This window comes from Arachis stenosperma, chromosome 3 (assembly GCF_014773155.1).
Source record: "Arachis stenosperma cultivar V10309 chromosome 3, arast.V10309.gnm1.PFL2, whole genome shotgun sequence".
In the NCBI taxonomy this organism is placed as follows: domain Eukaryota; kingdom Viridiplantae; phylum Streptophyta; class Magnoliopsida; order Fabales; family Fabaceae; genus Arachis; species Arachis stenosperma.
In genome coordinates this window covers 25435733-25579911 of record NC_080379.1, presented here as the reverse complement: position 1 = coordinate 25579911, position 144179 = coordinate 25435733, and the positions used below count along the sequence as shown (strand labels likewise).

At 32.0% G+C, this 144179-nt stretch overlaps 13 protein-coding genes across 33 annotated transcripts; 6 read left to right on the top strand and 7 right to left on the bottom strand.

Moving 5' to 3' along the window:
- The first annotated feature begins 1144 nt into the window (after positions 1-1144).
- On the top strand, positions 1145-7455 carry LOC130970630 (transcription activator GLK1-like). 4 transcript variants are annotated; one of them, XM_057896767.1, is made up of 7 exons: positions 1151-1424; positions 1553-1910; positions 2553-2693; positions 4252-4545; positions 5200-5256; positions 5795-5935; positions 6944-7455. In XM_057896767.1, exons 2-7 carry the CDS (start codon positions 1566-1568, stop codon positions 7091-7093), a joined length of 1128 nt encoding a protein of 375 aa, XP_057752750.1. In that variant the 5' UTR covers positions 1151-1424; positions 1553-1565; the 3' UTR covers positions 7094-7455. The 4 variants fall into 4 exon arrangements, with proteins under 4 accessions (XP_057752748.1, XP_057752747.1, XP_057752750.1 ...); XM_057896766.1 differs by having other exon boundaries at positions 1155-1424; positions 1556-1910; XM_057896765.1 differs by having other exon boundaries at positions 1145-1910; positions 5801-5935.
- Positions 7456-13596: 6141 nt separating this feature from the next.
- LOC130965730 (uncharacterized) lies at positions 13597-15247 on the bottom strand. The gene is made up of 4 exons (XM_057890491.1): positions 15029-15247; positions 14116-14983; positions 13868-14073; positions 13597-13800 (listed from the first exon to the last, which is right to left on the bottom strand). Exons 1-4 carry the CDS (start codon positions 15245-15247, stop codon positions 13597-13599), a joined length of 1497 nt encoding a protein of 498 aa, XP_057746474.1.
- A 12140-nt stretch (positions 15248-27387) lies between these two features.
- On the bottom strand, positions 27388-35787 carry LOC130970523 ((-)-germacrene D synthase-like). Its single transcript, XM_057896636.1, has 7 exons — positions 35620-35787; positions 33905-34184; positions 33110-33488; positions 30726-30944; positions 30498-30636; positions 29658-29906; positions 27388-27785 (listed from the first exon to the last, which is right to left on the bottom strand). Exons 1-7 carry the CDS (start codon positions 35761-35763, stop codon positions 27492-27494), a joined length of 1704 nt encoding a protein of 567 aa, XP_057752619.1. The 5' UTR covers positions 35764-35787; the 3' UTR covers positions 27388-27491.
- A 17997-nt stretch (positions 35788-53784) lies between these two features.
- Positions 53785-60935, top strand: LOC130968452 (26S proteasome non-ATPase regulatory subunit 2 homolog A). Its single transcript, XM_057893733.1, has 25 exons — positions 53785-54080; positions 54201-54301; positions 54418-54538; positions 54630-54689; positions 54792-54859; positions 55024-55066; positions 55596-55661; positions 55766-55804; positions 55886-55968; positions 56646-56760; positions 56957-57031; positions 57257-57415; positions 57785-57892; positions 58005-58109; positions 58189-58329; positions 58409-58513; positions 58630-58851; positions 59019-59132; positions 59234-59449; positions 59613-59672; positions 59754-59867; positions 59949-60034; positions 60152-60260; positions 60347-60525; positions 60598-60935. The coding sequence occupies exons 1-25, from the start codon at positions 53973-53975 to the stop codon at positions 60668-60670; spliced, it is 2670 nt and encodes an 889-aa protein (XP_057749716.1). The 5' UTR covers positions 53785-53972; the 3' UTR covers positions 60671-60935.
- A 13938-nt stretch (positions 60936-74873) lies between these two features.
- LOC130968936 (protein NUCLEAR FUSION DEFECTIVE 6, mitochondrial-like) lies at positions 74874-78079 on the top strand. Of its 8 annotated transcripts, none has more exons than XM_057894456.1 (4): positions 74876-75120; positions 75229-75350; positions 75872-75924; positions 77842-78079. In XM_057894456.1, the coding sequence occupies exons 1-3, from the start codon at positions 74978-74980 to the stop codon at positions 75877-75879; spliced, it is 273 nt and encodes a 90-aa protein (XP_057750439.1). In that variant the 5' UTR covers positions 74876-74977; the 3' UTR covers positions 75880-75924; positions 77842-78079. The 8 variants fall into 8 exon arrangements, with proteins under 8 accessions (XP_057750434.1, XP_057750439.1, XP_057750436.1 ...); XM_057894453.1 differs by lacking the exon at positions 77842-78079 and adding an exon at positions 77232-77680; XM_057894454.1 differs by lacking the exon at positions 77842-78079 and adding an exon at positions 76409-76638.
- Positions 78080-78169: 90 nt separating this feature from the next.
- On the bottom strand, positions 78170-79451 carry LOC130968935 (uncharacterized protein At4g28440-like). The gene is made up of 2 exons (XM_057894448.1): positions 79057-79451; positions 78170-78783 (listed from the first exon to the last, which is right to left on the bottom strand). Exons 1-2 carry the CDS (start codon positions 79316-79318, stop codon positions 78593-78595), a joined length of 453 nt encoding a protein of 150 aa, XP_057750431.1. The 5' UTR covers positions 79319-79451; the 3' UTR covers positions 78170-78592.
- A 9311-nt stretch (positions 79452-88762) lies between these two features.
- On the top strand, positions 88763-89563 carry LOC130965729 (uncharacterized). The gene has a single exon (XM_057890490.1). The coding sequence runs from the start codon at positions 88763-88765 to the stop codon at positions 89561-89563; it is 801 nt and encodes a 266-aa protein (XP_057746473.1).
- A 237-nt stretch (positions 89564-89800) lies between these two features.
- On the bottom strand, positions 89801-102981 carry LOC130969522 (uncharacterized). The gene is made up of 6 exons (XM_057895277.1): positions 102697-102981; positions 101462-101614; positions 100926-101058; positions 100513-100552; positions 90638-90772; positions 89801-90554 (listed from the first exon to the last, which is right to left on the bottom strand). Exons 1-5 carry the CDS (start codon positions 102940-102942, stop codon positions 90685-90687), a joined length of 660 nt encoding a protein of 219 aa, XP_057751260.1. The 5' UTR covers positions 102943-102981; the 3' UTR covers positions 89801-90554; positions 90638-90684.
- Positions 102982-103058: 77 nt separating this feature from the next.
- LOC130969521 (putative pentatricopeptide repeat-containing protein At1g10330) lies at positions 103059-104898 on the top strand. The gene has a single exon (XM_057895276.1). It carries the CDS (start codon positions 103372-103374, stop codon positions 104788-104790), a length of 1419 nt encoding a protein of 472 aa, XP_057751259.1. The 5' UTR covers positions 103059-103371; the 3' UTR covers positions 104791-104898.
- Positions 104899-105521: 623 nt separating this feature from the next.
- LOC130969772 (reticulon-like protein B17) lies at positions 105522-108363 on the bottom strand. The gene is made up of 8 exons (XM_057895657.1): positions 107686-108363; positions 107305-107461; positions 107035-107109; positions 106801-106942; positions 106637-106706; positions 106457-106522; positions 106252-106374; positions 105522-106013 (listed from the first exon to the last, which is right to left on the bottom strand). Exons 1-8 carry the CDS (start codon positions 108263-108265, stop codon positions 105835-105837), a joined length of 1392 nt encoding a protein of 463 aa, XP_057751640.1. The 5' UTR covers positions 108266-108363; the 3' UTR covers positions 105522-105834.
- Positions 108364-114688: 6325 nt separating this feature from the next.
- On the bottom strand, positions 114689-122882 carry LOC130969744 (probable aminotransferase TAT2). Its single transcript, XM_057895612.1, has 7 exons — positions 122449-122882; positions 118564-118903; positions 117596-117814; positions 117424-117483; positions 116345-116500; positions 115285-115378; positions 114689-115197 (listed from the first exon to the last, which is right to left on the bottom strand). Exons 1-7 carry the CDS (start codon positions 122751-122753, stop codon positions 115076-115078), a joined length of 1296 nt encoding a protein of 431 aa, XP_057751595.1. The 5' UTR covers positions 122754-122882; the 3' UTR covers positions 114689-115075.
- Positions 122883-126935: 4053 nt separating this feature from the next.
- Positions 126936-135325, bottom strand: LOC130970207 (U11/U12 small nuclear ribonucleoprotein 25 kDa protein). 11 transcript variants are annotated; one of them, XM_057896207.1, is made up of 9 exons: positions 134953-135325; positions 134730-134824; positions 133862-134063; positions 133668-133773; positions 133373-133472; positions 131576-132907; positions 130944-131145; positions 129681-129737; positions 126936-127330 (listed from the first exon to the last, which is right to left on the bottom strand). In XM_057896207.1, exons 2-6 carry the CDS (start codon positions 134817-134819, stop codon positions 132791-132793), a joined length of 615 nt encoding a protein of 204 aa, XP_057752190.1. In that variant the 5' UTR covers positions 134820-134824; positions 134953-135325; the 3' UTR covers positions 126936-127330; positions 129681-129737; positions 130944-131145; positions 131576-132790. The 11 variants fall into 11 exon arrangements, with proteins under 11 accessions (XP_057752190.1, XP_057752193.1, XP_057752187.1 ...); XM_057896206.1 differs by lacking the exons at positions 126936-127330; positions 129681-129737 and adding exons at positions 129929-130294; positions 130429-130531; XM_057896210.1 differs by lacking the exon at positions 129681-129737.
- Positions 135326-141136: 5811 nt separating this feature from the next.
- LOC130965728 (uncharacterized) lies at positions 141137-142564 on the top strand. The gene has a single exon (XM_057890489.1). It carries the CDS (start codon positions 141137-141139, stop codon positions 142562-142564), a length of 1428 nt encoding a protein of 475 aa, XP_057746472.1.
- Positions 142565-144179: the final 1615 nt, after the last annotated feature.

The following is a 144179-nucleotide window of genomic DNA, read 5'->3' as shown; positions in this document are numbered from 1 at the left end:
GATATTTTAGTTTATTAATCTAACAACATACTTTATTTTATATTTTTAAATATTAATGATTAACTAATAACAAAATAATAAATTCTGATGACTATCTAACATTTCTCTAAGATTAAACCAAAGATTTTTTTTTCTACAAGCTGCAAATAAATTTTTATATTTGACAAATAACTTTTGTATGTTATCTTAATTTTAATGAGAATATTTAGATAATTATATAGAACGTGTACATTCGTTTTTTAGTTTTTCTTTATTTTTCTTATATTTTTTTAAATTTGGACCATTCACCAAAAACAAATTGCAAAAAAAAAAATTATTTTTCGTCAAATTACAAAAATTTAAAAGTAAAATTGTTTTATTTTGTAATCCCATTTAAAAAATTATCAAAAAATCCAATTTTTGTAATTCTTTTTTAAACATATATCCAATATTTTTTTTGTCATATTTTTTAATTTTTTATAGCCATTTTTGTTATCTTGATCTTTCAAGAATAATTTTTTTTGCGTAATTTTTTGAAAACATAAGAAAATTTGTCAAATAAAAAAAATTGAGAATTTAGGCATTGTTGATTTTATAATTAAATTATGTATAAAACTATCATCTTAATTTAATAATGATGACGATTAGAGACCACATTCTTACTTTGTCATTTTTCATGGTTTACTTATTTTGGAATGGAGATAGTATATATCCATATCTCCCAATTTTGCTTCACTCTTATGTGATTATTATTATGATTATGATGAAAAATAGAAATTAGTAAGTTGCTATCAATGGGGGAAAATCCATACAGGTCAATTTTGCACTCTGACCAACATCAGCATGAATACCTACATAATGGCATGATGCAATGTATCCCTTTCATTCATGACTGGATCCTGCTAATTCTCTTCCTCTCTCTTGCGCATATCCATTACAAATTTATACTATAATAATTACAAAAAGGTCACGAGCATTTCTGATCACAATCATGACTTTTCCAGAAAAAAAAAGATTGATACATTTAAAAAAACAAAACCATGACTATTCAAATTAGAAAAAAAGGTGATCCACTAATACTAAAATGAAATTAAATAGACTCAAGACTAACATTGTAACTTGCAAGTAGCACATACTCCCAAAAGGAAATACATGAAAACAAAATGTCTATTTTCCAAGAAAAATGAAAACAAAAATACACTACCAATTTAAAGTTGTGGCTGAGAAACAATTTGGTTCTCTCTCTCAGACACACTCTTCTATCACCACTACTTCAATAGAAGGCAACATAAAATGCCCTATATTATTTGAAGAGAACATCAACTCTTCATATTCACATGCCATAAGCAAAATAACCCTTTTGGTGTAAAAACCAAACTCACATCTAAGTACTCTCTAGATCCCTTGACTATGTTATCAAATTTTCATGCACCATAAGACACGTGGTATGAAGCAATTAATTTTTGATGAGATTTTCATATATTTATTTTTGTGAATATGGTATTATGTATATAGAAAAAATAAATCTTTGATTAATGCTTGGTGTGTCATCACCTCCTGTGGGGAATACAAGAAGAGATGAAAGAATGGAGAGCTTCAAGTCGATTGGGGTGTCATCAAAAGACGATGGATTTGGCGAACTGTCCGAAGGAAGCTTGTTGGAAAGCATCAATTTTGATGACCTCTTCGTCGGCATCAACATGGAAAGCGATGTGTTGCCAGATTTGGAGATGGAAGCTGATGTCTTTGCCCAATTTTTTGACAACCCTAAGGCAGGGGCAGATCAATCTTCAATTCACAATAAACTTGCTTCCAATAAGAATGAGGAGTCCGTAGTTGTGAATCCTCCTGCGAAGAATGCTGGAAAAGGAAGAAAACCATCGTCTCAATCCAAGAGTAATAATCCTCAAGCCAAGATTAGAAAAGTCAAGGTACAACCTACCTACTTCCTTGCTTTATTTTCAAATTAATTATCACTTGTTTTTCTAAACAAAGTAAAATGCCCACTAAATTTATTATCTTAAAAATACCACAACTTAAATTTAATCTTCTTAAAAAAACTAGAAAATGATTCTTACAGAGAACATGTATGCCATTATTTATATTTATAAATTACTTTACCAGTATAATTAGAGTTGCTAATAAAAATTACTCTTAGTTTATTTTCTAAATTCTATTTTTTCACCATAATGATTTTTTATTTAATATTTATTAAATTTACTGGTAGTGTTTCTTTTACTTCATTAATTAGGAAGTTTAGATTTTCACTGAAGTTTATATCCATGTTAATATGTCAAAGCAAGTTTATATATCCATAATGTTCTTCTGAGTCTATCTCTTTGTCTTAATTATGCTGTCCACAAAGTTGAAAAAAAACTCACGGGTTCTAAAAATTGTATAGAGAGAAGAAAGGGAGAGAGTTTTATAAAAATAAATAAATAATTATAAAATAAATTGAGATATGATAAAACCTTTCATTGACCTAAGAAATTTGATTTGAAAAAGTATTTGGTGGAGAAGGAATATTATTATTGATGTTGTTGTGTTATCTCTTGGGGTGTGTGAATGTATAGGTGGATTGGACCCCAGAGTTACATAGGAGATTTGTACAAGCCGTGGAACAACTTGGAGTGGATAAGGCAGTACCTTCTAGGATTTTGGAGATTATGGGAATTGATTGCCTCACTCGCCATAACATTGCAAGTCACCTTCAGGTAACTAATAATAATATTCTTTTTATTTCTTTCAATTTAATATCTATATAATCTTCGATAAAAAAATATTTTCGTAATTGAATGGTAGGATATTTTTCCTCTTTCTAGTTTTAGTATTCAAACTTTTAGATTTTTCAAAGAAAAAGTTTTATCAATTTTTATGAAAAAAAATTGTATACATCACATTAATTTTTAACCATAACATTAGTTTTATTTTTTTTATTCTTATGTTTTTTTAATTTATATTTGTCTGAAAAAAATTAAACACATGTATTATTTCAGTAGTTAAAACTTCTTTTTTGAAAAAAGCATAATCGGTGTTAATAGAAGTAAAAAGTTAGATTACTATTAATCATATATGGTTGATAATACTACGATGATATTATGATAATTTAGATAAAATAGATTAAGAGAACTATTTGTAATAATAATAAATTGTTAGGGCTAAAAACAATTACCGTCATTTTTATATAAAATTTAATGGGTTAAATTTATTCACTTTGTTTTTATATGAATTCACTCTTCTCCAGATCTCTCTCCTATGTTTGATTTTAGTAGTTAATAATAGAGTTTGTTAAATTACTTTTAAAAAATGACAACTTAATTGAATTTTGATAATAGAGTTTATACGTGAGTAAAGAAGATTTTTTTGGTACCAAGTATATATAAATCTTAATCTACAAAACAAGTTGTCTAATGTATTTTTTTATGTAAATGTATTTATTATATGAAAATTAAATTATTTTTCGTAAATGTACAAAATAATTTATATAAACTAAAAAAAATAAAAAAATATAAGACATATATATATAATTAACAAGAAAAAAAAATTATATTTCACTCTTTGTTTTAATCTTTATTCATATTAGTATATATATTATCAAAGTTGGAACTCTGAGAAAATTGATATTTGAGAATCATTGCGTTTATTTAATAAATTTAATTAAATTATTAAAATTATAAATTTTTTCTGTTATGGACTATTAAGTATCATTTTAAGAGCTTTTACCTTTTTCAAAACTTTTTAAATTTATTTTGCACCAGTATGTTTTTTTTTTCCTCAATGTACTCGTATTAAGTACGCACTAGGTACATGTTTCTTTTACAAATGAGTTTAAAAGTATATTATTTCAAGTAAATTTTATTATTTTTTAATCTTTCATTTTAAATTATTTAAATGTACAATTTAAAATATTAAATTCATTATTTATACTGTTTAAATATTTATTTTTTAATTTAATATTAACCACTTAAATTATTTTAATTTTAAATTTGATATAAAATATTTTATTAACTGAAAACCACTATTTACATTTATAACTTAGTTTGAATGTTTTTTTCATTGTGAGGCATGACACCCCATTGTTTATGCTAACTGCCAACTTCCACCAAAATATATACATGGATAGAAATCTCTTGAAAGTTGTCTTTATTTAAAATTAGTAGTTAAAAATAGTTAAATTACAATTTAATTGCTTCATGGATTATGTAACTTAATAGTTTAAAGAAAAGGTGTAGGATTTTGTGATAGAGAACAATATGATTTGTTTTAATGCAGAAATATAGATCCCATAGGAAACATTTACTAGCGCGTGAAGCTGAAGCAGCAAATTGGAATCAAAGGAGACAAATTTATGGAGGAGGAATAGCAGGGAAGAGAGATATGGGTAGTCCATGGGTAGCACCTACCATGGGTTTCCCTCCAATCACTTCATTGCACCATTTTAGACCATTACATGTATGGGGTCATCCCTCCATGGACCAATCTTTTATACGCACTCCGACTCATTCACTGTCGCCGCCGTGGGTGCAACCTGTTCCTCTCCCGTTCTGGCATCCTCAGCACCAACTAGTTAACGCTCTAAACTAACTCCTTTAAGCTTCCAACTCATAATTTGTTGATTTTCATGGTTTAAACTGTGGTTGCATGTTGCGTAACAAGAATTATATATAGTTGTTCTTTGATGTGAAAAATTATGAAATAAATTTAGTAGAAAGCATATGCATGTGATTATTGAAATTATTGCAATGCACGTGTGGAATGCATCTTCTATTGTAGATGCAAACCAGAATTCAAAACCATGCATAATATTAGGTAGCTATTTTTGAAGATATTTTTATCTGAAAATGATATTATTAGAATGTTAACACGTTTTGTTAAATAAATTAGTTAAATATATTAATTTTATTTAAAATGTTTAATTATTATTTTTGTACAAAAATATTTTTATGTGAGTAATGATCAAATATTAATTTGATACGTTGTTTGATTAATTTAATAACCTTGTAGCTAGCTAGTACTTATAAAGCTTAAACTTTCTTTAATAATTTTGTTCCAGTTATATAATAATTTGGAAATGTGTAGTTCTCGATCATTGATAGTGTTTTGTTTGTTTTATACTAAAGTTAGAATGAAAATTTGAATCTCAAGAATAACTCATCATGTTGCTTTCTTAGTTTCTTTTTCTGAAAAAAGTATATTCTTTTTTTTTTTTTTTTCATGCAGGCTCAAAACATGCTAACCCCAGGATCACCGTGTTTTCCACAGCCTCTGACAACAAGGGTAACTGTTCGTTTACCTTACTATTTTGGAACCACCCATGTTGTCTTCTCTCTTTGTCCTTTAGATTATTATTATTCCCCCTTACCAAAACAATAAGATATATTTATATATATCGTATACAATTCTTGCCATATTTACCTACTCACAAACACAAACAAAACTTATTACACTTCGGTATTGTCTCGTGACACAAGAGACATGTTTAATTTGAAATTAGCAAACAAAAAAATTGTAAATCTAGAACATTTTAAAACTGTACATTATTTGAAATCTTGATCCATTGTTATCTACTTATCTATATTTTGAGAGCTTTTCAAATTTATTCTTATCATAAGAAATGCTAAAGACCAACATATTTTATTAATATTAATTAATATTTCGGTTAATATTTTATTTTTATATTATTGAAATTTAACATTTAGAATTTAATTTTAGTATTTAAAATTAGTCCAATATTAATAAAAAAAAATAAATTTTGATAATCTTTAAATATTTCTATTATTTTGTAACTAATTAAAGAGGAAACACAAAAAAAAAGATGCAGAAATATGGATCAGGAGGTGTGGCAGGCAGTATTCCAGCAACATCACCACATCCACATGTTATGTACAAAGCAGCAGATCCTCCCATTAACGGCCTCTCCAGCCCCAACCCAAACCCCATCATTGACTTCCATCCGGTAAACTTCATTTCATTACTCTCCCTTTTCTTCCTTCCAACACACGCAACATTTTTCACACATGTCTAATAATGCAATAAAATTACACCAAATTCTACATATCTAAGTTTCCAATTAAATTAAATAATAAAACTTGAATAATTGAATAAATGAGAATAATAAAAATAATATATGTTGATGTTAGATTAATTTAGTTAAACTTAATTAATGAAAAGACTTGTACAAGTAGTATTGAGTAAAAGACTCTAGAACTTTTAGCTAGTATTACAGTATTTTTAATTTATTAGTCTAACAACATATTTTTAAATATTACTATCTAATTAATAGACAAAAACAATAAATTTTACTAGTCTTCTAATATGATCCTATATTAAAATGTGTTTTGCAAATGGCATTGTGAAATAGTATTTCTATACTTCATTGTGAAATAGTATTAACGATAAAATTGACATGAAAATTTATGTGTTCAAATTAGTCAAACTTAACTATTACTATTCAGATATATATTAACCAAAATGTCACTCTCAATTGTCAAAATATAATAATTTATGAAGTAATATTTTTCTACTTCATGTGAGGATCCATAAATTGCTTTGTTTTGCATAATTGCTTTAACAAATAACCAAACACGACAAACTATTAACAACATGAAAATATGGATTTAATTGCTTTGCATTGTTATTATTAAAAGAACACATCGATCATATATTTTGTTATTAAAAGTAAATTAAAACATTTTATTAGGAAACCAATCTTATTTTAACCAACAATCACCAAAAACAGTAGGGAATATACAAATGTTAAAAGGAAAAAGATAAATCTAAAAAACAAGATAGGCATTGACTGATTTTGTTCAAAAAAAAAAAGTTGGTTTCCAATTTTTATCAAAATAAAATTACTTTTCTTCCTATTGAAATATTAAAAGGGAGACCAATTAAATTCATATATGGAAGAACAATGTACCTGATTTTATAATTCATTTTTTTATTATTATATATGGGCATGCAGTCAAAGGAGAGCATAGATGCAGCTATTGGAGATGTTCTATCAAAGCCATGGCAGCCACTACCTCTTGGACTTAAAGCTCCAGCACTTGACAGTGTTCTAATTGAATTACAAAGACAAGGAATTTCAAATATTCCACCCTCTTGTGCTTGAGAATATAAAGGTTCTTTATCCCTTTATTGCACTTTCATGGTGGTGGCCACAACAAACCCTAATTTGACGACTTCTCTTATCGTTCATTATATATATGTTGCATGCATCGATCGCATCATATATATATAGTAATATTTTGCTTTTAAAAGCAAAAGGAAAAGAAGAATTAGAAAAGGGGGAAAAAAAAAAGAAGAATATATCTTTCATTGCTTTTTAACTTTTTCCTCAGGTGCTTAATCTTAAACGAGGTATTAGTTTGAAGACTCGATCATTAGCCATTTTGTGTATGTACCATTGTAATGGCAGTGATTTTTGTGTTACTATGAGACTAATAATATAAATAAGTTGAGGAATCCCAAGAAAGCATGTACTTTAAGGATTTTTTTTTCTCTCTCTTTTTTATTTTAATTCTGTTTTTTTTTTTTTTTTTTTTTTTTCAAGTTACACCGATAACACATACACACCTGTTTCCATTTCATATGGATTCTATATAACCAGTTTTTAGTTACAGCTAAAATTTAAATTCGATGCACCTTCGAAACAAGACATATAGGCTGTGTTTCGTTATAGACTTATAGGCACACAACACTGAAATAGAAAAATAAAGACATAAAATTATATTTAATAGATAAAATATAAATAAAAATATTATATTTATAAATATTAAATTAATATATTTTGTGTTTATTCTAATAAAAAAAAATACAAAAATACTAATAAAAATATAATTTATTTTTTATTATTTTTATTAATTTTTTATAATTATATTTTTTATTATCATATTTTTTAATAAAATAATAAATTAAACTTTCATAATTTATTTTTATTTATAATATAAAATATAAGAACACTTATTTTTATATTTTTATATTTTTATCCCTTATTTTTAATATTTTTTCTTATCATATTTTTACAACTAAATACAAAGTAATATAGATGCCATTAGACTAATCGTTGGAGGGCCTTTTTACTTCTTTTTGCAGAAGACACTTTAACGAATAAGGCCCAACTTTATTTTGAGAATTTTAGCTTGCATGCGGGAGTCTAATAAGAATATAACCATAGGTCGTAGCACTTCATTCCTATCTATTTGCACCCAAAAGTGAGATTATATTTCCCTATATGTATCTTTATAGTCTTTAGTCTTATTTACCTCCAATCCAATCCCAAATATAAATATTCTTTTTATTTGGAAAGAATAATATGCTGAATTATATTTGAGACGCACTATATTAGAGAATTTTTTTTTTTTGAAATAAAGAAAACGCAATACACTAAAGTGGAGTAAATCAGACAACACAAAAACAAATTCAAACACAAAAGTTATTAATTTCTGTCATTTTTAATATTATTATCAACCACCAATAAAATTAGTATCAGTTCACTTTTTATGATATGGTATCAAATTTTTATATCTGAAAGATCAAGAATTCGATACTTAATAAATTTAAAAAAAAAACTCTTACTTAAAAAAATATTAGTAATAAAATCATTAATATTCTCTTTTTCTATCCATTTAAACTTTTAAAATTTGTGATATATATCATAAAATTGTATCCCAAAAATTTGCATTATTAGATAAAATATAAATATAAATAATAATTAGAGGCCATGCCTCTAGTGGTTGTACGTTACTTATTGCTGTGGTTAAATAGAGATAAAAATGGTTAAGCATTGTGTCTTGATAATCATATTATTTTAATAATTTTGTTAGGAAATTAACAGGGATCTAGCCAATAAAGTATTTTTGAATTGCACTCTATACTAATTAATTGTCATTAATTAATAATTATTTAAATTTTATTTTTTAAAAAATATAAAATTAATGATTATTAATTACTTTTTTTTATTCTAATTCACATTTTACTATTTAGTAAGTAAATTCTAATTCTTCTTTTCAAAAAAAACTTTGAAACTCCAAAAAAATAAACCAAAACATAAGATAAAAAATTATCCAAATCTTAAGGGAAATACATGCAAAATATAATAAAAAGAATCATCCAAAACTAAAAAAGAATCGTTTAAATCCTAAAAAAACATACAAAACATAGCAAAAAAAAACATCCAAAACTAATAAAAAGAATCATCTAAAATTTAGGAAGAAGAAACATAAAAAATTAGTTAAAAAAATCATTCAAAGCCAAATAGGAGGAGGAGAAGAAGAGCCGAAGGGTGGTGACGACGTCTTGGATGCTAGAGACTCGCAGTGACGTGTTGCGAGGAGAAAGCCACAGAAGCCACACATCGCGAGTGGAGGAGTTGCCATGGATCGGAGAAGTTGATCACGCGTCGCGAATGGGGCCTAGCGGTGGCTGGGTTGCGATGGATAGAGAGGTGTGGGGTGCAGATTCTGCACTGTCTGGCGCGACAGATGGAAGCCGCAATGGTGTTTGACGGTGTAGATGCGTCGGGATTATGACCCCGCAGCGGTGGAAGCGACTATGTCTAATGAAAAAAAACAGCGCCGGACACAAGGAAGAGGTCGTGCAACCCGACAAAAGATGCGGCGGTAGTCAATGGGCGACAGCGCTAAAAAGCTACGTGGAGACGACAGGTTTGTGGAAAGAGAGATTTGACTGTTTCTCAATAAATGAAAAGAGATTAAGTCTTTTATGAATTGTTTTTATTGTGTGCTATAAATGTGATTAAGATAAATGTAGATAGAATCTTTTCTAAATTTTGATTTTAAAATTTTTATTTATTTATAAAATTTAAATTATAATAGAGTTGGTTTATGTTGACTTGTAAGAGAGTTGTTTTTCTATAATTTTTTTTTTATTTTGATCGTGTACATGGTTTGGAAATTTGATGATAAAATAAAGACCAGGTGAGATAGTAATTTCATTTTTGTATGTGTCCTCAATTACAAACAGTTATTATTATGAGAAGTGTTAGGGGTCAGTAGGTTTTGTAATTTGTAGTCATCAATTAATCATTATGAGTATTTTTAATGGTGTGATATTACATCCAATAGTGTGAGATTATTACATTTTTTTTAATGGTTAAGTGCTGGTCAGATTTTAATAAAAGTGTTGCATCCTAAACTTTCTCGGACAATTTACTCAAATAAATAAAATGGGTGAAAGCTTTACCCAAATACACAAAACATAATTCTGTTACGTGCATGTGCATTTTGTCATTTATATGTAATCCGTGGGAAGCAACCACGGTTTCACATTTGAACATAAACCGTGGTAGCTAGCAACGGATTATGAAAGGTGGTTTTGTGAACGTAAACCGTGGCAGGTTGCAACGAATTACGAAGGAAAAAATCAATGCATAAACCGTGGGAGGCTACCACAGTTTATGAAGAGGGCGGTTTAAACCTAAATCCCTGTAGGTTACCACGATTTACGTGTTAGGGGCTATAAATACATAATCCGTTGAAGCTCCTCACGGATCATTTGTGTCACAAACAAAATTTTGAGGGTTGTTGGTTTGAGAGAATTTGTGGAAAGCTTTGAAGGTTTGAGAGGTTTGGGTGGTGGAGCATGGAGGATGAGAATCGCTTATACCGACTAAATGGTGTCGCTCACGTGGCTGGATATATCGACGCAGAGGTTAGTTATTATTATTATTATTATTCATATTCTTATTATTATTATTATTTGTATAAATATTGATTTTATTTTGGTTATTGTTAGTAAAATATTTTTTTATATTTAATTTTTATTGTTATTATGAGTGCATCATATTAGTAGTTTCATTGTTAATGTTATTATTAGTGTTATTGCTATAATTAGGGAATCAACAAAACCAATGTGAGGCTTCAAATAATTTTTTAGAAATTATGCTTGATGTTATTAGTAATGGTCGTATGTTGAGGGATTTTGTTACCCACATTTTGCAGCCTACTAGGGTGATTAGCGGCATTAGGAGACAACAGAATATGCCCTTACACGACCGGATTATACCCTATCTGGAGACCGCGGGCCTGTATCATTTGGCTAGGCTTAACAGTCAGTGGTTCTGGGTTGATGAGCCTCTCCTTAGCGCATTTATTGAGCGGTGGCGTCCTGAGACCCACACCTTCCATATGCTTTTTGGTGAGTGCAGTATTACTTTGCAAGATGTGGCATATCAGCTGGGTTTGCCCATCGATGGTGAGCCCGTCAGTGGGTGCCTGACTGAGTTTGAGAATCTGATGGAGCATGGTAGACCAGCATGGGTGTGGTTCCGCGAGTTGTTTAGGGAGTTACCTTCGCAGAGTAAAGTAAAGCAGATGACAGTGTGCTATACATGGTTCCATGAGAGGTTCCGCGTTCTCCCAGCAGATGCTAGTGATGAGATCGTGCGTATATACGCTCGTGCTTATATTCTGATGCTATTGTCCTCTCAGCTGTTTGCGGACAAGAATGCCAACTGGATCCACCTTCGCTGGTTGCCTTATTTGGCATCGTTGGACGACTTGGGCAGATATAGCTGGGGTTCTGCTGCACTGGCATGGTTGTATAGATGTCTTTATCGTGGGACAAACAGAAACGTTGTTAACTTGGCCGGGCCACTACAGCTTCTACAGTCTTGGATTTTCTGGAGGTTTTCCACTTTGAGGCCTAGTGGGTTTGATGGATTCGGGTTCCCTCTTGCTTCCAGGTACGTTTTATTATTTTCGGTTCATAAATTGTTCAATATCATGTGTTATTCCATGTTATGACATCATTCCAATGAAAATTGCAGGTGGGCTACGTATATGCCGAAGAACGATGCCGGAGATCAAAGATTATTGTCTGCACGCCTTTCCTTGGATCGATTGCATGTCCACGATGTGAGTCGTTTAGTTATTTCTCTTAGTTTCAATGGTTTATGTTAAGTGTCATGGTCTGACGAAACCCTTACTGTATCGATACAGTTTGTGTGGGAGCCTTATTCTTCTGCCGAGGTTACTGCTGTTATTCATTCAGAGATACTAGCTGACGAGCACCGTAGGCTATAGACGGCCATCACTAGCCTGATCTACTTTGCTGCGATTGAGTGGCATCAGATTGACAGAGTTCTACCGCAGTTTGGTGGTGTTCAGCATCTCCCTCAGCTAGCTTTGAACATAGATTGGCTACATGCGAAGGATGGCAGAAGTGGGGACCGGTGGTTCCCCACGTATTATCGGGAGTGGCATCAGCATTGGAAGAACCGGCTTCATTCAGTCATCTGGGTCGATCAAGTTCCTGATCCCGGTCCATCATCAGACTACCTGGATTGGTGGTGCCGTGTGGTGCACAGATTCCTATCCCCAGATGTTGCATTTCAGGATCCGAGGCCGATTGTGTTGACTGAGGAGGCTTGTCACAGAGGGTCGTCACAGGCACCTCCTAGGGTGCACGTTTACGACAGACCAGATAACAGGCGAGTATATCGGCGTCGGCGTATAGGCACCTGTACCACGGATCGAGAGTGGCGAGATCTGGCTGACCATTTAGAGGAGGACATCCCTAGAGCTGATCATGGAGATGCAGTGGATTATCGTGTTCCTCGACGTAGAGCCAGACAACAGCCAGCCCGGGACGGACGTGGAGGGGCTCGAGGTAGAGGACCATTCGTTCAGGATGAGGGCATTCAACACGGTGTAAGTGAGGATGTATTCGGTTCAGCCTCAACTATGGATCAGCCGACCTACGATGTGGGCAGTAGCTCTCAGCTCTTTGGGAATGTCGCCCCCCATAAGTTTGCTCAGTTTACCACTGCTGCTGTTGGGATGGACATCGATGATCCTGTTACTGAGTCTGAGTTCTATAGGGATATAGCAGACATGCTGAGGGATGACGATGGGACACATTATAGGCCACAGATGCCTGATGATCAGTCCCAGTTTGATGTTCACTAGCCACGAACTGACGATGTTCTTCCTCAGTTGGCCATTGACCTCAACGAGCCTGCAGCATCTCCGGCTGACCCATGGTTCGCCTTAGGAGGGACCACAGCCTCAGCATTCAGCGCCGTTCCCGCACAGCCATCAGCACCAGCGGCAGATGAGAGACCCAGGAGGGTGAGGCGTCCTCCATTGTGTGGCACTGGAGGTCACCTACTCGGTCTGTTCGACGATGATGACAGTGACACCATTGATGATGCTGATTAGTTATGTCATATCTTCACATCCTGTAGGAACTATGTTAGTATATTTACTTGGCATGCTATTTAGGCTTATATCTTTGAAACTTCTGTAATATGTTATCTGCGATGTATTTGATAGTTAAAATGCTTTGAAACTTATGTAAAATGCTATCTGCTATGTATTTGATATTTAGAACGGTTTGAGCTTCTATGGTAACCTTTCATTCTGTCACTATTATCATGCGCAATTTGAATGATACCATATTGATGCAATCAAACATCTAAAATAAACGCAATTCATTTATAAGAAATTAATGCAGAAAGTAAACATGGTCACATTCATAGACTTATCCAACCATACATTACTCAACTAAACATTTCATAAAACAACTAAAACAACAAGGAGGACATGATAAACGGAATGACATCTAGGCATCCCTTGCAGCAGTATGTCTTCGCTAGTCACAGTTCTTCCGCGTATGCCCAGGCTGACGGCATAGTCCACAGCGCTTCGGCTGGTTCTCCAGCGACTGATCCATACTACCACGGATCCTGATTGCTCTTGGATGACCTTCCTTTGCATGCCTCATATTAGGGTCAGGAATGATAGTTGGCCCATCATATGGCGGCCAAAGGCCTTCTGGGATAGGCGGAAGAAAACCCTGCTTGTAAACGTTGAACACCTCAGTCATACAATGTGACCGGGAGGTTACAAGTTCCCTTTAAAACCGAGTTCACACATTCATTGATGTTGGTTGTCATGTGCCCTAAACGTCTACCACTATCCTCATGCTGGGTCCATTTGTCGTACTCCATCCGATTGGCCCATTCACACATTGCTGGATTCTCAGTCCGCATGATGTAAAACCAGTAATAAAACTCTGCTTCAGTCTTTGCGTAGGCAGCATTCACCAACATCCTCCTTGAGTCCTTACCTTAGACAGTTAGGGCAAAATTCGCAGAAACATACCGAATACAATATGCTCGGAAAGCACGTGGAGGCAGCCACCCATTCTCAGGTGCCTCAAGTGCTGCCTTGATCCCATTATGCCTGTCAGAGATAACAAGGATACCCTCCTGAGTAGTCACATTCTCTCGTAGGTTGGACAAGAAAAATGACCACGACTCTGCATTTTCTCCTTCCACAAGGGCGAATGCTATCGGGAGGATGTTCGAGTTTTCATCCTGCGCTATCGCCAACAACAGCGTCCCTCCATACTTGCCATACAAGCGGGTACCGTTAATACTGACGAGGGGCTTGCAATGACGGAATGCCTCGATACAGGGTGGGAATGTCCAGAATAGTCGGTGAAAGTACACCGTCAACTCATCAACCTCACCACGAAGTCGAACAGGAGAGGTCTTCAACACGGTTATTGTTCCGGCCATTGTTGGCTGTACTCCTAGCATCCAACGTGGTAACTCTGCGTACGACTCTTTCCAATCTTCATATATTTGTGCCACTGCCTTCTGTTTGGCCATCCAAACATTCCTGTAACTAGGCCTGAAACCATAATCGGCTTCTGTAGCTTGTTGCAATACCTTTACCTTAACCGCAGCATCTGCCCTAACCAACGGAAGATTCCTCGCACAGATAACGTGGTAATCCAACTGACGGTGATCACTGGAAATAGAGGTTGCCAAGCATGTGTGTGGCCCGTTGTACCTCCTAACCTCCCAAGTGCCCTTTCGTGCATGCAGCGCAATGCGAATCAACCAAGTACAACCCTTGCCGAATTGCTTGCATTTTCCATGATACTTCAGATGATCTGATTCGATGACTATGTACTCAACACCTCGCCGGATGCTATAGTCCTTCACACTCAGCACAGCCTCATCTTTATTCTGGAAAGATTGCCCAATCTAAAATTCTGTAGAGGAGCCCCCGACTGTGTTACCACCGTCCTCCTGTTGACCCAGAACGTCCAAGTTTAGTGTGGAGAAGTGTGGAGGGTACTGCTGAGAAGCAGAACTTGAAGGCCCATGCTGCTGCGGTGGATTGGCACATGTGTCATCGTCGCTGTCCCCAATGATATCAACGGGCTCCTGGTCAGAGTCGTCGTCACACATTGCATTTTCTACTCGATCAGGTTCACCAAAGCCTTGCATATAAGGTAACTAGCCACCACCCGTGCCCACGACGTAAGCCTGCTCAATGACTGGTGCATTCTCCAACTGTAGAGAACCAACAACCTCCGTTCGGTTTAAATCAGCCGCAAACGTAGGGGATCCGACCGGCAGAAGATACGGTCTCACCGCAGGCATCGAACTAGATGCACCTCCCGCAGCAGTCGAGCTATGAACTGGAGCTGATGCCCCAGAACTATCGACGCCGACTTCCAACTTCGCAAACAACTCGTGATTTCAGATCTTTGGAAAACTCCTAACACAATGGAACAGAACCCTAACATCTTCATCAGCCGCTAGCACAAAAGTATCATACTGAACACCGGTCGAGACAATTGCGATGGAAATCTTGTAGAATAGCTTCTTCACCCACTTGCTACCAAACACGCCAAGCTTCTGCAAGATGCTGTTCTTTAAATCGAACAAAGTGCTTGACGAACTAATAAAGACACTAAGTGGTTCTCTGTCAATGAACTTCACACCATGGCTTTTGCTTTTTTTAATTTTTCCAGAGAACACTCTCTTCCTCACTTGCCATTGTGAGAATGATCTCTTATGCAACTTGAATATCACCCACATATATATAGAGTTTAGATCTTCCTAAACTGTGGTAACCTACAAGGTTTTATGCCCATATTTTCTCCTTCATAAACCGTTGTAGCCTACAACGTTTTATGATCAACTCGCAGCATTAGTAAACCGTGGTGGCCTGCCACGGTTTACATACAAAACCAACAACTCATAAATCGTTGCTGGTTGTCACGATTTATGTACACCTTGAAAACCGTGGTAGCTTCCCACGGATTACATAGAAAGGTAAAATGCACATGTAGGTAACCTGTTTCTGTTTTGTGTATTTGAGTAAAACTTTCATCCATTTTATTTATTTGAGTAAATTGCCCAACTTTCTCTATTATTATTGTGGTGATACTAATCATTTACACATATTTAAGAGTTCTATTTATTATTTAATCATTGTCAATATTTAAATTCGAATATAACTTTTAAAAAATATCATATTTAGTCACTCAAGTAAAGTCTCAATTATTTTAATATGGAGATAAATATAGTATTTTAGTTAAATATTAATATTTAAAGTGTATTACAATATTGTGAATATGCAGAACTTAACCAGAATATTAACACATATTCAACACGCATCCTACGTATTGACTTTCTACCTACAAAATTCAAACACCTGTAATTACATCAAATAATCTCATTTTCAATAAAAATATCAATATTTTTTCATATATAAAAAGGGGATTTATGGGATTCTTGGAAGGAATAAAAAATATAGTATATTAATACATTTACCCGGTTGAGTTAACACATTTACTACACCTTAATAGAATTATAAACACGGTCAACAAAGTAACAAATTCGGTGGCCCCCAAAAACGACACTATAATGATATATGTATCGGTATGTAAGTAAAACATCATCTAAAACTGAACATTGTGCAATTATAAAAAGTGTAACGAAAATATTTGGTAACCAAAAAGAGAAAAAAGAGAGCTATGAGCGACTAAGGGGTGAGCGGCCTTAAGAGTGAGAAACATGGTGAGGCAACCGGCTCTGTCAGTAGAAGTAACAAAGGGGAGAGTGTGAGAGAGGGTGTATCTGATGGTATGGAGGGTTCCAAAGGAATGAGAGTCTCCTTTAGGGATAAAGTAGCACTACAAGGGATGCGGAGGATGCCTGCGGCAAACTACCTGCGGAATTCCCAAATGCAGCAATTTATGGAGGATAGCTGCGGTCCAAGCCTAAATCAACCTACCGACGGCAAATCTCTCTAATTTTGTGTCGAATTAAGAATGGCCGCCGCTAACCCCTTTCCAGCTGCCGATGATTTTACCCCAAATAGAGTACCCACAATCGATAATTCGAGGAACCCGCCAAAAGGAGAGTGCAGAGCGTGCGTTTCAGGTTTACATACTCCATCCTGCCCCACTCTGTCACCGTTGACACGCGTGGCATTCGATCTATCCTTCTCCCCCTGCTTTCCACCATTCCCAGAATCAGATCCGTCAGCCCTTTTGCGCGCGAATCCTTGCCGCCATTCCTCTCCGGTCCCAGTAACAGCTGCATCGCGCTTCCCGTTGCCGAAGGGTCCCTCGCCTATCAGTTTCGTCGATTTGCCTTCAGGTATCGTCAAAACCCCTCTTCGATTGCAAGCTTCCTGCTTGTTCTTCGTTTGTTAGCTCTTTCCAAATTTATGGTTGTTCGTCTGTAGTCACTAATTAAAGCTTATAATTTATATCATAATTTCTTTGCTCAATATTAAATGGTGCATAAAGATTTCCCTTTCAATGATGTAATTTTTCACCGCCTAACTGTTATTAGGCACCGAGAGTATGATACTGGGTCTTTTCCATATGTTCTATATTCTATCATATAATCATATAATCAATCTGTTATAAATCATTTGAATATAGGAAGGCTTGTTGCACAAAAATCCATTTGATTTGTTTGAAATCATTCATTTGTTAGTTCAGGACTTTTATTAGATAGGGCACTCGTTCGTGACACCATGTTACTCCATATTCATTTGAACAGGTTTCTTCCATGTTCAGGACTTTTTAATTGGTTACCTTCTAAAGTAATTCTTCTATCTCTTCTTATGAATTGATGCATAAAAGCTGTATAGATTATTGTTTTCTTCGAATTTTTTGGTTAAACCATACAATGCTAATAAATTTGAAAAGATATCACAGCTTTTAGTGTTTTTAGGCTATGTCCCAAGTTATTCAAGTAACCATATTATTTTAAGACATGTCTATCATATAAAATGTAATTACATAACATACCACAGTGATATTAGCCTAAAGATAGAGAGTGAGAAGACTGACTATGATGATTATGATGATTTTGTTTTGACGAAACCGTCCAACGTCATGATTTGCTGTAGTGAACATTTGAAAACTGACTTAGCCACACCACTTGAAGCAAAAAGTTCTCTGTTTTTTTTTTACCCATTATGTTACTCCTATCTAAACGGAATTATGAACACATCAAGTTCGAATAATATATATAATGATAATAAAAGGAGCGGGTAAAACATTTGAGTGGAAATTACAAGGCGATATTCCTCAGCATCCCAATTGCATGTCCTGAATTGTTCTTATATGCTTCATGTATACTGTTTTTCTAGCTCTTGGTTTGTCCAACTATTCTGATCCTCATTCTTTTCTGTTTTAGGCCCGATGCGATAATAATCTCATAGTTGAACTCGATATTGCATCCCGGGAGGAATTCATTTTGATAGAAAGAGGACTTACTAAGCTATGGGAACGTAAGTCCAACAAGCACTCTAGAATGTAGAAGCTTGACCATGTACTTTATAAAATGTGTAACAGACTTCATTGTGTTTTGCTATGCCGTACCTTTCAGGACTATCTCGAGAGAAGATTCAAGAGGACACAGATGAGACAGGGGATGTAGTTCAAGACTCGATGGAAGAAGAAGTCGGGCACAGCAACAGTTCCGACGAGGTTGTGTCGACCGGACCCACGGCTGCCATGATAAATTACGACCTCAATAAGACGCCAGAGGAGAATGAGAGCATTGGAGTTTATGTGTAGTCTGATTTATTGAGATGATCTTTAGAGACTAATAGTTTTGGATTAGTGTGAATCTTTAGAGACTATTTGTTGAGTCTTATTGATATATATCAACAAGGCCAACACATTCGATGTTCATGTGAATCACTAACTTAGTATAATTTTTCGATCATACAATTCAAAGCAGGCACCAACAGTTAAACCCATATATAATTGGTATTTATACAACAATTTTGTTATATTAATATTGTTTGTCTTAATTAGTTTAGTGATTGATTTTTGTTAACAAATATATAACATAACCAAATAATTCTTCTTACTCCCTTTGTAAAATATGAAGTCACATATAAAAAATGTTTTCAAACATACAATCACGTTGGATGGGATTAACAAACATTTCATTACGTTAAAAATATATACATAAATATATAAATTTTTTGTGTTTATAAGATATTTTTGTTTTTTTACTATGCAAATAAAATTAACTCTTAAATTATTCTGAATATTATTGTATAATTTTCAAAAATTTCTCGCATTTTGCACAGTTTTTATACACACTCAATTTGGTTACTATACATATTAATAAGTTTTTCTGGAATTATTTCTTTTAAAGTAATCAATTAATTGATGAAATAGAACAAAGTAAAAATTTAACTGTTAAGGAAAATGTATAATTTTTCTTGTACGTGAAGTTTTCAAATGATCCTTAAAAATAATTAATGTTTTACGTTTTTAATTTAAAATAGGCTAATCCAAGCCACGTTGAACATATTGACGACACAGTGAACTTTATTTTAATTTATTTTAATCAACACAATCTGAATTATTATTAGTATTATTTGAAAAAAACTGAATTATTAATATTCTTTTAAAAAAGTCATGGCCCACATCTCTAACTAACTAATTAAATATTTATACCTCTTAGTGTTGGTCTTTTCGCGCGTACACTCCCACTCTTCCATTCGCGAATCCTTATTTTCGCTGCACACGTCGTCTTGCTGTGGAAAGTCGTCGGCAGTCGAGTTCTCTTCTACACCATTGACATTCAATTTCTCTTCCACACATTCATCGTGCTCGTTTAGGTAACCAGTTTCACCCATCTTCATGTTGCTCATTGTCTTCCGTCTCTTGATCCACTTTGTTGCATGTTCACTTATTCCTTACAAATAAGAAAAAAAATATAAAATATGAGCTATGATTTTTTGTATTATTTTCTGATTTCAAAAGGTTCCAATTACATAATTATAATATACGTACATATAACTTTTTTGAAAAAAAGATGAAAAAAAGAATTTTAACTGTCATTGATTATGGATCAATTGACAAGAAAGAAACAAATATTTATACACTTATTATATGTGTTGATAGAAATTTTTTAAATGATAAAGAGTGCAGAGTACTTGTTCAATTATATTGTGTTTAATATTAATTAAATGTTTTAAATTCTTTTGATGGTCCAATTATGTTAATTATAGCGTGTTTAATAAAAATAAAATGTTTCAGATTCTTTTGATGGTTAAATTATTTCTATTGTAAGTAGTATATAACTGCTTTTTTGCATAACTCTTTTTTATGTAATTTCTGAACCTTAAAGAGTACTTACTGGAGCTTTTTTAACTAGTAGTCTTGATCATGTCATTAAAGTTATTTGTTCAACTCTCAGTTTTATTTAGGAACATGAAATAATGTTTCAGAAAAAAAAATTATGGAATCTTATTTTCAGCTTAAATATATATTTCTCACCAATGAAATATTTGCCTCTAATTTGGTTAATTTTCAAACTTATATTGTAATATCTGTTCAATTATATATGTGTACTCTTTGTGCGTGTATGTTAATTCTATTATCCAATTGCGTTAATTACATCACTTGTTAATTCTATTATCCTACATTTGTTTATGCAAGTTTTTTAGGATGCCAAGAAAAGCTAAGTACATGAAAGTTTCAAGCATGGAGCCACCACGTCAGCAGCCACCAGTTGCACCTCCTGTGTCCTCACCATCCGATAACGATGACTGGCTCATCCCCCGCCCCTATTAACGGTGGTGTCGCAGCGGCTCCTCTCCGACCCTTTCGTCCGCCTCGGACCGAACCAAGACATGAGCCATGGACCACTAACGATGTGTAGGTGACGAAACCGTGCAATGAGGACATTGACCCGGAGGCGAACGAGGTAGATTCTTTTGAAGAACACATTGACGGGATGCTTGCTACTTCTGATGCTGAAAAGCACAAAGGACGAAAGACTACTGAGTTTTGGAATGTTGAACTCATTGGTAACAAGTGTTGAACCATACTACTTTTTAATTGATTAGCTAATGATATTGTTATGTTTCTCACATGTTGTGCACATTTTAGACATGAATTTGATTTTTTTTCCCATTTATAGATTCTAATGGAATAGTCAAGCAAGCTAAAATGAGTGTGAGGGAGGCTATGGAGCGGTCTCTCAATGGAAGCAAGGTCATACTGAGGTTCAACGACGAGCTGCAAGCAGTTGGTGATGGAGCTGGGATGTTGAGTGGCATTTTAGGAGCGCTGGGTTCTGATTACAGCAAGTTTCCTATCTGTGAGAAGAGTTGGGCAAAGGTGCAGGGCAAAGACACCGTTTATAATGATTGCATAAAGGTAAAATAGACGTTCGGCATTGTTGAATCATATCAAACTTTTAACTTACAATTACTTACAGTTGGACATTATTCATCGCAGGAGATGTTCTACTTTCAGGAAGATAGCGGTGGTATAATCAAGAAAACATTTTTGCAACAAATGGGGAGGTCCTGGAAGGATACAAGGGGGAGGCTATATGATAAGCATTACAAAACAACTATGACACTTGAGCAGAATCTTGACAACCGCCCGGCGGGAATTCCTAGAGAGCATTGGAAGTGGTTCATTGATTATCGTAATGATCCTGCAACAAAGGTACTCCATTTATTTATTTATTGTTTTTAAATTATTTAATTTTTATCTTATTTATATTTCTTAATTATTGTTAAAAAAATTAATAAATATTACATATAATAAACATGTAATTAAATATATTATATGTATAAAGTTATAAAGATTACTTTATTGATTTCAAGCTTACTGTTGATTTTTAATAGGCGAAGTGCTGAATCGAAAGAAGCAACTTTGCATACACACTGGTGGTTCTAAAAGCCTGGCTAGAACAAGGGAAGAAGAGGTAATATAGATTTGAAATCAAACATATTTGGCATTTAGTTTTGATTTATCTATAGAGTAAAACAACAAAGACTTATTGAAAATATTTAAAGAAGTGGAATTTATGGTATAAATTGTAATGTCACAGTCACAAAAACAAGGGAGGACAGTTGGTAGGGGAGAAGTATGGATCCTAAAGCACAAACGACTTGATGGCAGCTATTTACACAAAGAAGCTCAGAGGATTGGTGTAAGTACACTTAATCATTTATGTTGTAACATGTTGGGTTTAGTTATTAAAATGTCTAGAGTATGCTATATTGCTTGTGTGACTGTGTAATTTTATTTATGCCTGCAGAAAAAAATAATAGAGATTGAGCAGCTGGATGAATCTACAAGAATATTGTCAGAAAATGATTCCCTTGCTCAAGCTCTCGGTAAGGAGCACTCGGGTAGAGTGCGTGGCATAGGACACGGGCCGACACCAAGTCAACTCTTCCGTCCGAGTTCGCAGCCGTCGGTGGATAGAGCTCAAGTAAAAGAGGCCCAAAGGATGCTGTGTGAACTACAGACAGATGTGACGACTGAAAAATTGAAAAGGAAAGCAATGGAGGATGAATTGGCAGCAGAAAAAACGAAGAGGCAAGCAATGGAGGATGGATTGGTAGCAGAGAAAACGAAGAGGCAGGCAATCAAAAGTGTGCTGAGTTATCTGGTCCAACAGCAAGGTGGGGAGCTGCCACCAGACATCGCTGCACGGATGAATTCTCTAGATGAATATGGCGGGAATTAGAAATTAGGATATATGTGATATTTTGTTTTTCAGTATATGTTTTTTTTTAATAACTATGCATTTTAAATTATTAGCTAAGTACTTTACCTTTTTGGGTGAATATTGAATTAATTTATTTATATTAAAATAAACACGTTGGTTTATTTCATAGTTTAATATTCATGCGTTTTTAAGAATAGCGCAGAATTTTAATATAAAAAAATATAAGACGCTTTAAATTAAAAATAAAAGATAAAAAATTATGATGTAATAAGAAAAATTAATAAAATTAAATAAGGATAATATTCTTTGTATTAAAAAAAACTCCCGGATTGTAAAATAAATGTTTTATATGATTTTATATTATAAAACAAATGCTATGAATAGCGGCGGTTTAAAACCGCCGCAAATAAAGTGCATTAAAAATCTCTGCAGCAAATAGCGGCGGGTTGAAACCACCGCAAATAGTTTTTTAACAAACGTATGTGAAGATTGCGGCGGTTCAGGTTTGCCGCAAAAGTATGTGTGAAATCACTCTAGACAACATCGCGTCGGTTTTAAACGACCGCAAAACGGAACGACGCAAATACCTGATTTGCGGCGGTTATGCCAGCGGTTGCTGAAAACCGCCGCAAAATGTGATGCCCGCGCCTTTATGCGCTGCGGATGACATGTCGCTGGCAACCTGTTTAGCGGCGGTTTAAAACCGCCGCAAAACGGCAATTAAACCGCCACTATTCACCGCAAGTGCCGTAGTGTAGTTGGTGTATTTAATCGTAAACCTTTTGTAGTTGATGATTTACTGGACGGTGGTAGTCTAGTCATGGTGACGGGTAAGTAAGGGGATCCAAACCTGCCAACCATAACGTTCTCAGAAGAGGCAAGGTGAGCTTTATCTGCACCATATGAGGGTTCTATTGTCATTAAAGTGCTTGGAAAGCATGTGAGTTATATGGCCATGGTTCATCGTCTCAGAAGCATTTGGCGATGGGTGCGCGGCGGTTATGAGGTTATGGACATTGGCTATGGATATTTTCTTGTGAAATGTGATCTCATAGAGGATAGACATAGAATCCTCCTGGGTGTCTGTGGAGGTTATGAGGGCACTATCTAGTGGTCAAGGCTTGGACATCTGACTTTTGCCCTTGTGAGGAATTTTTTGGATCAATTCTTGTGTGAGTGCACATTGCGGCAGGGTTGAATATATGGTACTATCAAGAAAGAGCAATGAAGAGAATTGATGCGGCCATCGGCACACCTATTAAGATAGAGATGTCAACAAAGGAGGCGGAATGCAAAAAATTTGCTAGAGTTTGCGTGCTGATTAACGTGGGACTGCCGGTAGTGACAGACATTGTCATTAATGGACACAAATACCAGGTGCAACATGAGAACTTAGAATTAGTATGCGAACAATGCAAGTGTTTTGGACATGAGAGAGTAGTTTGTACAAAAAAATATGTAGCACAAAATGTGTTGCAATCGATCAATGATGGAACGCTGAGTGGAGAGGTTGCACCGCTGACACAAACGGTGAAAGTTTCAAAGGGTAAAGAGGGCACGTTTTAAATTCAAAATTCAGAAACCTTGTTTGAATTTGAAAAGGAACAAGTTGTTAATGAACCAAATATGGAAGGTGAGGATTTCTTGCATGAGACGTTGCATGGGAGTGGTGAGATCAAGTAAGACAATTATACAAAAGAGGAGAGAGTCCAAGTGAATAGAAAAAAAGAAAAAAAAAGATTGGTGGTCAAGGGACTGAAGGAAAAAGTACTGGACTAAAAGCATATAAGCCCAATGTTACAAAAGGGTTTGCAATTCATGGTGGGCCAAAAACAAGGAATGGATTGGCAACGTATGGTTTGAATCAAAGGAATAAGGCTTTGACTTTTTTGAGAAAAGGAGGCATCAATAATTTAAATGGAGCATATGGTTATCATGAGGCTGGGAGCGTTGATGTAAAGACCCCGAATTTTGCTTCTAATAGAAAACGCACAAGGCCTAATTCCCTCCAAAATTTACCTATTGATATTGGGAACAGCAAATGTGATGAAGCTGGAACGGACGCCTCCCGACAGTAGGGGGAGATGGCGGCAGTGGTATAATTTTAATAGGTGGCCCATTTCAAGTTATGATGCTGGTATACTCTATTCTCATCTTTATTATTCATATTTATTTTTTATGGATAGTTGTGATTTTAATATTTTTGTTTGGAATATTAGCGGAGCCTCTAATAATATGGCTCATGTTTTTTTATTGGAGAGTGTTAGGTAAACAATGACTATTTTAAATAACATGAATAACCACCAATCAAATAAAGATACACTACATCCTAATTTAATACTACTAATTTAATTGTACTCTTTTAACCTTATTAATTTACATTATTTATACATTGTTCAAAAATAATGTTGGTTACCTATATTTTTTCTTACTGTAAAGAGCTTGTCCGCAAATATTATCCATCTTTTATCTGTTTGTTAGAAACACATTATTTTTGACAAACCGAAAATTTTTGGAGTAGTTTGGGTTATTCAGCTGTAGTCTTCTCTGAAGCGCAAGGTCAAAGAGGTGGTATTTGGTTTTTATCCTCTGTCTCGGTTAATCATTGCAAAGTGATCAGTATCATGGAGCAATGCATTATGGTAAAAAAATCTTTAGGAAGTAAATTATGGTTGTGTAGTATTATGGTTTGATGTTTGGCATCCAGGAGGCAAAATCTTTGATTATCTCCTTTTGTCCACATCTCTGATACTCAATTGACTATCAAGAATGTTTGGAGTGAGTACGGTTGACGTTTGGAGTGAATTGCGACACCCTTATCAGAGTTAGTTCTCCACATGATGCAGTCTTCCAACTGATTTTGGCAGCACACAGTTGAACCTGGATGGATTTGGACAGCAAATATTAGTAAAGGTTATTCAACTAATGAGGGATCTGCATGGTTACTAAAGAGGAGGATTCAGTGGAATGAGGAGCAAAGTTGGAAATGAATATGGCAGGCGAACGCCCCGGAAAAATCAAAACCCTTGGCCATTCATGATTCTTTACCAAAAGAGGCTTTTCGACACAGTCGTAGACTCTTTGAGTCGAATATGTGGCCTCGATGTGGCAAAAAGATAGAATCGACGATGCATTGCTTGGTACGTTGTCGATAGGCGCAAGACATTTGGATGAGATTAGATCAATTAATTCTTCATGTCGATAGGGATATATTTTCTTTGATGCGAGCTGCTATTTGTAACAAAAAACTTATTTTTTCTTGGTATTTGATGGATCTGGAGGCATCGTAATCAAGAAATCTTTTTAATAATATGAAATTTAGATGGAACATAAAGTGATTATCTTGGCTAAAAGATAAAAGATGGAGTTAAAACAAGTTGGATTTCAATCTCGTCAACTCTCTTTGTTCAAATATGTAAATTGGGAACTTCCTCAACTTGATTTTTTTGAAAGTTAACTGTGACGCTAGCATTTTTTTTGGAAGCTCAAAAATCCAATTTTGGGTGTGGGATTAGAAATAATGAAAGTGATTGGATAAAAGGTTGTTTGGGAAGAATTTTAATTTGGAGCATCAAAAGATCTAAACTCTTTGCAATATGGAGAGAGATGGTTTTAGTGTAGGAGTTTGATTAAAGAAGATTATGTGCAAAACAAATTTAAAGGAAGTATTTATTGTTGTTCAGAATGAACATGTTTCAGAAAACAGGATTTGGTGTTGCGCATTCATGAAATGCTTGTGGGAGATTCATTTTAACCTAGTATTTCAAGAGAGGAATAATGTGGCTGATCTGATAACAAAACTTGGAATTTGGAGTCAGAACAAGTACATTGAGTGGTTTGATATTCCTAGTAACATTGTTAAAACATTTTTGTAAGATGAGATATTGCTTGAGTTATAGAGATTTTCCGTGTGTCTTTTTTTAGCTTTTTTAGTTTCTTTAATTTTGTTCGGACACCAAAAATTTAATAACAAAAAAATTAATAAAAAATTATTAAATTTTATTTTATTTAATATTCATTAATTATTATATTTAATATTATTAATTATTATAATAATTAATAAATATTAAATAAAATCAATTCTAATTTTTTTTTTGTCTTTCTAACATTACTAAAAATATAATATTTCTCTAAAAACTATATTTTAACATACGTTAAAGAACTTTGTAGAAAATAACGCATGTAATGAAATTTAGTTGCTGCCACCACTGATATTATTTTATCTTATATTTGAACTTCATTTTCAGCACTCTAGTACAGTAACTATCTAGTACAGTTCAGCTCTTTGCCAATCTGATTCTTCGTAGTTGAACTAAATCTTTTGACTTGGACTTACACTTTGTCCAAAAACAAGTTACTCAATATAAAAATGCATGTTATTCGTTCATATCTTGAGAATTGATCAAGTAGTAGATATATATGTATTAAGCTTCTATCCTTTCCTACGTCTAATATGTTATTCGTTTCTCTCAATCACTCTGCTTCACGAACCTTTCAGTATCACAAGTCTAAGTTAGCAATTATTATTTCTAAGTTAATTACTTTCAGAATTGATTCAAACACAACGTATTTATTTAATTAAGAACATATGTTACATCAAACTAGCTAGTTACCCAACTTGTCAGAATGACTAAGCAAACAGCATGAACATGTCCCATATCATGCTCTCTTTATTTAAAGACAACAAACCACATACAATGCAAGAAAAAACAAGGAATTATTCTTATATTGGAACAGGATCTATAAGCAAATCCTCAATGTATTTCTTCATTATTCCATGGGCATGAGTGTAATTATCTTGATTTTTGTACATGACGCTTATAAATCGTGTCATGTTGAGAGAGCGGATGAGAAATATCATTGGAACTTTGGTTGGCATAAGACATTCTTCATGTATATCCTTCCAAGCATCACTAACTCTCTTCTCTGCTTCTTTAATGGCTTCTTCTCTTGACACGTCATATTCCTTCATATAGCACTCTAGGAACGAGGCAACATGTCCTCTTTTCTGTTCAAACTGCTCAACAACATATCATTTATTTCAAACAACAATTCAGCTTAAAAATCAATCTTTTTAATTAACATTAGCTAACTATTTTAAATATATTTTTTATCTTTTTAAAGGTTTGTAATAAAGAAAAGATTTGATGAGTTAAAAGTCAGTTAGTAAAAATAATTTTTGAAAAACTAATTATTTTTTAGTCAATATTAATTAATTTTTTTATTCTAAACTCTAAATCTAAAATTATAAATTATAAACCTTAAATTTTAGAGTTTAAATACAAGCTCTAAATTAACTTTTTAAAATGTTATAGCTAAAAAATAATGTTGAAATAAAAAAAGTTTAGCCAATATTAATTAGGGTAAAGTATTAAATTAGTCCCCTATGTTTGGGCGTAATTCTGTTTTGATCCTTAAGGTTTAAAGTGTTCTATTTAAATCCAAAAAAGTTTCATTTAACATCAATTTAGTCCCACAATGAGGTCAAAGTTAAATAATTAACGGAATTTTCTACATAACAACAGTACAAGAACAAAATCGATAATCCGAAGAACAAGTACAAGCTCCAAAGGCACAAAATTAACCGTTGATGCATCAATACATTTATTTATTATTTTCTTTAATTCTATAGAAAATATTTTATTTATATTATAAGAAAAATAATAAATAAATGTATTGATGCATCAACAATTAATTTTGTGTCTCTGTAGCTTGTACTTGTTCTTCATATTATCGATTTTGTTCTTGTACTGTTGTTATGTGAGACATTCCATTAATAATTTAACTTTGACCTAACTGTAGGACTAAATTGATGCTAAATAAAATCTTTTTAGATTTAAATAGGACACTTTAAACCTTAAGAATCAAAACAGAATTATATCCAAACATAAGAACCAATTTAATACTTTACCCTATTAATTAATTACAAGTTTGTTCTCTGTAGTTTTCCATCATTTTTATTTTTTATACGTGACAAAAGAATAAGAAAAACGTTAGTAAAAATGACTATTAATCTACTATTTCATACTCAAAATAGGTCGGCATGACAAACAGGCTACTCTGTCATACTCAAAATATTTCTCTATCTTTTATTTATTTATTTATTTATTTATTTTTTGACATGGCTGACCCATTTTAAAACTTGGTGAATTCTACTGTATTTGTATTTTTATTGTGATGTCTAAGTTATTTAATTTATTTTCAAAAATAAAAAATAAAATATTTGAAATAAAAATAAAATATTAAAAATTTATTAAATATTATTTGTTTAATTTTTTTAATAAGTTAAACACAATATTAAAAATACTATAATATTTATCTTTAAATTTTTTGTATAAATTGACTTTTTTTAAAGATATTACATTTTTTTTAAAGAAAGTTATTTATATGCTAACTACTAAATCAATCACGAGATATTCTATACGAACTACTGATTTTTTGTATATATATGCAGTATGTAGTATGGTTATATTTTTTTCTATTTATTTAGGCTAAGTGAAAAAAAATAATAAAAAGCAATTATTTTTTTTTGTTTTTTGGTTATAGTAATAGAGTTGTTTATTTGACTAATGTTATATTACTACCTTTGTATAACACTCTCTTTCGATAAGAAATGAGAGAAAATAAAAAATAAAATTGTCTTTTATACCATAAAAAAATGTAAAAAAGAAATATACACAAAAAATAGTATAAATATTATTTCTTTTTTTATTTAGATATTTTAGATACGCTAGTTAAAATTTTGTTTAACTTTTAACTCCTAAAATTTTTAATATTAGATTTTAACTGAGTTAATTAATTCAAATCATTTGTATAATACAATTTTACAATTCATGTTTCACGTTTTGAGTTTATTTCTCTAATTTTATATGATGCATGTGTTGTGTACCTCATTGGAGACGATATCATCCATGAGCCTGCAAACAATTGCAGAAGCTGTAACAATTTTGGGTTCATTAGTGACCCATTTGAAGACGTCCTCGGTAGCCATGTCTCCCATGCCAATAAAACAAGTTGTTGTGAGTAATGGGTAAGTGGTTGATCGAGTACATGTCTGGAGATACTCCTCTGATTTTGCAACATAGTTACTCTTGAACCATTTCGCTTCAGTCATGTAAGCTTTCACTGTTTTCTTAAACTGCCATCAATAAAAATGCATATGTCAACAAGGTTATATTTATTAAAACAAAAATATTATTTACACATTAAAATTAGATACTAAAATTATTTATTATGTATTATATAGTTTAATTCATTTTTAATGTATATTCTATACTAATAACTAATTTTAATGTACATCTAATATGATTGTTATTAAAATCCAACCCATCTATCTTTTATTTAAAAATATTATAAAAATATACACGTTAATTTTTTTTTCAAATTTTAAATAATAAATATTAAAATTAATTATTAATAAAAAATTAAATTTTTTCATATAAAAATAATAACTAAAAAAAGTTATTATTTAATTTTTTTAATTTATGAAAATTATGATATTTTTATTCGACATAAACTTTTATCCTTTATAACATTTTATAAAAGTAATTTAATTTTATAAATATTTTCTATTAATTTAAAAAATTTATATTCTCATAATGTTACTACGAATAAAACATTAATTTTTAATTATGTAAAGTATTTTATATAATTTTTATATATATTAATAATTATTAGTACATACTATTTTCAAATTTGTTTCAAATATAGACAAAATGAGAAGAGTTACTTCATTTATGCCATAGTCAATGCTATATCCTCTTCCTTCCTTCACCACTTGTTGTTTGGCTTTTTCAAAAGCTCCTAAGAGAGCCCTGTAAATTATTTTCATATATTCGGGTAGATCATCCAAGTAGCAAGCATCCCACCTAAAAATCATTGAATAACGTTACATAACTCAAAGTTTGTTATTTCAAGAAAGGAAATTAATTAAAGAAAGCAATATATATAAACCAACCTGTCAATTGCCTTAGTAAAAAGCTCCAATTCATCAATGGTTCCATAGTTATCATATGTGTCATCAATGATTGATAACAAGGCGATTGTTTGTGTTAGTAATATTCTTGCTTGATAATATTTGGGCTCAAAATATACAGACAAAATCCAACTGCAACATTCCACAATCCTATCCCGTGCATATGGTAGTTTTCTACTCACATCTAACTCCTCCCACCACCTAAAAGTTCAAAAATAAGATAAGATAATTAGTAATGAATTAATGATAATAATAAAAACGAGAAAATATCCGATTTTGTCTCTGAATTTCAATTTGCATCAAAACATTGATTCCTAAATTTACAAATTTTAAATCTCATTCATCTCTAATTCAATTGTCGTTAATACAGTATTGATATAGAATATTTAAATACAACGTAATATCCTCAATAATTAGATAATATGACTAAGATTTTAATATAATTAAATAAATGTCCTAAAATATATCAAATTAATTAATTTAAAATACCTATTTAATTATAATAAAATTTTAGTCGCATTACTCTATCGATAAAAATAGTACGCTAATACTGTAATACTTCATGTCAACACTATATTAATGATAGCTAGTTGAATTATTAGGAACAAATGAGATTTATAATTTATAATTTTAAAGATTAATTTAATCATTTTCAAAAATAATAAACTATTTTAGTGAGCGATAAAAATTTCAAAGACTAAATTAAAAATTACCTCTAATAAAAACTAAAAAGATTAATTATTCTATAAAGTATATATAATCTCATTTAATTTTTAATTATGTCATGGTATAAAAGTTTATAATCAAATTTTATAATAACTTTAATTTTAAATACTGATAATATAAAAAAATTTTACATACACAAATTATTCAATCAAATTTATCAGATATATATTTAAATATTTTTTAAGTAATGTATATAAAAATAAATTAATTTTGTTATATTACAATATGTAATTGACTGCATGCGTAAACTGATTCATTAACTAAATTTTTTTTGTATGCCTTATCCATTTTTGCCAGTATAGTACACACCCTCGCGTTTCATCCTTTTCATAATATATTTAAAATTAGAATCTTATCGGATTCTTTTTGGGGACAACAAATCATCAACTCCATTAACCATGTCTGCCTTTTCATATATATTCATTTATTTATATTGGAAGACTTCGCTCAAGCCCCTAATTTTATCGATCATTGCAAAAACATCAACAGAACATTTCATGAATAAATATTCCTTGCCCCACCTATACAAAATGTACCTAATATATTGGGGAAATTGTGTATATATAATTTTAGAGAAAATTTTACTCTTTTTTTTTGAGATATGTTAAAATAATATTTTTTTATTTTTTATTTGTAAAAAATATTTTTTTCTTATAATGTTTAAAATTTTTTTCTTTAACCCATTTTAAAATTTGTATTAACTAACATTAACTTTATCTATTTTTTAAGAAAAAAAATTTTACAAAAATATATTTCAGCAAAAAATTTATTTTTGTGATTAAATTTTATTTATTAAAATATTCTTGAACAAATTATTTTTTTAGTAATTAAATTATATTTTTATCAAAATATTCTTCAAAATATTTTTAAAAAATTAAAATATTTTTTTACTAAGATATTCTTTAATATTTTTTTAGTTACTAAATTGTGATTTTATTAAAGTTTCCTTTAATATTTTTTTAATATTTTACTGTTAATCTCACAATATCAATATATATTATTAAATATGGTTTTATAAATTTTATTCAGTATTTTTTTTGGTTTACTATTATTTTTATAGGGAAATTTTTTTTAATTTAATGTTAAAATATTATACATTGACATAGTGAGATTAATAGTAAGATATAAAAAAAGGGGCATATTTAGTTTTTTTTTATGAGATAAAAAATAAAACAACACTACTATTCTTTTCTCTTTCTTATTTTTGTAATTGATAGATGACAGTACAGGAAATGGATTTAAAACATAACTACAAACTTTTAACTTATAATAACTTTAATTTTGAGTAAAATTATAGGAACGCATGGTACTTAAAACCAAAATAAAAAGAGCAATTATTTAAATAATCATGGAAATATTCCATAATTTCGTTAAGAAAAAAAAAAAGAGAACCAACTTTTAGTTAACTAATAATAACTATTTTTAAAAAAAAATTATAAAAGTTCTCATTTTTTGAAAGATCTAGAGTTTAGCGTTTATAATTTAGATTTTAAAGTTGAAAATTTATGATTTAGGATCTAAGATTTAAGATAAATTAAGTAAAATATTTTTTAAAAAATTAATTAATATTAACTAAAAAAATTAGTTCTATAACATTCCTTTTTGGTTAATTAGAAAGAATATGTGGTTAAAGAACTTACTTGGTGAGGTTGCCAACTTCTTTTTTATGCAATCTTTGTAGATAATTGAAATCCAATTTAGCAAGAGTGAGTAAAACTTCATTTTGATTGGGATGTTGTTGGTAGATTGAAATATAATGTCGTGCCTCCCACCTTGGTAAGCCATGGTGGAGAGGCTGCCTTAAACTATGCTTAACTTGCGCTGCAAGAAAAGGGCTCAACTCATGATGAGTAGTAATGGACTCAAGCTGAGTGGAAGTGAATTTAAGAGCTTCTTCTAATATCTTCTCTCTATGAATTCTTAGGTGTGAAGCTTCATATAAACTTAGCATTCCTTCAACATCTTTCGTAAGGCTTTCATTAAAATTTCCATCTATATCCTTAAATTTGTTGAACACATCTGCATAACAAGTCCAAAATAGTGAAACTCAAAATCATTATCATGAATTATTTAAAAAAAAATAAAAATAAGTTAATATCATGATACCACTTTTTTCTAATAAGTTAAGTAAAAATTATTTTTGAGTTTGTTTAAATTTTTACATTTTTTTTGCCTTATACTAAATTTTTCGATTATAAAAGTTCTAATACTATATTATGATACTACTTCTCTTAAAAATTTAAACCGATAGAAAAAAGTATATAAAGAATTATATATTTAACCGTTAAATAAAAACTACATATTCTAAATAAGGAAATCTTTTTAAATATATATTGTGATCAAGTAATAAAGAAAGACTTTTTCCCTCTAATAATTTTAATGTAAAATGGAATATTAATAAAGAGAAATATAAATAAGCAAGTTGATGTGTATACTAGATGAAACCCGAAATCCATGCTGCCGCAGTAACCTAAAGAGTAAAGCAATGGAGCGAAGATTGTCTTCAATAGTTATTACTCCATTTTTGACATAACTCTTGTGAATCTGTTGCATCACTTCATCAATCTCACATTCAAAATGATAATGGATACCTAAACGACATATTGAATCAATCAAATCAAGTTTTGCTAAGGGCTTCTCAGATGTTGAGGTAAGCATTTTGGATACTTCTTTCTTCAGTTCATCAATTTGTGGCTCAGTTTTATAATCAAGTCCCTGCATGCGATGTTATTATTAGTGGAAGAACAAAGTGCTCACTTATTTACATCAAACAACTAAGATAATACGTATTTTAACAATGAATTAAGGAGCTTTGAACCATTTAACAATGAATTAAGGAGCTATGAACCATTGATCGGTTTAGCTATATGACCAAGTTATTTTGGTACTAAATTTAAATAAGTTGGTCTAGTAGCACTTCTATAAAATTCAGTTTTAGTGATAAATAATTTTTAGTCATAGTAGCATAACGACTATTATATATCTTAGGAACTTGTGTTTTTGCGATAATTATATATTTATTGTTACTACTATATATTATTATAATGATAATTATATATTTTTTGTGATGAATGGTGATTAAAAAGGTTTTTATTGGTAATTATATAATTGTCGCTAAAATTTTTTAGCGACAAAATATAAGATATTTAATGTCTAATTATTAGTAAATATATTAGTTATTATTTTTATTGCCATTAGAAATAAAATAAATGATCGCTGAAAATTATTTTTTTTATGGTATAATTTATTAGTACAATAAAAATCAATTAAAAAAGAAAGAGACGTATAACAAGAAGAAAAAATAGTTATTTTACCAAAAAAATTGGTTAAACTTAGTTAAAAAACAACTTATTCATCCAGTATTTGTCATCATATGATAAGTGAATATAAGTCTACGAGTGATGAGGGAGAAGAGTAGTTAAACAATTTTTTGGTAAAAATAGTAGTTAAATATTTTAATAGATTAAAAATAGAGTTTAGCTAATATATATTTTAAAAGTACAAATTAATATTATTATTAATAAAAATGTAAATATTTTATTTTAATAAATACATAATAATTATATTAAAAATCAAAATTTGCACACTTTTTTATAATATATGCTTTTATTAATAAATTTAATATATGCTCTAAGAGTTAGAATATATATTAGTTAAATTCTTAAAGTATAATTGATAATTTAACTTTGAATTTTCTATAAAAATGAGAATGATAGATATTGTTAACAAGAAGTGAGAGATATTAAAAAAAAAAAAAACACCCCGAAAAGAATGATGTAGCATCTACATGCATTAACTTTTTTTTAGCAATTTATTTTATAGGATATTTGGAAGATGTCGGAGTTGTGAGTTGAATAAAGTGACACGAGAATAGACATCTTAATTTTTTTCTTCCAATTATTTAGTAAAGTATAATTTTTTATCTTATACTTTTTAAGTATATGACTGAAGATATTTAATATATAATAGAAAATTATACTTGATCAAACAGTTTAGAAAAATGTTGAGAAGATTTACTCCCCAGTCTCAGTCTCAGAGTGTAGTTTAATGAGATATATAAAAGAGTAATCACTAAATTATGATGAGTTCAACTACTAATTATGACGATGATTAATGGTAAAGTAATTTACAATTGCGAGCATTTATATACCTTGAATTCTGAAGCATATTGAAGGAAATAGTCTTTCCAAATGCTAGGGTGATATGCTGAAGTGTGTCGATGATCATGCAAACTAGAATTTGCATTTGGCTTGGGGAGATAATAAGTAAGGGTTAAAGCTCCACTAGTAGACATGATTCAATGTTTCTTTCTTTCTTTTTTTCTTCTGTATGCTGAAAATCTTTGATTTGCTTTGCAGGATTATTTGGACTCTCTGCGTTCATTATATAATGCTTAAAAGTTTATGTAAAGCAATTAAAATTGATTAAATAATTAAGCAATATTTAATTATTTAGCACTAACTTTACCCCCATGAATTCTTAAATGCGGATTCGGTAACGATGATGAATGTTTTATTATTTTTCATTTAGCACACTATATTCATTTAATGTATTGGAAACGATAAAAAAAATACGAATCTTGCTAGAGAATTAATAGAGTATCTATATAATATGTTTAATGGGCTAATTATTTAGCCTAATAAAAATAAATAATAAAAATTTGTCCACAGATTACTCTAAATTCAAAAATTTTTATTCAATTATTTCATCTCGAATTTCAAATTTCAAAATTTAAATTTTTAAAAAATTCAATTAATTATTTAAAAAAAATAATCATCCAAAATTCTAATTTACCAAAACATTTCATTTCAATATCCTCTTCTTTTTTAATCGGCGGCCACCCCCATCTTTATCAATAATCATCTCACTTTACCTTCGCTGTTTGGCTTGCCACACGCCACTTATCTTAGTAAAAATAACCATCAAATTAAGAATAAAAATAATCATTTGTATACCTAATGAATTGAATATCAAACATATTTTAATTATATATAACTAAACTCAATTCAGTCAAAATAATCATCTGCATCCCTACTAAAATAACCATCTTAAATTAACCATTAAATACATTAAAATATCTCATTTACGTTAAAAATAAACATCTCATTTACATGAAAAATAAGCATCTATATGCATATATAAAACTTGACTCCCAACAAAAAATTCCTTCCGATTGGTTACTTCAAACTTTAAAAAAAGTGTCACTACAAGTATATTTATATAAAGGACTTTTAAAAACACTAACATTTTAGTTTTTGACATTTTTTTTCTTTAACCTTTACTTAAAGCACTACAACATAAAAATACAAACGCCTAACAAAATAAATATTAAAAAACTAGCATCAACAATTCAAATAATATTATTAGCCATAAATAATTTTCTAACATTTACAAGTATTAATACAGTTGAAAAAAAAAACTATTTATTACTTTCCACGGTGATATGAAATATGATAAAAAGGTCAGAACCCAAAAAATTATATGATATGAAATATGAATACAAGTACGCAAACTAGCTATCTCAAAACTTATAAATCTTTATGGACTGACTCTGAAGAAAATATAATATAGCAGTAAATAATATCCACAATAAATTATAAAAAACATCTCTGAGGTACGGCCAAACAAGCTCTAATCAGAATTAAAATAATTGTTATAGAAAAAAAAAATGAAAACAAACAAGAGAAACTTCTAAAACAACTATAAACCACAAAGATTTCCTTCCACCATGAAAGGTCTTCTGCGATGGGATAACAATAAACCACACATCCCATATCCTAATAACCATGAAGATTAAACTAGTAGCATGATCCACTGATTAAACATAACGGCGACCTGATTCTGTGACTTGTCTGCCTCGCCTTCTTTTTTGTCAAGGAATTCATCAAATTGGGCCTCAAAAATTGCATTGCGTACTAATTATTCATCTCACTCTTTAAAAGTTTTTTTGTTGAGATTAGGGTATAATTTGATTTTCAGTAGCACCGATGAAAAAAGATGAAGAGAGAGAGGAGGAGAGAGACATGTTCGTAATTTTTTGAAATTTTTATTTGATTTGTATTTAAAATTAGAAATAATTTTATAATTAATTAATTTAATTATTATTTAATTTTAATTTAAAAAATATTTCTATTATACATATTGTACACTAATAATATTGGCTCTTCATACTTTTTTAAAAAATTAGCAGTATTTTGATTGGAAGAAGAATTATTTACATACGAATCTTGCTAGAAAGCCAATGGAGTATATGTATAATGTGTGCAATAGGCTAATTATTTAGCCCAATAGGGATAAATAATAAAAATTCCTCCACAGATTATTCTAAATTAAAAAATTCTTATTCAGTTATTTCATATTAAATTTTAAATTTCAAATTTCAAATTTCAAATCTCCTAATTTTAAATTTTAAATTTTTAAAAAATTTAATTAATTATTTCAAAAAAATAACCATCCAAAATCCTAATTTACCAAAACATTTCATTCCAATATCCTCTTCTTTTTCAACCGGCAGCCACCCCCACTTTCATTAATAATCATCCCACTCCACCTTCGCTGCTTGGTTTACCGCACGCTACTCACCCTTAATAAAAATAGGATTTGGATTCTCTAAAGTTTGAATTTTACTTTAGAGAGTAAAGTGTGATCTCTCACCATTGATTTCATAGGTGGGACCAAGAATAAATATGAAAGAGAAACTATTCAAAGATAGAAGATCACACTTTACTCTCTAAATTGAAATTCAAACTTTAGAGGATCCAAATCCGTAAAAATAACCATCTACTTAAGAATAAAAATAATCATATGCATACCTAATGAATTGAACATCCAACATATTTTAATTATATATAAATAAACTCAATCCAGTCAAAATAATCATTTATATAAAAATTAAAATAATCATCCGCATATCTACTAAAATGACCATCATAAATTGACCATTAAATACATTAAAATATCTCATTTACATTAAAAATAAATATCTCATTTACTTGAAAAACAAACATCTATATACATATATAAAACTTGCAGCTGCATACTATCTCCTAACAAAGAGTTCCTTCCGATTGGTTGCTTCAAAGGAAGTGTCACCGCAAGTAAGTTTATGTAAAGGACTTTAGAAAACACTAACATTTTGTTTCTTGGTATTTTTCTTCTTTGACCTTCGCTTAAAGCACCACAGCATAAAAATACTAATGCCTAATAAAATAAATATCAAAAGATCAGCACCAGCAATCCAAATAATATTCTTAGCCATAAATGACTTCCTCGCATTTGCAAGCATTGATGCAGTTGGGGAAGAAGAACTATTTGCTACTCTCCACGATGATTTCCTAGGGGATGGAGCCATAGCTGCAGGTGATGAGGCTGCGGCAGGTGATGGAATAACACTAGTATTAAATGGATTTCCATCTTTTTTGCAAGGAACATGCCACCATGTTAACATGAATAAATATCTATGAATAAGGTTATGAATTCACTTAGCCTAAGGCCATATATACAAAGGAGTTAAGGATACAAAAATATAACAAAATGGCATTTTCTAGTGCAGTATATCAGATTTTTTCTTTCTACTTCTTATACTGGAATAAAAATACAATATGAAATCCTCCCACAAGATATCTGGCTTAAAATAGACTTCAAATGGAAAATGAACTTATCCAAGTTCAAAGAATTCTTCACTTGAAAATAGGGACACTTAGCATTTTTGTCTCCCAGCATCGGTTTGCATGTCTAGTATCGATCTTCCGATAATCCATATGCTTCTCTGATGACGCTGCTGTCACTGCCATCATGTCTGTCGTCGTTTCATGCCGACAATACGTCCGGCTGAAGGTGCAGAAAATTCTGCTGTCGAACGTTGTTGAGCCACGTCAGAGCTGGTCCTTCATCGCCGGCGTTAGAGAGAGTTAGCGCATCTCGGTGCCGTCGCCATCCTCGGACTCGACATCTCCATCCTCACTAAAATCCTTCCATTCGCTGTGGCGTTTTCAGGTTTTGGCGACCCGATCCAGTGGCTCGTCTGTCTCGCCTTCTTCTTCACCAAAGGATTTATTAAACCCGGCCTCGAGAATTGCGTCGCATACCATGTCTCACTCTTTGGAAGTTTTTCGCTGAAGTTTGGGTACAACTTGGTCTTCAGCAACACCGATAAGAGAGGATAGAGAGGAAGAAAAAGAGAGGGAGAGGGAGACGTGTTCATAACTGTTTGAAATTCTTATTTGCTTTGTATTTAAAATTAGAAATAATTTTGTAATTAATTAATTTAATTATTTAATGTTAATTTTAAAAATATCCCTATTGTACACATTATATACTAATTATATTGGTTTTTTATACTTTTTCTTTACATATTTATTTTATTTTATACTAATGGATAAATACTTATTAATCTACTTTTTATTTATTTATTTATGTTATTATTAACATGTGAAATGATAATTATTAAAGGATATATTTATACAAAGAGAAAGTGTATATATATGGATGATGGATCAGAATCAAATTTCTAGTAGTCAATTTTTTTCTTCTTCTATTAAAATTACTATTTTAATCCTCATCACTTCTGATATCTCGATATGTTCTTTTTTTTATCCTCTTCCTCTCTTCATCCTTTCTTCTAAGATACGAAACTATACTATACCTAAATTACAACTTAAAAAATTAAATTTTTCGTCTAAGATAAAAAAAAAAAAAAAAAACCATTTTAACAGTAGTTTTCTATTTCTTTAATAAACATATACATATACATAGTCAGAGAGTAAAAAATTCGTTAAAAACTTCTCTTTGATTTTTGTCTCCAAATTCTTTAAAGCTAAGAGAAATAAAAGTCAAATTATTTTTAGTGTGTCAGCATTTTTTGCTAAAAAAAAGTTTTATATTAAAATGGTAGTATACATTTTATTTATGGGTATCTAATTCAATCCTATTTAATTGGGTAGGATTATCAATCTAATCTATAATAAATAAAATATTTAATCTGATCAACAATAAATAAGATCAAATTAGGTGCGACTCGAATATAATGCGGATTGAGTATTAGTTCCATCTAACCAAAATGAATGTTAAACCAAGAATTTTCTATTGGTGTAAAATATCTTTAGCTACAGAGCCAAAATCATCAACTAATAACTTAGCACATTTTTTTAGATAAAAATCAATTTTATTTTAATAAAAATTATCATCATGTTCATTATGTTATATAATATTATATCTTTTTAATAATTCGCAGGTAGATCAAATATCTATAGAGTAAAAGTGATGAACTGTTGGCACCAGTCCTACATTTTGTCTCTGTTCTGTGGACCGAGGAGAAAGGGAGCTCAGCGGCAAGAGGATTGTAACATGAGAGAAGCAAGGAGGTCAACCTCTTTCAAATATACAACATGGGTTCTGGCAATGCAATGTGGTTGGACTCTCATGTCGATTCTTTTGTATAATACTAATCGATAGGGCTTCATTGGTAAGTGCTACAAGATCTCGTACATTGAAACCCATAGTTATGGTTATGCACCCGAGTCCATTAAAATTTAAATGTTTTCAATCCACAAATAAAATAAAATTAAAATATTTAACTTATATAAAAAATTAAAATTAGATTTAATTATTTATTGTCATTCCTATTTATATATAATGACAAATATAAAAAGAGCGAATAGTGGCCTCCACCCTCAAAATTTCTAACAATTATATAAAATATGTGTCTAAGGAAATAAAATATCTTATGTGATATAATATTGGTTTCGTTTTATATGTAATAATGAGTTTATATATAATATTTTTATTTAATCAATTTAATATCACATATTTAAATTTTTTTTAAATTAGTTTCTATATATTTATCTTTCTATATTCATATTTTAAAAATTTGTTTGATTTTTTAATAATATTAAATATTAACATAATTAATGTTTATATTATTATATAAAAATTAATATTAATTTATTAATTTTTTATTTTGGTCATCACGTTATACATTTTAGATATTTTTTTATAAAAAATATTTATTTTTTTAAATTTATATTGTTAAAAGAAAAAAATTTACCTTATTTTTTTATTATATCTTATTTTGATTATTATTTTATTTTGAGATTTATACTATAATTTGTTTTCAAGTTTTTAAAATAAAAAAAACTCATTTTAATAATTCAAATATTAATAATTTCTTAACTAAACACACTACAAAAATAATAGTATTTTATAATTTTTTAGAGTATTATTAATATTAATTAATATTATTGTGCCTTTTTTATATATCAGTCATATAAAAACAAAATTATTAAAAACAATTCTAAGATTTTGTTATTTATTGACAAAATTTTTAAAAAAGAATATAATTCAACAGCTACATATCATGTGTAAATTATTTTTATATAAAAAAATATAATACAAAAAAGGATAATTACAAAGTTTTTTGTAAAATTTACCCTTTGCATATTGAAGTCTCTAGATCTTCCCTGAAGGAGGGATAATGGACCATCACTCATGTTTCTTATGCACATCATCGTGTCATGCATGTGAATATTTTAATAAGAGCAAATTTATGTTTTCGTTTGTGGGATACGTTTTAATTTTGTTTTAATTTTTATTTTTTTGGTTAAATTTTTTTGAAACATTTTTTTTATTATGATTTTTTAAATTACTGTAAACGTTATAATTTTAGTGACTATTATAATAATTTGAGAATAAAAATGATAGAATAATAATTAAAAAAAGAAGACAATAATAAAAAGAATATTTTTTAAAAAAATTTAAATTTTGATGAAAAATTAAAATAAGATAAAATAAAATATTTGAGATAAAATTAAAATAAAATATTTTAAATATTATAAACAAAATTAAGATTTAGTCTAAATACGAGGGATTAAATAATCAATACTTTATTTTTTTTAATAAAAATACAAAAAAAATATAAAATAAATTGTGGCATTATTTATTCGTGAATACAATATGGTTTATGAATTCAAAAGTGTTATGATATTATTCTTCCTAAAAATTAAAGTTGATAAAAAAAGATAACATAAATGATTATATTTTTAATACTCCTCTTCAAACAAAAATTTCTTTTAAATTTGTTTATTTTTTTGCATAACTTTTTTTATTTGTCTTAGCTTATATCTTTTTTTTTTTAAGATTTACCAAAAATTAAACTCTAGACTTTTTGGATATAGAGTTTTTATACTATATCATAATACTATTTATCTTAAAAACTTAAATTAATACATAGAAGCAGACAATATAAACGATTAAAAAATTTTAAAGAACTAATTATAGCATAAGCCAATCCAAATTAATTATTCTTTATTTTTAATTTTAAAATTTTAGAAAATAAGAATAGTAGAAAACTATTTTTTTATATATATAATTGGCTATAATTGATTATACTTCAAATTGGTATCTAGCAGAGTCCAAATGATTATATCGCAAAAAAAAAAAAAAAAAAAAAATCGCGAGACAAAACACTCCAGCTCACACTGGCTGGCGGATAACGAATTATGCATGTGATTTCAACTGTGATTTCAACTATATATTGGCTTATTTATTCTTATCATTTTTGTTTTCTTTCATGTAATGGTATGATTCTATATTTTATTTTTGGTAATTTCCTCTGGGGAAGATTATATCATCCATAGTGTCACTCCCACCATGCTTTTATTTTGTGTGGGCTGGGGGACTGCCATACTCGAATGAAAGAAACTAAAATACGAAACAAGTCAAAATTATTTTCCTTCTTTTGTTATTACGATAAAAAAAAATAAGTGATGAGATTGTAGCGTTGAATTATTATTACATGATAATGTATTTAATTTTAAAATTGAGTGGTTACTCTAGCTAATAACTAATTAAAATATTTTTTATTCTATGACCTGAGTTCAAATTTTAATTGTTATATTTTAAAAATTAAAATATATTATATTTTTTGGCCAACCCGTTTGATCAATAATTTTTTTAATTATTCCTTCTATTTTTTATTTTAATTTTTTTATTAACTATTTATTTTGATGAATTCTTTTTTTATTATTTTTTTATCTTTTTATTTTTTAATTTTTAAATCTATTATCATATAAAAATATTTTAATTTTTATAACAAATTTTAATTGAATAATAAAAATTATATATATAAAAATTAAATTATTTAATATTTATTTATTTTTTCATAATATTAAAATTATAACCTATTAAATAAATTATATATTAGTATGAATATTTTATGTATTTTGTTTACTAATTTATTTTAAATATATATAATATTAAAATAATTAATCTATATTATTCATGTTGTTACATTCTTTATAATAACAAAGGATAACAATTAAAATTTTAGTTATTATGAATAATATCAAATATAAAATTATTATTTCTTAGTAGAATCTTGTATTTTAATATAACATTTATTAAAAATAATAAAAATATCATTAATTATATAATATAATATTTAATTATATAAATATTTAATTTTTAATCTCTTTTTCAAAAGATTTTTGGATCCCTATTATGGAAATGCATTCATGGGTTATATTGAAGGTTCATCATCTTTTTATTTTTCTTTCTTTTTGCATGTAAATCGTTTCACGGTCCCACAATTTATGTTTTTTTCTGTATGTAAGTCGCTTCACGCTCTAACAATTTATGTATTATTTTTGTAATTCCCTAAAACTTCTAACGAATTATATAAAAATAAAATAGGACCAAAATATAATATTTCATCAAAAAGTATAAAACAAATAATATTTGATTTCATTTAATTTATTTACGTAATTTGTCCGAAAACATATAATAGTGAGTATTGAAATTTTTGCAATGCACTTGTGGAATGCATTTTTATTATAGGTGCGAACCATAATTTAAAACCATGCATGATTTAAATATTAAGGTATCTATTCTAAAGATATTTTCATGTAAAAATAATAATATTAAGATATTAATATATAGTTAAACAGTTTAATTAAATATATTAAATTAGTTGACGATTATTAACTATTCTTTTTATATAAAAATATTTTTATGTGAGTATTTATCAAAATTAATGTAATATATTGTTTGATTAGTTTAATTTATATTTAATGAAATAATTTAACTATACGATAATGTTATAATTAAGTTTAACTAAATTAGTTCAATATCTTATTAGCACAATAAAAATTAATTAAAAGAATAATTGAACTTAATTATAAATTAAGTTATTCACCTAACATTTCTTTCATATATATGTGGGAGAAAATTACATTGGCCATACCTAGCAAATAATTACATTACCTAGTAGCTCTAAGCGAGTACTTCTAAAGCTTAAACTTTCTTTAATAGTTCCACCAAAAAATTATATAATAATTTAAAAATTGGAAACCTATTGTTCTCGATCATTGATAGATGGTGTTTTTGTTTTATACTAAAGTTAGAATGAAAATTTGAATATAGAATTATTCATCACGTTCCTTGGTTTCTTTTTCTGAAAAAAAGCATATTCCTTTTGTTTTTCTTTTTTCATGCAGGCTCCAAACGCGCTAAACCCCAGGAACGCCGTGTTTTCCACAGCCTCTGACAAGAAGGGTAACTGTTCATTTACCTTACTATTTTGGAACCACCCATGTTGTCTATCTTCTCTCTTTGACTCTTTGTCCTTTAGATTATTATTATTTTCCTTTTACCAAAACAATATCATATATTTATCAAAAATATTATTTATATATTAAAATTAATTATAAATATATTTATATATATAATTTAATTTATTTTTAATATATATTTATATTTTAATATATATTTTATATTAATACTTAATTTTAATAACTAATTTTAGTATACACATAATATAATTATATATTTATATACGAAATATACCATTCTTGTTATATTTAAGTACCCACAGACCAACAAACAAAACTTACTACAAGTTGTTACAGTTAGTTATTGCCTCGTGATATATGGCAGTGTTTAGATAGTGTTCATGTCTTCACTACAAGAAATTTGGCAGATAACGACAGACATTTAGCAGCGATTAGTACGACGAATTTATAAGAGGCTACTAAAAGCATAATATTTTGCAGCAGTTCTGCTTTAACCGCTATAAAATGTCGACGGGACAAATATTTTTTATGAACTTTTTGCAGCGATTTTTTCTCGACCGCTGCAATATATTTTTAACATGAAATTTCTTGTTTAAACATTGTCTTATTAAGTCTACTCAAGTTCTCGCTAATATTTAAAAAAAAAACATATTTCAAACAGGATAAGTTAATGCATTAGATACAATTTCGGATTTGTATTATGTAAAAAGTAATTCATGAATTAAATAATATTTATTACATAATAATGTGCACAAATTTATGATTGGACTTTTCTCGTGTACTATAAGCGCATTTTAATTTTGTATTCAAGCATAAATTGAAAAAAAATAAGCCAAACTCTTAATTCATAAAGTGAAAACAAAGTTCAATATAACTTAACAATCAGAATTCTTGAAATAGACAAACAAGTATTGAGTCAAAACTTCTCTTTAACATCGTATTCACCTGACCAAAAAAATTCTGTCACGAATCTACTGCAGTCACGTGATAAAAGATCTGACAAGTCATCTCCAAACCATGGCTTTTTGTTCAGATCGAAACTCCTTTTGCAGCATGTACGTCATCTTCTCTATTTTGGGAATATAAAGTTTCCCTGTCTTCTTTCGAAACCTTATTGAGCTCAACATGCCTGGAGGTGTCATATCCACCAAAGGAGATAGCATATACATCATCTTCTGAATCAGTGTCTGCCTCATCTAGAATGTCATCAACTATTTTGCCTGAATATTCAACTGACACTGAAAATATGAACATACAAACAACAACCTAAGTCTACTTAAAAGAAAATGATAACTCCTAGGTCATTAGCTAGTAATTAAGAAAAAAAACTACGTTAAAATGGTAAGAGAATTTTAAACCTAAACAAAATAAAATTAACAATTACCATCTCCTTTGTTGGTAGTTTGGACAGATTTCTTAGAAAGAAGTTCTGTAATAAAATGTTATGTATACTTTAGTTCCTCTTTTGAAGCAATATCCAACTCAACAACGTGCGTGTTTCTAGCTAAAGCGCGTCTGCATCATAAATAAATTAACCAATTCATGGCCTTTTTTGTAAATCATACCGTGTCTCTTTGATTCACTTTCTATGCTAAAAATTTATTTCTAACCTTTAATTCAGCAAGTATGTGAAATGTTTGTAGAGAGTCTTTCACTATGAGGACGATGGAGGAGGAAGAATAAAGCGGAGAATCATACAAAGGATAGGAAGAAACTGGAAGAACACAAGAAATAATTTGTTCCATAAGTTTTATGATAGTAGAAGGACTTTTGAGCAAAATGCCAACCATAAACCATCAGGAATAGATGCAAATCACTGGAAGTGGTTTGTTGAATATCGGTTGAGAAAATTGATTATAAGTAAATAAGGTTAAGAAATGAGGAATTATAATTAGGGAAGGTAAAAATATTTAAAGTGCGATTTAGAGCGCTAATCTTAAAGGTTTTGGTCCAAAATTGAGCCAACAGACAACAATAAGTGAACCAGGCCTAAGTGGACCCAAGATCCAATATATATAAACATTAGTTATGAGTATTTCAGCTCATTTACCCTAATGAAAGGGGCATGGGGCGCTGAAATAGAGGAAGGAGGAAGAAGAGAGAAAACATAACTCTCTTTGATCTTCAAATCACCATAACTTGAGCTACGGAGCTCCGATTGATGAAAATGGCCACGCGTAGTTCTTCTCATCCTCTACAATTTTATCTAAGTTTTGTGGTGAATAATTTACTATCCTCTGCCCAATTTTTGTTTTTCTCTTTAAATTCGAATTTGATTTAGATTTTGAGGAAACCTTGTAATTTTGGTTGTTTAAGAGTGCTCTAGTATAAGCCATGGGTGATATTCATCATAAACTTCAGTGGATTAAGGTAAGAAGTGCTCAAACCCTTGTGATTTATCAATTTCATGAACCCTAGATTAACGTATATATGTGAAATTGGTTATGTTAGTGTATTTGTTTATTTTGGTGCACAATTGGGAGAATGGTGTTGCTTGAGGAGCTTGGTGAGGCTTGGAGCTAAGGTTGGTAGAGACTTTCAAAGAAGAGGCTCAATTGGTTTGGCTACAAGAGATACAGTTTAAGTTTCATTTAAGTACCGTGTGGTGTGATGAGAATTCCTAGGCTAGATGCCCCTAGGATTAAGTTTAGATTGCGTAAATGGTTGGGGCTAATATGCATAGTTGATATGTAACGTGAATTAATGATTGAGTTAAGAATTGTGTGACCTTGTATGTTTGGTGTGTTGAGAATTTGATGAATTGGATAATGAGTATTGGTTTGTGAAATATGCAATTAAATTGTGAATTTGGGCCGGAGGCCAGAAGGAGGTAAGGAAGGTAAGTTGATGTGTGTATTGTGTGATGATATGACTAATTAGATGGATTTTAGACATTGAATGTGTGAATAATTGGTTTGGTTAGTGAATAATATGGTTTGAGGAATTTAAGAGTGGAATTTGATGGTTTTGGGTGAAATTGTGTAAATGAGGTATGTTTAGTTTTGGTTGAGTGTAATTATGTGGATGTGATTGGATTTTGATTATTTGGATGAGTAGAAATGAATTTGGCTTAGCAACATTGGAAAAATTGGTGATTTCTATGTTTGGGCAAAAACTGATTTTTAACCAACTTTGGTAGGCCGTATCTCGGTCCACGGAGTTTAGAATTCTTCAAAATTATATTTTTACGAAATTTTATTCAACGATCTTTCCAACGTTTTAGAAATGGTTTAAAAAATTGAGTTTTGTAGAAGGAGTTATGTGTGTTGGAAGTTTGGGGTTTGAAACAGTGAATTCTACAGCTTTTTAACTTAGTAAAATTGTTGGCAGAACGCTCACCCACGCGTAGGCGTGGCCGACAAGCACGCATCATTTTCAAAAATGCACCATCCACGCGTGCGCATGGCCCACACGTATGCGTCGATGTGCTGCACCAATTGCCCAGCCAAATTTTCGAGAGTTGTGCGAGAAGCGTGCTGGCTTTGTGCGTGGGGCACAAAACGTACCCACGCGTACGCGTGATTGACGCGTACGCGTCACTTGGCTTTCCTTTCATCCACGCGTACGCGTGGGCGACGCATATGCGTCAATGGACTTTTTGGCGTTCCATGTGTGCACGTGGGCGACGCGCACGTATGACCTTGTTTTCACCCCAATGTTGATTTTTGAGTTGTTAAAGCCAAATTTCAGATTTCTAAGTCTCCACTCTCACCCTTTGTGTCCTAAATCTGTATAGTATGCCTAGTAATGAAAAGAAGCTAGGACATGTGATAACTTGTGGATGAATCAAGTGAAATTAATGATGAGTTATGATTAATAATGACTGTATGAGTTGCTGAGGGTGATGATAGAAATGTGGTGTATGCTGTGAGCCAAGGGCTGTATTTGATGGTGATTATTTGCTGGTTATAGGTTATGCCATAAGGCGGATGGCTGTGATAAAAATTGAGTTATGGCTAAGTATGTATATGTGTATGATTAATGATCAAATGTGGAATGTGATGCGTGACCCCGGGTAGTAAGCAGTGGCGTTGTCCACTTGCTCCGGGTATGAAATGGGAAAAGAGGATTATGATAATGAGTTTAATTATGGAATAATGTGTATTTGTGATACTTGGGTAGTAGCAAGGGTTGTGATTCGTTCCGCTTGCTCCAGGTTAATGTTTGAGGTTTGATAACAACAATGATTGATTGCGGAAGCCTTGACATGTGGCGAGTATGCTGGAGATGCATATATGATTAATGAACAAATGTGGTAAATGAATAATGATGGAAAATGTTGAATGTGAGTATGTTTGTGTTTTCTCTTTGGTTGTAAGGGTGATAGGGCACCGATACCCTCTAATGGCGACAGGGCGCATATACCCTCTAATGATATTAATGCGCAACAGAGAGACTGTGCTCGGGTTAGCTACCGGACACGTCGGGTTGGCTTGATAATCAATAGATGATATCATCAGCCATAGGGCAGACATTCATCATTTGCATATGTTTGAATTGTTTGGGTTTGCCTATTTGTTTTGGATTGCTATCTCATATATGCTATGTTATCTGATTATGTACTACTTATTCTACTTGTACCTTAATTGTGTATTACTTGCCTGTATTACTTGTGTTTGTACCACTGAGAGGTCACTCATGCTGGTGTTGGTGGACGCTGAGGGCTTCTTGACAAGATAAATTGATGATGTGATTGAATAATGATGATGACTATTGAATGAGATAATTCGAGCTCCCTGGGTAGACGCAGTGAAGTGATTTCACTAGCTCCAGGTGAGGATATGATGTATTGATATAGCATTGCATAAACAGAACAACTGGTGATGATTTTGTTTACAATTCTGATTCTGATTTGTGGGAGAGTTAGAAAGTTGGAAAGCATGAGAAATATGAATTAGATTTAGCACTCCCTTATATCAGTTGCCTATTTATAGATTAGTAAGAACATAGAGTGAATGTTTGGTGAAAAGAAGTTCAGGATGCTTAGTGAGTTTTTATTGCAGTGCATTGTATTTATTTGGCACTTTTATCATACTGGGAACCCATGGGTCGGGGGTTCTCATTCCGTATATATCTCTTGTTTTTCAGATACAGGTTCAGGTGCTCAGAAGTGAGTTACGGTTTGTCTGAGAGACGGCAAAGATTTTTATATTCTCTACTTTATATTTTGCTTAAAATCTCTCCACTTTTATTTTGAAGAACTTATATTATGTATTGAACTCTTTTGAACTTGCCTATAGAGGCTATCATGCTCTATTTCGGAGAGATTAGGATATATTGTTGTCATCTACTTTCATACTGTACCCCAACCGGCCTAAACTTCGCGGGTCGCGACTAGTGCCTATTTACTTATGTTATATATATCTATATGTTGTCTACCTCTTAATCTCCTTTATGCCTCTATCCTTATATCGCTTTCGACTTCATGCTTTATCTTTTTGTTGTCGAACGTGAGTGATACGTATTCGCGATTTTATTTTTACTCTTTTCAGGCTTCTCGATTAATACTCCTTTCGAAATTACCTATATTTATATATTAAAAATCCACCAGAGAGTCATACCACCGTAATTTCATTTACTTATGACTCGAGCATAAGCGTTTGAATATTAGGGTATTACATAGTTTAGTACTACTTTTTGAAACAACATGACACTGAGTTCCAGTCTTTAATCTCCGTCATAATATCTCAAAACAAATGCTACCTAAGAGTATCAACGTAGTTTGAATTGATTTAAAAAAAATTAATCTGATCCAAATTATAATTCGTTTGCGATTTTGATTGCATCAGTTTGATTTTTTTTAAAATCTAATCCAATCCAATCCAAACTATTGCCGTTTGGATTAGTTCTGTTTATTTGATTTTTAAAAAATTAAAATTTTAATATTTATTAAAAATAAAATTAATTTTAAATTGGTAAAATAAATATATAAATAAATATTATTTTATATTTATAAAATTCTTATTAAATAAAAATAATACATAAATAAAAAAATATGTAACAAATTAAACCTATTATATATTTAATAATAAAATAATAATATTATATCCCATTTTACAATTTGAATTTGATTTGTTCGATTTTAAGAAGTGGATCTAAAATTCAATCTTATCCATGCAATTTGTTGAAAATAAAACCTGATCTAAGTCAAATTATTGTAGTTTTAATCAGTTTTTTATTTAAATTGAATTGGATAATGTAACACCCTAACTTTTAACACCTCATAATCGTACTAAAAATCCGAACGTTATTAACCTCTATTCCTTTAACATAACATTAAATAGACTTATTTCAAGATTTTACAAAAAAAAAAAACAAATCCTACCCCTCTAAAAACTAAAAACAATAAATGACGAGGGGAAAAAATTCTAACAACTCAACTTGTAAACATAATCTTCTATGCTCCTATAACTCCGCACTAAACCTTCATACCTGTAGCTAAAAGGGATGGAAATAGGAGATAAGAACTAGGAAGTTCTTAGTAGGGTCGGGGTAGTTAGTTAAGTCAGGATTATCACAACTCAATTTAATTCACATCCTAGCACAAGGACCCAGAACAATAACCAGTCATAGAAGTTCAGATTAACAAGCAATTAAAATCACAAACACACTTAAGCAATCACAAACAATTCACAACACCGAACCAAATGCAAAATATGCAAACAAGGATGATGCATGCCTATTTCTATCGCAGGTAATGAGCTCACTTGTAGGTTTCAATCCGCACCCGACGTAATCCAACTCGCAAGTCGGATAAGGCATTCCAGCGACATAACCTCTGCAAGTTTCTACTTCTTGCAGGCGCTGATTCTCCAGTTGAAGTATGTCGATCATGACCTCTGCAAGTACTTGCAGGCGCTGATTCTCCAGCTGAAGCATGTAACCCCTTCTCCTGAAAGCCATTCCATATTTATGGGCATCCCCACACAATCACAAACAAAGCCCACGACTTATTAACATTTATCCTTCGACACCTTAACCATATTATTGTCCCTCTCTCGTGACCTTTCCATAATCACACGTGCCGATTTATCTTCTCTTTTTCTTTTAAAACCAAAACCACCTCTTTGTGACATTCACCAAAACCTTTAAAACAATTTTACCTAAACTAATTCTTCTTCCAAAAGACAAAGAAAAATCATTTATTAGTTAAACACCTCATCAAGGCCTCTAGACTTTAGGAGAGTGGCAGCCAATCTCATTTTCTTAAGTTCATTACAATTATTATTTTCTTAAATTGTATTCATCAAATAAAGTTTCTAAATCAAATCAAAACCAAATCAGATAAATCAGACAAATCAGAAGTTTCGAACCAATTTCAAAACCAAAATCAATCTCAGTTTTATCCTTAAAACTAATTCTTTAACTTTTTCAAAGACGTCGCAAAACGAAATCATTCAGTCAAAATTCAATTACTTTTAAAGTTCACTAAAACTCCTCCAAATAAAATTCTTAAGTCAAATTCAAAACATAAGTCCTTTTATATTTAAATCAACCTTAAAACATAATACTTTTCTTAAATAATTTAAAATTGTAAAATAATTATTTTCTAAATAAATTGAACTCAAAACATATACTTTTCTTAAATGAATTAAACTCGAAACATAACTATTTTCTCAATAAATCAAAAATGAAATAATACAGTTTCTCAAATTCAATCTTTTTCTAAATAACATTCCAAACAAAGTCTTAAATTTTATAACAAAATTTCGGTAGCTTCTCCCCTAAAACTCGGATTTTGCCACCATTCTCGAGTCTCATCCAAACCATTTCTCAAACTCTTTCAAATCGTTTCCAATAAATCAAAACTATTTCTAATATAAAAACATTTATAAAATCAAACCAATTAAAAATCCAACAGCTTCAAAAATCTAACCATTTTTATATCTCAAATCATCTCATCAACTCATCAATTCATTTTTTATTAAATTTCAATGTCATCATCAAATCTCACCAATTTCACTTGATTACCAACAACACTTCAACCCCAAATTCATTAAAATATCGGTTCTTGGCGGTACTTAAATTGACCGATCCCCAAACTAATTAATTACAAATATCAATATATTACAAAAATTTAACTTAAATTCAGTCAAATTCAATCAACAATTAATCACAATATCAGATCACTTATTCAATACACATTTATTTATTGAGAATTTATCGAAATCCTACTTCCGTATGAAATTAACGCAACAGAAATTTTGAAGAAGTTTTCTGATCGAATCGCTGAAGTAAAAAACTTCACGAATCGCTTGTATTTTAGAACTCTAATTAACCGAATTCAAGAAAAAAAGAGCTATGTCATTATCAATTTTTACTGAACAAAAATTATGTCAACATATAAAAAAAAATACAAACACTTTCATTAATTAGATTTTTTATTGGAGTTACGAATTTTAAAATATCAAACGCCGAAGGTTTATGTTTCCATGGAAATCTCTCTCACTCGCGGCTTCCTCTTTTTTTTTTTTCTTTCTTTTTCAAGTGTAATTCGGTGATGAAGGAAGGGAAATAAAGATGAGTAAAGGCTGATAGTGAAATTTGAGGATTTGTGATGTTAAGGACTTTCTATTTCTTTTATCTTTTCTGATTCCTTTTGGGTCTTACTGATGACGAAGTCCAGGTTCTTGATGGGCCATGAAATGGGCCTTGATGTTCTAAAATAACGGGCCAATGGACCACAAAAGAAATCCTCCTGAACAAGAAAACCATAATGCTTCTGCTATATGCTTTCACTCTTCACTCCAAAGTTCCATAGCTTCAGAAGATCGACTTGTCTTGTGCCGTGTGCACTTTCTTTTGTTCTTTCTTTTTCTATCAACAGCACTTCCAAAATTTTCCTTCCCACTTTTTTCGTCGCAGCATAATCCTTCTATTCTCTTCTCAGTAACTCCCAGTTAGGTTTTTTTTTTTCAATTTATCAGCTCCTCCTCCAATGGCGCCCGATCCTAATCGCACCGCCGCAGGAGGTGGCAGTGGCAGCGGCACCAGCACCGCCAACGACGAGGTCGTGAACAAGAAGAAAGTCGAGAACGAAGATCTGGTGAGTCTAAAACCCTGGCCTCTAGTTTTAGTTTATGTTGTTACTCGAATTCTAGGGTTCAGGATTTTCTATTTAACTTATGGAGAGAAAAATTTCATTTTTCTGGGGAAATTCGTGCAGTCCGATGAGGATTTGGCGTTGAAGCAGCAGCTAGAGTTGTACGTGGAGAGGGTTCAGGATTCCGACCCAGCTTTGCAAAAGGTTGCTCTTGAGAGCATGAGGTAAACCTAGTTTGTACTTGAGAATTCAGTGATGAGAGTTAACTCTATGATTTGAATGATTAACTTAGCATTTTGTTGAAAGCGGATTGAATCTGGAACGTTTGGTTGTGTTACAGACAAGAAATTCGTACTTCAACAAGCTCCATGACTTCGGTTCCCAAGCCGTTGAAGTTTCTTCGTCCACATTATGGAACCTTGAAGGCCTATTATGAGACAATGGCAGAGTCTGATTTGAAGGTAAGGTTATTTATGTGGTTTTGGTGCTGGCTTTATGAGACAATGATGGTAGTATTTTGGTGATTAACTGAATTGTCTTTTGCCAATGCAGAAGTACTTAGCTGACATATTATCAGTTCTGGCCCTTACTATGTCTGCTGAAGGGGAGAGAGTAAGTATTAATTGATATTTAAAAATAAATTGAAATCATATGGTTACTTTGGTGAAATGAACTTTCCATATTTGACTACTGTGTGGTTTATAACTCTATCAGGAAAGCCTCAAGTACAGGTTACTGGGTTCAGAAGGTGATATTGGTTCTTGGGGCCACGAGTATGTTAGGTGAGAATTTCTTTTCTTGTTCAGGTCTGTTTTTTCATTTTTGGAAGATGGATTGCTGTTTTGTAAGCAAACAACTTAAAGGATTTGAAACTAAAATTCTGGTCGATGAAGTCTGAATGAAATGGAGTATCATACTTCTGCTGATTGATAGTATCTTTTGTTAGGAATCTGGCTGGAGAGATCGCCCAAGAGTATGCAAAACGACAGGTTGGGTTTCTAGCTTTCTCAGATGATTACTATTTATAGCTTTAGGTTAAATGTGGTTTAGTATGCATGTATCACCACATTCATTGATATCAATACTATATCATCAGACATAGTATAACCCCCCCAAAAAAAGAAAAAAGCAGAAGAAAAGTAGGACTTAATTGCATTAAACTTATTTTGCAACACCGTACAGTGTGCATCATTTGGTGTCCCATTATTTTAGCTTCAGGTACATTCGCAGTCCTTGTGCTAGGGTGTAGTTAGTGTTTAGTTAGGAATTCAATGTGGGAATACCTACGTGCCCACCCATTCACCAGTCCTGTTAGCTCTACTTATAGATCTTAATAACCACAAGTTTAATATGTAATTGTAGTGATAAGTGTCTAATATAATATTGTCTCTTAAATATCAGGTCTTTGGCTAAGGATTTGATTTGAGTTGTGCTTTACTATGTAGTGTAGTTTACCCATACCAGATTGTCAAGTTCCTTTACAATCTAAGATTTCATGCTCTAATTCTCTCTTCACAGAGTGAAGAGGCTCCTATAGATGATCTCATGGAACTCGTACAACAAATAGTTGCTTTTCACATGAAGGTATGACATATGCCCATTGTCTTTGCTTTTGAAAAATGATCAGGGCACTACAAAATGTTAGAGTATATTTTTCAACAATTTGACTAATTTCAATTGTGCTGCAGCATAATGCAGAACCTGAGGCTGTTGATCTTTTGATGGAGGTAATATGCTAGATCGCATTTTATGATGTGTCTTAGCTACCATATATTGTGAGTTACATCTGTTACTTTTTTAATATATAGGTGGAAGACCTGGATATGTTGGTTGATCATGTTGACAAGACGAGTTTTAAGAGGACCTGCTTATATCTCACCAGTTCAGCTAAGTAAGTGAAAATGAGGATTCTTTTATTTATTGTCTAAGAGAATTCAATTAAATTCAGGACAGATACAAAGAAAGGTTGAAAAACAGAAGTTTATCATTAGTTAATTGTGCACGAACTTCGTATCTCCTGTTTTTAATGAATTTATTGGTTGTCTGGCAATCTGTTACTCTTTTTGTTGGTTTCCTACATGTTTGGTATCTCTAGTATTTATTTCTGAACCATTATGTTATTTAACAATAAGAGTTATCCTTATACTGCTGTGAATTGAAGTGATGTAATGTTCTGATTTGAACTGTGGTTAGCTTGTACTGTTGTTGGGGTTGTGGAAGACAATGGTGTGGTATGGGTGTTATTTGTTTACTTGTGATGATAGATTGAATTGTTATGTTATACTGTCATAATTATGGATTTAATTTGTTGATTTGATTTTGGAAATTTTAAGAATGGTATTTTACAATGTACTGGTGTTTCAGAAGGAGTTTGACTTTCGCTGTGAGGGAACAGTTTGAAGGGATGATCATGAGATAGTTATTGTGGTCATAATTATTATCATTTTACATCGATATTTATATGCGATTTTTCTTGGATCAACTGTTCTTTAGGGGTATTCGACTTTGGACACTGTCATAGATGCATTAACAATATTATTATTTACTTATTATATTTTACTTCTTCAGATACCTTCCCGGACCAGATGACATGCTAGTGTTGGACATTGCATATATGACCTATCAAAAATTTGAGGAATATCCAAATGCACTCCAAATTGCATTGTTCTTGGATAACCTGCAGGTGTGACACTGGATTTCTGGGTCTCAATTATTTTCTGATTGTGATTTATGAACATTTTTTTCTCGTGTTTTTTTGTATAGAGAATTCATAAGATCATCTGCTAAATTTGTACTTGTATTCCCAATACTTGTGAAGAAATAATTTATGTGTTGCTTAAATTATTATTGCTGTTTATAACTAACACTATTTTTGACAGTATGTGAGACAGGTGTTTACCTCTTGCAAGGATCCGCAGCGAAGGAAGCAATTCTGTTACATACTTGCACGTCATGTAAGTCCTGGAATTTTTGCTTAGCAGAAATGATGGTAATATACCCATGTCAAGAGCTAACCTGGATCAGTAAATAGTAATCATTTGAGAGTTTGTGGATACTGCTTGATGTTGACAAATAAGCTAGAGGCAGACAGAGACAAATATTTCACATTTTGTTTGAGATTTTTCATTTAGCTGGTTTTTCTTTTTTGTTAACTATCTCTTGTGTTTGTTTACTTGTAGGGAATTACTTTTGAGCTTGATGATGAGTTAGTTCCGGAGGAGGATGAGAAAGAAATATTGCAGGAGATAATAAACAATACTAAGTTAAGTGAGGGATATCTGACTCTTGCTCGTGATATTGAAGTCATGGAGCCGAAGTCCCCTGAGGATATATACAAGGTGTGGCTTACTTGATCATTGCTGGCACCTTATTCTTAACTAATGCTGTATCTAGTTACTTCCAATGCCTTTAGATGTTGGGATAAGACTTGATTTTATAAAACTGAATTTTATTGCAGGTTTAGTATTAGATATTTAGATATGATACAGGATTTGGTGCCTTACAGCACGATAGCCTGGATTAACAGAGAATTTTTATACACATGCATACTGCTGCAAGCTGCTGAAGCTTTCTAGAGTTTCTTTTATTAAAAGAATTTGTCTTCTGAGTTTTGATGTGTTCATGGCCGATATATATTAGAAGCGTTTTCTTTTTAATTTTTTAATTTGCTCGGAATCTAATGTTCAAAATTGTTTGGTCTTTTGTAGGCACACTTGCTTGATGGCCGGGCTAGTGCTGGTGCAAGTGTCGATTCAGCTAGACAGAACCTTGCTGCTACTTTTGTAAATGCATTTGTAAATGCTGGTTTTGGTCAGGTACAATGTACCTTATAATTCAGGATTTTGTATCTTCGTATTTATTGTGTTTTTACATTATTGATGTTTTCTATTTTCCCAACTTCTCCCTTTCTTTCTGTCATTATTACAGGATAAGCTAATGACTGTCCCATCTGACTCTTCAAGTAGTGGTTCTTCTGGAAATTGGCTTTTTAAAAATAAGGAACATGGGAAGACTAGTGCCGCAGCTAGTTTGGTATAAATTTATACCTTCATTTTCATTATTGATAAATGAGGAATGCCACTTCCATTATTTCTAACTTGTATTATTACAGGGTATGATTTTACTCTGGGATGTTGACTCTGGACTTGCACAAATTGACAAGTACTTCCATAGCAATGATAACCACGTCATTGCTGGTGCATTATTGGGAGTTGGAATTGTCAATTGCGGTATCAAGAATGACTGTGATCCTGTGGGTTCAAGTTCTTCTTCTTGCTTCCATATGTTGCATATTTTTGTTTCCATGTTGATTCTTATTTTACTACTTTCAGGCTATGGCACTTCTAGGTGACTACACAGATAAAGAAGACTCATCAATTAGAATTGGTGCAATTATGGGATTAGGAATTGCTTATGCAGGATCCCAGAATGAGCAGGTCAGCTGTTTCTCTTAATTTTTTTCTTGGAATTTTGTTTTAGTAAAGCTGAGAGAGGTATGCCTGTTTTTATTTTCAAATTCAAAAAGTTTTGATTTATGCTTTGCATTTTTCAGTTACGTTGCAAATTGGCACCTATATTGAATGATGCTAAAGCTTCACTTGATGTGATTGCTTTCACTGCTATTTCATTGGGCTTGATCTATGTGGGTTCTTGCAATGAGGAAGTCGCTCAAGCAATTATATTTGCACTGATGGATAGGAGCGAGTCTGAGTTAGGAGAGCCTCTTACAAGACTTTTACCTCTTGGCCTTGGTCTTCTATATCTTGGAAAGCAGGTAGTTATTGTGTGTCTAGTTATCTTTTGTTTATATGCCTTTTGGTTCTTCAATTGTTCTGCTTTTTTACTTATTTAATATTATATAGTTAGGAGTTCTATTATGAAATGCGGTCATGGTCACCAATGATTGTGGTTCTTTGCTTCAAATTGTGTTTTGTGACACAGGAAAGTGTGGAGGCGACTGCTGAAGTGTCGAAGACTTTTAATGAAAAAATTAGAAAGTATTGTGACATGACACTCCTATCATGTGCCTACGCTGGAACTGGGAATGTTCTCAAGGTACAGTGCTCACGATAATTCAATCACAGATTTTCTAGAAATAAATCTATGCTGCAGCTTTGTGTATTCACAATTTTCTTACACTTCTTCCTACCATGTAGGTTCAAAATCTCTTGGGTCATTGTTCACAACATCTTGATAAAGGTGAAACGCATCAGGGTCCTGCGGTGCTTGGAATAGCTATGGTAGCAATGGCTGAAGAATTAGGACTAGAAATGGCTATTCGATCATTAGAGCATCTTCTACAGTATGGGGAGCAAAATATCCGCCGAGCTGTTCCTCTGGCACTTGGTCTACTGTGTATATCGAATCCAAAGGTAAAAATGGGGCTTGCTTCCCATGGCTGCAGACTTGTAGTCTTTATAGATGCATTCTCTTCTCAGAAAAGATTATCGAATTGAATGTCTGTAATTATAATTATTGGGCCAAGATGTCGCATCTGATTTTCTCTTTAGATGACCCTTTACTGGATTGTGCCAGGTCAATGTTATGGATACCTTAAGCAGACTTAGCCATGATACTGATCTAGAAGTGGCAATGGTAAAGATATTAGAACCTAGTTCTCAGTATGTTCTATATAACTCACTATTTGTAGCTAAAACTATATTTACTATGTTACAGGCGGCAGTTATCTCCTTGGGTCTGATTGGTGCTGGAACAAACAATGCCCGAATTGCTGGCATGCTTCGCAATCTTTCAAGCTATTACTACAAGGATACCAGCCTTCTATTTTGTGTATGCTTCATCCAAGTTACCTTATTTTTTTCAATTCTCAATGTTGTTTTGGTCATTAAATTTCATTCACTACATCTTCAGGTGCGGATTGCACAAGGTCTTGTGCATCTGGGAAAGGGCTTATTGACACTTAATCCATATCATTCTGACCGTTTCTTATTATCACCGTGAGTAAAACCTTTTCTGCTAATCAGATTTTAATCATCAATTAATTTTGATGCCGGTGGCTATCTTCTCCCCTGATTTATGTTTTTAATCAAAGTTGTTCTATTCGATTTTTACAGGACAGCACTTGCTGGACTAATTACCATGTTGCATGCATGCCTTGATATGAAAGCTATTGTGCTTGGAAAATATCACTATGTTCTCTACTTCCTTGTTTTGGCAATGCAGGTTTGTTTCATTATCTGAACTCTTTGTTATCTAATCTTCCTGCTTTTTTATGCCCTATCTGAGTTGCTTTGTTTCTCTTGCAACAGCCGAGGATGTTGTTGACAGTGGACGAGGACTTGAGGCCTCTGTCAGTCCCTGTTAGGGTCGGTCAAGCAGTAGATGTGGTCGGACAAGCAGGTCGCCCAAAAACGATCACTGGTTTCCAGACTCACTCCACGCCTGTTCTTCTGGCTGCTGGGGATAGGGCAGAATTAGCAACAGAAAAGTAATATATGACTGCCTTGTATGTTTAAGACTAGGCTCTTGTTGTCTTCTAACACTAACACTTTTTTTGCAGATATCTTCCCTTGTCGCCTATTCTCGAAGGTTTTGTTATATTGAAGGAGAATCCAGATTATAGGGAAGAATGAGGGTCACACTGATACCTTTTTGTTTGCTTTATTTATCTAGTCTCTGAACAGTATTTATAGTTGACGTACGGATTTAACATTTTCTCAAAATGTAGAAGAAATTATTTGGTCATATTCCTTTGTTTGGATGAAAGGATGGAAACTACTGTTCAGGTAATCTCAGTTTGTATTGTTAGCTTTGTCAGTTCATTTGTCAATTTATAATTATATTCTTACACGATTACTTGATCAAGAATAATCAGATATGAATATTCCCCTCCATTAATTCCGAAGACAAAACGTATTATCAAAGTGTGAAACAATTTCCATCCTAGTGTTCGATTTGGGTTACTCAGTTTTGGGAGTTATGATGCCTAATTGGGGGCTCGGTTAATCATGGCATTATGGTTTTCCTTTTTTTATTTTTGAGTAATTGCCCATAATAATTACCCAAATTAATCTCTTTTAAAAGTGGACACTTTAGTTTTCAAAAGGATTTTAATACACAATTCTATTTCTAATGTTTATTACACAATTCTATTTCTAATATTTATTTTTGTTAGTCGATATAGTTGTGGGTTAATTTTAATTTTTTCCATATGATAACGTCAAATACTGAACTGGAACGTTAACTTGTACGAATGGCTATTAAGTGTTGATAGCAAAAAAAAGAGTTAAATTTTAAATTAGTTCTTGAATTTGTACTCGAGTATCAAAATGATTTCTGAAGTTAATAATTATTCAAATTGTCTCTGAAATTATTTTTTGAAACTCAGTAATTTTTAAAATAATATCCGTCAATCTTTGTCATTAGAGAGGATTGAAACAATGTTATTTTGTACTTAAAAAAATTATTTTGAGTCCTCTTTTCCAATCCTACTCTCTTACACTCAACATTACTCTCTCACTCACAATGGTAGAGGCAAAATTTTTCCTCACTACTACGAGATCGAGATGCTCCGGCAACCTTTCCCACTCCACTGTCTCCACCGTCATCGCTCTCAAGCGCGCCCACTCGCTAGCGACTGCAAGGCCCACCAATAGCTCCACAATAATAGCAGATTTCCGTTCCTCTCTACTCGTAGCTGTTTGTGCTCTTCTCTTGCCTCCTCTCTGTGTCCTTCTCCATCCTTTTTTTTGTAGCCAAGGTGAGTTTTTTCTTTTAATTTTTTTCAGTTATTTAATCATTATTGTTTAATGTTTTGAGTGATTGTTGCTGCTGCTAATTCTGTTTTAATATAGTTGTAATGGTTGGTTTTGTTTTTTATTCTGTAACTATTGCTATTTTTTTGTAATTGTTGCTATTTAGGTTGATTGGTGCTTGTTATCTAGATTAATTAATCTTTTTTGATTGTTGCTAAATTTTTTTATAATCTTTTGTGATTGTTGGTTTTCTTAACTTTGTAATTTTTGCTGGTTATGATGATGTTGTTGTTGTTGCTACTATAAAGTTGAAGAAGAAGAAGAACGGTATGAAGAAGAGAATTGGTGAAGATAATTGAGGATTATGTTTTTTAAACGACGACGTGTTGGGGATTAATTTTTTTGTATAAATACAAAACGACATTGTTTCAGTCCAATTTAATTCTCCAATGGCAATGAAGGATGAAAATTATTTTGGGGATACTATGAGTCTTGGAGGAGAATTTCAAAGATGAATTTAAATAATTATTAACTTTAGGGATCACTTTGAGGTTTGAGTATAAATTCAAGCATTACTTTGAGATTTAATTCCAAACAAAAAAAAGAGAAGGACCTGCCCCCTAAATAAATTGGGACCGGGCAGAGATTAAGGTATATATTGATTAAATTGAGTTTGAATTGATACATTTGGTTAAATTATATTAGATTTTACTATAATTGAATTGATATATTTGGTTGAATTATATTAAATTTTATTATAGTTGTGTTATATTTATAAGGATTTAATACTTATTCGGTATTCGAAAGATTCGGTCATTGACCAAAAACTCTTTAAAATATGTTATCGATGAAACAATCCTCGAATAATTTTAAAATACCACGAAAAGAACCAATAATTTTTGTAAGTAACAAAAAAAATTTTCATATTTAGCTGTTCTAAATTTTTGTGACAATATTTAAATATTTAAAAATGTCACAATAATTTTTTAAAAAAAATTCACTTCATAAAAAATTTAATAAATTTTAAAGATGAAAATATTTTTTTTTAATAATGATAGCAAAAATTTGTATCAAAATTTAATCTCAAAAAATATTTTTAGATATATATTTAATATCTAATTTTTTTATCGTATTTTTAAATATTTTAGGATTTATTTATGTGAGAGCCTTTTAGAATTTATTTTTTATTTTTTGTCAACAATGCGAACCTTTAGGATTTGGATTTTTTAAATTTTGAATTTTACTTTAAAAGATAAAGTGTAATTTCTCACAATTTATTTCATAAGATTAAGAAAAAATATGAAAAAAATTATTTAAGGGTGAGAAATCACATGCGAATTCTTTTTCATGTGAGAGATAGGAGAGTGTATCTCTGAATGGTGTGACAAGAGAGGTGCTTTACCTTGCTATGGTTAAGACAATTCGGTCCCTCCGATTTGTTTTATTTTTCAAACAAACAATCACAAATCTCCGATTTGTGTTTTCGAAAATAAAAAAAATTTTAATGTTAAAATCGGACCGTCCGATTTTTATTTTTAAAAATAAAAAAATAAAAAATACAAATCGGACCCTTCGATTTGCAGTTTATTTTTTTTTCAAAGAAATCAGACCCTCCGATTTAAACAAATACCAATAAAAAAAACACCGTATAAAAAAAACCTAATTTTTCAATAACGTATTACACATATATTTAATCAATATTAAAAAAAATTACCGAAATCACAAGGCATTGCAGCCCTGGTAGAAACTCGTTGCCAATGCCTAGTCTCCATAGCTAGTGGCTGGATAAATCCCTATAGCTAGTGGCTATATCAATCCCTATGGTCATGACAGATTAGTCCCTGTAGCTAGCCCCTCTCTCTCTCCCTCCCTCCCTCTCTATCTCTATCTCTATCTCTGAGTGGGTGAAGTTTAACTACATATGATAGTCGTCGGCTAAACAGATTCAGCAATCGCAAACTACGTCTTCTGAAATGTTAGTTAAGTTATCTGCTTCTAAAACCAATTGGATCGAAGAACAGAGTGTAATCACATCACATGGAGTTTCATCAATTCAGGTTTTGCAAGAGACATAAAAACAACTAATTTACCATTCCACCAGCCTGCATCCTCCTGTTCCTCTCTCTTTAGCGGCGTAGTTGCCAAAGTCGTTCTCTTCTGCGCTCTGCGCTGCTTTCATGGCAATCTCGTTTCAATTTGTTACCTTTGGTTGCGAAACAAGATGAAGGAGCAAGAAGTAGAGATCGAAGATTGGAAACTGGAGCACTGGCACCACAAATTCTCTTACGATGAACTCAGCCACACAACAGTAGAATACCTTCTAGGCTCTGGCAGGTTCAGAATAGTATACAAATGAACGTTTCAGAACAAAATAGACGTGGTCATTATGGCTAGGTTTGGTAAATTTTTTTGGAAAGATATTTGTACTTTTTAAAAATATAAGTTTCTCATTTTGTGTTTAGTAAATAAAAAAAACATGTTTTTGTGTTTGACTTTAAAAGATTGCAATACTTTTGAAAACAATTAAGGTAAATCTTTTTAAAATTGGTTTGTACTTTTTAAATTTTAACAGTCAAATATAACTTTATATATTAACTAATTTTTAAATTTAACGTTTAAATTTATGTCTTTTATAGTATTTTTAAATTTTAAACCTTATTTTACCAAACGAAATTATTGTTGGTTGTGTTTATTAAAAGTCATTTTTAATTTGATTTACAAAACATAAATGCTATATTTTTTAAACAATTATCTTTTAAAAGTTTTACCAAACTAAGTTGAAATGTTTCAACCACGACTCAAAGCAAAGCGTGAGAAAATTCATGGTAAAAAATTATCTTTTAAAAGTTTTACCAAACTAAGTTGAAGTGTTTCAACCACGACTCAAAGCAAGGCGTGAGGAAATTCATGGTGGAGATTTCAAGCTTGGGAGGCTCTGATGCGAGGAATATTGATGATAAAGAATTTTCACAAAAATATCTCATTGTAAGTATAGTTCTAAACCAACAACGAATCCTCAAATCAAATTTAATTTTGGTTGTCACAAGTTCAACCCCAATAAAATAACCGAGAGTATTAATCTCGGGTCGTTCTCCTTAGAAATTGCAATGAAGTACTCAATTATTAGCTATAGATTGTATCTTTTGGGGTTTTTGATATAAGAGACAAGAAACATAAATGACAAGAAAGTAAAGGAACTCAAATGGTAAAAAGCTCTTGGCAAGAGTTGATGGTTAAGGATCTCTATTCTTATCACTAACCACAATATGATAATTGCAAGGATCAATCTTATTAAGTCATCCTCTAACGAGTGAAGGAAAGTCAAATGAGCCTTATCAATCCCACTCCATAAGTCCTAGTCACTCACTAATTGACTTAGTGAAAGCTAGTGTCAATGGACATCAATTATCAATCACTTGGACATTAGTAACTCAAGGTCACCTAAGTTACCATCCCAAGTCAAGAATAGAAAAATCTACTCTAACATCCTTCCAAGCATTTTATCAAATACTTAAAAGGCATAAAAGGAAAGCACAATAAAATGACAAGAAATATAAAATCTAACACTACCAAATGCAAGGAAATAACAATAAGAAAGTAATTAAACAATAAGAACATCAAACATAAATTGCATTGATTGAAATCAAAGGGAACAAAAGTGCATCAACGTAAAAGAAGCAAAATAGAAGAAATTAACAAGAAGAACTAAGAGAGTAAAGATGTAGCAACAAGGAATTGAAAGGAAAAGTAAATGGAAACAACAATTAAAACTAGATCTAAGAAAATCCTAATCTAAACTTAACCTAATTCTAGAGAGAAGATATAGCTTCTCTCTCTCTAGAATTCTAACCTAAAACATGATGAAAACTCCAAACTAACACTACTTGATTCATCCCCCTTCAATCCTTGGGTTCAATAGCATCAGAAATGGGTTGGATTGTGCCCAAAATGCTTCAGAAATTGCTGGCCACGAGTTGCCTTTAGTGAGTCACGCTGATCATGCGATGCATGCGCGTAGAACGACGTGTACGCATCCCTAAACGCTAAGCAACTATCAAAAATTTTATATCATTTTGAATTCCCGGATGTTAGCTTTCCAACGCAACTGGAACCGCCTCATTTGGACCTCTCTAACTCAAGTTATGGTCGATTAAGTACGAAGAGGTCAGGATTGACAACTTAGCAGTTCCTTCATTTCTTCATGAGTTCTCCATTTTTATATATATATTTTTCTTCATTCCCTCAATCTAATCTTTGCCTTCTAAGCATGAAATCACTTAAAAAATATATCAAGGCATCGAATGGAATCAAGGTGAATTAAATTTAGCTATTTTAAGACCTAAAAAAAATATGTTTTCACTCTTAGGCACAATTTAAGGAGAATTTACAAAACTATGCTATTTTTGTGAATAAATGTGAAAAAAGTTGATAAAATTCTCTAAATTCAACACAAGATAAACCACCAAATTGGGGTTTATCAGGCTCCAACAAAAGAACTTGGTTCAAAACTACAAAGGAGAGAGATTTATAACACAACGTTTTGTGAGACCTAAACAAAACGATGTCGTTTTTGCAATGCTTATAGGGATTGATCTGTCCATTGGCTACAAGGGCTAATTTGTCCAACTCATTATACATTTTGCAAGTTAACGTTCTAAATCAGTATTTGACATTATTGACTTACAAAAAAATTGACCAAAAACTATATTGACTAAAAAAGATAAATATTTTTAAGAATGTTGTTCATACAGCTTGAAATAAAGGAGCTCCAGATGCGGTCAATTGTTTGTTGGAGGTTCCTAAAGATACGACTAGCTTCAATAAAAATATTTTTGCCAACATTTTTGTTAAGAAAAGGGAGTTAGAGAGGCTTTTGAATGATGTTTAGATTATTCTGGAGAGTCAAGAGGATCAACAGTTTAGGATCAAAGAGCAAATTTTGCATCAGAAACTGAATTCTGTCCTTCTTCAATAAGAACTGTTGTGGTACCAAAAATTTAGAGAACAGTGGGTGAGATGTGGAGACAGAAATAAACAATATTTTCATTTGCAAACGGTCATCAGGCGAAGGAGGAACAAAATTAATGGGTTGTTTTTGGAGGACGGGTCTTGGGCCACAAAGACTTCGACTCTAGAAATAACGGTAAATTCTTTTTTTCAAAAACTCTTTTCTACAAGGGGGGATATTGATCTAGATGCTATGAGGCTTTTTTCCTGTCCGTCTTTTAGTACTGAGGCTTGTCAAATGCTAGTGGAACCAATGACGTCTGAAGAGATTAAAAGAGTTGTGATGACCATGAGTTCGTTTAAAGACCTAGGGCCAGATGGATTTCAAGCAATTTTCTACAAAGAATTTTAAAAATCTCTTAGCAATGATATGTGTGGGCTGGTCAAGTGAGTCTTTGAGGATAAGCCAATAAATATGGCTATTTTTGATACTCTCATTGTTCTAATTCCTAAAGTGAAAGTTTTCTCTTTCTTACGGGAGTTTCGGCCTATTAGCTTATGTAATGTAATTTATAAAATTGTTACAAAGGTTCTAGTTAACAAGTTCAGACCTTTTCTATTGAAGATCATTGGTTCTTTGCAAGGCAGGTTCATTTCAGGGAGAGGAACCACAGAGAATATTATCATTGCTCACGCTATTATGCACTTCATGAGGAATACCAAGTCTCGAAAAGGGACCATGGTGTTCAAGATTGACTTGACTCTCTCATTTGATGTTTGCAGATGACCTCTTACTTTTCTGTAAGACATCGAAAGTTCAAGTAATAGAGGTTATGCATTGCCTGGACTTATTTTCTAGAACGTCAGGTTTGAAGGTAAATCTTCATAAGTCGAAGGCCCATTGTTTCAAAAGGGTGTCGGAGAGGAGGAAAGAGGTTTTCTTAGGGGTATCTAACATCTGGTTTTGCAATGATTTGGATAAATACTTGGGAATTAACATCGGCCATGCCAGAGCTTCTAGGAGGATGGCTCAGGAGGTTATTGAAAAAATTTCGAGGAAGCTCTCCAATTGGAAAGGATGCTTGCTGAATAAGGCATGGAGGCTTTGTCTTGTCAAATCGGTTATGGCCTCTATCCTGGTTTGTGACATGCAAATTTCTCTTCTTCTGAAGTATGCATGTAATAAAATTGATTCCTTGATGAGACAGTTCTTGTGGAAAGGCCAAGCGACTGAAAAAGAGCTGCCTCTAGTCAGGTGGGAGGTCGCCATAACTCCTAAAAAGGTAGGATGATTGGGTATTAGGGATACTTCCTGTGCTAACATGGCGCTTCTGAAAAAGTTTGTATGAGATTATCTAAATAATAGCGAAAAGTTGTTGGTGCAGGTTTTGAAGCATAAATATCTCAGGAATCAGCATGGTATGAGCGGAAATAGTAGAAATTATTCATCAGCTACTTGAAAGAATATTATTAGTGCCTATGAGTATCTCAAGGAAGGGATTCATTGGAATGTTGGGGATGTTCACAAATCAGTTTGGTATAATGAGTGGACTCCTTTTGGTAAGCTTTGCAACCTTGTTCCTTATGTGCATATTTCTGAATCAGATTTCATAGTGGCTGACTTGTGGAAAGGGATATCATGAGAGGTTGATAGTCTTACCACGCCTATTTTGTATGAGATTAAGAGGTTTATTCGTGGTCTGAGATATCATAGTTTGACTGAGTTGGAGCCACAATAGGAGTGGTGTCCTGCAGCAACAAAAAAGTATAGTACAAGAGAGGGTTATAGATAGTTATTAGAGAAAATCTTGAATTGGAATGCCAATAGCAAATGGAACTGGTTGTGGAATACTAACACTCCGAAGAAGTTCAAATTCACTATGTAGCTTGGCTTACATGATGCTTTACCGACTGAGACCTTTCGATTCAAGCAGCATTTAGCTTCTTCAGATATGTGTAAGAGATGTAACAAGATGCAGGAAACAATGGAGCATTGCCATAGAGACTGTGAAGGATCAAAAGCAATTTGGCATATGTTGGATCCTAGTATCATGAACTCGACGGCTGGTACTGATCTTGAAAAGCGGTTTCGGAAGGCCTTGGCTGATAATGAGGCGTCTTTTGGTGCAGGACTTTGATGGGTATGGAGACATTGGTGCAATGACATATTCAATGTTGACAACCCTTAGATAGACCACAATGTTGTTTCCTTGGCCAGAATTACCGCCAAAGACTTACAGGTTAATAGGAATCGAAACAATGCCTTTAGGTCTCTCCAAAATCACCTGTGTTGGGAACCACTGACAGGCAACAGTTTTAAAGTTAATTGTGATGCAAGCTTGTTTCTGGATTCAAAATTAGTGGAATTTGGGTGTATTATTAGAGATTCTAAGGGATGTTGGATCTCGGGCTGCTCTGGAAGCATTCCCCCCTGATCTATCATCATATGTGAATTATTTGGTGCTTGGAGCGGGTTCGTTTTAGCTCAGAATTGCAGTTTGAGTATATGTGAAACGAATTGTCTTGATATTCTGCCCATTATGCATAATTTTACAAGTGGGTATTCATCTAAAGTAACAGATTTGTTTCATAAGATTCAGCAATTTGTATATTGTCATTGACTTGTTCACGTTAAGTGGGTATCTCGAAAAGCACATAGAGCTGTGGATTGGATGGCTAGTTATGGTGCCAAGAGTAACTCTAATAATGTTATTTAGTGTGAGCCTTGTGTTTATCTCCAGCAAATCATCTGCTCAAATATAGGATAGTGTTTACTTTGTTTCTTTGCGTGTTTAGATAAGAAATAAATATTGACTAAAACTTTTTAAAAATTAAAATGTCCACTTTTAAAAACGTCAAAAAAAATTTAGATAATTACTCCTAAAAATTTTTTAATTATTAAACTTTTTTTTAAATAAATTATATCTAATTCAAAATTTAAATTTTAATATTTTTATTTAAATATTTTAAATTGTTAATTTTTTTTCTCAAAATCGTAATCAACTTATTCAATTCAAATCACAAGAATTCAAATTGAATTGGATTAAAAAATAAATTCAAATCAATACTATGCAAATTATAACCGTTTAAATCAAATTGAACTAGTTTAAAAAAAAGCAAACCGATATAATACAAATAACAACAACTTATATTTACGTTCTAAATCGATTCAAATTGTATTGCAAATATAATTTTTTTATATTATAATTAGTAAAATGTTTTATTTTATTTACAAGTAAAATATTATTTTGGTTCTCAATATTTGAATTGAATTTTAATTTAGTCTTTAACATTTCAAACGTCTTATTTCAGTTTTAAAAAATTTTAAAATTGACATTAATAGTTTACGAAATGAGTGACATGAATATTAATAACGTTACTAGTTAAGCCATATCTTTTTATATGTGTTAGAAAAACATAATCAAAACCTTCTTGTAACACTTTTTTTCCTCAATTTTTTTGTTGTATAAAACTCCAAATCCTAACAATCAATCATCAATGCTTCAAAATTAAAGAAAAAATTTTTTTATATTAGTGATCTTTGGTTCATCGAATTTATTTATATACTGAAATCGAATGTTATTAACTCTTTAATATGCGAATTATTTGTATTAAATTTAATAGTGGAACAACATTAAACCTGTTTAATTTTTTTTTGGGATTAAAATAAAATGTTTAAAAGTTTTTGGGACTAAAATAGGACATTTGAAATGTTAGGGACCAAATTATAATTCATCCCAAACGTTGAGAACTAAAATAATAATTTACCCTTTATTTAAAAGTGAAGACACTTTATGTGGGTATATTTGAAATAAGTACAACAACTTTATATATATTAGATGTGTCATATTTTTATAAGCAATTAAATTTCATTAAATGTAAATTAAAAATTTTTATAAAAAAAAAATATTAATAGACTATAATAAATATAAAATATACTAGGTGTTATTAATACATAAATAAATATTTTTTAATATATAATATTTTAAATGACAACATAACTTTTTATTTTTAAATAATAAATATAAAATATATAAATACAAAAATATATTTTTTATTTATTAAGATCAATTATCATATAATAAAATTTTATAATATTAAAAAATTATATTAAAATAATATTTTAAACTGTAACATAAAAATATAAAATAAATAAATTTTATTTATATTACTTGACAAATAATTAAATTATTATATTTAAATTTTATTAACTAATTACTTTGTAAAGAATATAATTATATAACACAGATTTTTATTAAAACATTTATAAAAATATAATTTATTTAAAATATTATATATAATACATGAAAATGTTGATAGTTTATTTTTTTTAATTTAAAAAAAAAATTGTTTTGAATAAAAAAGAGAAAAAAAATAAAAATACGCATATTTTTTTGTGAAAGAAGCACATTAAAAAAATCATAAGGCACGCTTCTAACAGTTTTTTTTCCTTTCTTTATTTAAAATAATTTTTACTAAAAAAATTGAAAAATAAAAAGGTGAACATGTCTATGTATTATATATAATATTTTAAATAAATTATATTTTTATAAATATTTTAATAAAAATTATATTATATAATAATATTTTCAACAAAATAATTATTTAATAAAATTTTAATATAACAAATTAATTATTTTATATTTTTATATCACAGTTCAAAATATAATTTTAATATAATTTTTTAATATTAAAAAAATTTATTACATAATAATTAATCTTATAAATAAAAAAAATTTATATTTTTTATATTTATATATTTTATATTTATTTTTTAAAAATAAAAGATTATGTTTATCATTTAAATTATTATATTAAAATATACTTATTTATTTATGTACTAGTAATGTTTAATATATTATAATCTATCAATGTTCTTCTTTTTCTTTTATAATAGTTATTGATTTATATTTAATAAAATCCAATAATTTATAAAAATATGACACATCTAATACACACAAAATTGTTGTGCTTATTTTAAAGATATTTCGATTTGGTTTTGCTACAACACTTCCGTGGTAAGACTAAAGGTGGCAGCATGTACCCTACTCGTGGTACCCAATCCAGTCGGGTTTTGCCAACCCAATTTACATCGGGTAGAATTGAGTGCAGAGTGAATTCTCGTGCGAGTTGGATATGGTGCGGATTGGGTCTCAACCCTATCTGACTAACCCATACCCTATATATGTATATGTTATATGTTTATATAAAAATATGTTTTAGGTGGATGTTGCGACAAATAGAATTTTTATAAACTTACAATGATTTTATTTGTATTTGTGTTATTAATTTTAGTAAAGACTTTTATATAGAATTGAATATTTGATATTTTATGTTATTTTATGAAATAATTATGTTATTTGTGGGATAATTGTATTATTTGTGTTTAAATTTTTAATTTATATGTTCATCAAATTATATAATAATATTGTATGTTTTTGATAATCTACAAATAAAATTAAATATTCACAGATTGAGAATAAGTAAAATTAAAGTTAGAACATTTTCAACTTATAAATAAGATAAAATTAAATTTATATAAAAAATTTAACACAAATAAAATTAAAATTAAATCTAAATCTTATTCTATTTTATCCATCAACGTATACTTGTTTAGCACTTCAGGAATAGAAAGCTCCTCTTTAAATAGTTCCTCAGGAATTTTGGCGTTTTTGAATCAACACAGAAAAAAATATTGAAAATAATGGCAAATTAATAAATAATTTAAAAAAGTTGCAATTTAGTATAATTCAAGAAAAAGTGGTTCACTGATAAAAAGAAAAAAAAAAATCACTTTTGTTAGTTTTGATTGTCATATCATAGAATTGGCATTTGGCCATTATTTTATTTCTGAGGAAATGCATGTAATCATAACACAAAATAATATTATCAATTTTAGAAATAATTTTATATTTTGCATAGGAGTAGATAAATTTTAAGAAAAAGACAAATAAATTCTTAAACTTTTGTCACGCGAATATTTTGGTTTCTAAGAATTAAAAAATATATTTGTGTTTCTGACTTTTTTAAAATTAGGACATTTGGATTTTTCCGTCTAACTGAAATTCTGAAATGTAAAAGAGATATCTGACGTGGATACTGTTATGCTAATGTAGCCGTAACAGTGTCCCACGTGGTTGTGGCAGAAAGGTTTAGGGACAAAAAAGTCCTCCAACCTTAAAACGACTCCGTTCCACGCTCAACCCAAAAATTCAACCCAACATTGTAACCCGTCTTCCCTCTCGCACTCGCTGAAGGTTTCCCTTCCTATATGGCTTTTTCAACACTTGCTGAATGTCGCCTGCCTCGCGACGTTGGTTGGAAATGAAAACGATGTCTCCATCTTTTTCGTTATCATCATCCGTTGGTTACTTTTTCCATCCCCAGCAACGCCACTATTACATTCTCTTCGAACCAAATTCCGCTGCACTAACCTTCTTCAAAGGACCATTGTAAATATTGCCTGCCTCTGTTTTATTTTACAGAGAAATATCAATCTACATTAGGATTTATTTTACAGACATGTTAATTAAAAAAAAATAACTATGCTAATTCATTCTTTTATGATTTACATGCACTTTGTTTTTGTTATCTTTCTTTTTCACTCTCTTATTTGATATACGGATATCTAAAAACCTTGCAAGCCATTGTGGCTTATCCCACTGCAACAGAATTTTCAGCCAAATTCAAAATTTTTCTCATGCTCAAAAGTCAAAGATGATGAGGTATGTCCATTGTCCTCACTTCCATTGCTTGATTTTGACAAAAAGAATTCACATAGCATTGCATTTCCTTTGTATGAATCATTTTGGAATGTGTTGAATTGGTCACCTATAGGTATAGCTCCCTCTAATTGATTTTGCGAAACATTTAAAACTGATAGAAAATTCAAATTTGTTAAGGCTAAAGAAATCTCACCCCTCAGCTGATTTCATGAGAGATCCTGCATTCCAAATTTCTCAAGTTATCCAAAGTTTGTGAAATAGTGCCACTGATTCTATTATGTGAGAGATTGAGCCTTTTGAGAAAATTTAGTTATCTAATTACTTGTGAAATTTCACCCACAAATGAGTTATTTGACAAGTCTATAATTGTAAAAGTCATTAATATTTTCACTAGTTCCACTAACTGATCTTTTATGTTGATTACTATTGATACAAAATATGATTTAGAAGAATTGGCATGTATATATTGCAACTCAGTTTGAATGTAATTGACATTCATCATTTCTTAAAAGTTATTCAAGTATGATACAGACAAGGACCCACTAAAATAGTTGTTGGAGAATAAGGGGTAGGGAGAGAGGATGATGCTTACTCGAAGCGATTTGACAATGAAATTCTTGTTTGGACGAGTTTGGTGGACAAGTTGAATCCCGAGTTCGGAGACACGTTGTAGCAAAGGTTCATCCATAGGGATGCTAATGAATGAAAGGAATGTTGAGAACTTCTCAAAGAAAACTAATCAAACACATAATACATTCTCAGAGTTGCAGCCGGCGGTCAGGGACAAGCTTGGGAGGAGGTTTAGATAAAAACGGTGTCGTTTTAGGGTTGATGAACTTTTTTTATCCTTAAACTTCTGCCACATCCACGTGGGACACCGTTATGGCATCATCAGCATAACGGCATCTATGTCAGACATCTCTGTTATGTTTCATAATCTCAGTTGAGTGGAGGAATCCAAATATCCTGATTTTAAAAAAGACAGGAATATAATATATTTTTTGATATTTAGTGACCAAAATGTCCGCATAATAAAAGGTTAGAAAATTATTTGTCTTTTTTCATATTTTTTTTTGTTTACCATGTATCTTTCATTACTAAAAACTAATTCGTCATAAATTAAAATTCTATTTAAGAATTTATCGATGGACAATAATTATTGTATATACAAAACTAAATTTAACTACTAACAATTATTTGAATAGACGAATAAACTATTTACTTGTCCAACTCAAATTAGTTAGAGTGGATATGCATAATGGTGTCTATGATTATGGACATGGACATTACATGAAACAAACGCAGCCACCAAACACGGCCTTAGAGTTGGCATCTCAGTTTAGGCTTAAATACAAAATCCAAAGAAAACTTCTATTGGGCTCTGATCCAGCCCAAAGTTCCAAACTACGAAGAACCATACAACCTCCAATAGCAACGGCTACGACGCTGCAAAGGGTTTTGGTCTCGCTACTAAAAACCCTACTTCTATCCCCAAACATTTCCGTTCCCTAAAATGGCCACCGCCGCCGCCAGATCCATCTTCCGGTCATCCTCCGCAGCCCGCTGCGCCTTCCGCGCCGCGGCGGAAGCCAAATCCTCTCGCTCAACGTTCTTCCGCATGGCCTCCAATAAACCTCTCTCCCAATCCACTCGCAGGTAATTCAAATCAATGCTTTTCCTTGAAGCTTCTTATTTGGTTATTTATTTGTTCATTTTCAATTTCCGAATCAATTATTGATGCATTGTTTCTGTGATGCACGAAAGGATCCCTGTTGAATTGAGTTTCTGTGTGGAATCGATGATGCCGCTCCACACTGCCACCGCCTCCGCTCTTATGAATTCAATGCTCGCAATTTCTCGCCACAGATGCGGTTGGATTCCTGAAGGTATAATAATCCTTTTAACTTCTCTCCTAACTGTTCTCAATTTTGGTTTCAGTACACCTTTTAATGGACATGTTTGTTGACATTGCCATTATATCATGAACAGTTATTTCTGTTCTTGATGGCTAGTGGAGTTAGTTAGTTTTTTAGTTATTCATTAATTTCGGTGTCTTCCAACTTGATGGGTACAAGTCGTTTCTGCATTGTGAATGAATCTATTTATTCATTCCCCATTCATTAGATCAATTATTGATAGGCCTTGTTCGCAAAGTGCAATTGATTGCAATGCTTTTGGTGTAATTAATCATTAATGTGGATGCCAGTGTTAGTTTGGGACTCGATGGTGAGAATTATTTAAGAGGGATTTAGTAAGAAATCTTTGAGAGTTATGTTGTTTGAGAATAAAATAAAATAAGAAGAGCTTAGGAAAACGAATGGTTTTGATTTGGGTGTTGTGTGCTCCCTCTCATTGGGTTTGTGTTTGCTACGATTTTCTGACAATTCAATTTTGCTTTTTGGATTAGGTAGCTAAGCATCTCTAGGATACCTTGATGTTCTTTCTCCAATTAGTTTTCTGGTATGTTTCTTTCAATTCCTGAGTCTTGTGAGATTTAACTTTTAACATATAGGGCAATTAAAAAGTGTATGTAATGCAATTTTGCCATGTGCAAAGGAAAAAAGTGGTTCATTTTTTATTTATCTGATGCTTAGCCCTTCGTTTCTCCATCTCTCTAAAAAATTTGTATATCTTAACATGCCCCCTCACATAAAAGCTATTTGGCCAAAAGTGTGAAAAATGCTTAAATCCACCTTCTGGTGCTGAAATTCAACTTATTTTATTTAGAAGAATGGAGGTGTCAAGGTATCAAACTCAAGAACATCTTGTTCTTGAGGTTTTGATACCATGTCATAAATAATCTCTCCCAAAAGTTCAAGTTATTAGTTTTGCAAAATGAGTGATGTTATATCTTAACAACTACCAATGGTGTACCTAAGTTAATGGATTAATGTATTCCCTGAATCATCTTTTTCCACTTATGCTTTAGTGAACCCATACGCAGTCCTTTTGTTTGTAGGCCAAATGCAGACTACTTGAAGAATCAGGAAGCGAAAATAGGATGACATGGACTTCCTAGTTCCTATCATAGGATGTTGAGCTTTTAATAAATGATTATGTTGTTACTAGGAACGTTTTCTGAAATCTATAACGAATTATTTAACATTTTTCGGAGCACATTTGTTGTGTTCACGGATTTGTTGAACATCATTATGCAAACCATTTCTTAGTTTACGTTGTTGGTTATTTGTGCCTCTATTTATGCCCAAATTCTAAACATTAGAGGACAGGGACTTCGTATAATAAGATTTTGAGCTTTAAACAAAGAATTTGTCATCTTGAAATAATTACAAGACAACCCCTTAAGTGTATTTTCTGTAGCACATTTTTGTGCTCCTGTATTTGACATTTGTCATCATGCAAAATACACCGTAGTTTACATTGTAGTGTCTCATTATTAATCAAGCCTAAAGTTTATGCATCTTGATAATAGTTGGCACTGGTTAGGAAATGAAAAGCATGTCAAGGTCGTTTTTCCAGGGGTTCCTTCTGGATGAACAAGTAATTATTGATTGAAAGGGTTGAGATGAAATACTCCTGACACCCACATAGGAGATTTTCTATAATCCGGTGTATTTGCCCACAACTTGTGTGTTATTTAGAGGCATTGTGCATATCTGTCATGATTCTGTTGCTGAAATTCTATCATTATAATCATATTGTAGTAAATTGCAATTCAATTATCTTCCTGATTTGTTTTCACCATAAATTAGGGTCAATCAGTAATATAAGGGGTTATAGTGTATTGATCTATTTTGTTTAACCAGATTGCAATGATGATATGTGATAAGTGTTCGGAGGATTGAAGCGAACTTGTATTACAAATCTGTCATGTGAGACTATCTGCTGAGAAAATCAGGAGTTTTGACTGAGCCATTTGGAAGGGCATCTTGTGTCCCAATAAGGAATTTTAGGCCTATTGTTAATTTACTTTCTCAAATATAAGTTGAGATATTTTTGCATAAAGCTTTATTTTGTTTTCCATGTTACTTAAAAAATTTGTATTGAATTAGACTGGGATGTTTAGTGAATGTAGGTAGTTGGAAATTCTGTAATTCCAATAGAATGATAACGGGAATTTTTGAAATGAATTGAAATATTCAATGAATGTTGGTATCACGTTGTTGTTTTGACTAGCTGGAGTTGGATACTGACATTTTTTTCCTTTTGTATGGAAACTAATGGGGCACTTTCAATTGACATGAAAATTTGTTCATCATTTTGGCCTTATTGCTTATGTATTCTGGGTGGTTCGTGATGTTTATTTATTTTATCTTTCAGAAGGAGATGGGTCATGATGTGATTACTACGTGCATTATGCTCAAAACTTTCTTGGTGATTTTTTCCATCTTCTGATTAAGTGTTTTGCTTATCTAGATCTGTGACTTCCTGACCAACTTTTGTACTGAGTTGGTCCGCCACCAGTTTTCAGAACCGTGCACTCCTTTCTCATGAAGGTTCGCATAGCATCCCAATTTTGTAAGAGATACTGAAAAATACTGTGATGCATTCGCTGTTTTATTTTAGCGTGATCAAATATTAATCATGTTCTGTTGAGTACATTTTGGCAAGAAACATATGCCGAAATAAAGAATAAATCCAAATGTTTTTTTTTTTCATTTGCCCATAATCACTCAACATGAGAAATATTTTATGACCCAAATAAAGAATAAATCCAAATATTTTAAGATACGAAGAAAGGAAATGAAGGAAAATTAGAGAACGTGTTCATAATAATACCAATAACAAAATAATACGTCAAAACTCAACTGTTAAACTGTGATCCCACTTGGCCACTTATTATACATTCCATCCGATACTGTTGAGATTGAGAGTTGATTCAGCATATGCATTCAAACATTTTCGTCATTTGTGTGCATGGGGCAACTCCTAACTGAATTTGTGGAAAGACCAAGGGATATATTATCATACGTAGCCAATAAGGCCAATATAAAACAAATATTTGCTTCGCATGTGAAGCATAGGCACAATAATAAGCCTAACACACAACCAAGACTTTACCACATGAAAACTGCACAGCAATCAAATCACTTACGGTCAAAACAAAAATCAGAACCTCTAATAACTAGAAAAAAGATTCAATCCCCCAGAAAGGAAGAAAATATAATCACTCCTCAACTACATTAACCAGTTCATATTCAACTAAAGAAAGATTGTTGTCCTCTTTAACTTGAAAGCTTGCCGGTTCAGTGACCTCAATCCTCCCCCATTTATCAACTGCTAGCCTCATGGATCCCTTGAACATGTCAATCTTTGCATTTCGCAGAATTAACGTCGCCCCTGGATTCATAACGTCCACTGAACCCAAAAAAAGAAAAATTAATTGCTCGTCATATTTTTATTGATAATTTTTTTTAAAAATAATAAACACAAATTCGTAAGAATTATAATTCGAAGCAAACATATTCGAACTCCACAATAACTATTTTCTACAAAGTTGTGGGAGAGAAACAAAAAAAAAGTAAGAAATAAGAAAGACCAAATTTAAAATTAGGTTACTCCAATTCTGTGAGAAATGAAATAAGGAAGTCGAGTTCATAAATTAAAGAACAAACGCAACAGAAAAGGCACCTTGTTCGTTACGAGCGGTGAAGATGACGGTGCCGGTTTCGTCTCCGATGAGGCACTCGGAGATGCGAGAGGGGCGGCGGGAAGGGCGAGATAGGAGCATGGAAGAAGAAGATCGAGGTCCCTTAGTTCCTACAGTCTTGACTGGCTTCGAAGAAACGACTTTAACGGTCAACGTGTGACCGTTGGTTCCCGGTTTCAGCTGGTCAACCTTTATGAACACTGGCTTCCTCTTTGCCGCTACTGCTGCTGTTGCTGTTGCCATAATCTCAGGCTTCTTCTAGAATCTTCGATTACTTAATGGAGTGAAGAAATGTGTTGCGTTAAACCCTAATATTTGTTTCATTTATTTTTCTTCGGATTTGGGGATTTAATTCATCTTTGGGCTTTTCTTTTTCTCCAGTTTCTGAGTGACACACGTTTTTGGGCTTGAAAATGTATTCATGTGTTTATGGTTTCAAAAACGGTAATTCACTGCAATACTACATGAATCCATTTTCTAACTCAATTTAACTACCTTTTTTTTCCTTATCCTATTTGTTTTTTTCTGTTCATTTAATTAATTAGTTTTTAGCCTAAGCTTAGAATCCAATATACTCCTAATCTTATAAATAATTGTACACGGTCAATTGATATAAATTTATAAGAAAAAGATATTCTATTGTTGAACTTATAGTTTCTATTATTTATAAACCTCATTAATTTGATTTAAGAGTGATTCGATTTTTATTTTTATATTTTACTAACTTTTTCATTTTAAAAAAATTAATTAAAAAAATCATAAATTTAGCTTCATTAAAGAAAACTAGAGATAAGTATTGTTTTACTCTATAAGGTTTAAGGTTAAAATCAAAATCGTCTCTAATCTTATTTTGGATTTAAAATCATCCCCAACATTTTATTTGGTATTAAAATCGTCTTTTTAAATAAAATATTTTTTTTAATAACGAAAATATCCCCTTATTTCCAAAGTTCCACTCTTCTTCTTCTTCTTCTATTAACAACTTCTTCCTTTAACAAAATTTAGAACCATTATTCTTTTTCCATTAACAAAATTCAAACATAAAATTCTTCTTCTTTTATTAACAAAATTCATATCTAATTAAAATATTAAGAAATTTTTAAATTCATCTCTAATTACAAAACCCAAAAATCTATACATCTAATTAATAAGAACGGTCAAAATGAATCAATAGGTCAATTTCAATCAAATCAAATTGATACCTAAAAACTGTAACAAAATTATTCCAATAAATTAAAAAAATAAACAACATACTTAGAAATTGAAAAAACTTTACATATAAAGATAAAAAACTAAAAAAACATCAATTTATCACTTGAACTTTTCAATAATATAAATTATTGCATCTGATCCAACTTCAAGTAGTGTAGATTGACAAAAAATATCAGAAAATTTGTAGAGCTTCACGGAATGATCGATGGATGCGAGGCAAGTGAAATTGGGGCTAAGAGCGAGGGTGGTGATACCGTCACGATGGTGGCGGAAGGTCCTGAGGGGAGTGGAGGAGGGAAGGAGGGGGTTGTGGAGGACGACGGTGAAGTGCAATAAGGATTAGAGTTTCTTTTCTCTGAGTCTCTGCTTCTTTCATTCTTTGAATTTCTGCTTCTCTCTTTTTTGAAGATGTAAGTGAGAAGAAGAGGTTGTGATGGAAATGATTATCTGAGGGCATAATTGTCCGATGGACAATTTTAATACTAAATAAAATGTTTGAGACGATTTTAAATTCAAAATAAGGTTAATGACGATTTTGATTTTGACTCTGAACGTTAAAGACCAAAACAGTACTTATCCCAAAAAACTACCTCTTGACTAAGTCAAAGTTATATGTGACTGAGAAAATTAAAGAAGTGATTCATTGGTAGAATTGAAAGGAAAAATTACATTAATATTGTCTAACGACTAGACCCTTGGATTTTTTTTAAATAAATAAATTAAATATTTTATTTATGAATATAGATAATTTGTAGTTTATTTACTAAATTGTGCTCTTTTATTTATTTTATTTATAGTGCAAACGAGATAAGACATGTTTGCTGTTGCATGTATCACAGTTGCATGCGTATTGTGAAACAAGGCTTATTTCATTTATACTGTAAATGAGATAAGTAAGGTCCGTGCCTATATAGGCAAGTCATTTACAGCGTGACTGTTGTAACTTTCAAGCTGTTTTTACTTCCTTTCTTCCTCCCGTGGACATTTTTGTTGATATTATTGAGGTAATTAGACATTATAGCATGCGCAGATGCACGAGATGATGACATCAACCGCTTGAACGCGACGTGGCATATCGCTGTAGCGATCGACTTCCAAGTTAATGTTGTTTTTATTTAGTTAAATAAGCATATAGTTATAGTTAGGGTACTTTTATAAATTTAGTATCTGTTAGGTGATGGAATATATTTTTAGTAAGTGTTAATTAATTAATTTAATTAACTTAATAGTTAATTTAATTTATTTAGTAAATTTTTATTACGTTTTCTTATTTTTTTAATTCGAATTTTATAATTTTAATTATAATGTTGAATATGTTAGATAAATTATTTTACTGAATATTTGTTGTAATGTTATTGGATAAATTTTTTAAATGTTCGATTTTTAAAGTTAATTATTCAGAATTCATCTAAATTATGAAATGTGAAATAATTATTTATTATAATTATTATCTTTTTATTTCGAATATAAATTTTTTACTTCTGAAATAGATTTATTGTTGAAATGTTTTATTTTTTAACAGAGACCTCACCTACTACTTCCTAGATAAGTGAACCACACTCTTGCACCACCGGACGCCATTCTCCCTTACTTGAGGGAGGCTGGGTTTGGCAACACGATGCAACTTAGAGACTTTGTGTTTGACAACCACCCTGTTTATTCCATTCGTAGAGCGTTAGTGTTCAGAGACCCACACTTTTCACCTGCCTTGGGGTGAATGCACCATTATCCTGCAGGATGTTGTGTACCACCTTGGGTTACGCACGCACAGAGAGCCAGTAGGTGGATACTTGCGTGACTTCCAGACATGGTACCAGTACCCAACCTGAAAGTGGGTAGAGGAGCTCCTCGGTGCCAGGCCTCCTCATACTCAGCACCAGGAGTCGCAGAAGAAGGAGTCATTTTCCATCAAGTTAACATGACTTAGGGACCGAGTACGACTTTTGCCACCTACTACAAATGCAGCCACCTCTGACAGTAGACGAAGTGTTACATCCTGTTGCTGATCGAGAGTTACCTGATGATAGACAAGTCAAACAATCAGATCCATATCAAGTGGTAGTCATTATTAGAGAACTTCAAAAGGTGTCGCAGTCTGTCTTGGGGGTCTGCTGTGCTTGCATGGACGTAGCACTCGTTATGTTCTGAAACACATCGATTTATCATTGACATTGTTGGATGCACTTTGCTACTAGTCTCGTGGATATACCATAGATTTTTTTAGTGGTGCTCACCTGATAGACAGATTATGACGTTTTTCCTAGCTGTGAGGTAACTATTTTTATATATGGTTTTTGTCCTTTTTGTTAATGTAGTTCAACTTTTCTGGCATAAATTGATACAATGTTATTGTTGCATATGTCCACAGGTTGATAGGTATGACCCAGTAGAGTAGGAACCAGTTTGATAAGAGAGTCCTCCGATGGCGTCTTCGTTGGATCAGTTGCAATTGCATGTGGTACGCGGCGTTGTTTTATTTAGTTGTCTCTAAACGATTTGTTGTTCTATGAAACGAAAGTAACCTGATGAGGTATATTACACATTATTTTGCAGTTTCTGTGGATGCCATACAACGATCCAGCCTTACAGGCCATCACTCTGGACTGATTGACAGAGGAGACAGAGTGGGGGACACGGATGTCTGTAGTTTCCCTTGTCTGTTTCAACATTGTTGAGTTTTACCATGTTGATCGACTGGAATGCCAGTTCGGTGGCCAGCAGCTAGTGTCTGGAGACCCGGTCAATGTCGACAGGTTCCTCACCACCACAGGACAGGGAGAGGACGTGTGGTGGTCCACTTGTCATCAGGAGTGATACGATAGATGGATGGCTCAATTTAAGGGAGGTCACATGATTTCCATACAGCCATTCACAGACTATCGGTCTACGCATAAGTATTGGGTCTGGTACCAGCATGCTTACCGCGTTAGACATCTGTCTAGCCAGGACGTGCTTGATTATCCTAGTCTTTCAACTCTCCCAAATGACGTGTAGCCTATCGCCATTCAGCCTAGAGATGTGCTTAACCTTTTCCCAAATGTCCCTGATCATCATAGGCATGCCAGGGGGTTCGACCAGACACCTGGAGGCCGACTAGAAAGGAGAGAGGTGCACAGGACTGCGGAGTAGCTGTGGGCCTTGGAGGGAGTGGGTCAAACCTCACGGGGAGCGCTTAGATGTTGAGTCTGATGAGGAGGGAGAATATGCCCGACACGAGGAGCACGGTAACATACCATCTGGCAGGGAGGACTCACCACCGCCACCACCACCACTGGTCTTACAGCCACAGTCTATTCAGGACGATCCTTTTGCAGCTCTACCTAGCTGGGTGGATCTTGGTGCATCGACTAATCATCATGAGGCCAGCATGTTAGGCGAGATCCAGATTGACGAGGTATTTGAGATTCGAACCACTGACCAATAAGCCATGCAGCATATTGTGGACCAGTTCCACACGGTAGAGAGCGGAGTATCGGCCAAGGTCTTCATCATTCATCAGCTCCTGCTTCTACCTCAGTGTGGGTTCCTTACTTGTCATGGGGCCTAGCTACTCGTATGACACAGATGTGCGTGCTAGTGCTGAGTATGCGACACTACCATTAGTTGACTATAAGCGATTGATGACTGTATCCCAGCCGCTGCTGCCACACCACATTATCCACCTATGCAGGCTCACTACTAGACACAACCATATCCTCATATACTGATGTGCGGTACCATGATACTCAGTCATGCCAACATCCTCCACCTACTCCACCACCGCACGTATAAGCACTTTTAGCTCCACGACCTACCAGCCACCAGGCCCTTTCGATAGACACAACCTCCATTGTATGGTACTGGACATCGCTTGCATTACCCACCTAACCAGCATTGATGATATATTTTACATACTTTTTGTATTATTTATGTTGTATTATGTACTTTATTTAGGTTGTGTTACTGTCGTTTATTTAGATTGTGTTTTGTACTTTATTTAGTTTGTGTACTGACACTTTAACTAGTTTGTTGGAATTTAAATTTATCTATCATCATCTATTATCCAACTTATATTAGTTTAGTACCTGTTTTCAAGTTTACTTGAATAAAGAACGTTGATTACTAACTCATATTTTGCATTCAATTTGTAATAAATGAAATAAACCACAAAAATAAGATAATTAAACCATAGAAATACACGCCACAACTAGAATAAATGGAATACACCAAAGACATACACAACTAGTTATCCTCTATGGGTTAATTGGAACAGTCTCTCCGAGCATGGCCGGTTTGCGTACATAGCCCACACCATTATGAAACCTCATGAAAACTGGTCTGCCGGATACTTTTCTACGCATGGTAGGATTAGGATGCAAACGTGTCTTGTACCATTCTGGCCATAGCTTCTTGTTTGGTATCTAGGGAAACTCAACCTCGTGCACCTTGAACACAGCTTCTTGCATGTACACTGGATGAACATATGTTTCTCACTCGACACTTGCGGCGACACAAGAAACAAGTGCATGACGACATAGGAAATATAGTGACTAAAAAAGACCATAGTCACATGTTCTCCCACTCAACCGAACAAGGAATGAACCTTGACTTCAACCCTTAAAAGGATCTAACTCCTCCACCACAAACATTGAGGCCCCCTATTGTAGTGTGTAACACACATCTTGGGGATTCCCTCCCTATTCTTCTCAACAATAACTAGCAACCATTGAGAAAACTGATTACCTGCTGTTCCTGTGCCTCCCTGCTCTTCCTGACAAATAATTGCTGCAGCCTCTTGTAAGTGCATTTAACGATAGCTGAAATCGGTGAATACCACATATCCTTCAGAATTGCATTCATGCACTCGGAGATGTTAGTTGTCATGTGGCCAAACCTGTGATTGCTATTACAATGTTGTAACAATATTTTCTTATTGAATCTACTGACCCATTTTGCTAGTTCACGCGATAGCCCTCTCAAAGCACCTATGTACCACTCGTACCTAGCGTTGCTTAGACTATAAGCAGCATTCATGAGATATCACTTTCCCTCGGTAGATTTGAAACGAGATATAAAATTCGCGGCCATGTTCTTGACACAGTACGCATGGAATGCTAAGGGAGGCTTCCAACTACTATCATTGGCTCTAAGTGCGGCCTTGATCGCTTAGGACCTATCAGATATAATCAAAAGCCCTTCTTGTGGTGTCACATGTCATCTCAGGTTGGTAAGGAAGAACGACCAGGACTCCGTAGTCTCAAACTCGACAATTACAAATGCCATAGGAAGGGTGTTATTGTTATCGTCTTGTGCCACTGCAATTAGCAATACACCGTCATATTTTCCATACAGATGCGTGCCATCGACACAGACGGAAGGCTTGCAATTCTTGAAAGCCTCTACACAAAGAGAAAAAGCCCAAAATACCTTATCAAATTGGCTGCAGTTGTATGCCACCAAGTGGCCATCATAGTATGATACCTCCCGAAAATAACATATTATTCCGAGACAACAACTTTGTAATGCTTGCAGCAACTTTGGCATCTTATTATATGACTCATCCCAATTACCGTATATCTACGTAATTGCCTTTTGCTTTACCATCAAGACCTTTATGTATGAGGGTTTGAAATAATAGCTTTGCCTAACTGCACCTTGTAGAACAGGAATAGTAATTGATGGGCTGGACTGTATGAGGGACAGGATGACACTACAAATGAGAATGCTATCCAACTGTCGATGGTCCTAAGACATAGTGAGGGCTAAACAGGTGTGTGCACCGCCAAATTTACGCACCTCCCTAACGAATTAAACTATAATCGGTAGGCATTTAAAACCAAAAATAATCATGATAAATGAAAATATACATTATAATATAAAGTAAGGCTTACCAATATCTAAGATTCTGTTGGAGGACAACACGAAGAATCTAAGGACATCCTGCTACAAATTTTCTACAATGTACATGGTACTTTGATCGATCTAACTCCATAACTTGATACTCAGCACTTTTTCGAATGCTGTAATTCTTCAACCTTGCATAACTAGCTATCTACTTTTGAATATGTGACCAATGCGAAACTCAACACAACCATCTATGTTGTAATTATCCCTACCCATATTGAAAAATAAAATTTTCTCGTGCATCGTGTCCGAGTCCAATGTATGATAGTGATTGAGTACAATTGATAACTCTGGAATTGGTTACAGGGCAGGCGAAAGATACCGAACTAAAGCACCGGATGGAGTCTCTGGAACAAAATTCTCATCATCATCAACCTCAGAAAAAGCACTATCGTTGCTATTGGCAACATACTCCTCATCAAACTCTTCCATGTCTACCACTGGACTAGCACATTGTAGCAGTGGTGGTGCAAGAGGTGGGTTATCCTGGACAAAATTCGAGTGGCCAGAACCACCACCACCAACATCACCCACCTCCACAGAAAACTCCATCATTTGTTCTACCATAATTTTTCCATGAATATCAAACATGAGGTCACATGCTCATCGCCATCGAGCCAAAATAGACGAAACCGAAAAATTTCATCTCCTATCGATGCTAGCAACCTATACTCAGCTCTTCCAAACTCTTTTGTCCCGTTAGCACGAGGTTCGTCAATATTAGATTCTTTAGCTCAGATAAAGAATTTACTTTCTGAATACGTAACAGAATAGGATTATCAAACTCAAATATAACCCCAATGCTTCTCATAAGACAATTGGGATAAACACTTACAACAACATATCCATCACCACTAGACATTTTTACTAAATTTATTGAAGAAAAAGAGAGGAGAAAAAGAAGTGAAATATTTGTGAAGAATACAAATGGTTGCATATCCTTTTATAGCTGCTCGAGTTTCGTCATACTTATCTCGTTTACGGTGTAAATGAGTTAATTTTTCTAATATATCATTTACAATGTAAACAAAATAAGTTTGTGCATATCTCGTTTACAGTATAAACGAGATACGTATTGATCGCTCTCCATCATGTATTATGTGTGCAAACGTGATACGTGCAATGATAAACGTGTCTTATCTCGTTTATAGTGTAAATGAGATATATACAAGCTTATTTCGTCTACGCTGTAAATAAAATACTGTAAACAAGATAAGTAAAAGAATACAAATTAATAAATAGACTATAAATTATTTATATTCATAAATAAAATATTTAATTTATTTATTTTTAAAAAATCCCTAGCCCTTCTCTTTGTTTTTATAACATGTAAGTACTACCGCATTGCTAAAGGAGAAACGAGCATGTATTACTAATTAAGTAATATAGCAAGTAGGGGGTGTACATGGGTCGGGTCACATCGAGTTTGGCTTAATTTAGATTCGGCCTGAAATATAGATCGGGCCTAATTTTTAGACCATAACCCAATTCTAGATCTGATGAAACTTACGTACTTTCGGGCCGGATGAAAATCGGGTAAAAACCGGATGAAAACCAAGTCTTTAGTATATAAAAATCACCTAATCTCCAACCATTATTTCACAATTCACATAGTAAAATTCACTTAAAAAATATAACAAGAACCAACTCTTCTCTAAAATTAAAGCATAAACATAATTAATACTAATATTGTCTAATAACACCAAATATTTAAATCAATACAAATAACACAATATCATGCATTAGTCTAAAGTCTTATGCATTTTAAACATAAAACATTAACTTATAATGACTAATAACACAAAATATTAAGGTTTATAATATTTAAATTCCACATAAGAATAACCATCATCCATCACTAATAACACAAAATATTAATTGTGTATGATGACCGGGCCGAATTCGGGTGGCCCGAACTATGGCCTGGACCCGACCCGAGATAATGATCGAGTCTATTTTTGAGACCCTTACTCGACCCTACACCCGATAAAATCACATTAAATTAGTCCCTAAAGTGTTCGGGCCCGACCAGGCCGAGCCATGTACACCCCCCTAATAGCAAGTAAATGTATTTTCTCCACTTAAATTAGTTGGTATAAAATTCTCAATACTCAAATATTGTTTTGCCGTTTTCAATACAAATATTTTCTCGTTGGAACTATTTTTTGTTTTAAATTTTTTTAATTAAATTATTTTAGGTAATATAACTTAAACATTTAGATTCTAGCATATACTAGCTGTCTTATCTACGTAAGTGCTTACAATAAAGGAACGTCCAAAATCCAAAAGATAGTAGAAATTTGGTAAAATATTCATTTTCGGTTTCAAATAACAAAAAAAGAATGAAAGGATTAAAAACTGATAATCTGGACATATAGGCTAAGAACCGTATTACACACCTTACTAACGTTTTTACTCTCCTCTTCACATTTTCCCCTTCATATCCAATCACTACTGTTACAATTAAAAAAAAAAAAAAACCGTTCCAACACTTTATATAAAAGAAACTTTCATCATCTTTCTTATCACGCCCTCCAAACCAAAGAAAAGAAAGTACAAGTTCTTCAGCACAAGTTCTTGAAAATGTTGGCAATGGAAACCCTTCCAGCATTCCCTTTTCCTCATACATTCTTTGATTCCGATGAATTTGCACCACTTCCTGAAAAATGCCATCATGATTTAACATTCAATTTCAAAGTCAATCATGACGCTGAAAAACTTAAAGAACAAGAGCAAGATTTTAGTTTTCCATGCTTTGATAGTCTAAAAGAGACATTTGTAACTGCCGAAGACATATTTGACAACGGTCTAATCAAACCAATCTTTCCCGTTCTCCACCAATCTCATATGATCACGGCGAAAAATGGTAATGTGATATCATCACCTCTCCGGCGATTCGCCACGAGAAACAGTAATGTGATATCATCACCTCTGGGGCTATCGCCGGAGAGGTTCTTTGTTGAGCAGCATTGCAATGTTCTTCCTTTAGCTTCTAAATCACAAGGAGTACCTAAACCAATAATCTGCGAGTTGTCGAAGAAAATGACGAATTTGGAGGTGGAAGTAGTCGAGGATTCGAAAAAGAGGCGCAATAAGAAGAGCTCGATTTCATTCTTAAATTTGTGGCGGCTACGCCGGCACCTGAAGCGTCAAAACTACAATGATGGGAAGGACGGTCTAACTTTTCCAGCATCAACGAATAAGAAAACAAAGGCAAAGGGAAGGAAGGAAAAGAAAAGAGTATCAGCTCATGAACAATTTTACGTGATGAACAGACTTAAGAAGGAGAGCAATAAACGAAGGTCTTTTCTTCCTTATAAACTGCAATTATGTGGATTATTTGCCAGCTTGAGAATATTTAGTGGGAACCTTCTTTCATATACCCAATCTTAGCTTTTCCTTGCTCATTTGGAGGAGTTGATGAAAAAGGCATATCCAATCCCTACTTTTCTTCGGCTACAAAATTGTTGTACATTTTATGTTATTATTTATTTATTTATGTGACACAGGAGTTTGCTAGCTTCTTGATGTAAGGGAATTTTTTTTGCTCTTGATCATATTCAGGAGTTTCCAAATTCCCAGACAATGTAAATTTAATAGTTTTGGTAAAAAAAAAAAAAAAGAATTAGTGTACACAGATTTTTCCGCCTCTTTTTTTTTTTCTTTTCCATCGAATATCATCACCTCTATTGCTTATAGATTCTTCACACATTTAAAGGGGGAAAAAAATCATCCTATATATATATATAATTAGGAAAACATTAGTACAAACTCAAAAGCCACAAGTTAGGAAAACATTAGTACAAACTCAGAAGCCACAAGTTGGGGAAAATCTTATTTCCCTCCAACTTTGTCATATTTTCATTTTATACTTAAATTGCTTCTATAATTTCTTAGTTATCATCAAGAAATATTACAACATTCTTATAAAAATCTTTTGGAGCACATAGCTAATTTGTAATTCTTTTGCACATCATAAAATTCCAAAAATGAGAAAGACAAACTTATTCAGTTATATTAGCCCATCTGAAAGGTGCCATAGAGCAAAATTGCTATTTATCTTTAGAACATTGTAAAGAGGGTGACACTGTCACACAGTACTCTTGAGAAATGTGAGATTTCCATTAAAAAATAACACATGTGATGACACATATTCCATCTTTTTCTCCTTTCTGGGATAGGTAATACCTATACTCCAATTTTCATGGGAAAAGGGCAAAAGAAGAAGTTCCAATTACAATTACAATTATAATGGTTCTCTTGCTATCCTCAGTTTCTCAGAAGAGGGTAAAATCTTTTGCACATTTGACAAATGTTAGCATGGAAGCCATTTGCACATTTACCCCTTTCTGTCGTCACCCAAATCGGTTAGACTCTGATCAATCTGCAAAAGATATCATAGGACAAAGACTTGCAATAAGTTATAACAAACCAAAACATAAATTGGAAGTAATGACTGATGAATACCTTGTAAAGATTTGAAAGAATGCAAAATTGCTAACACAGCATGCATTTTACTTGGTCATGGTTGATGACAAGTAGAAATTCCAAAATATTGAGCCCATTGACATGAAAGCTACTCGTGCTTGAAGAGGCACCACCCTGTACAGATATATACAGATATATAGGTCTAGAATTCAAATAACAAATAAAATCCAAAATTCACAACAATCTCATTATAATAATACTAATGGTCATAGAATCATCAAACTAGCCATGTTACCCATTCTTGTAAAAACAAAATATCCACTACTCCATCAAAATATGACACAAAAATATTAGTATATTCTCCTACTTGGACAACATTGGTTGGGTTATAGATTAATGTTGAATAACAGTAGCTTAAAAATAATAACCATATAAACTACTCTAGGAATTTTGTTAGCTTAAAAGTTTCTAAAAAATAAAAAATTGTATGCTACTCTTCGATTAAATGATTGTAGCTACAAATAATAGCCAAAAAATAATAACCGTGTGAAGAGATCACTTTAGTTTGCAAATCTGTTTGCTAGCCATACGCAAATAGTAAAATATACAAAATTTAGTTCAACAATCAATTCATAATAAAAGCACCTTATCAACAATGACCATGAAACATGGATACTTTAGGTGTTTTTCTATTTGCAAATGGCTAGCAAATAATATCCACATAGAGAAATAATATCCCAATGGGCAACAATCACATATTTATGTTTTCTTAATCATTTCTCTAACAGCAAGAGACTTTATCCTAATATGTTTAGAGATGAAGGGCCACCACTTACTAGTTGGTGGGAGAATTAACTGAACTATATCATAGTCAATTGTCTAGGGTTTGGCACTGGTGTCACATTCTAACAGCAAAAACCAAGTTTCGCATCCAAACTCTCTGAGACACAGTGCTGTAACATGCAATAACTCAGCGTACACGGTGGAAAAGGAAATCACAATCTGTTTATCCCTGTGGATAGCTTTATTAGTTAAGTAAGTTGTATACAACCACAATGACTCACTCGGAAAATTAATAAAATTATTCATTTTTTGAGATATTTTGCAACTTGAGTTGGTTTTGGCTTGACTAACCCATGGGGTTAATTAGATGGGCAGCATAGTATTTGAGACGACTACCTCAACAGTAAAATTCTTCTGCCCTCAAATATCAGATCTTTATAATCATGGCCTTGTCCATGTCACTAATTGATCGGTTGGCCTTGTCTACTTGTAACTTTTACCATGAACTGAAAATATTTTCCTTACTAACAAAGACTGTTATCCTTGTGTTACATACCCTGGAGAAAGAGAGAATGCTGAGTCAGCAGCAAAGGCAGCTAAAAAAGGGAAGAAAATAATCCCTTGACCTTATCATTATTCTAGAAGAAGCAATAAAGAAAAGGGAGGAATAATAGGGCAGGAGAAATGTGTAATCAAGTGACAATAATTGATGATTGGATTAGTCAGATGAGAGAATCAGGGAATCATAATCGTAGGAGTTGAATGCTAATTATGATAATTAATTTGAGGGAAGGCAATAAAAGGAAGAGCTGATTAGGTGAGAGGTAAGAAAAGATTTGGAAAGGCCTAAGCTAGAAGAGAAGAGGACTCTCAAAGTTCCTCTGTTGTCCTTAACTATTCTATTGTATTTCTATATTTCCCTTAAAATAAATTCCAGTGTAACAACTGGCATCAAAGCACCGATCTTAGGTGTTCTGTGCATGGTTTCCACGCGAGCTGCCATGGAGTCGAGGTTGGAAGTCTTGGAGAAGCAAATGGAGGAGATGAGGGAGGCCCAGAATCGTTCGATGGAAGCTCAAAACCGTTCATTTGAACTCTTATCCATCAACCTGCTGAGACAGGTGAGGGAAATGCTTTCGCAACAACACCATGACCAGGGAGGAAACGGGGCTGGAGGGAGAAACGAGGGAGATGGAGAAGGTTCAGAAGGCAGAGGCGGTGGCAATAATAAAGGTGAAACAGAACAGAGGAGATTTGAGCCTACCAAGAAGCTTGACATTCCCATCTTCTCGGGAGATGATGCAAATGGCTGGCTGGTGAAGATGGAAAGATATTATCGTGTCACCCAAGTGGCTCCAGCAGAAAGGATGGACTTTGTCACTCTTGCTTTGGAGGGAGAGGCTCTCGCATGGATGGAGTGGTGGGAAGAATACACATCATTTCAGGCGGAGTTGGAGTTGGAGGTGGCTCGGTTCGATAATTTACCACCTTTAATGGATAGAGCCACAGCTATTGAATGGAGAAATCAAGCATGGAAGGAGATCGGGGTTGACCCTAATGGCAGGAGGGTGGAGGGGTTGACAAAAGGGAGCGGGTCACGCGGATCTGGTTCGGTAGGAGCTAGATTTGGATTTTTCAAAAATCCTAGTTCGGCGAAGTACAACACCCACGACGGCAGAGGCAAATCGAGGGGCGAGATTAGATCCAACACAAACAGAGGCATCCCTACTCCTCGTACAGGCCTCAACACCAGTTCGAACGGAGGCAGCAGCGCTTCTCATTCGCAGACGACTCGTAACAGTGGCACACGGCGGCTCTCGAACGAAGAGTGGGCAAAGAGACTGAGGAAAGGGTTGTGCTTCAGATGTGGAGAGAAGTGGGAACCTGATCATAGGTGCTCCATGAAGCACTATCAAATCATACTTCTAGGAGAAGATGTAGAAGGAGACGTAAGGATGAACCAAGAGGCCCATGAAGGGGAACTTGAACGGGAAGAGCTGCAATTGTCATCATACAGCTATTGGGGACTTAGCACTCACAAGACGTTTAAGGTCCAAGGGGAGATTCAGGGCAGAACAGTGGTGGTGCTCATCGACCCTGGGGCTTCTGCAAATTTCATTACCATCGAGGTGGTTAGGCGGCTGGCATTACCGGTGAGAAAGATAAGGGAGTTTCAAGTGAAGGTGGGGAACGGTGCTGTGGAAAAGGGGAATGAAGGTTGTGAAGGAGTTCACTTGAATATTCAAGGAGTCCAAATAGTCCAAAACTTCTTTGTAATGAAATTGGGTTGTTCGGAGGTGGTGTTAGGAGCAGGATGGCTGGCGAGTCTAGGGAGGTTTGTGGGAGATTATGGAGAATTAACATTGAACTGGAAGCAAGATGGCAGGGAGATGCAACTAAAAAGTATCCTTCCTTGAGCAAAAGCAGGGCTTCATGGAAGAAGACTTTGCACGCTCTAAAAAGTGATGGGGAGGGTTATGTTATCACCACCAGGTTGCTGCCACCGAGGAGCAAGAGCAAGAGGTGATTTCTGCTGAAGCTAAACAATTTCTGCAACAATATGGGGACTTGTTTCAGACCCCTATAGACCTCTCACCCAAACGCGAGAAGGACCATGCAATCATCTTGAGGGGTCAGAGATTCCTCGCATCAGATCCTATAGATACCCACAATATCAGAAAACCAAGATTGAGAAAATTGTAGAAGAGATGCTGAATTCTGGCATCATACATCCAAACACTAGCCCGTTCTCAAGTCTGATGATCCTAGTTAAAAAGAAAGATGGAGGCTGGCGATTTTGCGTAGATTACCGAGCATTGAATCGAGAGACCATAGCTGATAAATTCCCAATTCCGGTGATTGATGAGCTGCTAGACAAATTGGGAAATGCAAACATTTTCTCTAAGCTAGACCTCAAGTCCGGCTATCACCAAATAAGGATGAGAAGATGACATCCACCAAACCGCTTTTCGAATTCATGAAGGCCACTATGAGTTTCTCGTGATGCCCTTCGAGCTCACAAACGCTCTTTCCACTTTCCAAGCACTCATGAATCAGGTGTTGCGGCCATTTTTGAGGAAGTTTGTTTTGGTTTTTTTCGATGATATACTCGTCTATAGCTTGAGTTTGAAAGAACATTGGGGTCATTTGCAGCAGATTTTTGAAGTCCTCCAGCACAACCAGCTCTAACTCAATAAGAAGAAATGCAAATTCGCCCAAGAACGTATTGAATACCTGGGTCACATTATATCTAAAGAAGGAGTGGCAGCGGACCCCAAAAAGGTTCAAGACATGGTGGATTGGCCAGTTCCAAGGGACCCCAAAGGGTTGAGGGGATTCCTTGTTAACCAGTTACTATCGCCGTTTCGTGAAGAATTATGGAGGCATAGCTAGGCCCCTTACACAACTACTGAAAAATTATCAATTCAAGTGGGGTAATGAGGCACAAGCAGTTTTCGAAGCACTCAAGACTGCCATGGTGACAGTCCCGGTGCATTTTCAAAGCCCTTCACAGTGGAAACTGATGCTTCCGGGAAGGGAATAGGGGCAGTACTTCTGCAGGAAGGCAGGCCAGTGGCTTATATGAGTCAGAAACTTTTTGAACAAGCTCAAGCTAAATCTGTTTATGAGAAGGAGTTGATGGCTATGGTCCTAGCAATTCAAAAATGGAGGCATTACCTCTTGGGTCAACGGTTCACTGTTTATACGGACCAGAACAGTCTTAAATTCATTCTTGATCAGAGAATCGGAGGCGAGGAACAACAGAAGTGGATGACCAAGTTGCTTGGGTTCGATTTTGAAAGAAAATACAAGGCAGGGAAAGACAACCAAGTAGCTGATGCCCTCTCCAGAAAATTCCAATTTGCTGTTTCCATGGTTTCAGCTGCTGAATGGGCAAACTTAGAAGAGGAGGTGCAACATGACCCAAAACTCAAGAGCATCATGCAGGATCTGATTTTTGGAAAGGAGGTTACTGCTGGATATGCATTGAAAAATGGGAGGTTGCTCCACCAAGGGCATTTGGCTATTCCAAGGCATTCGAAGTTGATTCCCAAGATATTGGAGGAATTCCATGACACAAAGTTGGGAGGACATTCTGGTTTTTTCCGAACTTATAAGAGGATAGCTAGAGTACTGTATTGGGAGGGAATAAAGAAGGCCATCATGGATTACTTGAGACCATGTGAAGTATGCCAAAGGAACAAACATTCCACCATGACTCCAAGCTGGGCTGCTACAGCCACTTCCTATTCCGACAAATATTTGGTCAGATATAGCTATGGACTTCATTGGAGGCCTACCAAAGGCACAAGAGAAGGACACCATCTTCGTTGTGGTTGATAGGATGACGAAGTACCCTCATTTCTTTCCCTTATCTCACCCTTATTCAGCAAAGGAAGTTGCAGACCTGTTTGTGAAAGAAGTGGTGAGACTTCATGGGTTCCCTACATTGATTGTTTTCGACCGTGACCGGCTGTTCATGAGTGGTTTCTGGTCCGAAATCTTCAAGGCAGCAGACACATCATTAAAGATGAGCTCAGCTCATCATCCCCAAACGAATGGGCAAAGCGAACAAGTGCATGGAAACTTACCTCAGGTGCTTTGCGGGGTCTACGCCAAAGCAATGGCCCTGATGGCTGAATTGGGAAGAATATCGGTATAACACCAATTATCATGGAAGAGAACCCCGGTTCTGTTGCGGGGTCAGGGCGAAGCTGTGTTTAAGAAGTAAGAAATCTTATGGAGGAAAGGAATTAGATGTTGGATGAATTGAGGTTTCAACTAGAAAGGGCCCAAAACCGAATGAGGACATATGCTGATAAGAAGAGGAAGGACGTCACTGTTGAGCCAGGAGAGTTTGTGTACCTCAAACTGCAGCCTTATCGAATGAAGACCTTGGCAAAAAGGGTCAACCAAAAGCTGAGTGCAAGATTCTATGGCCCTTATGAGATTCTTGCGAAGATTGGGCAGGTTGCGTACAAGCTTAAATTACCGGAAGGAGCTCGGGTGCATCCGGTCTTCCATGTTTCTTTATTGAAGAAGTGTGTCAAGCCCACTGCTCAGATTCAGCCACTTCCTACGACTCTAACAAAAGAGTATGAACTACAATCTGAACCCCAAGAAATCCTAGCTGTTAGGAAAAATGCGGCTGGTAAATTGGAGGTGTTGATCAAGTGGAGGGACCTTCCAGAATTCGAGAATTCGTGGGAAGCAACAGCTGCAATTCAAGAAGCCTTTCCTTTCTTTCACCTTGAGGACAAGGTGATGCTTCAAGGGGAGGGTATTGTTACATCAGTTCCGCTACGTTACCAACAACATATCTGCCAACTTCTGCCAATTCTTGTTTAAATTGTGTTTCATGAAAGTGTGTTTGTGGATGTGTCTAATAAAAATGTCTTTTTTATAACTGTATTTAATAGAAGTATCTTTATAGATATATTTTCTGGATGTGTCTCTTTATATATGTATTTAAAATATATTAATTATTAGACACATCTACGAACACTTCCATGAAAACACAAATATAAATAAGAGTTGGCAGAGGTTGGCAGATAATGTGTTGGTACCCTATACTTTTCCATTGTTACATACCCTGGAGAGAGAGAGAATGCTAAGTCAGCAGCAAAGGCAGCTAAAAAAGGAAAGAAAATAATCCCTTTACCTTATCATTATTCTAGAAGAAGCAATAAAAAAAGGGAGGAATAATAGGGCAGGAGAAATGTGTAATCACAAGTGACAATAATTAATGATTGGATTAGTCAGATGAAAGAATTAGGGAGGCGTAATCATAAGAGTTGAATGCTAATTATGATAATTAATTTGAGGGAAGGCAATAAAAGGAGGAGCTGATTAGGTGAGAGGTAGGAAAAGATTTGGAAAGGCCTAGGCTAGGAGAGAAGAGGACTCGCAAAGTTCCTCTGTTGTCTTTTACTATTCTATTGTATTTCTATATTTCCCTTAAAATAAATTCCTGTGTAACACCTTGCTTTATTATAAACGGCACTGCTAACCATGTTGAGCTTCTTGACACGCAATAAAGGGCAATAGGAAGATATTGAGCTAGTTCTTAGGAAATAAGGTATTGCCATCTTTGGGAAATGATCCTCCCTTGACTAATGAAAGTACTGTGTATAAAGCTTATCACAAGGAGTGGACAAACACAAATCAAAGAGCACTGACTTTTACCCAAAATTTATTTTGCTTCCATTAGAGAAAAGTATGCAGTAAGCTAAGACTAGTCAATTTACGAATTACGAATAGTTCCATCAATGAGGTATGATGCAAATGGTGGTGTTAAGCAATATATAATGAATTTTCTTACCATACCCAGAAGGGAAATAGGATATTCACCATGCAGTAAAAAGCCTTCCCCATAAAGAGAAATCCAAGGAAAAACAAAAGTCTTGATATAGAAAAATAAAGAATAAAAAAGGCATGTTCATCACAAAAGCCCTAAATTTCATTGAAGCTAAGAAGGTTAACAATGTCGGTGAGTCATGCTTGCATTTGATATTGAATCTACCAGTACATATTCTTTTAACTTCAAGTAGATCAATTCTGAGGCATCTAGTTATTTACTAATTCCTTGAGAAGCTTCAAGAGCAAGCATAATAATGTATTTTGTCAACAATTTTTCTTTTACATTTAAAAGAGGTCATTAATATACAATCTAAAGACAGAACTTTAGTAACATAATAATGATAATTTTGACTGTTCTTTTTATTTTAAAAATGTACTTTGTCTTTTATATCATGCCACTAAGGTTCAGTTTGGATAAACAGCTTAATTAAGCTCCTTTTGACAAAATAGCTTAAACAATAAACAGCTATATTAAAAGTAGCTTATAAATAAATTATTTTGTGTTTGGGTTTTTAGCTCTAAAAGTGCTTATTTTATAAAAATGTGATAAAAAGTAGTAGTATTATGAGAGAAGTCATTTTTTTTAACTTCTCTATAAGTTCTTAAATAGCTTTTTAGAAAGCTGCAATTTGGTTTTGAAAATTGCACCAGACATTAATACTACTACTTTTCATAAGTCATAAGCTCAAAAAGGTTACTTTTGAAGCTTCCCAAACGGACCCTAAAGCCACACAATGCAAATGCAAACAAAGATACTAGAGTCAATAGTTACACAATGCAAACCATCACCTTAACAGCTTGCCAATATCGCTAGAACCACAAGATCCATTTTCAATCAAAAGAAAAAAAAAAACAAAGTTATCGAGTTTTGACTAAGAAATGAAATGTCACCTGGACAGTATACAAAATAAATCTTGATTCAAATGTAATTCAACTAATCCTATGAATTTAGATTTCCATGCAAGCATGTCCATCCATCGTGAATTTAAAGGAACATCAACCAAATCAGATTCATAGTAACTGAAAGCATACATTTCACCATTAATTTGTTGGCTTATTTGAAAATTTTGAAGGTTTCGCAGTTTGACTTAACCTACCTTCTCATGAAACCATCACTTCAACTTACATTTTTAATTTAAATATCATATATGATACATGGGCCAAGGCACTACTAAGATGTTGTAACACTCTTCTCAATACTATTGTTTCCTTTAGATTTATTCATATCTTCTTAGAAGATTTCTTATGGCAAGTTAGTATCATGGTATCAAATAAGATATGTTCTTCCTATCTTTCTCTAGATTAGGGATAGAAATCATGGTTAATATCCCACTCCTCCTTTTTTGTATCAAAACAAATTCTCAGTAAATCATATTTGCAAGGAGCTAAAATATGGTGCACAGGAAATTTATCATCCATAAGATATTCAAGGTCACTAGGTTTCATAATTACAGTCACAAACTGAATTGCCATGATATAGTGTTGAACAGCATCATACATCTCATTGCTCATGTTGATGAGACTGTACCACAATCGACCAACCTCAGCTTTACTAAAAACTACATGCCTTCCCCAAATGAAAGCTTGTAATGTGGAAATGTATGCCTGATCAGAAATAGGGACTTTAACCACTCCTTGTTATGGACTTTTTACTTAATATTATTATCATCAATTACGGGACCCAAATATCCACATCAAGATGTACAACAAACGAGAATTAATGAATACTAATATCTCTCTCCATCGTTTTAGAATTATTATTCATGAGCTCAATATAATTAATGTGACACATGAAAAAAGCCACAAGAGCTTGAAAGGATCAAGACATTAATTAATTAGATGAGAAGTTGTAAATAGTAATATGCACATTATGCATTACCAAATAACAAGGATTCAAAACATAATATAAACTATCATGTTGGCTAACAATACATTATACAAGGCAACCACTACAATATTCAACTTGGTGGCAGAAAAATTTTATTGTTAAGGTCATCCTGAGCACCATGTCATACCAAAACATAACTAACTAAAATGACAAAACATTCAATAAAAAAATTAAAAAAGAAAACAAAATAACTATAGATTTTACATATAATTTACTGTGAAAATGTACACTCACTTAACCATAAGATATCTTAAATCCTATGAATCCATGGAATTATAATCAATATTTTATGATAATAACTTCATCAAAAAGTAAAAATAAATCTTTTTTTCCCTTGTTAAATCTTCTCTTGTGCCTCGTTTAAACCAATATTTGCTATATTTTCAGAGTCAAGAATATACTTACAAGTGAAATGATTATTGAACCTTACACTATAACATCTGGGAAGTTCTATTCTGTAAGAGTAAGATTCAAAACTAAATTACGAAATCCATCTAACAATAATTTCCCATAATTCTTCATTATGGTATCAAGAAGTATTAAGCTTCTTATCACGTCATAGAAAAGATGCTTCCATAATCATTTCCTAGAACAGGAAGGGGAACTTGGGAATTTGTTACTTGATAGGTGAAAATGAAAATTCATTGTTCTATGAAGGTATTTTGTAAATTGCATAGGTTTAAAAATTTTCCTAGAGCAACTTAGCAAGTTTCTCCTTTACATTATTATTTTTCAAATTAAGATGTAAGAATACCGAAGGCACACAGCTCACTGAACTTGGTTTCTAAACCAAAGCTATTTGCATTCACAAGTAGAAGATTGCAAAAGAAGAAAAACACATACATAAAATAAATGAAAGACAAAGTTGAAATAATATGCGCACCAGAAATTTAATGCACTGACAGGGATCCAGAATCTAAATCCTGTGGAAACCAATTAGACATAAAGGCTCACATCAATGGATATCAAATACAGAAGCATTGGCAAGTCAAGTGATCATTAATACTCATTTCGTTTCAATATATCTGTCAAATTTTAAACATTTTATACTTTCAGAATATCTGTAAATTTCTAAGATCATAGAAGTATTAAACTATCAATTCTTTTTTTCCCACAAAGTAGTGTTAACTGTGATACTAATTATATTAATTGAATAAGTTTGTTTTAATAGGAACCATTTATGATGTTATTATATAAGCAAGATTAATACAACACTTTTCTTAAGAGGTTTTTTTATTGTTTTTTAACAGATCTAAGTAAACAAAGGGAGTAACAACCAGTTGATGAGGTTTGTACCATAAAGTAATGTTGGAAGAGCATCTCTTTGGTATTTTTGTGGAAGCTCTTTGACCTTCCCTAGCCATAAATTATTCCATGCAAAAACAACAGCAATGACACATGGACCTAATATAATCTGGTTTAGTAAAACCTGCAAAAAGGCAGAGTAAAAACACAGAGAGAATTAGAAAGTATCCTTAACAAATGTTGCTTGCTTCAATAAATTAAATTAAATAAAAATAATAAACGAAGTGAAAATTGATTTATCTTCCTAAAAGATACCCTTCGAAATTATTATGTGCTCCCAAAACACTCAGGTGAACTATACTCAACTGCTCATATTATTTAGCTCAAATGTCAATTTATACATTGCATGTGCTACATTAGCACTCTATAATTTCTCAATATTCCTAAACATCCACCAAACTACCAACAAAGAAAGAGTTTAGTGATTTTAAAGATTTCAAGGAATCAAGACATTAAAAAATATCTACTTTTCACTGGAGTTACTATTTAGCAGGATGCTTAACTCATAGTGAAGCACATAGCACTACCTTTAACACAATGTTCTGAATCGATGGTTTCGGCAAAAAGCGGTCAAGCCATTGGTACCAAGCATAAGAACCAGGGCCATATAAAAGGAATCCATAAGATGTCATTCGCAGCGCTCGTAGCCAATCATGGTCTGAAATTTGGCTCAACGCATCCTATGAGGAAACACTTTTGTTAACTACCAAAATAGCCAATCCAAAATTATCTCTAACCATTTATCTTTCTTTGAGAAGGCAAACATAACATCTCAAAGAAAATGCATTCTACAATGGGATTACAATGGTATCTACTGCAGTGTTTGGAATGAATTAAAGAGGGAGCAGATTTGATTTTAAAACTCTTTCAAAAAGAAAATTAAAAACAAAAAATTGATAAATCCCAATGGATTGAATAGCTTTAGCTTTGAAATTCAACAAAAATCAATAAGATTTAGTTTTAAATTTTATATTAAGTAAATCAATAGTTTTAAATTTTATATTAAGTAAATCAATAGTTTTAAATTTTATATGAAGTAAATCAAATCATTTTCAATTCCAAACATTATTTCCAGATATAGTAATTGATTTAAAAATATATTTCAAATTTCATCTTTGTATTATATTCATTCAAAACATGAGACTACTTATGTGAATTTGATGTTTTAATAGATTTGAAGATCAGAGATCTATAAAGCCACATTGTGAATTTGATGACATTAATTAAACAGTGTATTGACCCTGACGTGTGCAAAGATGTTATAATCAACTTATACAATAAGTTTCCAACCATAAAACTAGTGTTGCTCCTAAATATAAATTATAATAGTATTCATTTATTTTGTAAATATTAATCATTGTGCAAAAATAACCATAAGAACAATAAAAATCAGGGGAAAAAAAAAGAGCCAAAGAGAATTCTATTTTCTACGATGCATTATACAGAGCAATCCAGAAAACTATTTATAGCTAAAGCACAAGATATCCCCGTTCAAATATTTCATATAATAATGGTAATAATTTTAAAATCTGATAATAAAATAAAGTAATTCAAAACAACGAGTTAATTAAAAGAAAAAAAAAACTCTAGTATTTAGAACTTGGTCCGGTTCTACATGTTCAATAACCCCGCGACTAAGACTAATTTCTAGAAAACAAAAACTCAGCTCAATGAAGAAAGTGGAAAAAAATAAATAAATTTAAATGGAAGAAAACAAGAGTTGCTTAAAATAAAATGAATGAAAATGATTCTACTTACTTACCTGAGGGTCATTGCTGTGCTTATTAACAGCCTTTGCTTTGCACCAACGGTCTCTAATCTGTGCGATTGTGTCGCCGGCGAGGGAAAGGGAAGCAGCGGTCACCGCCTGTTTCAACGGAAACCTGTAACCCTGGCCGCCGGTTGAACCGGAATTGGACCGAATACGACGCCGTTGAGACGGCCTCGGTTTCCTCGATAACGGGTTCCAGTTCCATAACCCGCAATGCCCACCCCCAAGTGCGTCCATTCCACACACAAAAAAAATGAAAAATCCCAAATTAACCACAAAACGCGCCGTTCCTTGCTTTTATAGGCAGCACAACTCATACCTAAAAACGCACCGTTTCATGTTCCGAACTTTCCCTCTGAATTTTAAAAAATAAAAATAAAAACTGGATTTCGTTTTTTTTTTTTAATTATTTTCCTGGTTTTCAGCTGAGAGGCCAAGAGCAAAGACTATCGCAATTGAGACAAAATGCTACAAAGGCTTCGTTCCTTCAAACAACAATAACTTCGACGAGTGAGGTCTAAAGGGTAAAAATTGAATTTTGGTCGAATCAATAATCATATTTTAACATGAAATTTGGTCTCAAAGAAAGAACTTTTGGTTGGTTCAAATCATGATTATTTGCAAGCTATACACAAATACCAACTATTACTTATTATTATTAGTCTTATGAGTCATTCACATGAGAGTTTGCTGCAACTCGCACAATTCTGCATCAAGAAACCAAAACAAATCAAGCAAATCCATTCAATTCTGATAACCAATGGTTACCTACTTCACAACCCAAATGCACCATCAAGCCTCAAATGGAAGCGCACCCAAATCTTCAATGCCCTTATTAGAGGCTACCATTGTGGTGGTTTCACACACAAGGCTATTGTCCTTTTCACACACATGCTTGGGAACCAAGCTTCACCAAACAGCCACACTTTCCCTCCAATCCTCAAAGCTGCCACTGCTGCTACTTTCCCTCCTCATTTGGGCACTGCCCTTCACTCGCAGGCCTATAAGCGCGGCATTTTGTCTGATCCCTTCATAGGGACCACCCTTGTTGCCCTCTATGCAAGAAAGAATGACATTGCTGGTGCACGCAAGGTGTTCGATGAAATGCTCCAGCCGGGCCTCGTTGCTTGTAATGCTATGCTCAATGCTTTGTGCACTAATGGGGACACAGAAACTGCTTTATGGCTCTTTGATAGCATGCCAAACAGGGATGTTGTATCTTGGACAACAATTGTGAATGGTTTTGCATTGAATGGGAAATTTGGTGCTGCAATTAATTTTTTTGCAAAGATGATGCGTCACCGGGATGTGTTGTATTGTTTGGTGAAGCCCAATGAGGCTACTTATGTGAGTGTGATCTCTTCATGTGCCAATTTAGATGGTAAACCAGCTCTTGATTTTGGAAAGCAAGTGCATGGGTATCTGGTGGTGAATGGTAGCCTTGGAGTTTTTGTCGGAACTTCGTTGATAGATCTATATGGGAAAATGGGTTGTTTGAATTATTCTATTAATGTCTTCAAAGTAATGATTTCCAAAGAGGTCTGCACTTGGAATGCAATGATTTCTTCACTTGCTTCAAATGGTAGGGAGAAAGTGGCTCTGGAGATGTTTGACAAGATGAAGATGGAAGGGTTGAAACCAAATAGCATTACCTTAGTAGCAGTTCTTATAGCATGTGCTCGAGGGAAATTTGTCAGGGAAGGATTGGAGCTGTTCCGATCAATGTCAGACGACTTTAAAGTCGAACCAGTAATGGAGCACTATGGGTGTGTGATTGATCTTTTGGGTAGGGCAGGGCATTTGCAGGAAGCAGCTGACATCATAAGAAATATGCCTTTTGAGCCTGATGCCTCCGTATTGGGAGCCTTTTTGGGTGCATGTAGAATTCATGGAGCAATTGAACTTGGAGAAGAAATAGGAAGAAAGCTACTTAAATTGCAGACACAACATTGTGGTCAATATGTGTTGTTGTCAAGCATTAATGCTGAGAAGGGAAGATGGAGTCATGCCTTTGATCTAAGGAAAGAAATAACGGAGGCTGGTATTCAGAAAATTCCGGCATACAGTATGGTTGATCTGACATAGTTTTTTCTTCTGTTTAGTCTGTGCTGTGTACAATAACTCAATAAGGTAACAAATTTTGATTTCTTCGTAACATGAATGTAAACATTGAGAAATTTATTTATATAACTGTCTGGGGTTTGACCAGAGTTTTGCCAACTGAATATAAGTTCCTACATGAAACATATAAGATATAGAGATCTAAGATGTTTCGCATATTAAACTGAGAAGCTCTTTCAAATAAATTAAAGTATTGAATGCTTACCAACATCAAAACTAAAAGTATTGAATGCTTACTAACAAGCACACACGCAAGCTGAAGCACAGGCAGAAGGGGAAAATTATGAGTGGGGCTTTAAGAAAAGAATTGGAGAAGAGGCAGCAGCTTCTTACAGCATACCTGTAAGTAATGAACCATCTGCTGTGTGAGTTTATCGATAATGCGCATTTAAATCAAGATATTTTAAGTTTAAAACATCTGATAATCAACAGCTTGTTGAGAGAACTGATTCTGGAGATATATAGTCCTGCTTTTATGTGTTTAGTCCGTCTCCATATGTATTTGATTTAGCAGCAATAATGAAACTTAAAGCCGCAAGCGAGAGAGCAAGAGCCTCTTACTCACACACTTACAGGAATCAGGGTCCAAAATGGGAATGGAGACAAAAGGCAGTTGTCATTGGTACTAATACCATTAGGATGACAGGTTTTTCCCGAAATACTTTGTACTATTACTTCTTAGGAATGTAGTGGTTGTTGAAAAGCAACATACGAAATTTTCTTTCTATAGAATATATCAGCTGATTACATGTTGATAAATTTGGATGTCAGCTGGTTAGGATTTATTCTTACATATGAATGAATACATTTCTGCACTAACTTTAAATCAGGTTGTGCAACAGGATAGAATATTGATACATGACTATGGAAGTGTACATTTTTATTTTTCACTCAGATACAACGAAATGTCATTCAGTACTCCCTTAACTACAAAGAAATACCCTATCTATAGGTGCACAAGGCATATTCGTGGTTCAATTTCAACAGATAGCTAGATGAACTTAGTTGCTAGCTTTGGCTCTCTTGCTTTGCAACCACTAAAGCCTGCTCTGGTTCCTTCTCCTCTTCTGGTTCTGCCACCAGCAATGCCTGCTGGTCTAACTTGTCGTCCACCTGTGCTTCCTTGTCTTCAAGTTGTTCCACCACTTGTGTCCGAAAATATTTGAATATTACGAGCAAAATAAAAGCTGCAAAAAAATAATTACTTGATAAGCAAAAATTACACAAAGTTGTCAAATGCAGATGTGAATTAAACTGTCCTGAAGGCAGCAGATGATACTCTAAGAATCACTGTCCATCGAAGGTAAACATTGTCTCGATACATATTCAAGTTATATGAGATCTTGATACCATTAATGCATCTTTTCTATCTTTACTTCTTTCAAAGGTCATTTATCCTTAGGAAGAAGGCTGCAAATGAGTTACCTGTGAAGACTCGAGTCTTTACGGTAGATAAATTCCAGAAGGTTATCAATGCTGATGCTACCACGATCTTCTTATGAGTGCAAGCATTCCATGTGTCCAACAATCGCGATTTCAAGCACTCAGCTGCGGACAACATAAAACCATATCTTATACAATGCCGAGAGCGAGAGAGAATATCTTTGTAATTGGCTGGAATAATGCATACCTCTCTGGTTTACTTGAGCAGAGTAGCTAGAATAGAGCTTTGGGACAATGAAGCTGACAAAAAATCCTGATTGTATAGATTTAATAATTTAGCAAGATATGTATGCATTGGCAAATGTAGTGAAAAATTAAGACATTGATCATTCATTTCTTGAAAATGTTATAGAATTGGTGTACTTACCAATGGCACACAACCTCCATGTTGTAATGAGATGGCCATACTCTGCTCCTAGTATAAGAAAAGGAGCAACCTGCAACCAGCCATTTATAATTACTAATTTTGGAAATTTTTTGAAAAACGTTAGAATGATTTTTTGAAATGAAAACTTTTCTGAGGACGATTACTTTCAGCGTCATGGATGGCTCTCCTGAGAACAGCTCTCTAGTCTTTGAAATGGCGAAATTGAGAGCAGGAAGAATCAACTTTGCAAGGTGTACAATATCATCTTCTTTCAGCTTGCCTTTACTCCTTTTCTCAACCTGGTTCCTGAACACAAGCATACAAATTTTGAGAGTACAGCCAACATTAGTAGATATATGAAGAGAAAGAAACATTGTTGTGAAAGTAAATTTTCATACCTCTGACAAAGTGAATTTGAGATAAAGGAAACTCCCAACAACAGAGTTGCCAATTGTGACATGGCCGAGAAAATGCTGCAAGTACAAAGCACAGAAACCTCTTAGAATTTTCCGATCGAGTTGTATTATTTGAAATCACTTTCGATGGACACCAAGCCAACTTATTCTCTTCTACAATCGTCCCATTCATATGCAACAGGGAAGAGAGTAAGTCGACTTGGTGTCCAAAGAGAAACGAGTTTTCTCCTAGGGAGAGAAGTTGCATACTACCTGAAGTTCAGTCCTTTAGTGAAGCAAGAAGACAAGAAACAAAGAGATCCAAAACCAAACCATAGGGTAGTCTTTGATACATCTTTCCACATGATCAAATCATTCATCCACTGCCCAACACTATCTACTAGATCACCTCCATTATCTTCTTCAGCTTCTGAACACCATGGTAATCATATATAAGTTACTCTGCATATATTTAACTATACTATCTTCACAAGTATAGCTCTGAGATTAGTTATTCCCTTTGATTGAAAACCTCATAACAGTGATCAAGTAAAATCTCTTTTATAGTGATGCTATTTGGACCAATTAATGTAAAAACAAAATAATAGTAAAAAATGAAAGGTAAAATTGTAACAAAGAATAAGTAGCCATTACTTGGAGATGAAATTGAAGAGGGCACAAAAGGGACCAAGCTAAGTCTCTCCTTCTTTGATCTTCCACTATGCCTTCGCTTCCTCTGCTTCAAAACCTCATCCCCAAACATCGCAACATCCTTCTCTTCCTTGGTCTCAATCTCGGACCGCCGCCTCGACCTCCTAGAGTTCCTTGGCGATCCCAGCACCCCACGGCTCTTACATCTGCGCCGGAGCCCAGAATTAACCTCTGGCAACTCCTCTGCGGCAACAGCAGGCGAGTCGAACCGCGGCTTGGACCTCCTCGCAGGCGAGGGGGAAAGCAGAAGCAGCTCCCTGATTGGAAGACAGTAACTGCCACCTTTACTTTTCTTAGCAGAACCATTTGGAGACCTTAGAAGAGACAGTGCGGAAGGCGACGTGGACTGGGGTGGCGGCTTCAAATTTGTTGGTGAGTGAACGACATCAAGCGAAATCCGAAGCGGCTCTGCAGTGGGTCTTCCGTTTTCGTCGACGCGAGCCAATCGCGACGAAGACTTGGATCTAGATTTAGAGTCAGCAGAGTAGTAACGGTGGTAGTAAGGGGGTGCAGAAGGTTCCATGAATAAAGTTTGAGTTGAATTGAATTGAAGTGAGTAATTGAGTAAATGAGCGTTTTGGTTTTTGTGAGTTGCCAAATTTTGTTGAGCCACATTGATTCATGGAAGTAACATATTTGTTTTGGCGGTGTTTGTAGTAGCCGTTGGAGAAAGACGCAAAGGAAAATAGTGTGTATGCGTTCTTTTGTTTCTTTCTTTCTTTCTCTCTTTTTGAAAATCTGGTGGGATGCTGCGTTAGTGGGGCCCTAAGCTTTAACGGTAGGTGCTAAAAATAGTTTTTTTTCCTTTTTTTTTTATCTGTAAATAAATGAATGCTTAATGGTGGGGTTTAATGTCACATGACCCTCGAACAAAAAATATTTGTTACCATGTGCCACGTGATGGGCTTTTCCTTTTGTTAAACATTAAAAAAATTCCCTTACACTATCTTTGGATGCTTGATGAAAAATGAGAGGAAAGAAAATGAAAGGAAAAATAAATTTTTTGTATGTTATTTGAATGAAGAAAAAATAAAAAGAAAGAAAATAAAAAGAAAATATAGATGAAGAAAAAATTACTTTATTACCCTTATATATATTAATTCCACATAATGAGTTAAGAATCTTGCTTTTTGTTGTCAGAAGGGTAAATATGGAATTAACATTGGTCTTCTCTCTTTAGTTTTCTTCGCAGTATTGAGAGGAAAACAATTATATGGGCCCATGCTAACTTTTTGGTTTTCCACCCATTTTCTCTTCTGTTCCAAACAATGAAGAATGGACTTTTTCACCCATTTTATTTTCTTTTATTTTCCTTCCTTTCAAAATCATTTAAACCAAATGATGTGTTAGGGTTCAAACCCAATTTATTTTTCATATGAAAAATTTCATTGTGTTTTTGCTCAATATTAATATTGGGGTATTTTACCCATTAGTGGATGCAGACTCAACACGCGGAGCTCGTGGTGAATAAGATTCGTCAATAGTATGGCAGTACTCTACCAACACGCGGAGTGGGTGTGTTAGAGATAATATGTATACAGGAGACAACTCCTTCTTTCAATAACCAGCGACACAAGACTGAAACTCTATAAATAGATCATGTATCATTATTTGATATATTAAAAATTTTATGAATAATTACCTAAATCAGTTCCTAAAATTTTTTCAAGCGGACACTTTAGTCTCCACAAAAATTTAATATACAAAAACATTTTCAAAATTTTTCTCTTCAAACAAATCAGTCCCTGACTTACTTTTCCTGTTTGTACTCGATGAAAAATGATGAAATGCCATGACACGTTTAGACCCCACGTGACCCGTTACGTGTTCGGGTGATGCAGATGAACAAATAAGTCCCTATCCTTGTCAGCAAAACGATGCTGTTTCTTGTTGCCTTCCTCGTATTTGTTCTCTGAAAATCAAAAACCTACATTTTTCACGTTCTGAAATTGGGCGTGTTCCAATGGCAAGTAGTGGAGAAAGCTCAATTGCTTCTAGTCGTCGTAAGAAAGATTTGTCTATGAGAGCGCTGATAATTTACAACATTATCAAAACAGGATCATCTTTGCCTTTCAGATAATCATCTTCATCCAAGTCAGTGACTTTGCATTATCCTTGTCAGTTTGAAAAGTAATCTGTTTCTAAGCCTTGAACACAATATCACCAAAACAGCAGGAATAATATGGGTGCTCCACAAATTCGTAGGCACTTACAGTTTCAATTATTGTTTTTCCAGTCAGATTATCTACATCAGATGCCGGAATAATTTTCCATTGTATTGCGCACTTGTCAGGATCTGACAGAGTACATTAAGCATCGTGAATCCTCATAAACTCGCTCGCCGATGAGTTTTTCTGATCGATCGCCGCCACATCCGGGTGGCAAACTCTGATGAGTCGTTGGTACACTACCTTGATCTCCTAGCTAGAGGCACCAGCGAGAATACCAAGGACCTCATAGAGAAAACTGCAAGAAGGGATTATGTCGTTGGAGTTCAGAAATGAAGCCTTCTTTTGCTCTGTCTAGGTAGAGCGTGCTTCTACGATGGCTATAGCGGTGGCGAAAGAGACAATCGGGCAGGATCTGAGATGAGCATGTGACGGAACGACGGATCCTCCAGTGAAGTTAGCAGTGGGGAGAGACGCAGGAAAGGAGTTGCATTGGTTTCAATTGGGAATGGAATGTGAGGACGGGGACTTATTCATCTATCTGTATTACCTTGACACGTAACGAGCCATGTGGCACCTAAACATGCCACTTCATCATTTTTTGTCTAGTAAAAATGAAAAAAATAAATTAAGAATTGATTTATCTATTAAAAAAAATCTTAAAGATGTTTTTATGTATTAAATTTTTTAATAGACTAAAATATTCATTTTTGAAATTTTAGACTAATTTAGTAATTAGTCAAATCTTAGTTATTGTTGGAGATTGAAATGTAGAGAATTCTAAGTCAAACATATATATATATATATATATATATATATATATATATATATATATATATATATATATATCATTGTTTACTTGTTTTTAGTCTCAACTCTTTTATTTATTGTTGTTTCAGTTATATTAAAGATCTTAGAAATTGCTTTGCTAAATCAAAATTAATTTTGTTTCATTAAAGAAAAAAAAAATAACAATCTATTTCTACTACGAACTACTTACAAGCAAAAATCTTTGATAACTTTTAGGCAAAATCTTCGGTATAAATAGAGGGAAGACATCTACATGTGTGCATTGAAGGGGACAAATTCTGTGACGAATCAGATGGTACCTGTACTTGTAATAGGAGTTGTCACTGTGAAGCACATGCAACTTTTGAAATTAAGGAAAGGTGATTATGTTAATTAGAATATGTGGGATTAGCTAGTAGAATGAGTTGTTTCATGGTATAAAGGGTTGAACGTGTTTTTTTCTAGGCTTGCACTTTAAAACAATGCAATGTAAAAATATAAGATTTTGTAGGCCTTTTTAATTTATAGTTTTATTGTAAGATTTTGTGCATACATTTTTTAGAAATGACTATTTTAGTGGGCTTAATCAGAAAATGGTTGACATTTAGATGAAAGACTTATTTTAGTAGGCTGTCACAAAATGATAGAGTTATAGATGCTCAAGAATTTTCTGGAGAGCAAATGTTTGTTCTAAGGGAGGAAGTTTGTATGGCAGAAGAAATAGTTACCAAAGAAGGAATATTATTCTAACAAAAAAAAAAGAAGGAATATTATTTTTATGAATAACTACTAAAATGTGTAACCTTAAAATATTATTTTCATGAAATTACTTATATTATTTAAATCACGAATATTAATTATTTTTTATAAAATTTTAATTTATAAATAAGTTATTTAAAAAAATTTATACATTATATCCAAAAAAAATTGGAGACCAAAAAATTATTAAAAATTTCTTATAAAAAATATTACTCAATGAATGACCAAAAAAAAGATACAACTAGTATTTCTAATGAATAATAAAAAAAACAAAAAACTAGTCATGCTAATTTAAAAAAAGAATATTATTCAATAAAACCGTTTTACATTAAGGAAAAAGAAAAAAGGAATTAGAAAGCATGCGTGTTCTCTAATACTCTATAATTTTTTATAAATTTATTCAAACATTCAAAATATTATTTAAAAAATGACATATATTATTCAAATGATATATTATTGAAATTGTAAAAAAACTGAAAGTTATTATGAAAAGCTTAAAAAAATTTTATAGCAAGGTTTTAGATTTTTTTTTTGGTGGATTCATAAATCCAATATAAGCATCCAGGTCATAAACTATTTTGGAGGGCCATCTTACTATGCAACTGCACATTACTTAATTAACCTTAATCCCAGGACCAAAAAAAAAAAAACAAAAACAAAAAAAGCTTAACACATTCCGTTTTCATTCATTATGTTTTCATTTTATTATTTAATTAATGTTGAATAAATTTTAACCACTAAATTAGTAATATTTTTTATAACAAATTTTTAATAACTTTTTGGTCTTCAAATTTTTTTTGGTATAATGTATAAATTTTTTTAAATAACTTATTTATAAATTAAAACTTTATAAAAAATAATTAATATTTGTGATTTAAATGATATAAGCAATTTCATAAAAATAATATTTTAAGGTTACACATTTTAATAGTTATTTATGAAAATAATATTCTTTCTTTAGTAACGGTTTCTTTTACCATCCAAATTTCTTCCCTTGAAACAAGTATTTGCTCTTCAGAAAATTCTTCAGCATCTATAACTCATCATTTTATGACAGCCCATTAAAATAAGAAAAAGTCTAAGAGGTCAGCAGAAATTGTGATATATAGTCATTAATTAGTCATCAAAAGTAAAATGAGTAATTCTGCACCATTGAATATAATCTTCCACCGTTAAACATACTTATAATAGCTAATTGATAGTTATATATCACAATTTCTACTGCCTCCTAGCACTCCTCTTAAAATAAATCTTCTATCTAAATGTCAACTATTTGCTGACTAAACCCACTAAAATAGTTATTTCCAAAAAAATTTATGCACAAAATCTTATAATAGAACTATAAATTAAAAAGGCTTACAAAATTTTATATCTTTGTATTGCATTGTTTTAAAGTGCAAGTCTAGAAAAAACCACGTCCAACCTTTTATACCATGAAACAACCCATTCTACTAACTAATCCCACATATTCTAATTATTGTAATCACCTTTCCTTAATTTCAAAAGTTGCATGTGCTTCAACTGTTACAAATACAGGTACCATCTGATGCATCACAGAATTTGTTCCCTTCAAAGGACACTTGTCCAGCCAATACTCTTTTAACACAAATCTATATATGTAGATGTCTCCCCACCATCTATACCGAAGACTTTGCCACTTAGGATTTTATCAATTTCAGAAAAAAAAAATAACATATGATTGACAGAAATTATTTTTAATATAGAAAGAGTGATGATGTTTTAGTTGAATATTGATATTTAAAGTATTTTATAATATTGTGGATATTGTACAACACGCTCCCCACGTGGTGTAACACGCTCCCACGTGTTGGCTAAGATACTGTCACATGTCCAACACGCCTCCACGTGTTAGCCAGAATGCTGCCATATGTCCAACATACTCTCCGCGTGTTGACTTTGTACCTAAAAAATCTACTCATCTGTAATTATACCAAATACTCTTATTTTTAACAAAAACACCAATATTTTTTCCATATAAAAAAATTAGCCCTATGATTGAATTCCCTTTTCGTGCATAATTATTAGTCATTTTATTCTTTTCTTCCCTACATTCTCCTATCGCTTCCACGTAGCAACAGTACAAAAAATAAAATGAAATGGAATGAAAGCAATTTGTGATGCTCATCTTTTGTTGCTCTTACAGCCATAACCTAGAAAATTGATTGAAACAATTTTTTTCTGGTTGCACAAAAACAGAATGTGAAATATGAACAAAACTTGTTCTTCATTTCGTAGCGAGAGTATAAAATATTAATAGAATGTTTCTTCTCTGATTTTCCAGTCTTGCATACGTAAATTGCTTCAAATAATTTCGCAGACTTGGCTGCAAAATTTTCTAACAATACATAAAAATGTAAATCCTTTTCTTATCCAACTTCAAAATTAAAGAATTTTTTGTTTAAATAAATAAAAAGCCGTTAACTACCTCCCTCTTCAAGCAAACCTCCAATTTATCACTTCCCTTCTTAGTCACTTCATAAGATTTGCCACTCACACTATAATATATATTAGATTATTTTATGCATTAAGTTCTTGATTATGTGATTGTTAAATTCAACCTGAAATCATACGATATGATTGCTTGGAGGGAAAATTAAAAAATAAAAAACATAAAAGATTTTTAATTTTATTGATCTCCGTTAAGACAAAGTAAAAGATTGGTAGCATCTGGGTGAAACTGGGTCAGGCTGTCCAGCAAGAGTTCATGACTCAGCTCGTTTCAACTCTCTTATTTTATTAAATAAGATATATTTTAGTTTTTTATAAAATTTATTAATTAAAAAAGTCATACTATAAACTTTAAAAAAATATATAAAATTTTTTGGACTGATTCGTCAAAATATTTTATTAATTATTCTTAATTTAGACTTTTAATTATTTGTTCTTAACAAATTTAAAACAAAACTAAAAAAACAATAATTATTAAGACTAGTTAAGATTATAGTTTTTTTTAAAGAAAAAAGTTTATGTTGATGAATTATAAGTACAATTATGATATATGACTAACGATTGATATATAAATGAATTATAAATTTTAGAATATATATATATATATATATATATATATATATAATGTCAATTTAGATTTTTTTTAAATTTATTATTTTGAATTATAATTTATCAAACAAACTTTTCAAATAAACTGTTTGCTTGTCTGACTTTAAAATAGGCTAGACGAAAAAAAAAAAAAAAGAAAGAAACTTGTGATATAAAAAAATAATAGACCTAAACTTAAGCCATATATTTATAACATAGGCCAAATTGGTCTAAATTAATACTCAGCTCGACTGGTCTATTTTCACCCTAAGTGGCATCATAGCATAATATCATATCCTATCCATGTGAAAGCAAAACAGTGTGGTAGGATGTCACAAGCACACAGCACATTACCTCCCTAATTTCAACATATATTTGCAAATTAGTAAGGAAAATTCTTGACAATAATAATCTGGCTAGCTAGACTCACTTGTCAAATTGACGATATTGCCAACCTTTAATTTCTACACTTTAGGATACATTTGTAAATTACTATAATTTTCCTTAAAACCTAAAACCCACAACAAATTATTGATATGGAATTATGGATATTGTTTTGTTTATGGCAACTGGATGGCATGGCGAAGGCTGAAAGATTTGATCCTTGAAAGTCCCTCTTTGAGAGCAGAAGGATCAACAACATATGTGATTCGAATCCAATTCTTTAGTCCAACAGTCACACCTATAAAAATATTATCTGCCAATTAATACCCATTATAGGCTTATAGCTCTACCGGAATTTTAATTTTGTTAAAAAAAAAATAATTACCAGGAAGTAGAACTACGGATTCTTCTTTGGCCAGCTTGACACAGAAGTCTACATCGTCAACAATGCCTTCAAGTTTTGAAAAATTAATCTTTAACTGCACCGAACACCAATTTATTATTTTATTAGGTACCTCTCTTACCATAAAATAAATAAATATAATAGATGATTGCTCGTATGTCACAAAAATAAATAAATAAATAAAGAAGTATTTCAACTTCAAGCAAAAATTAATACTCAAATTAATATCTAAAAAATTTTAAAAGAGATATTTAATATTTTAATATTTAACAAAGTTATTAATCACTAAATAAGTCTCTAGTCTTTTATTTTATTTAACAAATTAATTTTTACTTCAGTTTTTTTTTTTAAATTAATCTATATTATTATTTAATAAAGACAAAACAGTTTTTTAAAAAAATTTAAATTCATCAATCTTACAATATAGACAAATAATTTAATGTACAAACTAATTTTTCTAACAAATTAAAACAAAGTTTGAGAATTGATTTAAGGTTTGCTGGTGAATATTTGTAGAGAAATGTTTTGCAAATTTTAGCTTGACAGTAGATACAGATTTTTTATTTTAATAAATAAAATAAATATAATATTTAATAAAATAAATAATTCTTAGAGAATTTACCGATTTAAATTCTCTTGTCATATCACATTTATTGTGTAAATAAGATGACAATGCGTATATTTCATTTACACTGTAAACGAGATATACACATCTCCGTCTGACTTAGTATAATGAGATATGTGAACATTTATCTCGTTTGCAATGTAAACGAGATATGGTAAAAAAATTTAATTCGATAAATATTCGTAATAATATTTATTTTGGTAAATATTATATTTATTTTATTTAATAAAATAAAAAATCCTAGTAGATACACCTGTAATTATTAATGTTTAATGAATTAGATTAACGTTCATTCTTAAAAATTATTATGCAACAAAATTATAAATTTTCTCACCGATAAAAATTCCGAATTTCATTATCATCTTAGACTATATATATAAAAAATAAAGAAGAGGCAAAAGTGTTTGTGCTACTTACCATTGCGGTCATGGTTCCCTCAGGTTTATGGGGACATGTCAAGCATGGAATCTCCTTACATCTATCATACAGTATTTCTGCTGCCTCTTTCATTATGTTCAGATTTTTTGTATAGAAATCATCTTTCGTTTTCTCAAGAATCTGAGGTACTGCTGCCTGTCAGTACAAATATATTAATATTATTATTTTCAAATTCCAATAATATACACACATATATATATATATAATTAAAAATGATATTATTAATTAACGAATAATAAAACTACTTTTCGAATCATTCATAAGTGTTCTCATATATAAATAAAAACATTTATTCTTTCTAACTAATTTATACTACATACACTACTAAAATAACTTATCATTCAACCATAAATTATTATAAGAACTATAATTTGTATCAAGAATATCTAAAAAAATGCAATGAATACATGTCAAGGAGACATAGGAGCAGTATCGATTTTAGAGGTGTGTTTAGTTTGTATTTTTATTTTGTTTTTATTTTTAATATTTTTTGTTTTTTATGAAAAAATTAATAATAAAAATTATAAAATTCTGTTTTTTATTTTTATTTTTTTGTTTATAAATTTTAAAAATAAAAACTATTAAAAATAAAAATAAAAAATAAAAATACAAACGGAACATATCTTATAGATGTTCCGATTTTTTGTGTTTATTTCTAGTTTCTACTTTGTGTTGTTTCTACGCAATTCGGGGGTGTTGACTTTGATTTTTTTTTTAAATAAAAAAGTCAAATCACACTCGCTAACACCTAATATAAATAAAAATATTTTATTTTTGTATTTACAAAAATTAACTTTCAAACTTGGAATTTCAAGACAAAGTATATAAAAGTTAATTACTTTTATGTTTAGATAGAAATATTTGAAAATATCAATAAATTGTACACTGATAATAAATATAAATTACTCAACTCCTTTTTTTAATTAAACCACCATTTATTATTTTCAAAATTTTTTAATTTAGAAAAGTAGTGTAATATCGATTGTTTCCCAATTAATTACGAACATTATTCATGCACACATTGAAATATGAAGAGCAAGATAGATTTTGATTTGTACCTGCACGAAGGTTGGAGGGTTACTTGTGATGTCTAGGTAAGTCTTAATATTCGTCACAATCTGATAAAGAAAGAAAAGAATCACGTGTCAACATGGTGGAGTAATTAAATAATGAAATAATTTCTTAGATTAGCTACTTGAATTGAAGAAAGAAACAAAAAGAAAATCTAACCCCAATATCTTGTAAGATTCCATGAGGATCACATGTGACAATCCAACCAAGCCTCCAACCTGGAACGACCCATCGTTTTGACAAAGAACCAAGAGTGATTATAGGCACTATTGATGCAAATGCTCCCATTGCCACGTATGGTTTGCTTCCAAATGTTAAGTGAGCATAAACTTCATCGGATATTATAAAGATTCCAAGTTTCTTTGCTGTTTCTGCAACCTGAAAAGAGTGCCAACAAGTTATTAAAACATTCTAATTATATCTAAGATCAATTTCATGTGTTATTAAATTGTACATGCTAGTGTATGTGTTAGGACTTAGGAGATTATTAACTCCTACCGTGTACTAAAATATTAAATCAAACTCCATAAGAAATTATTCTCTCTTATTTTTGTAATAATCATATTTGAAGTCATTTTTATGATGTGACAAAATAGACACTAATGTTTAACATATCCCATGAACATGATGACAACATCATGTGAACATTCTTTTAACATATCATTAAAATTATTTGACTAAGTTACTTAAATCTATTTTATTTCTCTTTTAAACACTAATATCATGTTAACTATTCACTTTGATAAAGACAACAATAAAATAAGTCTTCTATAAGATAAATAATTCATATTAATATTAGGAGTTTAATTTTATTATATTAATAGTATAAAATATTTTATATAATTATTTAATTTGTCTATTTTATTAGATGGCTATTCAGATTTTCGATGTAAAAAGTTATTATTTTTATTAATATAACATTAAATAATTAAATACATGTATAGAATTATTTTATACTGTACACTAAAATTAAATTATAATATTAAATATATTCATTATATTCTTTGACACTAACAAAAATAAGTTCAAACATGATTGTTCAACCTTTTATGATGATGGAATCCTATGATTGAGAAAATTATGTGAACATTTGACCCAATTGACATAAGAAAGTGGAAAGTATGTACCTTTTTCAAATGATGATAGGTGAAGACATTGCCACAAGGGTTGCTAGGATTGATGAGGACCATGGCAACAGTGTTGTCATCAGCTAGGGATTCCAGGGAATCAAGGTCAAGCTCCCAGCCTCTGTCCGGCAAGAGATCGAAGTAGCGAACTTCGAGGTGGCAGAAGGCGGCGCGTGCTTGGTACTGCGGATATCCGGGCCTTGGAAGAAGAATGTTGGCGCCGGGGCGTGCAAGGACGGTGGTGATTATGTTTATAGCTTCTGTGCAGCCAACCGTTAGGAACACATTTTCCGGTGATAACTTGTATGGAAAATCTGAGGATACAAGATCTGCTACTGCCCTATACCATGCAAATTAAATTAAAGCCTTTTAAATGTCTCATTTTTAGTAAATGCTGTCCTTTTTCTAATGTGATTTTAGAACATTTAAAAATTTTGGCTTTTTTATTATCTATGATATTCTTAAATTCCACAGATCAAGAATGAATTCATTGTAAATTGAAATTTTATTTAAAGTTTGTTGTTAGTTAACGAGTGATTGCAGAAGATAAAATTTAAATTCTTAATATTTATTTAAACGAACTAATAACTAAAATCAACCCAAATTGATTGTTTTGGTCTTAGCTACTGAGGAATGGTTATCACTTATTGTCACATTTTTTTATTTAAGTATATATTTTTTTTCTCTGAAATGTGTTTTTTTTTTAATTAAATGCACAACTCTATGAGCTATAATTACATTTTGTAGTTTTTATTTGTCAATTTTGTTTTATATTATACAGAGATATAGTTAATGTAATTGATATTAAACATAAAATAATTATTTCCATAAATTTTTTAATTATTAGTTTTCAAAAAAATTAAATACTCTATATATAATTATTAATTAAATAGAAAAATAAAACGTTCGAGAAATTATAATAATATCCATATATATATATATATATATATATATATATATATATATATATATATATATATATATACATGTATATATCAAAAGGCTTTTTTATTAAACCTTTATATATGTATGTGTCACTGTGTGCGTTGAATATTAAAGAATTATATCAATTATTTATGGATTAATACCAATAAATATTAATAATTTATGTTTATATAATATAATTTAAAGTTTATAAACAATAATAGTATAATACAGAAAGCGAAAATACATATGGAAATTATAATATTTTAGAATTTTTATTGTGATATATTTTTAATTAATAATTAAAATATTCTTTAGAAATCTTTATTTTAAAAATTAACATAATACTAATTTTTAAATTTATAATTTTTTAATTAATTAGATAAAATGTGAATTATTTTATTAGTAAAATTGACTTCACAACAAATAAAAAAACTATAATCATAAACTATAAAAACATATGTCAAATAATTACTTCTTTTAATTTTTATTTATGTAAGAAATGGAACATTACGAAGAATATACAAAAATTAAATGAGAGATGTAATAATAGCTATTTTGGATGTGGCAATATATATTCACTTCGTTTTATTGTCGTCGCTGTTTGTGTATTCCATCAAATGTTAACGTGAATTAATACTAATAAATTTTTTTTGGTAATTAAATACTAATAAATTTATCTTGTCACGTTATATATCATACAGCATTACAGAGTATGACCAAAACCAATTTGATGAGGACAAAAAAAAGAGTTAGAAACACGATACCCAACACCGAGAAAACAAAACGTGTATGCAAACCTAAAATGAATTAAGTCAATTAAACCATTTCTTTTAGCACACAATTTTGGAATAATCTTATTTATATTAGAAATGTTATGTAGGCAGCACATTTTCTTTATTTTTGTCTTGTATTGAAATTAATACTAACCAATTTTCCTCTTTTCTCACTAAGTGTTGCTCCTTACTAATTTTGAAACTTATTATTATAAGTAGAATTTTATTATTTTAGAATGGTAATAATTTTATATCAATGTAAATAAAAAAATTAAATAATGAAAGGTATAAATAATTATTTTGTACCTATTTTCATACTTATACATTTATACTATTTAAAAATATTTTTCATGTGTTACAACTTATAAATACAATAACTTATCTTAAAACTAGACAGTATTCAGCTAATAAAATGTCAATTATTTAAAAAAAAATTATTACAAAAAAAATATTTAAAATATTTTTTTCTTGTATTTATTCACACAAATAATTTTTGTAATTTCTAAAATTTAAATCCAAAACCTCATAATTAAAATATAAAGTGTTTTATAACCAAAAATAAAATAAAATATAAAGTGTTTCTCAATTGATATTATATTTATTATTTTTGTATATATTTAATAAATAAAAGATAAACTAATAGGCTCTTTAGTATTTATTACACTAATTGAAATAAATATATCTTTTTATATTTTCAAATACACCTTACAATACTAATTCCCTACAAGCTTGTATGAATTTTGTATATAGAGAATGTTCAAATCTCAGTTTGTTTGGTGAAAAGTGAAAACTAAAAAGAGACAACTATACAATAGTGAAGAGATCAATTAGTCTTTGGTCACATATGTCTTTATCTCGTTTAGTACAGTGAAGCTGGTCTTATGCATCAAGTTTTCCATACTGGTGGCTAAAACTTCAAAAAAAAAAAAAAAAAAAAAACAAACAAACAACGATATATGCACTTTTTGTGTATTTTTTAGTTTTAGTATTAAAAGTAATTATTATTATTAAGAAATAAAAATAAAAAATATTTTATATAATAAAAAGTGTAAATAAAATAGTATAATATTATTTTTTAAAATTGAAAAAATAATTCTTTAATAATAGAATTTGTATCTTCTAAAATAAGAAAATTAAGTTAATAAAATAATAAAATAAAAATTAATCATCATTAATTTTATAATTTTTACAAAATATATACTCTACTATTTTAATTTAAAAATAATTAACTCTTTATTTTATTATTTTATTAATTTTTTTCCCCTAGAGAATCTTGATCCTTCTTAACATGCTGTCCACACCAGTGCTTGGGAAATAGAAATGCACGCAATAAAGTTGTAGAATTATCTGGCATACTAATTAAAAATGCACTCCACAGTCTACACCACAATTGCCGTATGCATGAGTTTGACCTAGTCAAAAGCCCATAACATATTCAATTTCAAGCTGTAAAATAGTTTTTAAGAGAGAAAAAATAATAGATAACTGAGTTGTTATAAAAAATATAAAACAAATTAAGTAATACTTAAAAACTAATATTATAATAATTAATTTTAGTCAATATTATAATAGATTGTCGAACAAATTTAGTATAAAACTTACTAAAAATAAAATTTTGTCCAATTTTCATTTCAAATGTTTTTTTAATTGAATTTTAAATATTTTTATTTTTAAAATTTTTGAATTTTTATATTAAATATTAGCTGTAACATTAATTATATATATTAGGTTCTCAAGATTTTCCTTTTATGTTTTGTGAAAGATGCTAGAAATTTTCGTTAAAAAGTTTTAAAAATATATATTAAAAATTATTATATATGATGGTTTTATAATACATATAAATTTAATTTTGATATATAACAATAAAAAAAATTATACATATATTTAACTATATATATTAACAAAATAATTTTTAATTAAATAATTATTTAAGTAAACAAATATAATTATAATTTAATTATATTATGTACACATTAAAATTAGTAATATAAAATTATATTAAAATATAAAATATATATTAAAATAAATTAAATTATACATATATTAATACATAAATATATTATAGCTAATTTAATAGTTAATGTTTGGTATGCAGAAGGATGTGATGAATATATAAAATGATTTAAAAAAGAGTAAAAGGGAGCAAGATGTAGAAAGAGAAGGAAAGAATGTAATTAAGAAGAACCTTCTTGCTTGGAATAAGCCACCGGAAGGAGCATAAGAATTGAAGCGAAAGGACTCAACAGCTTCGGCAATGGCGTGAGGAGCATCTTGTGTGGTCCTAAAGCAGGGGAAATCAGTGGGGTCCGCACGGCACAAACGAACCACGTCTCTCTCATCTTCTTCGTTGATGTTGGAAAGCATCATGCTGTACACTCCTCTCACTGATATGGCTGATGAACCATTATTATTATTATTCACCTCTTTGTTCCCTTGCAAGAAGTTCCATTTCTTTCTTCTCATGGATCCGTTTCCGTTCTCCATTGACATGGATCAGATATCACACTCTTTATTCTTTCGTGATTCTATGCACTTATATTACACATATACAATAAAAAAGGGTCTAATTTATAGAGAGGCGCACGTCGTATATTATATATATAGCACATAGAGAATATATATATATATTGGGTGGATTCTAGCATGGTTATATACAGGACGGACATTACGGGGGGCGAGAGGAGAGGCCTTGCCCCAGCTTTTCTCTAAAATATTAATTAAGTATAATTTAATTTTTTTAAAAATTTATTTAATATTTAATTTAATATAAATAAAAATTTAGTTTAGTCCAATTTAAATATTAATAAATTTTAATATTTAAAAAATAAATAATAGTATTAAAAAATCTAAAAACATATTATTATTAATATTTTTTAATTAAATAAATTTTTTTAAATTTTATAAATTAGATTTTTTTTGTGAGCGTCATTCTTAATTCATTTGATATTAATTTTCTCTGTTTCAACTACTACAATTAAAAAATCTTTTTCAGTTATAAATATTGTAAAGAATAACTCAGAAACAAAATGAAAAATGAATTTTTTGTTAATTGTCTTTTAATTAATTGAAAAGAAAATTGTTGAAAAATTTGACACAAATTCTATTATCAATTAATTTTATGATATAAAGAATTGACTACTTCATTAATAAAAATTACATACATATTTTTATACTTTAAAATATATTCTTTATCGATATATTTTTGTAATACATTTTATATTATATAATTTTTGTATAATTTTTTAATATTATATATGTTATAATTGGCCTGTCTATAATAATATTTTTGGATCTGTCTCTGGCTATATATTATGGTGGTTATAGTAATTATGTAAGTATTGTTAAAATTAAAATCGTATCTTTTTTATATTTTGGTGTCATTTTTTTTAAGCAACATTTTTTAAAAATATTATTTTAATTTTAACAATATTTTTTAAAATACTATCATCACTGTAGTCATCCTAATATAGTCATACTAAAATAATCTAATATATTATTGTGTTTTTAATAGGAATAAACTATTATGTTTGATTATAAATATATGAATATTAACTATTAAAGATATAACATTCTTTAGTATGTCTTTTTTTATTAATTTAAAATTTTTTTAAAAATAATTTTATGATATTAAAATTTATATAATAAAAAAATTTAGAGTTCAGACCAAAAAAATAGCATAAGATAATAAGAAAAGAAAAGAAAAAAAACTTATATACTCTTTTACGAAAAAATATATTAAAAATATAAATCATTTATCTCTTATTTTAAATTAGTTTATTTTTAAGAAAAGTTATTTATAACAAATATTAATCTTCCTGATATAACATAATTTGATATTCACTAAAAATTGTTTAGTTTGATAAAACTGTCTAATTAATTACTCATTATTTATTTTTCTGAGATTTCTGAATAACTTAGTTTTTTATAGATGTAAAATTAGTTTTTATATATTTCATGATTAAATTTGTCTGTGATTAAATGTTTTTGTAGTAAATAATAATGTATTCTTTAAATTGTTTACTATATTTTAAAGAAGAGCTCGGATATTTAATTTGTTTAGAATTGTAATTTTTTTGGAGGTGATAACTGTATATTAAAATAAGTTATTAATATAAAATATATTTTAAAATATAAAATATATATTAAAAATAAATTAAATAATATATATTTATATATAAATATTAAAATATATGATAATTAATTTTAGTGGTTGATTTTAGAGTTTTAGTAGGCATGTAATATTTTTCTATAAACTAATACTTTAATTTGGAGTTGAATGTAGAAAAGAAAAAGATATAATTAGTAAGTTATAAATGCCATTCCGTAAATGGTTAAAATGTATCCATTTTGGTGTTTTAGGACCACATATGAATTTCTGGTTTGAATTTTCAATTAATAATTTTTGTTCAAGGTACATTTAATTTATTAATTATTCCTCATTCTCATTAAAAAGGAAAATGTTACATCAATGTCGTCTCATGTCACTTTTATATTTCTATATAAAATAAAATATTTAATAATTATTTGCTGAGACGCATCAGACATTTTTGTTTATCCATCTCCTTATGTACGTTGCTCTTAATTTGTTTTTTAGACTACTAGAAAACTGTTTAGCAATTTCTATTATAAAGTAAATCATGTATGGATTTTACTTTAAAAATGTTCATATATAGAGATAATAAAATAGGATCACGCACACACATAATTTATTTAACAGTAAAAATTGTTACATAAATTTTTAATATAAAAATAGCATTTTTGTTTTAGTTTTGACATTAATTATTGAAAAAATGAATTTAAAAATGTAACAGATGATACGCTATATATGCTTTAAGAACTGATATATTTAAGGAGAAGTATAGAGAACCAATAAAATATCTATATAATATATACAATAGGATTTAGGGATGTTTGATTCAATAGAATATCAGATGTTTATTATTTCTAGTATTTGAATGATTATTTTGGATAGTATAAGTATATTGTGTTTGAAAAATTAATAGTATTTTATTCTAGGTATTTATTTTTTAACTCATATTAAAACAAATAAATAGTCCATTGTACACATTGTACATATAGCTCCTTAACGGAATTCTATATTTAAACATATATATCTTTAGAATGTTAGAAAAAATTAAATAACTTATAATTAAAAATGCTTAGCTTGTCTATTACCATATGTAGATAAGTGCAGTTGGAGAATCAACAATTCAACATTAGGTAACATCAAACAATACCATGATTCTTTTTAATTTTTTATGCCACATGATGAATACTCGATTTATGTTTTAAAAAATGAAGATGCGCATTTGTTTTAGGACAAAGAAATATGCATTTTATGAAAATTAAACCATATTTAATTAAGAGACGTACTAATAGGGTCAAACATGATAGAGTTTCTTACGTATTAAGCTTTTGGTTTGTGTGGTAGGTGTGAACTAAGGCATGAACATGGTAATATAGTCACTGTTATGAAACCAGCAGGCATTCCAGAAAAAATGACTTCATAGATACCCCACTTTGTTGTGTGTGACACTTTTTTTATTTTTTAAGCATAAACTACTAAAATAGAGGTGTTTTTTGAAAATACTGATAAAAACATTTTTTATTTTTTATAATGATAAAAATATTTTTAAAATATTGTAAAATACAATAAAAATTATTAAAAATATTTTTTTATAAATGACAAATAATTTTTGTATTTGCAAACTACTTATACATTTGATCTAAAATTTTGTAAGAAATTTTTATAACTATTTGAAAAGTACATAAAAAAATAAAAATTTTCTCTAGAATTTTTTTCTTGGCCATTAAAAAAAATCACAAAAAAATCTAATAAGTGAAAAATCACCAATTTTAAAGATAAGAATATTTTATTTTACTAATTATTATTGCAAGATAATCATATCAAAATTTAATTTTTAAAATATTTTTAAAATATATTTAATATTAGATATTTTTGTTATATTTTAAAATGTCTTGAAAACGTTTTTGTCGTTAATAAAAATGAAAAAATATTTTGTCAACGTGTTAAAAAATCGAGAGCAATTTTGATAATTTATTTTTTAAAAGAAAAGTGTATTTGAAATTCGTCACAACTTTATCTTAAGATGGATTGATGAATCACTTTGAATGGAATTACCTTGGATATTATAATGATGAAATGATAAATTTCAAATAAATACATATAAAATAAAGGATTGATTTGGTGATAAAGCTATTTGTGAGTTTTCCCTTCATTTTCTTTTTGCAAGTTGTCCAAGTTTAGACCCCCACTGGATTCAATTTTTAGTTTAAGAAATGTATATATTACTATCTTTGATAGAAGAAAAATAACAAAAATATTAACTATATATATATATATATTATTTAACTTTATTTTTAATTTATATTTTATAGTTTATATGTATTCTATATGAAAGCTGATTTAATTATTATCCTGTATTTCACTCTAAAATCTGAAATATCCTATGTATTACAAGGTTTTCATCATAAGTTTGTCTTGAAGTGAAGTTGATAATAACTATATTATTTTTTAAAGCATAATTGAAATGACTGAATTGATTAGTTGTAAGAGGCCTGTTACACATACAAGTCTTTTTGACTTATAAGTTTTATAAATTGGCACAAGTCCAATAAAATACACATATTACACTTTCATATTCAAGAGTAAATAAACGCACGTTATTCAACCACTTCCTGTTTTCAAAGCACGCTACTCACCATGCATTATGAACGACTCTTCTTCTTCTTCTTCCATGCAAACGAGTTTTTCGTCAAATTTGAAGATAATTGGACTTTAGAAATACACCAAAACGATTACAAAAATACACCCAAATGATTATAGAAATACACCCAAAAAATTACAGAAATACACCCAAATGGTTACAGGAATTCATTCAAACGATTATAGAAATACACTCAAAGGATTACAGAAATATACCCAAAGGATTACAAAACTACACCCAAATAATTTAAGAAATACACCCAAAATTCGTTGAAGTACACCTTATGCATAATTCAAAACTCTTTCTCTTTCTCCTCTTCATTTTCTGCTGATTCTTCTTCTTCAAAAACGATTTCAAAGTTTGATGTCAAAAAATAATGGAAATCGAGAATAACGAAGAAAGAAAATAGAGAGAAAAACACGTAAATGAAGAAGGAGAAAGAAAATCAAGAAACGAAAGAAAAGAAGAAGAACGTGCAGCAAGAAGAAGCAGAAGGTGCAGTAAAAACGTGCAGTAACAATTGAAGTACGTTAATATAAATGACTTGTAAAGACTTGTATAAAAAAATGTTTGTATGTGGAGAATTATTCTAGTTGTAATATGAATGTTGGATTGATGGCTTGGTTAGCTAATAAGTCTAATTATGAACTATGTTTATATATATTTTAATTTTTTGTTTCAATATCAAATTTTGAATGTCTTCAATTAATCAATTATATTGCTATATTAATTTTATTATTATATTTTAATTTTGAAAGTCCTATTTAATTTTGTTTTATATTAACTCTTCAACTTATGATTAACAATTTTTAGACAAATAATGTTTTTTACATCATTTCTTTTCCCTTGGATTGTTTTTTAATAAAAACTTATGTTGTCTTTTTGTGTTCGTTTTTTTTTCACTTCATCTTTTATATTCTTTAATTAAAATTTGTGTTAATTTGACTTTTTAATATCAATTCTATTTTCACAACCACTACTGTCCTAAATATTACTATTGTAATTTACAGTAACCTTCCTTTTTTATTTTCTATTTATTTATTCTTTTCTACTACACGTTGTCTATTTATTGATTTTATTTTTTACTTTTATGCTAAATACATTGAAATGATTTACTATTACTAATACAAATATATTTTTTAATGATCCTCACTAATTAATTCCTCATAAATATTATAGTATTTTCGGTTTTTAATTAATTTCTCTAGTGTATATCTCCTAATATTATATACTGTTTGGAATCATAATTTATCATAATTCTTAATCAATTATTCTAAAGCAATTAAAGCATGTCTACTATAAATTCAGTGATATATATTAACTTGAACTATATTCTTGAATGGGGAAATTAATAAAAAACTGAAAAAATAAATATTCTACCTGTAGATTTTGAAACATAAACTATAAATCACAAGTTATTTACATATCTTTTTTGGTTTTAAAATTTGATACTAAATTAAATATAACTTAATCCTTAGTTGAAAATGATATGTCGATCAGTTCACGTACTACCGTTTTTTTATTTAATTTATTTGGATATTATTCTAATAAAACATATGAAGTGAAGAAATTATTTTTGTAATTAAATTTAACTATATCTTTTTTCTTCTTTTTATGCTTTTTTTCTTTCTTCTTCAGCTGAATTTTATTTTGTTAATAAGTTATTGGATTAACTTGATTGAATTTAATAACTAAAATGACTTGGTTATATAACATTATTGTATTTTAATTGATTGAAAACATTAATGATAAATAACATAACAAAATAATAAAATAAATATAATGTTACTCACAAATCTAAAATTATCATTTAATACATAAATAATTGTAGGGTAATAGACTTTTAAAATCTAATATATTTTTATACTTCGTTTGATTTTTATTAAATAAATTTTGATAGGTTAGATTTTTTGTTATTTGTACATATTACATAAATCATGTTAGCGTATTGAGTGTTTGTATTTTTATACATAGATAAAATCATGTTAGGCTAGTGGGTTTTATATACAATTCTAAAAGCATATTATCCTATTATTATTTATATGTTAAAGGATAACATTGGATTTGTTAGTAAATGGTGACAAAGTAGTATTGTGATTTCGTGTTTTTTTTGTTTTAATAGTGTACTAACCTGACATGATTTATGTGTTAAAAGACAATATAATTTTTCAATCAATCGCGACAAAATAGAACTATTTATGAATAAATAGTAATATTTTTTATTCTGTGATTATTTATATAAATTATAAAAAGAACTTATACGTAATAAATTTTAGTTTAAAACATTTTGATAAATATAATTTTTTTTAATTTTATTTTAATATAAAACCAAATAACTCACTCCTGTAGACGCAAAAATAATAAACATTCTAATATTAAAATAGAATAATGCTATACATTCAAGTCTTTTTATGAACTAAGTCCAACTAAGTTAAATAACAAGACTTGGAATAATACTAACTATAACTAATTTTGTTATGTTAAACTAACTTGATTGAACTTGATTAACAAAAAAACTTGGATGTGTAGCATTATTATAAAAGTAAAATTTCTTTTGCAACTAGCATACAAAGAAATTTTAATGCAAACAAAATGATTTTCCTGTACATGAATACGATAAGTGGTGTGAAGATCAATTTTGTGACTTGGGATTCGACAGAAAAAGAAAAATTGGAGCTTGGAGAAGTACCCTTGAATTTTCCATTTACTTGGCTGGAATAGAATCTGGACAAGACTTTCATATTGTCTACGAAAATAAAATAAATTTTAAGAATTGTTAGATGGCCATAATCAATTTATTAGTCGGTAAGATAAAGAATAAATTGGATGAATGAAATGTTTAAAAATAAATTTAATATTTATTGCTAAAACATTATTCAGGGCAATTTAGATCAGAAATTTATGAAAATGAAAATAAAAATAAAAATGTTTGCTTGTATGTTATATTTAATTTGTTGCAAGAAAATTATTATCATTATTATTATTGTCGCCGATGTTTTTTAATTACTGCTTATACTATTATTATGATAATTATAATTATTAAAAATGATAACTATATATTAAAAATGTTTATCGTTATTTTCAAAGGCATAAATACGTTTTTTTATGTTTATGAATTGAGTAATTGACCAATCAACTCTTTATTAATAGAAAAAGAAATCATAAATTTTAGAAGTTCAGAACATTTCCCAATGCTTGTTGAGAAACTAGTATAGAACAAGATTGTAATTTTATCTTTTTCTTGATGGGAGAAGGGAAGGACAAGTCTTTTCTTCATCATGATCATTAGACGAACAATTCTACCTACAAAATTCGACCATGCATTATTATTATAATAGTAGAAATAATTATTTTACGAATTTGTTACTTAAATAATGATTTAAATATATAAATTGCTTCTACATTGTATAAAATTGATCTCAAATAAATCATCATACATCGCTATAATCGACTAAGGCCAGCATAATAGCATCTAGTGTTCTGTACTTCTTTATTTTACGTCAAAAAGCAACGTTTGCAGCGCGGCGTGGTGCATGCCCCCTGGTTTCAATTTTAAATTAATATATTATTTTTCTGTTTATATTTTCACGGGTATAATGTATTTAGTGCTAGGCCTCATTTGTTTGTTATTCCAGAATAAAACAAGTACTCTTTTAATAAAATAAATATTTCTGAGATAAAATGAGTTATTTGTTTTATACTATTAAAGATCAAATAGAAACAAAAAATATATAATTTATTATGATTTTTGAAAAGTTTAGAAGATGCAGATAGAGAAAGAAAATTTTAGGTCTTTGTAAAATAAATACAAAAAATAGATTAATTACCAAGATATGTATCGAAAAGGTGAAAACTCACATGTAGTTATTTTTATGTGGAATTAATATTTGAAAACCATTCGATAATTTGATAAGTTTGACTACGCGTGAGTCTTCATCTTTTATTTACTTACATTACACTCTTGTGATCTGTGAACCGCACTGCCCTTCTCTTTCCTTTATCTCGAGTAATCTCTTCTAGCAATCCGAAAAACCACCATCCACATTCCCAATAGTAGACATCATTCTCAGGTCCACAAGGCCATCTTTGTTCCCAAGTAGCATGATGACACTCTCTTCTGAATTCATAGGAGCACAAAGTAGTTTCTACTTTACCTAAAAAAAGATATCACACTGCAAAACTAGATAAAACAGTTCAAACAGAGGTATAACCGCAGAAGCAGAAAACAGCAGAACGTTTTCAGTCAACTCAACACATCAAAAAAACACACTACACGAGTCTGAGTCCAATGAACAATTGAAGATGACCAAGTAACAGATCAAACCCTTAGAATATCCAATACAAAAACAACTCATCATTTCAAGAGTGCAAAACATAGGAAAGCTTAATTAGCAACCAGAAAATGCAGAGCGCGACTAGGAGGATTTGTTCAAAAACATCAAGCATACACAGTGGAATAGTGCAAACAAAAATTTATCAAATAAAAGTTTAACACAAGATAAGACAGCGGCCATAAAACCTCATTTCATGAGTTTAGTATCACCTCAAATTATTTGGACAACGTAGTAAGGTACAAGAGAGTACCTCTTGAAGTGACGTCTTGTGGAATTTGATGTTTGTCCCGCAAACGATGAGCCACACAACTGCACGACCTCTAGCTCGTCCACACAAACACATTTAATCCAAGAGTCTCCTCTTTATTATCCAAATCTTGTTCTCCGTTGCCCTTTAATGAACAATAACCCTTTTAAGAATTGGAGAGGGTGGTATCTAGGTATTTCACTATTGAAGAGGAATTGTGTTTTTCACTTAAGTGTATCCCCAAAGCCCTCTAGCCTCACTTGAGTTTCCTTGACCTTTCTCCCCACCACCCATCATGACCCAGCAAGCACAAGCAGCATAAGACGAAAATAGAAGCAGAAATCACTGAGAAATGGATGAGAGGAAGAGAGACAAAAGAAATAAACATGTAACTATTGGGGCCTTAGGGTTTTAATATGATGGGAAGTACTAAATTGAGTCCTACAAATGACCAACGGCAACTCACGGTTGTTAAATTGAGGGACTTATTTAGGCATATTTGAAATTGGGGGACAAGATTGATTCACCAGTTGAATACTTGAATTTGAGACCATTTTGGCATTATCCCTATATTAGCTCTAGGACATGTAACTAACAGTTTAAACATTCATTTTGACAATGAAAATTACTGAGCACTTGAACCTATCTAGTATCTAGCGTGACAACAAGAGCTCAATCAATCAATGATGGCAACTTGATCTTGTATTGCAGACGACATTGTCAAACATTCAAGGGATAAAACTCCGGCGTAGTGATGGCAGGTTTGCAGCAAAAAGATGGGAATTTCTATGGATTATAATTATTAAAAAAATTAAAATAAAAAGAACAGAAAAAGTTAAGAGTTCAGAAAATAGAAATGATTTTCTAAACAAGTAAGCTAAACCACAGGTTAACTATCCATTAAATGCTAAACTACTGGATTTTATGAGTTAGGTGGTTGGTGAGTGGTGACTTCAAAGGTTGGGACTCAAGACATTGGGGTTTAGTACTGGACCAATAGTGAAATTCAGCTGAATATAGTTAGTTATAAAGAAGTATGATAGGGACTTGGGTATTATGGGGTGCCCAAGGTCTCACATCGAGTAATATGAGATGTTTGATGTTTTATTTAAGAAGAGAACTCAACCTTAATAGCCTGTTTCTGTTAGTGCAGGTAACAAAGAGAACTCAACCTCTCAACCATTTTAAGATATCATATCAAGCTATGACACCATGGGCTCAGTCTTCACAATTTTTTTCATGTGAAAGCTTATTAAGGCCATGAAAAAAGCGATGCTTTCTCCTCTTTGAATGCCTACGAGACTCTTTGGTCATGACAAAGGACACAAAATGCACCTGCATAAGCAAAATGTTTTCAATGAAGTTAATGAAAGTTTTTAGTAGGATGCATTTTTTTTTTAATGGTAAAGTTGATGAATATGATTTCTATTTCTTAATTGATACAATTGAGTTATTCAAGACATTTGAAATAACATGTTTTATTAGTTGTATCATTATAATGTCAAAAGTAAGCAACTCACATACTTCACAGAAAAAAATATCAATACATAACCATTTTTAAAACTCTATTTTTTACTACATATATTAGAATAAGTATAATAAATCCATGCCACGGGAAGACTTATTAAGCAATCTTTTGTAAATTGATGACCCCTGATCCTCCATGGTTTTTGTAATATCCGTTTTTGTTGTTAATAATATTTCTTCTCTTGTTAAAAAATGCTATAAAATAAAGATTACAGGAAAGAAAGTGGACAAGATAAACACAATCCATAAAGACTTGGAATTTGCTAGACAAACCTGGGAATTATTACGTATGCCAAAATTCTGAAGCAGATCATCATCATGTAGGAGTTTGTTGTTATGATATGCCAAGCAATAATTTGCCCATACATGCTTCCTGCAATTGCATCAAGTTTTGCATTGCTTTCTGTATTAAATCATTATTAAGGTAGTTTTGTTGTGAGGATGTTAGACTAATATGCTATTGCCAAGTGCCCTGGCCCTATTCCTATATCAAAAGAATAAAAAGATGCTATTGCTAAGATGTAAAAGGAAAAAAAAGGACAAGAAAGATGGAAAACTGCTAACCCACCAAGAAATATGGCGATGACCCAAACCGGATTGCTCCATGTCATTCACTTTTTTCTTGATAGCAAGTTTTAAATCTTTGACTGTTGCTGAATTCATCACTGTCACCTCTTCACCAGCAAAGAAATCACAGGTCAACTAGAGCTTTAAAAATCTGCACATCCATAGGACACTGAAGAGAGCAACTAATTATATTACCAAATGAAGTTCCATCTAGTTTTAAGACAGAGAGACGCATGGCACTGCCAAGTTCAAGGCTGAGGAGGGTATCAACATCTGCCAAGGTCGGATTCTTGGGGACATCAGACAGCAGAGGATCATCCAACAACACTCTCAGCATTGATTGCAGTTTTGCCTTCTTCAAACCACCTTCATTGTATTCATACTCTCCCACATCAATCTTCAACAGACCAAGAACAATGAACTCATGATTAGTAGATTCAAGAAGGAAATGGGCTGGTCTAGGCCAGCATAAATTTGGGTTATCCCAAACTAACATAGTTCGATCTAATCCGGTTCAAAAGTGATGTTCCAAAAGTAGGGATACAAAGATACAAATTAGGATATATTTTTCATTATCCATTCCACCCTTCTCCCATGTACCTGAAATTTGCCACCAACCCAGTTCCCCAACAGGTTTCCTATCTTGAACCTTACCTGAGCAGTACCCGTGGGCCTGCCGTACATGACACATCCCACCCTGCTCCAATGTTCATATTGTAATTGTAGGAGTAGTTTATTTGAATTTTAATGCCAGAAATACAAAATTCAATAACACTTTTTTGAAAATCTCTACCCAAATATACTTGTTTAAGAACTGAGAACTTGCAAAAGGATATCAGTTATTAATATTACAATAGCAGCTATATTAAACCTAACGAATTTCAATCTGAGCTTTTTAAGTGTATCTAATGTCATCTTGATCAACATTTTCTGATATATCCCTAAATCAAAACTAAAAAGAGTTACAAAACTGCAAGCAAGCATCAAATTATTGAAATTCATTTAGCGACCAAAGCCTTCCAGTTTTAGCAAACAAATTGATTTCTTTGTTTGATTCACTCACTTGATTTGATGGTGCAGAAGAGTTGCTACTCTCTCTTGCAGCTGCATCTGGAATTTTTAGTTGGCTTTGGGAACTCCCTTCTGCATCCATTAAGACTAGGGGGAAAATAAAAAAAGTAAAAATAACAAATAAACTTAGAAGATTAACAAATAAACAAAAATATAAAAAACACAGATTAATTTCAAATCAAAATATCAAACAGAAAAAAATTAAAAAAAGGAACCTGCAGATGGAGTAGTCGGCGGCGAAGCAGGACCTGTCGGCGACGAGGCAGGTGCAGTCAGCAGCGAGAAAACAGAATGCGGCTAGGGGCAGACGGCGGAGCAGTGTTGCAGATCAGTGGCAACGTGGACTTGAGGAGGCGAGATGGAGGCGGAGCAGAGTAGCAGATTGGCGCCGACAAGAATGGCGGCGATCCGGCGACGACGAGGCTGCTGGATGCGGCGACAAGGAGGCTGGCAGCGGCGAAAGCAGGAGAACTCGAGGCGGCCGAACGAACTGCTGAAGGCTGAAGGGAGACGATGTGCGGAAGTAAGGGCGGAGGCAGGAGTGTTTTTTGTTTTTCCTCCCGTTCTTGGGTCAACGAGGCCGCAGATTAAAAGATAGCTTCTTTGAATCGACTTTTATTAGGCCTGAGGCCCATTTACATGAAAAAACCTTTTACCTTTTTTGGTGGAGTACAAATATAAATACTACTTGCAATAAACATTCAAAAATTGTTTATAATTAAAAAAAATTACTAACAAGTAATAAGAGCACTTGTAAAGAGAGAGAGAGAGATAAAGTTATAAATAAGATTGATCTGGTCACTATACAATTCAGTGGTTACACGTTATAATTCGAAGATTAGGTCAAAAAAATGTTGAAATTTTTATGACTCATAAATTATCAACACATAATTCGGTCGTTATTTCTATAACTCAATCGTCACAATCTGGTTCATTCTGTATTACTCGATAACTACCACCTATTACTCGGAGAACAAGTTTTGATCCATTATCTATAACTTGACCAATGAAACTTATATCACGACTCAAAGAAATTATAACTCGACCAATAACTCAAAAACATGATAACACTCAGTACAACGGCATAATGACTTCACCATACGTCATTACCAACAACTCAATGAAATAATCAAAACACATAATGAGAATATCATGGAAACTACATTGTAGTTCTCATCATAGCCGTAACTTACGATTTGCTAACTGAGCATATTCAAAATGCTTAGTCTCTATTCAGCCTATATAAGGTAGCATTAGGTCAAGGTAAAAGACATCAGAAAATCTAATACTCACTTAAGTCACTCTCACTATCTTCTTTGAATTATTACTGAATTGAGCGTTAAAATACCTTTTGTAGGTACCCACCCTGTCTGGTGTTTTTGGAGTCTGGCATATAACTCATCTGTGGAGAAGACAGGATGGCATCTCCCCTTCTGCAACGAGTTATACCTCAGATAGACCTCTTAATAGCATGAACATTTGGCACCTACCGTGGGGACGACCTTAACGTTACCCCATATTTTCTTTTCCCACATGTTATTCCTCTTTTTTGTAGAATATCGATCATGACTGATGAGCAAACTCCACCTCCTCCTCCACCAAAGTTATTAGCTAAGAATGTTGCGCTCGAGGCCGAGGTCCAAAGTATAACCGAGTTATTAACACAACAGCAAAAGAATCCAAATAGCAAGAAAGATCGCAAGGATGCTCATAATGATGACGAATATGTGTCAGGAACTCGTACTCTGGTAGAAGTCACACCTTCAAAAACACTGAAAAAACGTACAAACCCTTTTTCCTATAAAATCATGAAGTTTCAGATACCAAAAAACTTCACCCTACCAACCACTCTAAATCTATACAAGGGGATTGGGGACCCAAACAAACATGTTACTAAGTTCTACTCAACGATGTTTCTTAACGGTGCTTCTAACCAAATATTATGTTGTTCTTTTTCCTATAGGTTCTATCTCTACTTTTCAAGAACTGGCCGACTTCTTCACCAACAATTTTGCAACATCCAAGATCTATGTCCATGATTCCGACTATCTTAGCACAATCAAAGAAGGTCAACATCAAAATTCTTCGTGGCTACATGACGAGATTCAACAAGATAGCAATAGAGATCCCCAACCTCAATTCCAACGTCCACCTCCATTCCCTTAAGAGTGGTCTTCGCCCTAGCAATTTTCGTGAGACTATTGTTGTCGCCAAGCTGAAGGCATAAGTAGAATTCCGAGAAAAAGCAGTTGGACAGATAGAAATAGAAGAACTTAGACAAGCTCGGCAGATCAATAAATTGACTCAATTAAAAGAGGACAGCTAGAAGAATCTTTTCAAATCAGCAAAGTAATCGGTAAGAGACTTATACCCATCAAACACTACTTTGCAAAGAACAATCTAGTACTTGGAACGCAACTTCTCTAAAGCAATACCATAACTAAGTTATAAGTCAAAACTCGAAGATGTACTCTTTTTCCTATTTACAAAATTTTTTCTACACCGAATTTTGCATGGAGGGATTTTAACGAGGTATTTTATCCTGTACCTTCTATTTTAAGAGGATAAACCTCAATAAATAATACATTATTTTTAACTTCATCATTCTTTCATTTTATTCATGTCTTTAATTCGGCTACTATTTTTTCTACACACTACACATATTATGATAAATCAAAATTAAAGTTGGCATACAAAAATAAACCAAAAGTTATATGTTGGTAGCAATCTAACAAACCGCCAACTATAAGTTGCAATCAATCTAACAAACTGACAACTATAAATTAGAATATCAATCCGAACAAACCAACACCTATAAGTTGGAATCACTTCAAACAAATTGATAATTATAAGTCAGAGTTAGTCAAAGCAAACCGATGCCAATAAATCGGTGTCAGTCTAACAAACAATTACCTATAAACTCGTTCAAAAAAATACTGATATAAGCAACACCTTTTTCAAAGACAAGTTTGCCCAATTTAATGTTCAAGATTATCAAATTGATCTTGGGGCTAATTCTCATATTTCTGAATTAAAACATAACTGTATCTCTTTTATATTCTACCAAGTTATAACTTGATTTTCATAAAGTTCAACATGCTTCTCTTAAAAATAAATAGGTCAAGTTTGGGGGTTGTGATTTGGTCCTTATAACTTGACGGCTACAAGCTATAATTTGAAGATTAGGTTAAAAGAACATTAGAATTTTCATAATTCATAAATTACCAACACATAACTCAGTCATCACAATATGGCACATTCCGTATTACTCGATAACTACCACCTATTACTCGAAAAACAAGTTTCGATCAATCACCTATAACTTGGCCAATAAAACGTATATCTTGGCCCAAAAAAATTATAACTCCACCCATAACTCAAAAACATGATAACACTCAGCATAACGGCATGATGGCTTCACCATAGTTTTCACCAACAACTCAATGAAATAGTCAAAACAGATAATGAGAATGTCACGGTAACCACACTGTGGTTTTTACCACAAGTCCACAACCGTAGCTTATGATTTGTTAACTGAGTATATTCAAAATACTTAGTCTCTATTCAGTCTATATAAGGTAACATTAGGTCAAAGCAAAGGTCAGGACATCTGAAAACATAATACTCGCTTAAGTCACTCTCACTATATTCTTTAAATTATTACTCACTTGAGCGTCAAAATATCTTTTGTAGGTATCCACCTCGTTTGGTGTTCTTTGAAGTCCGGCATATAACTCATTCGTGCAGAAGATAGAATGACATCTTCCCCTTCTGCAACAAACTATATCTCAGATAAATCTATTAACAACAAGAACAAAAATTAAAATAAATATTTATATATTTATTTTTTTGAAAATTTATAATTCTTATTTCTTCCTATAAGACATTTTTTGTATTTTAACAAATGCTATAGTTATTGACAATATATATATATATATATATATATATATATATATATATATATATATCCATAAAAAAATTTAAAACCTCTAAACTTTGCTTTATCTAAAGTGTCTTTTTTGAAAATTTTAATATTTTTGTTTTATTTTATTAATTAATAAAAATTTAATTTTAATATACACTAAAAATAAAAAATATTTTATACGGTTACTTAATTATATTTTATATTAGATTATTATTTACCCAATAAAATAAAAAAAATATTTTTACTAATATAAAAATATATAATTAGATATACTTATAATTTTTTATATTAACACATATATCAAAATTTGATTCTTTAAATAAATGAAACAAATGAAATCGATTTATGGCATTTAACCCATATTGTGCAGCATAGTATAAATTACAATTTGCAACAAAATGAAAAAGATTTATGAGGATAATAAATCTAAATAATTGATGTTATTTATTAAGGTATAAGCATTGTTATCAAATTCGACTCGATCAGAAATTTGATTATTCGGTCATCTAGTCAGGTCGAGTTGCTCTTTTTAGTAAAATCGGGTGATTCGGTCGATTTATATGACTTAGATTGGGTCATGTTTAATTTTTTTTATGAAAAACAGTGTCGTTTCGAGATAAACCCACCTCCAATTCTCTAATTTGATGTTGATCGCCCATGACCCATCTCTTAACGTCTCTCTTCTCTCGAGCCACTTTCTTTTCACTCTCTTCTTCAAGCTCAAGCTCTTTCACCTCTCTCGTGGCTAGTGTCGATGTTGCACTCAAGTTCTTTCGTCTCCGGTATCTCACTTCTCTCTCAATCTCGCTCTAATAGTCTCAGACTCAAGCTCGTCCTCGCACTCTGTGTTGTCATTGTCTGAAGCTCAGTCGTTGCCTTTCTTACGCTCGCTTTGCCGACAGCAAAAGCAGACGGAACCAACATCTAGTCCCTCAGGTGATGGTCGTTGTCGTCTTTTTGCTTTAGATGCCACTTCAGTTGGTTAGCTTCTATCGCTGTCAGTTGGCCTCTGAACAGGTGAACTTCATTTGGTCCTATTATTTATTTTTTAATTTTATTGCTGAAAATCATCACAACACTTTGAATTTGTTGTTGAGAGTTAAATTAGTTGCTGAAATAATTATTTAGCTATTTTTTTGTTATAAATTATATTTGGATGTAAAAGTTTTGTTGCTGAAAATTATCATAATTGAATTTGTTGTTGAAAATTTTAATGAGCTAAATTTGTTAATTTGTAAATCAAAATGAGAAAAGTATTGGTTTAGTTCCAAGTTTGTCCTATGAAGAATCACTTTTTGAATTTGATTTATTGATTGTGTTATTTTTAGTTCACTTTTGTTGGTTTAAATTGAAAAAATATTTTGTACTAGTGATTAGTTTATTATTTCTTTTTGCGCCATTAGTTATGTTTAAAAATTTATACTTGATTATTATTAATATGTTTGTAACGACATGTATTTTTAACTATTGATTTTAATTTTATTTTTATAATTTTATATTTTTATTGACTAGAATCAAATTAATCAGATGAACCAGTGACTCACCAATTGAACCATAATCTAATAATCTAGTTATATGATTAGGTTAATTACCAATTTAATTTTGATAATTCTAAATATAACCATCCTTCTAAATTTGTATTGCTTATTATGGTTTGGTATTTGTTATAATGCCTATATATAATTGGGTAATTTATTAAAAAAATATAAATAAATATTTAACTAAAAAAATATAAAAATAAATAATTTTTAAATATTTAAAATTTATCATAAAAAATAAATTTGATACCAAATTCATAGACACCAAAAAATTATGAATATGATGCTTAATGATAAATGGAGTTAAAGTAGGTTAATCTAATGACATTATCTTATTTAAACAATGAAAAAAAAATACATTTGACGATATAAAATTTAAATTTTTTATTAACAACTAAAGAATTTAGTTAATAATAAAATATATATTGATCCGTTATCCAAATCTTGGCCCACAACAACAACAATCTCGGAATCTAGTATAGCTGGCAGAGATAATTTCTCTAAAATAACCGCTCCACTCAAATTACCACTATCCCAATAAACTCGGATAACAACCAGCATGGACTCCATCAAACCAATAACAAATTTGATACGAATAACAGAACACACAACAAACAATCAGATATATATACTAGTACGCAGCTAATCCAAAGGTACGAAATCCACTTCAGTCTTATTCTGAATTCTCTCATACTCACACTTATCTGAGCGTTGGAGTCCCTTTGTAGGTACCCAACGCCGCCTCTCCACAAGAAGACGACGTCCTGTTCAGTTCGCTCCAAGGAAAGTTAGTTCAAGTGCCGGCAGAACGAGCTATACCTCGGAGCTCACTTTCACACAGGAACATTTGGCGCCCACCGTGGGGCCGAATATTCTTCTAACCCCACAACTTTCTATTCCGCATATTAGTATACTCTTTTTTGCAAGTTGAGACGCATGGCAGACGAGCACATCCACACTCCCTCGAGCACCAATCAGACCGAAATCTTGGCAATCAACAAAGCCCTCAAGGCTGAAAACCAAAGAATGGCCGAGCTCCTGTGGCAAATGGAGCACGACCGAAGTAAAATAGAACACAAAAGTGCCGAAAACAAAGACAACAATGATGAGCATACCTCGGAAACTAAACACACAATCACTAAAGTCACCAAAACAACCACCAAAAAGAGAACCAACCCCTTCGCAAAAGAAGTCATGAGTTTCGAAATGCCCCAAAACTTCACCTTACCGTCAACCTTAAAACCCTACAATGGAATAGGAGATCCGAATGTCCACGTCACCAAATTCCAAGCCATGATGTTCATGAATAAGGATTCCGACCCGATTATATGCCGTACCTTCCCAACTTTCCTAGATGGAGCCGCCCTAATTTGGTTTTTCAACCTCCGTGAAGGTTCCATTTTGAACTTTGACGAACTAGCAGACCAGTTCGTCAACCACTTCGCCGCATCCAAAATATATGTCCACAACTCTGATTACCTAAGCACCATCAAACAGGGACCAAACGAAAGCCTAAAAGATTACATGACCAGGTTTGCCGAAGCAACCAACGAGATACATAACCTAAACCCCGAAGTCCACCTCCACGCCTTAAAGAGCGGTCTCCAACCAAGAAAATTTCAAGAATCCATAGTCATCGCAAAGCCAAAGACCCTGGCCGAGTTCCGCGAAAAAGCAACGACACATATCGAAGTCGAAGAATTCCGAGCACTGCGAAGAGCAAATAAACCTATCTCAAACAGAGAGGAGGAAAGGCGAAACAGGCAATCAAACGGCAGAACAGATCAGAGAACGTCCAGGTTAACACCCAAATTCGACAACTACACCACCCTAAATGCAAAAAGGGAGGACATCATAAAGGACATATTGAACTCAAAACTCATCAAACCCCCAAACAGGGCCGGTACATATCAGGACCAACGACACGTGGACAGGTCAAAATACTGCGCCTTCTACCAAAAGTATGGTCACACTACAGACGACTGCATAATTGCTAGAGATGTCCTCGAAAAGCTCGCCCGCCAGAGACTGCTAGACAAATACATTGACAGTCGAGGACGAAAACGTAGCACAGACGATCTCGGCCAACAATCCAAAACAACTGACAATTCCCGAGATAAGGGGAAAAAGGTAGATACAGATATCAATCCACCTCGCAGAATAATAAACTGTATTTCTGGTGGTTTTGCAGGAGGCGGATGTACAAATTCGGCAAGGAAAAGATCATACCGAGCCATGATGACAATGACAAAATCAACTCCATCCAAACCTATCAACAGAGATAAACCAGAGATCTCATTCCTCCCCAAAAACTATGAGGCAAATGATCAGAACCTGGACGACCCCGTCATCATTACTGCGTAGGTCGGAGAACCACTGGTAAAGAAAATCCACATGTACCTAGGAAGCAACGCATATGTGCTGTTCTACTCAACATTCCAAAAGATGAAACTAAGTGACAAGAATCTCCAACCCTCATCCGGAGAACTGGTAGATTTTTCAAGTGAGCGCGTCTCAATCGGAGGTTATATCTGGTTACAAACTACTTTAGGAGAATATCCTAACAGTAAGACGATAGATATACAATACCTTGTCGTAGACTGTAAAAGCCCATATAACATCATTCTGGGCAAACCATCTTTAAATGCATTCAATGCTATTGTCTTTACTGTACATTTGTGTGTCAAGTTCCTTTCACAGGATAACAAGGTCGTTACCATCCATGGAGACCAAAAGGAAGTCAGGCAGTGCTATAATGCCAGCTTGAAGAGCGAACAACCAAAACAGCCAGACCAACAATATGTCCAAGCGGTGTATAACTTGGAGCAACTACCACCCCAGGCCGAGTTAGACGCAAGGACCAACCATCAAGAGAAACCAATGCCAACAGACGATCTTACTAAAGTTCAACTAACAAGCGACACAAACAAGTACACATACCTCGGTAACGCGCTAGGAGATGATGGACGTGGTCAGGTGACCGAGCTATTAAGATGAAATGTTGATTTGTTCGCTTAGACACCAGCAGATATACCATGAATAGATCCCAGCGTCATCTGCCACAAGTTAGCCATCAACCCGGTAGTCCGACCCATAGCTTAGAAAAAACGACATCTCGGCACCGAGAAAAGGGCAGCCTCTGCGGAGGAGACCCAAAAACTACTCAATGCTGGCTTTATCAAGGAGCTCAGATACTCCACCTAGTTAGCCAATGTGGTAATGGTAAAGAAAAATAACGGTAAGTGGAGGATGTGTGTGGACTACACAGACCTTAACAAGACCTGTCCAAAGGACGCAAACCCCCTCCCATGCATTGACAAACTCGTTGATAGCTCCTCCAGTTTTCAATCTCTGAGTTTTATGGATGCTTATTCTGGTTATAACCAAATCTTAATGCACGAGGCTGACCAAGATAAGACCGCCTTTATTACTGACAATGGTAATTTCTGTTATAAGGTTATGCCGTTCGGACTCAAAAATGCAGGTGCTACATACCAGCGACTCATGGACAAAATTTTCACAAATCAAATCAGACGAAACATAGAGGTTTATGTCGATGATATGGTGGCAAAATCAACACACACGGCAAACCACGTCAGAGACCTAACAGAGATATTCCAACAACTTCGAAGATACAATATGAAGCTTAACCCAGAAAAATGTGCATTCGGGGTACAGAGCGAAAAATTCCTCGGCTTCATGCTCACTTGCCGAGGCATTAAAGCAAACCCCAAAAAATGCCAGGCAATTCTAAACATGCGAAGCTCAAAGACGGTCAAGGAGGTCCAATAGCTAACTGGCCGACTAGTAGCATTAGCCAGGTTTCTGCCTCGTAAAGCCCATCGATCACATCATTTTTTCAAAAACTTAAGGAAACAAGAAGAGTTCCAATGGACCGACGAATGCAAAACAGCTTTCACAGAACTGAAGGCCATACTTTCAGCTCCCCCAATCCTCCAAACCTCAGAAGTAGGTAAAT

What these genes read in the sequence shown, in the direction of transcription:
- LOC130970630 (XM_057896764.1), top strand. Translation starts at nt 1,515, where the DNA reads ATGCTTGGTGTGTCATCACCTCCTGTGGGGAATACAAGAAGAGATGAA. An exon ending in CCAAGATTAGAAAAGTCAAG is followed by an intron (nt 1,911 to 2,552) that starts GTACAACCTACC and finishes GTGAATGTATAG; the next exon opens with GTGGATTGGACCCCAGAGTT. An exon ending in CACAGCCTCTGACAACAAGG is followed by an intron (nt 5,257 to 5,794) that starts GTAACTGTTCGT and finishes ACAAAAAAAAAG; the next exon opens with ATGCAGAAATATGGATCAGG.
- LOC130965730 (XM_057890491.1), bottom strand. Translation starts at nt 15,247, where the DNA reads ATGCAAGGCTTTGGTGAACCTGATCGAGTAGAAAATGCAATGTGTGAC. An exon ending in AGGAGGACGGTGGTAACACA is followed by an intron (nt 14,984 to 15,028) that starts GTCGGGGGCTCC and finishes CAATCTTTCCAG; the next exon opens with AATAAAGATGAGGCTGTGCT. An exon ending in TCAATGAATGTGTGAACTCG is followed by an intron (nt 13,801 to 13,867) that starts GTTTTAAAGGGA and finishes GTTTACAAGCAG; the next exon opens with GGTTTTCTTCCGCCTATCCC.
- LOC130970523 (XM_057896636.1), bottom strand. Translation starts at nt 35,763, where the DNA reads ATGTCTACTAGTGGAGCTTTAACCCTTACTTATTATCTCCCCAAGCCA. An exon ending in AATATGCTTCAGAATTCAAG is followed by an intron (nt 34,185 to 35,619) that starts GTATATAAATGC and finishes CATCGCATGCAG; the next exon opens with GGACTTGATTATAAAACTGA. An exon ending in GAAGTTGGCAACCTCACCAA is followed by an intron (nt 30,945 to 33,109) that starts GTAAGTTCTTTA and finishes TTGAACTTTTAG; the next exon opens with GTGGTGGGAGGAGTTAGATG.
- LOC130968452 (XM_057893733.1), top strand. Translation starts at nt 53,973, where the DNA reads ATGGCGCCCGATCCTAATCGCACCGCCGCAGGAGGTGGCAGTGGCAGC. An exon ending in AAGAGTATGCAAAACGACAG is followed by an intron (nt 55,067 to 55,595) that starts GTTGGGTTTCTA and finishes CTCTCTTCACAG; the next exon opens with AGTGAAGAGGCTCCTATAGA. An exon ending in TAGTTGCTTTTCACATGAAG is followed by an intron (nt 55,662 to 55,765) that starts GTATGACATATG and finishes ATTGTGCTGCAG; the next exon opens with CATAATGCAGAACCTGAGGC.
- LOC130968936 (XM_057894449.1), top strand. Translation starts at nt 74,978, where the DNA reads ATGGCCACCGCCGCCGCCAGATCCATCTTCCGGTCATCCTCCGCAGCC. An exon ending in CTCTCCCAATCCACTCGCAG is followed by an intron (nt 75,121 to 75,228) that starts GTAATTCAAATC and finishes GATGCACGAAAG; the next exon opens with GATCCCTGTTGAATTGAGTT. An exon ending in ATGCGGTTGGATTCCTGAAG is followed by an intron (nt 75,351 to 77,231) that starts GTATAATAATCC and finishes TTGTTTAACCAG; the next exon opens with ATTGCAATGATGATATGTGA.
- LOC130968935 (XM_057894448.1), bottom strand. Translation starts at nt 79,318, where the DNA reads ATGGCAACAGCAACAGCAGCAGTAGCGGCAAAGAGGAAGCCAGTGTTC. An exon ending in CACCGCTCGTAACGAACAAG is followed by an intron (nt 78,784 to 79,056) that starts GTGCCTTTTCTG and finishes TTTTGGGTTCAG; the next exon opens with TGGACGTTATGAATCCAGGG.
- LOC130965729 (XM_057890490.1), top strand. Translation starts at nt 88,763, where the DNA reads ATGGAAACCCTTCCAGCATTCCCTTTTCCTCATACATTCTTTGATTCC.
- LOC130969522 (XM_057895277.1), bottom strand. Translation starts at nt 102,942, where the DNA reads ATGGACGCACTTGGGGGTGGGCATTGCGGGTTATGGAACTGGAACCCG. An exon ending in TTCAGAACATTGTGTTAAAG is followed by an intron (nt 101,059 to 101,461) that starts GTAGTGCTATGT and finishes GCCTTTTTGCAG; the next exon opens with GTTTTACTAAACCAGATTAT. An exon ending in GTCAGTGCATTAAATTTCTG is followed by an intron (nt 90,773 to 100,512) that starts GTGCGCATATTA and finishes ATATCTGTACAG; the next exon opens with GGTGGTGCCTCTTCAAGCAC.
- LOC130969521 (XM_057895276.1), top strand. Translation starts at nt 103,372, where the DNA reads ATGAGTCATTCACATGAGAGTTTGCTGCAACTCGCACAATTCTGCATC.
- LOC130969772 (XM_057895657.1), bottom strand. Translation starts at nt 108,265, where the DNA reads ATGGAACCTTCTGCACCCCCTTACTACCACCGTTACTACTCTGCTGAC. An exon ending in CTCTTCAATTTCATCTCCAA is followed by an intron (nt 107,462 to 107,685) that starts GTAATGGCTACT and finishes CATGGTGTTCAG; the next exon opens with AAGCTGAAGAAGATAATGGA. An exon ending in TGCTCAAGTAAACCAGAGAG is followed by an intron (nt 106,375 to 106,456) that starts GTATGCATTATT and finishes TGTTGTCCGCAG; the next exon opens with CTGAGTGCTTGAAATCGCGA.
- LOC130969744 (XM_057895612.1), bottom strand. Translation starts at nt 122,753, where the DNA reads ATGTCAATGGAGAACGGAAACGGATCCATGAGAAGAAAGAAATGGAAC. An exon ending in GGCTTATTCCAAGCAAGAAG is followed by an intron (nt 118,904 to 122,448) that starts GTTCTTCTTAAT and finishes TGCATGGTATAG; the next exon opens with GGCAGTAGCAGATCTTGTAT. An exon ending in GAATCTTACAAGATATTGGG is followed by an intron (nt 117,484 to 117,595) that starts GTTAGATTTTCT and finishes TTTCTTTATCAG; the next exon opens with ATTGTGACGAATATTAAGAC.
- LOC130970207 (XM_057896207.1), bottom strand. Translation starts at nt 134,819, where the DNA reads ATGGATGCAGAAGGGAGTTCCCAAAGCCAACTAAAAATTCCAGATGCA. An exon ending in ACTAGATGGAACTTCATTTG is followed by an intron (nt 133,774 to 133,861) that starts GTAATATAATTA and finishes TTGCTGGTGAAG; the next exon opens with AGGTGACAGTGATGAATTCA. An exon ending in GGTCATCGCCATATTTCTTG is followed by an intron (nt 133,473 to 133,667) that starts GTGGGTTAGCAG and finishes ATGCAATTGCAG; the next exon opens with GAAGCATGTATGGGCAAATT.
- LOC130965728 (XM_057890489.1), top strand. Translation starts at nt 141,137, where the DNA reads ATGGCAGACGAGCACATCCACACTCCCTCGAGCACCAATCAGACCGAA.